Source organism: Drosophila mojavensis, unplaced genomic scaffold (assembly GCF_018153725.1).
Source record: "Drosophila mojavensis isolate 15081-1352.22 unplaced genomic scaffold, ASM1815372v1 contig_136, whole genome shotgun sequence".
NCBI lineage: Eukaryota > Metazoa > Arthropoda > Insecta > Diptera > Drosophilidae > Drosophila > Drosophila mojavensis.
Window position 1 is genome coordinate 12,501,749 of NW_025318667.1, and position 143,260 is coordinate 12,645,008.

At 40.1% G+C, this 143,260-nt stretch overlaps 11 protein-coding genes and 1 long non-coding RNA gene across 17 annotated transcripts; 6 read left to right on the plus strand and 6 right to left on the minus strand.

Annotated features, from left to right (window-relative positions):
* Positions 1-1,246: 1,246 nt before the first annotated feature.
* LOC6583682 (fasciculation and elongation protein zeta-2) lies at positions 1,247-23,543 on the minus strand. Its single transcript, XM_002009311.4, has 5 exons — positions 22,421-23,543; positions 2,850-3,286; positions 2,572-2,787; positions 2,399-2,488; positions 1,247-1,390 (listed from the first exon to the last, which is right to left on the minus strand). The coding sequence occupies exons 1-5, from the start codon at positions 22,984-22,986 to the stop codon at positions 1,308-1,310; spliced, it is 1,392 nt and encodes a 463-aa protein (XP_002009347.1). The 5' UTR covers positions 22,987-23,543; the 3' UTR covers positions 1,247-1,307.
* A 2,534-nt stretch (positions 23,544-26,077) lies between these two features.
* On the minus strand, positions 26,078-39,797 carry LOC6583683 (kinesin-like protein Klp10A). 3 transcript variants are annotated; one of them, XM_015161402.3, is made up of 5 exons: positions 39,642-39,797; positions 33,975-35,320; positions 30,936-31,182; positions 30,077-30,865; positions 26,078-26,446 (listed from the first exon to the last, which is right to left on the minus strand). In XM_015161402.3, exons 2-5 carry the CDS (start codon positions 35,108-35,110, stop codon positions 26,129-26,131), a joined length of 2,490 nt encoding a protein of 829 aa, XP_015016888.1. In that variant the 5' UTR covers positions 35,111-35,320; positions 39,642-39,797; the 3' UTR covers positions 26,078-26,128. The 3 variants fall into 3 exon arrangements, with proteins under 3 accessions (XP_015016888.1, XP_002009348.1, XP_032587923.1); XM_002009312.4 differs by lacking the exon at positions 39,642-39,797 and adding an exon at positions 36,746-36,981; XM_032732032.2 differs by lacking the exons at positions 26,078-26,446; positions 39,642-39,797 and adding exons at positions 27,154-27,391; positions 36,746-36,981.
* LOC6583684 (nuclear transcription factor Y subunit alpha) lies at positions 37,288-38,938 on the plus strand. 3 transcript variants are annotated; one of them, XM_032732036.2, is made up of 2 exons: positions 37,288-37,430; positions 37,490-38,938. In XM_032732036.2, exon 2 carries the CDS (start codon positions 37,537-37,539, stop codon positions 38,443-38,445), a length of 909 nt encoding a protein of 302 aa, XP_032587927.1. In that variant the 5' UTR covers positions 37,288-37,430; positions 37,490-37,536; the 3' UTR covers positions 38,446-38,938. The 3 variants fall into 3 exon arrangements, with proteins under 3 accessions (XP_032587927.1, XP_002009349.1, XP_032587926.1); XM_002009313.4 differs by having other exon boundaries at positions 37,289-37,430; positions 37,504-38,938; XM_032732035.2 differs by having other exon boundaries at positions 37,289-37,430; positions 37,507-38,938.
* Positions 39,798-40,119: 322 nt separating the features above from the next.
* Positions 40,120-40,625, minus strand: LOC6583685 (venom peptide MmKTx1). The gene is made up of 3 exons (XM_002009314.4): positions 40,512-40,625; positions 40,335-40,440; positions 40,120-40,273 (listed from the first exon to the last, which is right to left on the minus strand). The coding sequence occupies exons 1-3, from the start codon at positions 40,576-40,578 to the stop codon at positions 40,162-40,164; spliced, it is 285 nt and encodes a 94-aa protein (XP_002009350.1). The 5' UTR covers positions 40,579-40,625; the 3' UTR covers positions 40,120-40,161.
* A 905-nt stretch (positions 40,626-41,530) lies between these two features.
* On the minus strand, positions 41,531-42,161 carry LOC6583686. Its single transcript, XM_002009315.4, has 3 exons — positions 41,987-42,161; positions 41,780-41,912; positions 41,531-41,700 (listed from the first exon to the last, which is right to left on the minus strand). The coding sequence occupies exons 1-3, from the start codon at positions 42,096-42,098 to the stop codon at positions 41,598-41,600; spliced, it is 348 nt and encodes a 115-aa protein (XP_002009351.1). The 5' UTR covers positions 42,099-42,161; the 3' UTR covers positions 41,531-41,597.
* Positions 42,162-45,067: 2,906 nt separating this feature from the next.
* On the plus strand, positions 45,068-46,321 carry LOC6583687. Its single transcript, XM_002009316.4, has 3 exons — positions 45,068-45,304; positions 45,384-45,516; positions 46,108-46,321. The coding sequence occupies exons 1-3, from the start codon at positions 45,172-45,174 to the stop codon at positions 46,238-46,240; spliced, it is 399 nt and encodes a 132-aa protein (XP_002009352.1). The 5' UTR covers positions 45,068-45,171; the 3' UTR covers positions 46,241-46,321.
* Positions 46,322-47,880: 1,559 nt separating this feature from the next.
* LOC6583688 lies at positions 47,881-48,707 on the plus strand. The gene is made up of 3 exons (XM_002009317.4): positions 47,881-48,192; positions 48,270-48,432; positions 48,502-48,707. Exons 1-3 carry the CDS (start codon positions 48,126-48,128, stop codon positions 48,581-48,583), a joined length of 312 nt encoding a protein of 103 aa, XP_002009353.1. The 5' UTR covers positions 47,881-48,125; the 3' UTR covers positions 48,584-48,707.
* Positions 48,708-49,447: 740 nt separating this feature from the next.
* On the minus strand, positions 49,448-54,232 carry LOC6583689 (GTP-binding nuclear protein Ran). The gene is made up of 3 exons (XM_002009318.4): positions 54,075-54,232; positions 51,424-51,952; positions 49,448-50,462 (listed from the first exon to the last, which is right to left on the minus strand). Exons 2-3 carry the CDS (start codon positions 51,856-51,858, stop codon positions 50,247-50,249), a joined length of 651 nt encoding a protein of 216 aa, XP_002009354.1. The 5' UTR covers positions 51,859-51,952; positions 54,075-54,232; the 3' UTR covers positions 49,448-50,246.
* Positions 51,952-53,313, plus strand: LOC122756718. The gene is made up of 2 exons (XR_006356553.1): positions 51,952-52,433; positions 52,504-53,313. It is a non-coding gene; the product is annotated as an uncharacterized LOC122756718 (long non-coding RNA).
* Positions 54,233-54,385: 153 nt separating the features above from the next.
* LOC6583690 (cyclin-dependent kinase 7) lies at positions 54,386-55,801 on the plus strand. The gene is made up of 2 exons (XM_002009319.4): positions 54,386-54,549; positions 54,618-55,801. Exons 1-2 carry the CDS (start codon positions 54,484-54,486, stop codon positions 55,599-55,601), a joined length of 1,050 nt encoding a protein of 349 aa, XP_002009355.1. The 5' UTR covers positions 54,386-54,483; the 3' UTR covers positions 55,602-55,801.
* An 866-nt stretch (positions 55,802-56,667) lies between these two features.
* LOC6583691 lies at positions 56,668-57,974 on the plus strand. Its single transcript, XM_002009320.4, has one exon. The coding sequence runs from the start codon at positions 57,101-57,103 to the stop codon at positions 57,818-57,820; it is 720 nt and encodes a 239-aa protein (XP_002009356.1). The 5' UTR covers positions 56,668-57,100; the 3' UTR covers positions 57,821-57,974.
* Positions 57,975-58,019: 45 nt separating this feature from the next.
* LOC6583695 lies at positions 58,020-77,542 on the minus strand. 2 transcript variants are annotated; one of them, XM_002009324.4, is made up of 6 exons: positions 77,198-77,542; positions 67,758-67,814; positions 67,084-67,660; positions 66,862-67,012; positions 58,407-58,523; positions 58,020-58,331 (listed from the first exon to the last, which is right to left on the minus strand). In XM_002009324.4, exons 2-6 carry the CDS (start codon positions 67,812-67,814, stop codon positions 58,214-58,216), a joined length of 1,020 nt encoding a protein of 339 aa, XP_002009360.3. In that variant the 5' UTR covers positions 77,198-77,542; the 3' UTR covers positions 58,020-58,213. The 2 variants fall into 2 exon arrangements, with proteins under 2 accessions (XP_002009360.3, XP_032587925.1); XM_032732034.2 differs by lacking the exons at positions 58,020-58,331; positions 58,407-58,523 and adding an exon at positions 65,246-65,545 and having other exon boundaries at positions 77,198-77,539.
* Between the last annotated feature and the right edge of the window lie 65,718 nt (positions 77,543-143,260).

Sequence of the window (143,260 nt, forward strand, 5' to 3'; positions counted from 1 at the left end):
AATAAAAGCAATGTGCGCCTGACTCAATTTTTTATGATTATTCATTTTAATTTTATTTTTATCATATTTATATATATTTTTTATATTAGTAGTTTGTTAAAATTATTTTCTTTTTTTCATTCATTCATTTTTTTATTTTCTTTTATTATTAAATATATTGAGTAAAAATAAAAAGTAAATAACACAGCGAAATATTTTAAAAATAAAATTACATTTTTAATGAAACAAAAGCTTTTGTTTTTATGACACACGCCTTGAGCATAAAAAATAAATATAATTCTAATCATAAACATAGTATATTCAATATAGACTTTAAGAGCTTAATGCAAATTCAATTAAAATTGCAAAACAAAATAAAAACAATTAGCGCTGACAATATACAGTAAGAATATTAATAGCAATATTATAGTAATAATCATAATCATAATAATTATAAACCTGATGCAGAGCTTTGAGATGATTTAGCAAAATGCATAAAATGCAAAACTCGTTGGAAATCGAGCAGAGAGCCAAAAAAGCAGTTAACAGTTATATAGAAATATATATGTAGACTTGATCTGTTCCTTAAATTAACATATATATGCATATATATATATATATATATATATATATAAAGATGTATTTGCTTTTTACTTAAGCTAAACTGTTTTCAAATCTAGCAACAAACACATTATGCAGATATATAATATATATCCATATATATATATATATATTTAATTGTTCTTCTATATATGTCTTCTAAATGTTGTTATTGTTGTTGTGGTATGGCATTACAATACATACATACTCATAGATACATCTATATATGTATATACGCTAACTATTACAATTTTTATTTGTTTTTCTGTGTGAAGCTTGAATTTCGCATTGGAAATATGGTAAATTTATGAATATTTCTTTTTTTTTTATTTATATTTAGTTTAAGTTTTATGTGTTTTGTTTTGTTCATCCTTTTTAGTATTGCGTGCACTGCGAGCTCTGCATAAAAAGCATTCGCTTTCTCTATATTTATGCAATAAACTCTCTCGTTCTTTCTTGGTTTTTAGCATGCGAATAGCGAGAGCGCCTCAGTTTTAGTGGGTCTTTGTGGATCATAGCGAACATGTTATTCGCATATGTTACATATATAGTATATATATATATATATTTTAGTTAAAGATAATATAAACTAAACATTTAAATATAATATAATATAATATATACTCGTATAAACACAGACAGAGAGATAGAGCGTATATTTTTTTTAATTTTGTTGTTGTTGCTGCTGTTATTGTTACTTTTGCTGTTGTTGTAGCTGCAGTGCGTATTTATGTGGGACAGAGCACTTTCAATATGTAATCCGTCAAGAGCGTCGGCACTGTTGGACTGTCCTCATTGATGGCCTTGAGTACTGCAAAAGCGAAAGAGAGAGAGAGAGAGAAGATTAGTTATGATATTCAGATATATTGTCATATGATATGATATGATCAGGTAAGGTGTGTAGGCACTAAGTTGTGAGAGGTCTTTGAATTTGGTTGTCTAACAAAAGAATACTGAACTTACTTTCTCTACCCCCCTCTCTCTCTCTCACTATCGGCTTCATTAACAAAATATCTCATTTATCACCACATAGAACTTATACAAAAAATCAAGTTTACTTTTAGTTAACAATCTAGAAATATTTCTATATGAGTAACATACCCTAGAGAGCTCACCTCTAATAACATTTTATGGCAAATGCTAAGCTATATTCTTGATATGCAAATTATGCCCAAAGAATCTAAATACATATATCATCTATAGGCATATCGATAACTACTCCATTATTCTAGCATTCTTGCCTGAAATTCATATACATCGATATATACAGCATTTCATATTAGCTATTATACATACGTCGACATTAAAAGTTACAATAAAAATTAAATTATCTTTCAGCTCAGTTCAATTCTTGATAAACAGAATAATATGACATCTCCGAGATTTTACTCTAAGGCTAAGTATATCTTATGCCTTATTTATGCACTCTAAATTGGTCTAATATTTAGGAGTTTTAGAAAATTCTGTCAAAGACAACGACTTTAATAGGGCAAACTCGATAGAAACATTTACAGATACATAGATTCCATCCGTATGTTTTCTAATCTCTAGGATCTCATAGCTAATCATCTATAGCTTACAGACCAATAATTGCCTACACAGTTAAGTTTTTTTACAGAAGATTTCTTAGGTTATATAGACCTGATCTCTACATATAAAATCTCACAAATTATATAGCTGTTTCTTATATCGAAATCCCCTCCGTTAAACCTAATGAATCGTAGATTCCTAGACTAGAGTTCGACACTGCCTATGCTCATCCATCATGCCCAGATTGTGTAAGTTTCCAATTGTTTGGCCTGCTCCTCATTCCACTTACTTTTGATCAACACTTGCAACGATTGATTGTTAGGTGTGCCATTCTCCAGATGATAGGGTATGACAGTTGTCAAGTATTTGGGCTCCGGGCCTGCATTGAGAGTTACAAATTAAGATTAGTAAAGAATTTTCTCTCTCTCTCTCTGTCTTTTTCTCTATCTCATTCAACCATACCTTGGAATTTGCCGCGCTTCTTCTCGACATGGTATTGCCGACGTTTGTTCTGGACTGCCAGCAGCAGAGATATGAAGGAGTTCTTCAGCTCCTTTTCATACTCGAGCTCGTCGCGCAGCGCCAGCTCGTTGATCAGTGTCTCGCTCAGCTCCTGGATGAGCATCTCCATTTCCATATACAGCTCATTGAGCTGTGTGCTGCTCAAATATTGCAACTCTGCGTTAGATGAAGGTGAAACTTTAGCTACAGAAGAGATTTAGTTGAATGGAAACACTTACTCTCTGCATAGAGCGGAGCACCGAGCACCTCGCGCGCCTTCTCAATCACCTCCGAATCGCAGTTCTCGGGCTCATCCAACGGACTCTCGGCCTCGTCCATAATATCGTCGATCTCCTTGATCACCTCCTCCACGGTCTTAATGGGATGATCGTCGGCATCTCCGTTCAATCCGTTCAATATCAATGCGTGCATATCCAAATCATTGGCCACTGCCTCATCCTCGCTGGTCAAGTCGTTGAACTCATCCACTGGTGTCTGTTGGTTCTGTTGCTGATGTTGCTGCTGCTGCTGTTGCAGATTGCGCTGCTGCTGCTGCTGCTGCTTTGTACGGCTCTGGCCCAGATTCAGGGTCGGCATGTGCATCTGGCGAGTGTACGACTTGGACCAGTCGATGGGCAGAATATTGCCAAAGTTACCGGTTATGGTCCACCACATTCTGTAAGAAGATGATGAGCAACAACAAAGATCAGATATTGGAATATATATATATATAGTCAATCAAAGAAAGGAGCCAAAATTTGGGATGAACGGGTGAGACTTGAATAAATGGGGAGAATGAGCAAGAGAGAGGGAGAAAGATAGAAAGAAATAAAGGGAGAGGGAAAATACATATATTAAGAATAATATAGGAAAACCTAGATAGAAAGAGGCATGATGTATAATATATGATAATATAGAGTGAGAACAAGTAGAGACAAAGAGTGTATGAAGAGAGAGAAAAACAGAGAGAGAGAAAGACAGAGAGATAGAGAGAGAGAAATACAGAGAGAGAGAAAGACAGAGAGATAGAGAGAGAGAAAGATAGAGAGAGAGAGAGAGAGAGAGAGAGAGAGTATTATAATGAGTTATGCACAGATTAAAAGATAAAAGGAGTGAGAAAGAAAGGTAGTTGAAGAGATAGAGGGAGGGAGGGCAGCAATGAGGAGTGTAGATCAAATAGGCACATAGGTTCAACGGGCAGAATGAGAGCGAGACCGAGAGAGAGAGAGAGAGAGAGAGAAAGACTGAAGCACATAAGCAGCAAAGAGGGGGACGAAGAAGGACGACAGCGGAATAGAAAGTAAGATAGAAAGGGGAAGAAACAAAGATATAGAGAACAATTGTAAGATAGAATGAGCAGGGAAGAGAGAGCATGAGAAAAATAGTGAGAGAGAATAGTAAGAAAAAAGTGAAAAGAGAGATCGAGAAAGGGAAACCCCAAAAGACTTAAAGAAACACAGATTAGAGGGCAGGAAAAAAGGTCATGAAATCAATAATCCTATATGTATATGCTCTAAAGATTACAGAGATAGGCGACAGATAGACGATCAGCACAGACTGCGAATATATATAATTAGACTCTATATCTTCCATCTGTAGCACATGCAAATGGAATTACTCTCAGCAATTTTGTAAAACTATTTAAAAAGTACTTAAATAATGCCCCACTGAGATTTAGCTTTAGTTTTCGTTTATTTTTACATTTTTCTCATTTCGCACCACTGGGTCAACGTTTTTTTTTTTTTTTTTGGTAATGGGGCGGTGGGCGGTGGGTGGTGTGCGCTGGGTGGTTGCATAAATTGAAATGCACATTTTTAATGGGCTCTGTGGCGGCGCCCGGCGGAATTTTGTTGGCTATTTATTCCGGATGAGTGAATGCCGCCCACTCCAAGAGCAACAAATGGCAGCAACGACTGGCACCACTCGTGTGGTGCAATGTGCTGCCACTTACAGCCGCAAAAGACAAAGAAAAGGGCAGCAGAGGCAAAAACAAAGTGGCACAATAAACTGAGAAGTGCCTTGGCGACGGCTTAAGCGAGACGAGGGGGGCTAAGTAACCAGCTGGCAGCGATTAAGCGGGCCAAAGCAGTTTGCTTCGCTGGCTGGCTGGGCGGTTGGGTGGTTGGGTGATTGGGTGGTGCAGCATGGGTGGCTCGCTGCCTTGCACTGGTTGCTGTCTCGGCTAAGCGCCTGATAAAATGCCTCATTAGGCAGGCCCCAACGCACCATGCCATGCAAATGGGATGCAATTAAGATGGCAGTTGAGATTGAGAAGTGAAACCAGCCAAGTGAGAACGAGTGGCAATGAAACAGTCAGCGAATCTGTCTCCCGCTCTCTCACACAGTCTGACTGAATCCATGAAATGTGACTGTAAGTGCAGTGTGATGAGCATGGCTAATGGAATAGCAGGAATGGAACATGACGGAACAACTGGGAAATGAAACAGGGAAGTAAATGTATCATAACTGTATGTATGAATTACCATCTAATGAAGAGATCATCTTAGTTCGCTGTGAGTGTGAAACAATTGTTTAATCTAAATTGAATAAAGAAACAATTGGAAGTGAAACAGCAAAGAGGCTGTAGGAAATCTTTGAAGTGCAAACAAAATTGAATGCTAAACTAGTACATTCCCTTTAAACTGATTGCACTTGAGAATTCACAGAAACTACCTACTGCAAAGGAACAGCAGGAAGTGAAACAGACCAGAACTCTAATTGACCAATTGAGAATGAAACAAGAGACAGCAAGAGATTGCAAAAATTTTCGCAGAAATTGAAGTTGAGTTGAGTCTTCAATTGAAAGATATTTCAGATTGTAGTCAAGACAAAGCTGAATTGAAATGATATGATAGCAGTTGTTAGGCTGGGAATACCCTGTAAAACATACAAAAGAAATGCAATCATCAGTTGATAAAGGCAATGCTCCATAGTAATATAGAATTACAGATTACTAATCAGAGCATAAATGAAAGCCAGCGCGACCAGAGACAGTTCAATATGCTCGACTTGAGATACCCCTCAAAGCAAAAATGACAATAGATGTTATGGAGGGAGCATGTAACTACAACACATGTAATACTGTAATAATGTTATCAAAGCAGTGCCTAGGGTATGCAAATTTATGTCTCAAATTGCAATTGGCAATTTGCCCAGACTCTTTCTCCACTCGCACATTGATGCGCAGTTTGTCAGACAGTTTGTCTGCCTTTGAGATAGATACAGTGAGTGAGGAAAGCACTGAGAGTGAGTGAGAGAGAGATAGATAGATAGATAGAGAGCATGTAAATTGTCTACTTGGCACAGTTGCTATCAAATTTCACGATCAATGCCAATCATTTAATTGTCAGCATTTCGGTTTTATGTTTCTCTGCAATTGTCGGTTGCCTCTGCTCGTAATTATTCATGCTCTACATTTGAGCAATTGCTTTGGGTGTCGCTGTTGTACTCGTTAATTAGCTAATCTTGTGCGCTGCTGATGATCATCATCATTCCGATGATGAGCATTTCACACTTGAGCGCCTTAGCAGCACAATCTCAACTGCCTTCGGCGATAATGAAGTTGATTATAATGTAGTTGTAGCTCGATAGCTGTGCGGGCTCTTTAGAGAGCTCAACAAATGGAGAATATGAGGACTCTTTATTTATATGAAGTACTAAATAGAATGTGATGAGAAGCGACAAGGAAGTAATCAACGAGTAGCTACTCTATCAACGAGTCGCTACTCCATCAACGAGTCGCTACTCCATCAACGAGTCGCTACTCTAACAACGAGTAGCTACTCCATCAACGAGTCGCTACTCTATCAACGAGTAGCTACTCCATCAACGAGTAGCTACTCTATCAACGAGTAGCTACTCTATCAACGAGTAGCTACTCTATCAACGAGTAGCTACTCTATCAACGAGTAGCTACTCTATCAACGAGTAGCTACTCTATCAACGAGTAGCTACTCTATCAACGAGTAGCTACTCTATCAACGAGTAGCTACTCTATCAACGAGTAGCTACTCTATCAACGAGTAGCTACTCCATCAACGAGTAGCTACTCTATCAACGAGTAGCTGCTCTATCAACGAGTAGCTACTCTATTAACGTGTAGCTACTCTATCAACGAGTAGCTACTCCATCAACGAGTCGCTACTCTATCAACGAGTAGCTACTCCATCAACGAGTCGCTACTCTATCAACGAGTCTCTACTCCATCAACGAGTAGCTACTCTATCAACGAATAGCTACTCTATCAACGAGTAGCTGCTCTATCAACGAGTAGCTACTCTATCAACGAGTAGCTGCTCTATCAACGAGTAGCTACTCTATCAACGAGTAGCTGCTCTATCAACGAGTAGCTACTCTATCAACGAGTAGCTGCTCTATCAACGAGTAGCTACTCTATTAACGTGTAGCTACTCTATCAACGAGTAGCTACTCCATCAACGAGTCGCTACTCTATCAACGAGTAGCTACTCCATCAACGAGTCGCTACTCTATCAACGAGTCGCTACTCCATCAACGAGTAGCTACTCTATCAACGAGAAGCTACTCTATCAACGAGTAGCTACTCTATCAACGAGAAGCTACTCTATCAACGAGTAGCTACTCTATCAATGAGTAGCTACTCCATCAACGAGAATGAGCCAATATTGGCAAGAGATCAGCTTAAGTCGAGTCTATGCTCGAGTCTATTATTCGCTAAGAGGGAACAAATAATTTGCCACACGCCATTGACCCATCAATCAAGCGAGCTGACCCGACTTATTCCATTCTTTATTATAGACTTGAGCATATGATTAGCCATGAGCGTGTACCACTCCCACCCCCAGCTCATTCGCAGCTCGTTACAATTTCAGTTTGCGAAATTCTGACATTTTATGACGTTCGTGTTAGGAATTTTAGGCATTTCCTTGTGTTTCACATCATGTGTATGTGTATTTGTGTTTTTCCTTTTCATTTGCATTTTTATTTTGTTTCATTTTCATTTTCATTTCGTGCGACTGCGTGTTTCGTTTAGCTGGAAATGAGCTATTTCTTGTTTCTTTTATAAATGGCTTTCAATATGTTTTTGTGCTCTTCGCCATTTGTTTTGTGTAAATACAAGCTACAAAAATAATATTCAGTGGATTGGCGTTGCAGCGTTTAGCGAGAGATCAAATCGGATTGTCCCAGATTAAATATACACTCTCAGAGAAGGGATGAATCTATCGATAATCGATAGTTGATGAGCGACAAACGAGAATACATAGTCAATGAAGTCACTAATAATCGATAACTGATAGTACACTATCGATGTAATAAGCAATGTAATCGAGTGTAATATGTGCATACTAGATCGATAAACGATCATCGATTTCTATCGGTTAGCTGGCAATAAACTGGCACATCTGCTTTATCCACAATTGCCAATTGATAATCGTTAGCTGATCGCTAATAATCGATAACTAGCATCTAGCATTTGATATTCTATCTCGATATGCTAGTCGATAATTAGTGATTATTTGCATATATACTAAGGCTAAGAATATCTATAACTTGTTTACTTAATTGATGGATTCTTGCTGAACAGTAATATATATATTCGATATAATTCATAGCAAAGTCGTTTTTCCAATTGATGTATACAAATGGCAAAGTAAATAAATAAAACTATTGGCAATAGACAGCCGCAAAGATGCTGCACACACATGACTATGAAATACCCTGTAATGTCAGCGGAACAAGAACTGAGAGTATTATTTTCAAATGGAATGCGATTAATACCCAACAGTCCACAAATTCTCATCTGAATTTGATCTACTCTGGAAGCAACGTTTGATTGTTCTCTATACTCTACCCGACCCACATATACAGGGTATACAAAAAGTAAATAAAAGAGCTAGCAAGAGCACAGCAGAGGCCAAAGATGAGAAATGTGCGAAACAAGCGAAACGAGCAAATCGTTTGCGACACTCGGAAAAATGCGTCAGGTAAGTGAATGTATGTATGTATGTGCAGACAGACAACACACCCACAGATACCCCTAGCACTGTAGCTACATATATACGTCGAGTATATATATGCCTATATACCTATATATATGTATATGCATACGTCAATGGTGCATGGGGATGGCAGACTGTGGTATATGTCGAGGCCGCCATTTCATTTATATGTAGGTCTTGTACATATATGTGTGGACATATATAAATCTATATATATATATATATATATATATATATATATACATACATTCTTGTATATATCAATTTGTGTGGGCTAAATATTTGGAGCGACGATCGACGTTTGCGTGCACTTGGCAAATGAATTTGTGAATGAAATAAGCTGAAAGCGATTTGCTCCCAAGTTGATTAATGTAAGACCCATTTATATGGATAGGGCACGACTAGCAGATAACCGGAATTATTAATTGCATACCAGTACTACTACCATTGCTGCTACTCAAATATGTCAAGGTCCAAGATGTGATAGGAAAAGATACGAGATTTCTCCTTTAAAAGCGATATACAAAATATATCAATTTGATTACAATATCATCGCAAAATTATCGATAAACAAACGTGCATACAATAGCTATGTGCACAAAAAACAAATGAACAATTACTAAAATGAATACAAGCTAAATCTATTCAAGAACCAGAGTGATAGATAACATAGAGCATCTATGAAATCGATAACAAACCCATAAATCCTACTATAACGTAAACCTATAATGCAGTATATAGTATGATAACAGTTGCACTAAATTCCTTTGCAACGAAAGAAAATTCGCTTGATATATGATATAACATTTCCGCTCGACGCCCCAGACAAAAAAACACTATATATATGTATGTATAAATATCATACTCATATATATGATGTCTTTAGCTATTCAAGCAATTTTACTTGAAATTATTAAAGCAATTTTCCCAGTATAATAACGATGTTGATGTCTATGATGTCATTAATATTTAGATCGTAAACAAAGAAAAGTAAGGCATGTGAGTCAACTAGCATGTTCTGTATGGGATTTTATAGTTATATACAAAAAATATTCGAAAAAAATTTTTTTTTAATTCAGCGAGCAAGAATATTATATATATTAATATTAAAAATATTTTAAAATACCATTCGCAAATTTTAATGATGTATGTTTCCAAATATTAAAGGATTAAAAATTATTTTCTTATTATTTATTTATTTTTTTTTTTTTTTCTTAGCAAAAATCATTTCTTATTTTATATGTATTGAAAATTGTTTTTCTATAATTTTTTGATTAGCAAATTTTGTTCTTATTATTTTTTATATAAAAAAAATGGTTTTCCTTAGTTTTTATTTCAAAAAAAAAAAAAAAAAAAAAATTTTTTTTTTACATTTTCTTATTTTATTTTTTCAAAATTTTTTTTTTTAATTTTCTTAAATTTTATATTCTATGCTAAAATTTCAGTTCAGCCACTTGTTAAGAACTGTAATAAAAAATAAGAAATTTTGTATTTCTTCTTCTTATTCGTTCTCCACGCATTCTCCACATTGTTTGCCTAATTTTTCCATATGCTCCCCATTCCAAGGCGCTTAGCCACACTTATCATATATAAATTTCCATCAACACTGCAATTAAGACATACATTTTTGTTTTTCCCATTCGATTATCGCATTATTCTTGTGCCACTATTCATTGTATTCATGTTGATCTTCCCGGCACTTATCGGGCGCATTGAAATCAACGCCAACAAACAGACGATTGAACCCTGAACTCCACTTTCGACATGCTGCACGAGTGTTATCTGCCTCAACCCTGACCTGATATGATCGAATTCATTCATGTGTGTGTGTGTGTGTGTGTGTGTGTTTGACTGTTGATATGCATGGGGCATATGTTTAGCTTGTGTGCAGCGACAATTAGCAGCTAAATTTTAGCGGCAAAATATTATTATTATTTTTTTTTTTTTTTTTTTAATTTTAATTCTCATTGCAAGTGAGTATTTAGGGTATATAGTTTGTGAGTAGAGCTATGAACAAGAGATAGAAGTAGACGTAGCAGAGCCCATTAGGCGCATACGACCAGTACCATCAGGTATACGACCAGTAAAGTTGATCTAGCTGAGAGTTCGTCTCTCTATGGATGCATCTACTTATCCATCCGCTGCTTCGTCCTGCCTTCCATGCTACAGATTTCCAATTTACATCCACCTTTTATAGTCTCACATACCATAGTATATAATTTACTTTTCGATAGTACAGCCCATATGACTTTTATCGATAAAAATCGATTTGTTAACTAGATTCCTTTAGCCATAACTCAAGCAATATTAAAGCTATATGCTCTAAACTCACTCTGCATATCAGATGACTGTCATCAATGGAGGCATAATTTTCAATTTAGATGCTCTGCTTCACCCAAGCCCCACCCCTTTTCAACGTCCCCTTTGGAATTGCAATCGCAACATCTCCTAGTCGGGTACTGCCGCCTAAAGCCATCCAGACTTGCTTCGTTTGTTAGGTATAGCAACGCCCACGAAATGAGCTCATGGCCACGCCCATATTGTGGCCAATTTCACTGTTCCGCTGTCCAATTGCCATATGAAAATTAATGCGTAAATATTTTAATGAATTTTAATTGCGGTACTTAGATAACGCAATCAATTTGTGTCCAACTGATGAATCAGCCGAACAGCGCCGTCTTCATCATCATCATGATCAACGTCATCAGCATGATCATGTTGAATATTCATTCGCCAATGCTCGTCGCATTTCATTCACTTGACTTCGCTTCGTTTCGCCCACGCAACGTTTGACGTTTTCTTCTTCTTCTTCATTTTGTTATTTTGTTCGTCTTGCATTTAATTGTGCTTGGCATTTTTTTAATGTTTTTCTTCTTCTTCCTTCTTCGTTTTTATTTCGGGTCTATTGTATTATTTGTGTAGTTTATTTTGTATTTTAATTTTACTTTCCTCCTCTCCCAACAACTTTCTAAAACTCCAATACACAAAAGGAGAAGCTGCTAGCAGCATCTCTTGACGTTGATTCGGTGGTCTTACAAACGATTTCAATGCAAATTCACTATGAGAAAATTGGGTTCAGTTTACTATGGATACCCTTACTTAATTTTTGTCTGTATTTCTCTGTCTAGCAGTTTGCTGTGTTTACTCTCTCTATCTGATTATCTCTCTTTTGCTTCTCACTCTCTCTCTCTCTCTCTCTGTCTCTATCTCTTTTCACCTCTTTCTCTTTCTATGTATACTTACACCTATCTCCTGCTCAGTCTTTACTTCCTTTTCACTCATTCTCTATATATTTATAAATACATTTTTCTCGCTCTCTCTTTACTTTTATCTCATTATGTTTCTCTGTCGTTCTCTCTATATACAGCTCGTTCGCTCTCTCTAAACATACTTTCTTTTCTGTTCCTCTCTCTCTCTCTCTCTCTCTGTCTCCCTCTCTCTCTCTCTCTCTCTCTCTCTCTCTCCCACTTCTCGTTATCTATCATAATCTCTCTCCGTCTATCTTTAATCCTCTCTTCTTCTTCTTATCTCTCCACATTTCTTTATAATTCCTTCTTCCTCTCTTTGTCTCTCTCCATACAATGTTCTCTCTTACCTTCTATATCACCCTGCATTCACCTCTATCTCCCCCTCACTTCCTTCTTCATTTCTGCTCTTTTTTCATTCTCTCTCATCTTCTGCATCCCTAATTCTCTCTTTTGGTCTCCCTTTCATTCCCTGTTTCTTCTCCCAATATTCTCCCTTTAATCATCCTCTCAATCTTATCCGCCTTATCTTTCGTAAATTCAATAGAGTATTCCAAGTAATGCTCTAATGAACCTCTACTTGAACCAATTAAATAAACCCCAAACAAAAGTATTTCAAATACCTGAGCAAACGAGAGAAAGAAAGATATAAAGAAAACTCATTTAACCGATTAAATTAAAATAGCAACATAAATAGAAATATGTATCTAAATATACTTATATGTATATATTTTCATCATTCCAATGTCTAATAAGCTAGTTCCCTTGATTAATTATGAAAAAGGCATACCATGGACCAATTAGCATAATATTCAAAATGTTTTTTATTGATGCTCTCGCTTAGCTGTTATTGTTGTTGTTGTTGTCTCTTGTATTTGAATTATAAATAGTTTATGCAACGTTTTAGCCATGGTTGGGCTGTTGAAGCCCCCGCTTCGATAATGAGCCGAGGCATTGGGGCTCCGCTGCGGTTCGTTCACACGAATTTTCACTCAAGCGCAGCGCTACATTCACATGTTTTATTTTCGGCGTTAGTCGTAAAGGGATATGGTGAGAGAGAGAGACAGACAGAGGGAGAGGGAGAGGAAGAGAGAGAGGGACAGACTGCGCCACTGAATATGACAAATTCTGTATGCTCTACTCTGGCAATGAAATGAGTTCTGAGTGCCATCTTATGCATTATTAATGAACGACATTGGGGAAAATGCATACAGAATAAAGCAAACTGTTGCAGATTGGTAAACTTTGAGAAAACATAAAACAGAAACCCCATAAGGATATTGAATAGTCTAACTATATAATATACATAGATCTCAAATAAAATCACTTCAAACTGAAACTAAGCCCAAAAGAATTACGAGCCACATGTCATAGCTATAAGGCAACAAAGTAAGAGTAAGAGAAAGAGATAGATAGCTAGTTATAGAGGGAGCGAGAGGTGTAGCAAACATATCTTAAGCATTTCATTGTGCATTGTGCAAGAGTGTGAAAGTTTTCGCCGTTCCCCACATTACGTTGATAATGCTGAAATAGCTCGACATAAATTTTCAATAAATAACAAATAATGCACATAAATATAGATGTAACAAATACATATGTGCATATATCTATATATTTCGTTGCATGTGTCTGTGTACATATTATAAATATGATGCTGGATTACGTTTTGGGGAAAACTGAGACCCGAACTAAGCACGCAGGGCAAATGCATGGCAAACACTTCAAAGCGCTTTCTAAATTTAGTTGTTCACACTTGGCGTTGGCACCACAGAAGTTGATACAATGATACAGATACAGATACTGATGCAGATACAGATACTGATGCGGATACAGATACACAAATGAGGACAGCAGCAGCGACAATCGTCTCATTACATTCTTATCCATTCCTAAGGGGCGTTATGCGACTTCAAGGCTCATTTCTGGCATTTCTTATCGGAATTTGTAATTTATTATCACTCATTCAATGAAGTGCAAAGGGAGTATATTGAGCAATATTCTGATATAGTATATGTAGATATAATCTGATGTACTCTGTCGCCTTTGAGAACATTTCGTATATAACTTTACATAGTAGTTTCAATCCAGAATCTATTATACTAACTAAATACTAATATACAGTACTCCTAGGATACATATACATATATGTATACATCATATTTACATATAGATACATATATTACTTAAATTAGTATTACAATGAAATATTTCTCTCATAATACGCCCCTTCTAAATTTTATTTATCCAAAAACCTATAGTTCGATAAGAAAGTTTCTTCAGTATTCTTAGTTAAGCTTCGCTACAGTTAGATCTATAAATATTATAAGCGATCTATTGAGCTTCTTATACACCTTCACAAAGTGAAAGAGAGCATATTACTTTGCTACAATCTGCATCTATTCATATAAAATACTTGATATTTAGAATTTATATAGAAGCAGGCGTCTCTTAGGGGCGTGGCAATGGGCGTACCATTAGTTGCATGGCTGATCGAGTAAAAGAAGCTATATCTTTTTCCCAAAGTTTGATATTATATGATATTACGATTTACCCAAGATAATTCAACCGATTTAACTACTTTTGTATCTCGAACGAGTATTAGGCAGTCGGTACAATCCGCTTTCTTGTTATTTAATATGTGTATGCTCAAAGTGTGGTTATTGTTTGTTGTTGTTGTTTTTGTTGTAATTGTGGTTTATTTTATAGTTAATTAAAATACTATTTTCTCTCTCCCTCTCCCTCTCTCCTCTCTCTCTCTCTCTTTCACCTTTTCTGTTGTTTATAAATAGGCCATTAGCAGTGAGGGGTCCGAGCGGCAGCGGAGCCCAAATGAGCTTCGTAACTGTTGTCAGTTATGTGGCCCATAAATGCGAATGGCTCAAACGGCAAATGTGGCCGAAATGAGTAAGAAACAGGCAAAAGCAAAAGCAAAAACAAAACAAAAAATAACACCTTTTTTGGTCACCGCTTAATGATCATTATGTAGCCAATCAATCAAGCCAAGAAAACCTAGTATTAATCCCACTTGTGATCGCCGATGTCGACAGAATGCCAAGAAATTGCTCATAGAGTAACCAAAATTGAACTCCATTTGGTCGAGTGGCAAACTAATCTGACTATGATTAATCGCATTTCCGAATATAGAAACTATAAATACAGTTATGAGGCAAGTGAAAATGTACAGAAATATACATATATTAAATATATATGTTGAAATGATATGTGATCAAATATTATTTGCTTTTAAGCCGAATAAAATTGAGTTCAATAGAAACCAAAAAATTTACGACTATAGGTGGAATGAAATATATGTATATCTATATACAGTCGAGTCTCGATAATTCGTACTACGCTAAACCGAAAACCACGGTAAATCGAAAAGAAAATTCTATCCCCTTGAAAGAAATTGGAAAAAAAGTGATCCCCTTGCCATTTCGAATTATAAGGATTCTACTATATATATATAGACCAGAGTGTAGTCTGAAATACCTTCAGGGTATCTGAAATGTCTCTTAAGAGATTAGAGTAGAGTTAGACTTAACTAAAATTCGTTCTCCAATATCTAGCGCACAGTCATACGACTATTTCAATGAACACAGATCTATACACACATATCGTTATATATAACTCATATCTATCTATCTCATATCTATATACATGCATATGCATTATATTCCCTTAGCACCTTTTTGCCTTCGGCCAGCCACTTCAACTTCGAGTTGAATTATTGAATTGCTGCTCTTTTGCGGCTCTTGTCATAATTGTCATATGTGAGAGGCTTGCCGCTGCCATCATCACAAGGCCGGCTAATGGCAGTGGGAGGGGGCGTGGCGGGGTGCCCGCTCTTGGCGGGTGTGCCGGCCAATGAAGTGCCAATTCAATTTGGCACAAACCCTTTTTCAATTCGAGGCATTTATATAATTGATGCCAAACGATTCACGAAATGCTTTTGCCTTCGTTTCGTTGCCGCCGGCTTGGCGTTGTCCTTGACTGTGTTTTTCTCTTCTTCTCTTCTATCTCACCCTATCCCTCTCTCTCTCTCTCGCGCTCCCTCTCTTTTTCTACATATACTTCTCATTTCAAATGCCATTTGCTGCCCATTGTTGCTTTTGTTGTTTGATGATGTAATAGCCAGAGGTTTGTCGATTCGCTGTTTGGGACGTATGAGCCTCACTTGATTAGTCATTTTGTATCTGTATCTGTGACTGGCATGTATCTGTATATGTATGTGTATCTGTGTATCTGTATCTGGGTATCTGTATCTGTGTATCTGTATCTGTATATGTAAGTGTGTATCTGTATCTGTGTATCTGTATCTGTGTATCTGTATCTGTGTATCTGTATCTGTGTATATGTATCTGTGTATCTGTATCTGTGTATCTGTATCTGTGTATCTGTATCTGTGTATCTGTATCTGTGTATCTGTATCTGTATCTGTATCTGTATCTGTGTATCTGTATCTGTGTATCTGTATCTGTGTATCTGTATCTGTGTATCTGTATCTGTGTATCTGTATCTGTATCTGTGTATCTTTGTATCTGTATCTGTATCTGTATCTGTATCTGTATCTGTATCTGTATCTGTATCTGTATCTATATCTATATCTGTATCTGTGTATCTGTGTATCTGTGTATCTGTATCTGTGTATCTCTATATCTAATAGCTGTATCTATATAATTTCTATATCTATACCTGCATCTATAATTGTATCTTTATCTGAATCTCATGCTATCTCAATTTATCTTAAAAAGATATTATATTCTAGGCACTACAGAACTTTTTAGCGAGTCTTGACTGTACTCTCCATATGTTTGCATTATTCAGGATCGATTTCTCGCATAGCGAGTGAAGTTCACAACAATTAGCTCCCGCTCGGTGCAAGAGGTTAATGTCCCTTGGCGAATTTTGCGCTTGGACAGGAAATGACTTTCAAGCAACCCCAATAACAACAACAACAAACACAACAAACACAACAACAACAACAAACAAGGCTCGAACAGCAGGTCTGTCAACTCCTGCATGTGTGACGCCTCCCACTGTCTCTCCCACTCCTCTCTCTGGCTCTCCCTCCCCTCGCGCTCTGTTGCTTTCGTAACACGCATACGCCATGTTGTGCTCCTGTAGTATGACTCATACGACCCTCGACCGAGCCAGGCAGTTGTGGGTGAAGCGTGGGGAGGGGTTGGGCTGTTTGTTGTTTATCGTTGGCATTGCAAAAACTACCCCCGTCTAAATTTATACAATTTGATTATTATTTCAGTCAGTCGCCGTGTCAGGATATGTGTTGTTCTTCAAGGCTAACATCAGCAGCAGAGTTCCTGACACCACTCCCGCACCACCCGACTCCCTCTGGCCTGCTCAGCGCCCTTGTGGCTGCAATATGAGCTCTCAATTGAGTATTTATAGTGGGCAGGCAGTTGCCTTTCATAATTGATTAAACCGAACGCACAAAAGGCTCTCAACTTGGCTAAAAATAGCTAGATGCAGATTGAAACTAGCTGTAAAAGTAACAGTTAAGTAAAGACTAAGTTAATTAACTGCCTGCTAAACTGTTTGATAAGTAGAGTTTTGATAAATACTGAAAGGAATTTGATCAGATACCTCAAGTTCGTTTTATGACCAAAAATTCAGCTTAAATTAAACTTCCTGTTAAATGTTAAAATGTGGTACAAAGGAAATACTACATTCAGAGTGATTTCCAAATTTAACGAGTTGTTAAAATGTTAATATAACCATTGGCAGCATCAAATCAAACACTGCCGAATAATCGAGTATCTAAAAATTCTCTATCGAGATGATTTGTGCAGCACAGCTGCCTGTCAAATGTTAACATGCAGTCTATTTACAATACCAAACTAATGGAGCAGCGGCATCAACAGAAAGCTCAGCTGCCTGTCAAATGTTAACATGCAGACGAAACACAAATAAGTTGAGCCCCAAAAAGCTGTTGAGTTTTGCTTGCGGCCATCTGAAAATGATTTATGAAGCACACCCAACTGGCTGTTAAATGTTAACATGCGGTTAAGCGAGGGGCAGGCTCAAGAGCTCAAGTGTTTGTTCAGCATTGACAGGCAACATGCTAGAACTGTGCGCGCTCTGCCGTTGCATATTTATGGAGGCTGTCGGCGTGAATGGCCCACACATCATGCGATAGCCGCAAAAGGCAGCCAAAGGCCAGCATTTACGATTTGGCTAAAGAAAAAGAAAAAAAAAAAACGGGTTTTTGCTTTTAGCCATTACGCCGCACATTTCTCGAGCCGAGATGCAGGCAGGATTTTGGCGACAGGACATTGAACTTAGGCGCACACAAGTAGGTCGCCAGCTGGCAGCTGTGAGCTGCGCCAGTTGCACTTCCAGTTCCGATTCCATGACCAATTCCAGTTCCAGTTCCAGTTCCAAGCTGCTGGCAATTGCATCAGCAAAATTCACACGAAACGTAAAGCAAAATGCAATCATCGAGAAAATAAAAGTTGTGTCACAAATCAGATTATGTCTGAGGGGGGAGGGGGCGTTAGAGTGGCGGGGGGTGGGTTGGGTCAGGCTAAGAGCTGTGTGAGGTGATGGGGCAATGTCGCATGTCCCACGCTGTGGCCAACTGGCTGGCCAGCCAAAACCGGAAAACCGGGGCCCACTAACTCTTGACCAACTGGCGGGCTCGAGCCATATGTGAGCGCACTGTACAGTATTGCATGGCACATATGGTCAGCGCTTAAGTGGCACACAAATGCGACAGACTTTTTTATGTAGACGTCACATGCAACAACAACAAAAACAACAACGAGAATAACAACAACAACAACAACTCAATAGAATAAACTCGCATTTAATGGTTCCATTTAAGCGCTGTGTGAAGCGAATTTGGTATATCTCATATATCATATGCAACTCAGATTTATTTTTTCAAAGTTCCGCTAATCAATAAACATAGCCAACGAGTGTAGATGGCTTAGCAATACCCTGTATACTTAATGAAACATTTGAGTTCCTTTTGATGTGCGTGCTTACAGCCTTTGTTTAAGTGTAGTTCATATAGTTAGTTTAGTGAACATCACTAGTTTAGAATGGAACGTTAAACTTTCATAACCAATAACTAAATGAGTAAAGAACAAACTAATCACTGAATAAGTTCACTAGTTCAATTTATTGGTTCTCATGAGTAAAGGCCAATTGATCTATTAAAGTAATAGATCTGATGAATAAATATTATTCTCTGAGCCTAAAATTATTATTATTATATTCAATATGACTCTATTAATATTTCATTTCAAATATGTACATTGAAAACAAATTTTGTAATATAAGTTCCTATACAATTTTGTAATATAAGTTATATATCTATATTTTTTTATTTTATTTATTTTTTTATTTTTTTTTTTTATTTTTTTTTTTTTTTATTTTTTATTTTTTTTTTTTTTTTTTTTTGTATTTGCTTGCAATGCTTTCAGCAGTCGAGCAAACTCCGTCAAGTCATTTGCAAGCGTATTTTTTCTAAGTCATGCCTTTGGTTCAGTGCAGATGTTGCGTTTTTGTTGTTGTTGTTGTGGCGATTGCGACGCAAATATTCCGCAAAAAGTTTGCCGAGCCGCAAACACTGCAGTTGCCGCTGCTGTTGCCGCGGCTGTTCTTATTCTTGTTATTTATTTATTTTGTGTTCGCTTTTGTAGAGTTGCCAAAGCGTTAAACGTGTTGATGTTGCGGCACAAGAGAATTTAACCAACAGAATAGATTAATAATAATAATAAAAAAACTGCAGGAAACCGAAGAAGAGTGAGAAGAAACAGCAGAAGCAACAGAAAAAGCAGCCGCAGCAGCAGCGTCAGCTTTATGCGCAGCAAATGCGCGACTTGGAAGAGACCTTCGTCAAATGTCACACACGCACACGCACACACACACACCCACACACACAAACATGCACACATGCATAAGCAAAGACAATGCTCGACCTTCGTTCAAAACAGAACGATTGAGAGCAACACAGAGAGACAGAAAGAGCAAAAGAGCGAGAGGGAAAGCATATTTTCAGTAATAGCTAACGTAAACATTGACAAAGTGCTTGGCTTGCAGTGCGGCCACTCGACGCACTTGATGCGCGCAGGTAAACAAGAACAAAAACAAAAGAAAAATCAAAAGCGGACGACAATAACAGTTAGTTAAGCAGCGCGCAGCATTCACATGGCATAGGCTGCAGCCTGCAGCAGCGAATGCAGTGCGAGCAGGACAGTTGCTGCTGCCGCAAAGCAGTTAAGGCAGCGCAGCGTGTGACTGTGAGTGTGAGTGTGCGAGGGCAAAGGCTGTGGGAAGCTCATACAAAAACAAACAAGTCGAAAGTCGAAAGGAAAGCATTAGAGAGGGCGAGAGAGGGACAGACAGAGGGACAGACAGAGAGACAGCGGCACATATTCAATACCCGGTGAAAACAAACGAAAATGCAAAATGCTCGTTAAATTAATAAAAAGATGCATGATGAATAGTGCTTAAGTGTGTGTTTTTATTGGTATTATTATTTGTTTGCTTAATTGCGAGCGATTTGCATTCAGATTTGCGTGCAGCAGTATCATTATATATTTATACACATTATAGTTTGCAATCATGAATATGTATGCATGTGTGTGTGTCTGCGTGCGTGCGTTTGCACTAATTCACACACACACACACACCTATCCGCGCGTGTTGAGAGCTAAAGATTCGTTAAGTTGCAGCTGATTATCAAATTTATTGACTGATGTCAGCGTCAACAACAACAAAAGCCAAAATTAATTTAGCTTACAGTGCTGCCAATATCGTTTTTCCCGCCAGACTTAGCTTTTTTTTAAAGTCCGCATGCAGCGGGAAGATTGAAATAAACATACATGCTTAATAACTACAACTAAGATTCAGCTTCTTGTTTATATTTCTTTCTAGCTAGATCTAGCTTTGCATGCTCTGCCAAAAATGGCAGCACTGATTGCTTGACACAGCTCGCTCAGCCACTCAGACACTAAGCGACTCTCCCGCTCTCCCACTCTCATTCACTTATTCGCGCTGCATGCATTTCCTGCTCTCTTCACTTTCCAGGCAAATGCACTTACAAGTGCTTTTATCAACGGTCAACCCAGCTGCTGGTGCCGGCATCGGCATCGGCGTCGACGTCGACGTCGCTGCTTTTATTATTATTATTATTATTGTTATGATTTATGATCTACGCACTGGAAAACGCAGCCAATTTCTGCTTTTGCAATTGCTTTGCTTGACAAGCGCTGATTGCGACTTCCCCCGCCCCCACTCGGCCCCACCCACCACACACTCGGTTTATCATTGAATTGTTTTGTTTTGATAAAAGGGGATTGGGGTTGCGCTTCCGCTTAGACACTGGTCAAGGGTTGTCATTCATTCAATTGGGTTGCAGCAAATGCCTCGAGATAGAAATTCTTCGAGAGACAGAACGAAAGAGAGGGGCAGAGGGACAGAGTGAGAGCAACAACAAGGCAGTCGGAGACTTTTATCGATCCAACAATGGTGCTTCGCCCCGGCAGCCCGCCGACCGCCGGCCACGCCCTGTCGACAGGATTACGTCGTTATATGGCGCCAGGGTTGGTACAGACAGGGACAGAGGGGTTGCTTAGCTGGCGCATGCGCTTGGCCCAAATTTCAAAAACATAGCCGAATGCATTTTATGTAATTTTATTAGCAAATACTAGAAGGAGAGAGCAAGAGATATAGATAGAGAGAAAGAGACGGGGCGAATGCAAACCGGCTCAAAGATGCAACGTTCCAAAGACCGAAAAAGCTATTGGAAAAACAGTTTAAGCCAAGCTTAAAGGCAATAAACAAGGTCTTACCTAAGGAAAAGCTTTACATAATAATTACAGCTCAAAGCATTTATAGATTAGCTATTTGTTTAGGGCTCCAAAAATCCAAGTTTATAAATAACAAAAAAGAAATGTGAAATAAAATGCAAAGCCTGCTCCAATAATTCCAAGTGAATTCCAGACAAATATTACTGCGCTGGAAGTCAGGTTTGGAAAGTCAACTGATAATGGTAGCTAATAGATTTCCTCTTTGGAAGACTTGAGCGAAGCTTGAAATCTAACGAAAAATCTGATAATTATATTTATCTTTCGGCAGCCTTTTCCTCTTCACGCTTCTATACTTCTTTGAATACTTATATTATCATAAAGATTCTTTAATCTTTTAGCTTATTTTCTTTGCCAGTTGTCCTACTCTTCCAGCTTGCAAACTCTTTAAGCATCACTCCTCATCCAGTTCCTATACTCTTCCAGCTTTTCAATTCTTTGACCTCTTCAATTCTCTTTTAGTTACTCTAGTCTACATAGCACCAAATTCCCTATTCTTCCCGCTTAAATCTCTTTCAGCATCTGCTCTGTCCCAATTATTCTACTGTTATAGCATCTCAATTCATTCAGTTTCTCTACTCTTCCAGCTTCTATACCTTCTCTTCCATTGATAAACCAATTAAAGTGTCCTATCGAAGCTCAAAGCTTTCCAGTTCCCGCTTCCAGTCGTAAGCTGAACTAGAGGCTTGATAGGCAACGGCTCACTGAACTGGCTCAGAATGAGCTGAATCCCAATAAAACTTGTTTCACTTACTGGCATTCGTTCATGATCTCCTCCTGGCTGCGCACCTGAACCGGTGCCAGCTCCTCGACGTTCTCCTCGTAGTTGCCAAAGCATTTGGTAATCTTCTCGTCGAACGTGTTTACCAGATCCTCCAAGCTGCCGCCAAAGGTCTCCGTGAAGTTGTCCACATTGTCGGCGCCTCGCTTATCCTGGCCCCCGGCCAAGCCGTCGGTCAAGCCCAGTTCCGAAAGGTTTTGCGTATTGCAATTGGGACTAATGTTGCCAGCACCAGTTCCAGTTCCAGTTCCAGCGCCAGCGCCAGCGCCACCAACTGCTCCAGTTGCCACGGCACCATTCTTGCTGATGTGCGCATCACGGACCGCATCCTCGAGCAGACGCAGCTTGTCCTGCTGCTGCTGCTGCTTGGCGCTGCCCTCCTTCTGGTTCCGATTGGAGCTGAGATTCAGGTTCAGCGTGTCGTTTAGTGCATTCTGATTGGAAATGAAATCGCAGCCGCCCCATTCGTCCGTCTCTTCGAACTTTGCCAATGGAGCCTCAAATTTAAGCTCGGCCATTTTGGTGCCGAGGTCACGCATGGCACGCGGCACACGCAGCGCTGAGAGGGGGGGCTGGGCGGTTGGTTTCTTGATTGCCGACTGGGATTGAGGGGCGGAGGGGGAGAGTGCTTCAATTTAGGTGCCTGGCAAGAGGAAGAACGAAGCTACGATTTGTTTTTGTTACGACCAACTTCCAGTCTCTCTCCTCTCTGTCTCTCTCTCTCACTCTCTTGCACCTGAGTAGGAAAAAATTTGCAACCCCTATTTGTGCACTTGTCACCCACTGCTCAGAGTATTTTGTATTTGTATTTCGGTTTGTATATTTTGATTGCAAATCTCTTTAATTTTTTGCTTTGCTTCTACCGGTTTTTGTCGCACACGAAAAAAATAACAACTGTTAAAAAAAGACGTGCGTATGAACACTGTTTTTTATTAGCTTAACACAATTTAATAACGAACGCTAAATGTTGCTGTTGATGTTGTTGTTGTTGCTGTTGCGCACGCAAATAAAATAAACACAGAGCAGATACGAATGGACGAAACGCGCAACGCGACGACAACGACCAGACCAAAACACAACGAAAGTTTATTAAGACTGCACGGCATCAATGTGACCGTATATTGAAATCGCTGAAATACACAGGAAAACATGCAGCTATCGTTTATCGAGAAATACCGCAAAAATACTGCCACCAAAACACATTCATAAACTATTTAGAATTTTAAATATACAATTTATGCAAAATATTGAACATTATACATTTACATATAAAAAATTATATATAAATATTATATTAACTATTTATATGCACATCAGTGTACTATTTTACAAGTGATAGGAATATCGATATACTTTTAATAGATTTGCAACACTTACAACGTTGGCGCTCATTTCAAAGCGCCGCCTTCCAATTCGAATACCCAGTTCAAATGATAATAATTACTAAACCATTTTGCTTTTGTTTACATTCAGTTTTATTACAATATAAATTAATATTTATATTTAATAATACATTATTAGAGTCAGATTCCTAACGTTTTAAATTAATTTTTAGTTTCTCTTTTTGTTTTTATACTGCGTAATATCGAAGCACACTTTTTCATTTATTTAAATTGTTTAAAACATGTTTTTCTGCGGATTTAAAAAAAATCTATTAGTTTTCCTTTTCTCGTTTTTTTTTTTTTTTTTTTTTTTTTTTATATTTATAGTAAGTAGGACCTGTTTCTGCCCATTTTCTTAAGAGAAATGCAATAACAGAATTTAATTAATTTGTTTAGACATTTGTTTTTCGTTTTTTGGGCGGGGAATTTTGGTTAATTGTCTTAGGTGAAAGCACAGATAAGCTACAACAGATCTGTCATTTAAATTTGTTTATTTTGTTGTTTACTCTTAAAAGCAGTTTTTATTTCGTTTTGTTTAATTTTTTTCTTCAGTGTCTTTTATCGTCTTTGTTAGATAAGCGTTAAATATAAAATAAATATTAGTAAATAACTATATATATATAATGCTAAACAAGAAATGCATAAGAAATTTATTAAAATAAAAAAAAAAAAAACGTTCTCTTCAACTGCACTTAAAAAGTGATTTTCTTTTTCTTTGCCAAAAAGTCGTTGCTTAAATAGATCTACAGATCTATAAAGACCTATAGAGAGACAGAGTTATGTATAGCTTGTTTTTCTTTTGTAGAATATATATAAAATGAAGATCGACTGGAAAAGTTTGACGTCTCCATAAATTCTTTGCATCAACAACTAAAGCTAAGCAAAAAAAAATGAGTTTAATATATTTTTTTAAAAAATCTATTTTTTTGTTTCTATATTTAATTGAAGTAACAAATATTTTTTAGAAATACGTAATTGATTTTGGTGCGATTTGTTATTTTTTTAATAAATTAATACAAATTAAATACAGTTTGTGGCCATTTTTTTGTTGTTTTTTTGCTTTTGTTTTCTATTTTTTTTTTTTTTTTTTAAATAAATACATTTTGTAAATATTAAATAGTTTTAAATGTAATCAGACAGCAAGAAAATTAATGAATGGAATCTCATAGTTAGTTGTGTTTTTTTCTCTTCTTTGTTTTAGTTTATATATGTATATATAAATTATGTGTTTAGTTGTTTTTGTTTATGTATAAAATAAATGTCTTTTTTGACACGAAACTAAGAGAGGAAAGCAAAAAATCACACACATTTTGATCTAGTTGTAATTTATATATATACTTTTCCATATATATCTGAATATATATGTAAGCTCCGTTCATAAAAATAATAGTGCGTCTTAGCACTAAATGTTGAACAAAAAAAAAAAACAAAACAAAAAAAAACAGTTCAAAATGTTTTTCAAACAATTTATTAACATATATTGCTATTCATTTAGTTCTTGCTACTAGTATTTTTCCTAACATTTAGTCCTTAGTCGCACTACTATTTTATGAACGTACTTCTGCCATGTGTGTGAGCGAGAGCGCAAAATATTTCAAGAGCAAAAAAAAAAAAAAACAAAAAATACTGCAGCTGGAGTTGCGGATGGTCCTTGCTGCTCGCTCATGTGTGTGTGTGTGTGGCTTTTCAGTGTTGCATAACGTGTGAAGTCTTTAATGTTTATTCATATGAATGCAAAATTCGACTTTTTTTGACTTTTTGAAAGTTGTTTGTTTTGTTTTGTTTGCTTTTTATTATTATTATTATTCTTGTTGTGCAGTTGAAACAATGCCCCGATAAATGAAATTTAACATAAATAATAATAATAAAAAAAAGAAAATATTGAATAAATAAATTAAAAATAAAAATAAAAATAATAAAATGGAACGAAAACAAAAACGAATTTTTGCATAGAGGGAAAAGTTGCTTTAGTTGACGTGGTTCGTGTGTGTTGCCGTTGCGTGTGTGTTGGTGTATGTGTGTGTGTGTGTTTGCCCAGTTAACAACATATGTCAGGCTAGGATATTATTTGTTGACTCAAAATTTTGAATAAACAAGTTAATGCGGGGCGTTACAAAAAAAATAAAAGAAAAGAAAAAAGTTAATGTAAAAATACTATATAACTGACATAGCTGCTGCTGCTGTTGTTGTTGTTGTTGTTCTTTGTGGTGTTGTTGCTGCTGCTGCTTTTGTTGCTCTTGCTGTTGTTGTTGTTGTTCGTGTGTGTGTGTGTGTGTGTGTGTGTGTGTGTGTGTTGTGTTTAACGCTTATTGGTTGGCTTAAAGTTACAGGACAACATCTCCTCCTTGGCCAATTTGGCACGATATTCGGCCATCATATCGCGACACTGTATGGCAATATCTAATAGGGTCGAGAACATTGTCTCGCCACGCTTACAATACGCATCCTGATCGTAATCCACATAGTTGGTCAAATCATATAAGGCCTTCGATTCGGCTAGGAAATTCTCCAGTGTAGCGTTCACGCTGCGATGATATTCAACGACCATTTCCTCGGTCTGTTGCAGATCATCGATAGCCTGATGCTGTACGATCAGCTCCTCGGACATTTCATGTTCCTGCAAAATCCATTGACGGTATTGATATAGATATGGATATGGCAGGATGTGAGCATGCATGTTATACGATATCTCTATATGCTATATTACTTATGATTATGATTATTCTGATCTTAGTAATTAGACTTATGGTTGAAATGAATGCCAATCTTTTATTGATTATTAACAAAATATTTTAACATTCGCTGCATATAGAAACAGATAGATATGCATATATATATACATATATACATATATCGGATATACATTGCAATATATTATACATGTATATTGACATAAATATATATATATATATATATATATATATATATATATACATACAAACACACTACGCTAGAAATTGATGCAATTTGGTTACTCCGCTTGTCAAAGTTGATAAGATATATATATATATATCTATCTCGCTCGATTTGGGTCAGACTTTGATTGGACTGGCCTGTGCGTTAGTTTCCCCCTCCAGAATTTTGAATAGGCCAGCTTTAAAGAGTTCTATATGTATATATATAAGGCGTATATACAATGAAAATGATATAGATATATCTTTCCCTTTCTATATAGTTATATACAGACATAGAGGATCTACATCATTTTCTATGGATATACACGGATATATGTACATATGTCAATATCGCTGTCTATATATATATATATAAATATACATATACATCCTATATCTATATCGATTTTTCTATATATTAAAGATTTGGTTTTTTTTTTTTTTTTTTCGGTATGTCTTTGCTATTATTTTTTATATATATGTGTATATATATATCTATATATTAAGCCAAACATATATAGATATATATATACATACATATATATACACACACACATTTATAGATATAGATAGTTAAGATATATGTGTACATATTATGGTCTTGTTGCTGAGCGGCTTCGAGTTTGACGATTGACCATCGGCTTTGGCGGTTTGGGGCGGTTACGGATCTAGCGATAGAAATAGGCAGTGATGAAATTGAGCAAAGAGGCATAGCAGAAGGAACAGAAATTGTGTGGCAGGGGAGAAAAGAAGATAAGAGAAGAGGAGAGACAGGGAGAGGTAGAAAGCGAGGAGACTGAACGAAACTCGCCTCTCAGCAGACATTTGACAAGCGGACGTGACAAGGCTAAATCGAATGCAAACTAACTCTGAACTAGCTTTACACACACATACACAGAGAGAGAGGATCACTCTCTCCCACACGCACACACAGGCACACAAGCACACGGATGGAGAGCGTGGCGCCTCTCCTATGACTGCAGATGTCCGGCGTATTCGCGCACCAGCATCTGTCGCTCCAGTGTTGGGAAATTGCACAAAGTAACGGTGTCTGTGCGATTGATGCGATATCTCCAGGCATTGTGATCCTCTTCGTTTTTGTCGGCAAACTCCGGCGGCGGCGGCACCAGCTCATCCAGGGGCAGCCACTGCGGCAGCAGCGAGCGCGTTGCCTCCACCAAATGGCGCATCTCGGCCTTGCTGCGCTCCTCGTCTGCCTGGTCGCGCTGCAGCTTCTGCAGATAGCGCTGCCCGGCCGGACGCAGCTGCTGGAAGTCGAGCGGCGTGGTCAGCTTCAGCAGCGGCACAAAGAAACGCTTGAGTGTGTTGTAGGCGCGTCGCGGCTTGGTCAGCACCTGCCCCTCGTCCGGGCCCATGAAACTCGGCTGCGGATAGCTCAGCTCGGGCTTTGGATTCTTCAACTTCTTTGCAACTGGCGACGGCGGCGGTGGCCGAGGCAGCGGCTGCGGCTGCTGCGTCTGTGGCTGCTTCTTGCTCAACTGCTTGCCATGGACATCCTGGTTGCGAGTCAACTTCGGCTTGGCCTCTTGGCTGGCACGACCACCCTTGACGCTGCTACGGGCACTTGTGGCTGCTGCTGCTGCTGCTGTGCCCACTCCTGATGACGATCCAGCTACTCCTGCTGCTCCTCCCAGCTTCACTGTGGCTGCATTGCGTCCACGGTTTCTGGCCACGGCCGATGCCGAGTGGCGTTTGATGGCTGCTGCCTCGGCTGCGATTTGACGCTGCTTGGCTGCAGCAGCTGCTGCTGCATTTCCTGCTGCACGCATCGCTTCGACGCTCATGCGCTGTGCCACTTGAGGCTTCTTGCCAGCATCGTGAGCCTTGGCGTGGTTAGTCTTTGGTCCAGCTGCGACACCGCCTGTGCCGGCTCCAACAGCTGCGACTCCTGCTGCACCACCGCGTGCGGTACGCGGTGTGGTAGTGCACCTGATGTTGCTGCCGGCCTGCAGGAGGCTGCTGCTACACTTGTTCTTGGTCGCGCGCTGCATTTGATGGCCTTGTCCACGGACGCACACACAAAGAAGACACAACAGATGATCTCACAACCACACACAAAGCAGGAGGAATGAATTCAGCTGGAGACTCACTCGCAGATGGCCAATGCTGCTAATTGCTTGAGTATTGAATATTTACTAAATGTTTTCTGCTACACAATGTGTATGTTCTCTCGGTTTTGTTGTGACTGACTGGTGTGACTACTCGATTTACAATGAAACTGAATTCCAAACACCTATGCCAGATCAACGTCTCCCTGACAGTTTTCTCTATGGCTACTTTATCGGGTTGAAATCATTTGTCGACATTTGAATTTTGAGCAAGGGTGGAGGGAGGATTTGATTGTATATAATATTTAATTGGGACTAACTAAAACGCCATCTGGCGGAAATCACACGCAACTATCTATAGAGACAGTAAAGTGGGACAATGGAGCAGATCCCAGAGATCTAAGAATTAGTTATTGCTATATTATATACAATATTAAAACGGGACTAGCTAACACGCCATCTGGCGGATATCAAGCGCAACCATCTCCAGAGACAGCAATATCAGGCAATATAGAGAGCAGAGATAGTAGAGATCTAAGTGCTATATAATATTGATATGGGACTAGCTAAAACGCCATCTGGCGGACATTGCAAGTGCTGTTTAAATAGATATATACGCCATCTGGTGGCGGAAAAACAGGGAGTTTAAAAAGCGCCCGAACTGGGCTTTAAGTTTTTGTTAGAAACAAAAACAAAACACAAATTCTCACATACATCTATAATCAATATATACATAATATAAAGAAATATCTATAAATATAAAATTTAAATTCTTCTATGATAAGAAATGTTAGTTGTAGTAATATGAACTACGCTAAATGATGGTATTAAATCATAACAGAAGTCCTATAATATATTTTGTATGTATAATTTTCATATTTCCTGTTACGCCATCTGGCGGAAATTAGCGCATGTCGGTGACATTTGAGCTGAAGTCTAGTATTAATTATCAGAGTAGTAATAAGGCAGCGCCAATTGCTATGATTTGTATAAAATTTCGTTACTCTACAGCGAATGCAATATGCTAACACGCCATCTGGCGGAAATTACTGCAACTTAACAATAAACTAAATCTTACAATATAGACAGCTAATAACTAGTCTAACTTAAGTGCCATACGCTAACAAATATGCCTAATACAACTAGCTTATGCTTAATGACTAAATTATGCTTAAACCTTATACTAAAAACGATGTGGGGGAAGAGGAAGCACTGTGACTTGGGGCATGCATGGCGGCCAGGCCGCCAGCTGGTGTCACAATATTCGGAGAGGGATATACTTACGCTCAGCGAACTAAGCATGGCCAGATCCATGTTGGCGGCATTTCCGTTCTTGCTATTGTTGTTATTGTTGTTGTGGCCGCGCTGCAGCGATTGCTGATGCTGATGGTGGTGATGATGATGGGCCGACTGCTGGGCCATGTTAACGCCATGTTCGGCCAGCTGTTGCTCCTCGACCTCCTCCTCCTCGTCCATGTCGATGGGCTCACAGTCACCATGCCCGATCTCGGCCACATCCTTGACCACCAGCTCCTTAACACGATCCGCGTAGCGTAATGTGTTCAATGTATGCTCGCAACTGCTCAAGCCCGGCGATATCATGGCAATCATGCACGTCTTGCTCTTCTCCCCAATGAAAGAATCACGCAGCACCTGCGTCAGCTTGGAGACACGGAATGGCAAATGTGCCGACTGTTTGCCCAACGCACGGATGCACTCCTTCAGTGCGAGCAGTGACTTATTGATTTCGGCGCCCTCCATGCGGGTCTGGCGATCCGCCGACGATGTGTCCACGCCACGCTCATTGCCCGCCAGGTCAATGAATGAGAATTTGCCATGAATTTTGCTGCTGCCCATGGGGCGCAATACAATTTGAAATACGGCATGCGAGCGCGATGAATTTGAATTGGCCGACGTTTGGCCAGAAGTTCGTGCCGCATTGCCGTGCTGTATGAGTTTCAGTACCTCTTCGACGCTGTCGACCACCTTTTCGGTGAGGCCGACGACCTGTACCTGTTGCTTGCCATCCTCCAGGACGCGCAACTTTTGCTTATCAGCGAGCAAATCAAAGACCTGCAACGATACGATATTAATATCCAGTCAATTGTCTGAAAGATATATGTATATATGTATATATGTTTACCTTGCCGCTGTATATTTCAAAGAAACTGGCCGAAACGACCAAATTCAGCGAGCGATAGCGGGGCCCGTTGAGTGTGACGAAGACATCCTTGGCGGCCATGGCATAGATGCCGTTCTTGCAGTCCTGCACCTTTCCATTAAATTCACCACCCATCGTGTGTGTTTTTCCCGATCCAGTCTGTCCATAAGCGAAGCATGTGGCCATACCCCCCTCGAAAATTGTCTTGACCAAAGGTTTAGCAGTGTATCTGGAAAACAGAGTTAAATAATATAGATCAGTTTTAATATAATATTCATATTATATGTATGTGAATTATTAAAGTACAAATTTAGCTAGGAGTTAGTAAAAATTTTCTTATCTATCCTACAATCTGTAATCCTACATCGAAATCCTTCGTTAAGTTTATTGAAAACCATTCATGCTTAAAACTAACATTCTTGAGCTATATCTTGTCATATGATCAAAAGGGTTTCCCCTAATATCATAACAGGTCTTTCTTCGTTAAGTTTATGGAAATTCTAAAACGTTAAGCTTGCATAAAACTTGGCTTAGAACTAATCATGATTGTAGCTCTTTGATCAATTGTAAGAATTTTAACTACATTTCATTATAAGGATATCTAAAAATATATACATATTTCTATAATAAAATCCAAACGCCAAATGTACTGTCTTATACCTCCTCAAGTAATGAAAAATCTCATCCATAGTGTTTTATATACTATAAGACACCATAAATATCTGTTAATTGGAAGCTATATGCCTTCCATGCTATGATAGTGCTATCTATACTACAAATTTAAAGCATTGCAAACATTTTTGGCATTCGTAAATTAAAGCTATAAAAAGTAAATATCAAATAATAGTTAAATATAAACAAATTGAATCAATAAAAATTATAATCTATGCAATATATATATTTAGGCATAACACAATATATCGTAATGTGGTTTGCGGCTATAATTAAACAGCTGTAAACACACACACACACACACACACACTCACATACAGAAACTCACACGGCTGCGCTTATCACATTCGATGATTAAATTTCACCGTAGTTTAAGTACGTGGCGCAGCAGTTTTTAATACCATTGACTCATGCGCAAAAAGCAGGAAGGAAGCGGCATTAGAAATGTGTGCTAAAGGCAGACGAGTGCAAAGGGGCAGTAAGAGAGGGGAAGTCGGCAGCAGCTACAATCGAAAGCCCCATTTAATCTGCCCAGGCGAGACAGAGACAGAGACAGATACAAAGTAAGAAATGAAATGAGCTTCAATTCATTCACTTGGGAAAAAAAAATTGCTGTGACGACGGTTACTTTTTGAACTGAGCAGCAGAAAAGAAAGAAGAAAACAAAAAGAACACCCAAAATAAAAGCATGTGTCACTGACTGACTGCGCAATACGCTCGCTCTTCGGCAGCGCATTAATACATGCGAACAAATGATGCAGCCAGCCCAATATGCCCTCTGCCGCAGTCAGTAGTCAGTGTCCAGTTGCTTTGCTCGGCGTCTTCGATGAGAAATCAAAGCCGAGACGCGGCCAAGTTCATTGAGGCGAATTTAAAACGAAACGAAACACAAAACGAATGACCGACCGACCGAGCGAGAAGGCAAATGGACAGATATACAAACGAACAGACGAACGGGCGGACAGACTAAACAGATGGAGTTGCTTTTTGCGTTTAGTCATACACCAACAAAAACAACAACAACAACGACGACAACGAGAAGAAACACAGCAACAAGAAGAATGGCACAGCTTGGCTATTTCGGGAGCGAACGGTTTAACTAAGCAAGTGTGCGTGCATGTGTGCGATACGTTTGGTTGTGTGAGAGCCTCTCCGTGAGTCAGTTGCTGTTGCTATTGCTATTGCTATTGCTATTGAGCTGAACTTGTGCGCATTTCGTGTGTCGCCAACGCAACAACAAAAATAAAAGTTACAATAAGAAGAACGCACAGCTGTTCGCATTACTTGCCATCTGCTAGAGAAGGACAGCCACAGGATAAAGCGAGACATCACATATGCCAAGCTCAATGCAAAAGCAAATTAATTTGCAGATCAACCGAAATCTGTTTGTTATATCTGAACTCGTATATGATTAATCAATGGAAATTGTTGTTTTTTTTTAATATCATAGGGAACCCGAGATGGTTTCTATGGCAACTGTATGCGATATATTAAATGCGATGCGCTTAAAAGTTATATTTAATTGAACTGAGCCAGAAACTATTGGCATAGAAACGAATATGATAGACAAGTTGATATTTGATAATTTTTTATATATGACAAGAACCAAAAATGTCACTTCTTTTTTAAATAAAGATTATGAAAAAAAAAAAAAAAAAATAATAATAATAATAATAATAATAATAATAATACCAATAAAACCAATATAAATATTTTTAGGTATTATCAAAAAAAAAAAAAAAAAAGTATTAAAAAATAAAATAAATCAATAATCATAATAAGATTATATATAAATAAATATCACATAAAATAAGATCACATAATTAGATTATATATAAATAAATATCACATAAAAGACTAAAAAGTTGAGGACCGATTTTTAAACGGTAAAATTAATTTTAAAAAATTTTTTTAAATAACAAAAATCGCTTCTATGATATATATAATATTAAAATTATATATATATAGTTAAGTTTTGAGGAATATCATAGCTAAATATTCAAATTTGTAAAAAGAATTTTTGAAATTGTTTAAAAATAAAAAAATGGAATTATTGAAAAGAAAAACATATTTGTTTTTTTAATCAGTTCAGCATTAACGAATCCTAAGGTCAAAATATGGCCTTTATCTACATAATTATATTAATTATTTATTTGGTTTTAGTATATAAGTATTTAGGTCTAAATGATATTTAACCTGTATCCTCAAAAGCTATTGCCCTTTAGACCAATTCGAATGTTCTTATCGGACTATTTTAAATCATATAAATAATACATATTCTATATGCTAATACATATTCTATAAGCTAGATATATATACTATATAATTCTAGAGAGATTCGGTACTCACTTGTAGACCATAGCATTGTCGCACGTATCGTTGAACGCGTAGTCGAAACGGAATTTGTGATTCTCGAGGAATTTGGTTAGGTCGACCTTGTTGCGCGGCTCGTGGACCATGAGCATATCCTTGCGCGGCACGGATATGACGTCAATCTCCTTGCGATTGATCTCTTTGCGGCTGAGCGGACGCTTGCGCACACAGACTGTAATCTGATGATCGTCGACCACCTGGCCATCCAGTAGCGGCACAAATTCCAGGGTATTCTGATATTCGCGTATCATTTGTGCTGTCTCCCAATTGGGATTTCCTGGATCCTGATTCATCAGTGCCACCTTCTCCTCCTTGATCTCGGCCTGGCGAGCGCGACGCTTCTCGCGATTCTCCTTCAAACGCTCCACCTCCTTCAGGGCGTGGCTGCGACGAGCGCCGGCAGCTGTTGAGTTATTCGAGTTGTTTGTGGTGCTGCTGCCGCCGCCGCCGCCGCCACCCGCAGCAGCAGCTGCAGCTGAGGCGGCCGCCGTTGCTGCCGTTATCGAGGTGCGCTCGTTCATCAAATTGTTGCTGTTGCTGTTGCTGGACACCGCCGATGCGATGCGCGTCTGTGCATTGCTATTGAGCTGCATGTGCGCATAGCGGGGCCGCATCATACCGCCCGTGGCCCCGACGCTGCTGCTATTGTTGCTGGCGCCCACCGAGCCGGAGGTCATGTTGCCAACGCTCTGGCTTGTGCCCAACTGTGCGCCCATCTCGCGATTGCTAGCCTCGCTGATCTTGTTCAGCTGTGTGCCGGTCATGGTCATACGTGCAGTTGAGCTGCCGCCACTGCCACCGCCGCCGCCACCGGTGCTGCCGCCGCCAATGGCCGACTGTGTGGGATTGCGTGAGAGATTGTTGGGGGCTGTGGCCTGCTTTTTGGGCTCCGGCGCTGTGTGATGCATTTCATTGGGATCGCCCATGGCCAACTCTGGATTCAGTGAGAGTATGGCCTCTAGCTCCACCTCCTTGCCCTTTGTCTCGCCGCGCTCATACCACTCGACGGTGATGCAGCGTGCCGATGGATTCAGTTTGGATACAACGGCACCATGGACGCGGCCGTCGGTGCGTTTGATCTTAACGCTCTGCCCGATGTTGATCATGTCCATTGATAATGGTCTTACAGTTGTAGGTGATGATGTTCGTCTTCTTCTTGTTTGTTTGTGTTGATGTATGTATTTAATACTTGCTCAGGCTTATACTAAAGACCTTGCTGCGATTTATATATGTGGTTTCTGTTGTTGTTTATGTTGAATCAAATCCAAATCCAGATTCGCGATTATTGTGTGTGCGTCTTCACTCTCCCTTTCGATCTTTCTCTGCATGGATAGAATAGATATTTACATTAGTATTATTATTATCTATAAACGTAAACACACACACAAATAAATTTGGTCTTTATATATTAGAGTAAACTCCGTTAAGCAAAATATTACTTTTTTTGAATTGGTTAAATTTAATTTTGTTTTTCTTGAATTTTAAATTGTATAAATTTAGAAATATATAAAAAAATATTTTTTTTTTTTTATCTGCTTCTGTGTTCGTTCGTACAAAAGTCGAAAATGAGGCAAATTGTCAAATGCTGCTCAGTGTTGTGTTCCACTGACAGTGCAGTCAACGCTTACTCACATCAATTGCTGCTGCTGCTGCCTGGTTTCCAACAACAATAACAACAATAAACTAAAAATCAAATAACAACGTTCGAAATGCTGAAGCGAGACAGCAATATATCAAAAATGGCTGCTGCTGTTTGCCGCCTAGCTGCTGCCGCTGCTACGGAATGACGACTACTGCTTTGGCTTTGGCTTTGGTGTTGGCTTCTTCTATGTCGAGGTCGCAAAATAAACGGCGTCGTTCAGCGCGCCTTTGCATGTGTGCGTGTGCGTGTGTTTATGTTTGTATGTGTTTTCACACAAAATTCAAATGCCCAACTGTCGCTTCGCTATCGATAACAGCAACAAAATCAAGCATATGCACTTACATATATACACAGATTTATAAGTTCCTACACACACACACACACACAACTGCACATATGCTTGTATGTTTGTAAATTTATGTGCAGCGACGCGGCGTTAGGCTTTGCCCAATTGTAATTTGTGCGCCGATTTGATTTTTGCATGCACTTAGAGCGGCGTTGTGCAACACTGTTAACGTATGCGGCACATAGCGACAGTGACACAAACTCACACGCATCACATACATATGTAACTTGCACACTTCCACACAGACGCAGGCTCTCTCATACATGCATGCCTGCATATATGCATATAAGGCGCGTGTAAAAGTGCCAAAAACACTCAAAACAGCCGCTAATCAATGCCAGCAGCTTTACGTTGCTAATTACACATACACTCACACTCACTCTATAAACTACATATGTATATAGTTTGTATGTCTTGTTACGCTGTTGTTGCGGCCACAGCAGCAGCAGTAGCAATAGCTTTACGTCATGCAGTAGCTGACGGCTGCGGCTCCCACATAGAAAAACATTCGTATTCGCACACACACATACATATGCATATTGACAGCAGCAAAAGACATTGGGCTTCGCAGGCCATCAGGGCTTTCATGCACATGCACACGAACAAACACACACATAAATACATACACGCATATCTCTATCATATACGCGGAAATGAAATTGTAATTTTGCTAAACTTCTGCTGTTTCTGCTGCGACTCCGACTGAAACAGCGGCGGCGGATGGCGTTGCACCAAATACAACGTGTAATATACGCTCACCTCGACACACTCGCTGATTTGAACACACGCGCTGCTTCGTCTTCAAAAACTATTTAATAGCACAATCCATAAAATTACTAAAAGATTCGATTTTAATATTTTTTTGGAATTAATCACAACTAGATATCACAAGAGTGTGTTCGAAATAAATTTACAAAGCGACCAGATGTCAACAACAGAATTTTAGTTCAGAGTTTGCTTCGCCATTGTTTTTTTTTTCCTTCTCTTCTTTTAGTGCCAGCCAGTCATAGCGTGTATTTTACAGCACTGGCGCGCCGACACACGGCTGTCCGTTAGAATCAAATAAGTATATAATGCGTACTGAACGAAAGTAAGCATTATTTTTACAAATATTTTTTTCAAAGCATTTTAAAAAAGACTAGCAATAGAAGTCTTTCCATATGCATACTCAAGTCAATTCAACTAACTTTAAGCGCAACAGCTGCTTTACAAGACGTCTGGTATGTTTTGGTATTTCTAGGCATTTCATGGAATGACAAGTGCATACACGAGTATATATCGATATGCCGATATCAGGAAAAACACTAACCCTGTGTACATGTTTGTTTGTGGTGGTTGCAATAGATTTGTTTGTGCGTAGAAAGCGTAAATTATTGCAACGAAAAATCTTAAACGTAAAAATTTTGCACAACATAAAACGAGTGCCATTTGCAAAACATATACGGTTAGTACTAACAATTAAGATTAACTAAATGACATGCACTAGCAATTGACTGATATTAGCGAAATACCAATAGCAGCAGCAGCAACAACAGCAGCGAAGCAGCAGAATGGACATCATGGACATACAGGCTGTCGAATCGAAGCTAAGTGACGTCACAGTGACACCAATACCGCGCTCGCAGGTGCAAAACTTCTACAACTATCAGCAGCAGCGCGAACAGCGCGAGCAGCAACCACAAATCCAAATCTCTGCTATACATCATTCGCGCAGCGGCGGCAACACCAGCGCTGGCAGCGCTGCCAGCAACAGTGACTATGTGAACAACGGCGGCAACAGCAACGCTATCAGCAGCAGCGGCGGTGGCGGTGGCAGCAAACGTGATCGAAACGCATCGAGCAGCGCTGCAGCCACCGCAGCTGCTGCGGCCGCCGTTGCCGCATTGCAATATTCGCCGCAATTTCTGCAGGCTCAGCTCGCCCTGCTCCAGAAGCAATCGAACACCACTGCCACGCCGTCCGCTTCGTCTGCCGCTGCAGCAGCGGCGGCGGCTCTATCCCTGGCCAACATAGCGGCGGCCAGCAATGGACGTAATCTCTCCAGCACCAGCACGAACAGCAACAACAACAACAGTAACAATAATAACATCAACAACAACAGCAATGGAAACGGCAATGGGAATGCTGTCAACCTCAATCTCGGCCTGAATCTGACACAATCCCAGCTCAAATACCCGCCCCCATCCACATCGCCGGCAGTGGTGACCACCCAGACGTCGGCCAACATCACCACACCGCTGACCTCCACCGCCAATCTGCCGACAGCGGGCAGCGTCGGTAGCAATGGCCTGAGCAAGTACGCCCAGCTGCTGACCGTGATCGAGGAGATGGGCCGTGATATACGTCCCACATATACGGGATCGCGCAGCTCAACGGAGCGACTGAAGCGTGGCATTGTCCATGCCCGTATCCTAGTGCGCGAGTGCCTCATGGAAACGGAGCGTGCGGCCCGTCAATGAGAGGAGGAGGAGTGCGGCATGCCGCAGCTAAAGTCACCCGATTAAGCTACACACTAGACTACACTAGATTACTACACTACAATCAGAGAACTCTACATTGCACTACACAAGACACGCACTCAACATGGGCATGGTGAAAAGGAATCTAGCATTTAAGTGTGACCAGACTCTTGTGACGATTCTATTCTTTACATTTTCTTCTATTTCTTTTCGTTGCAATTTCATGAATCGATGGATCCTTGAGCAATGTTGTCGTCTATATATGAGATCGATCCGTGACCAAATCGACCCCAAACACAGCATGCTCAAGCCCGTCGATGTTTTGGCTATGATATTTGCTTTCACTGTGCCTGCTAAAAGTAACGAGTTAAAGTAGCGGATAGCGAGTTATTGACTGTGCTCGTTAGCTTTAACTGATTAATGCTTTGACTTATTATTTAAGTGTATTATTATGATTATAACATTTCATTATTAAACAATAGCGAATTCTAAATCTTTTTCGTTTTTAATTTCATTTCTTGCATTATTATTGTTGCGTTTTGTTTCTTTTTAAGATCTACAAAACTGGCAAAAGGATTGCCGTCGGACCATAGTTAAAAATGTTTAGACTAGCTCAGGTTATATATATATACATATGTATGTGTGTATGTTATATACAATATACAATATATATATAAGTATATATCACATATTCATGTGCATGTATGCACATGTATACAGATTTGAAGCGAGCCACAAATAGCTTCACATTTTCTATACATATATATAAATATATATGTATATGCATATATATCTATATCTATATGCATAAGCCTAGGCTAAGTTTCACCTGCGTGTATTGTGTGTTCCAAACGTTGATGTTGTACAGCTTTAAATAGGACACTCGAAATGCATACATGCATACATACATATATCTATATACATATATGTATGTAAGTACATCAGGACAAATTGCACGGATATTTTAGATATATATAGATGCCCATATATGCATAATATACATTTGTTATATAGAGTACGGATCTGTCTGCAAATCATATATATATATATATATATATACATACAGATATATCTATATACGAGCATATATAATAAGTTCAAGCGTGTATACCAAGCCGAAGAATCGAATAAACTGATTTTTTTGGTTTTTATAAAATAAAACACAAATAATATATATTATAACAGTTTCTACTTACCTCTTTAGGACTTGCACTCAAGACACATTTTGTTGATATAATTTGAATGGTAATTGTATCTGTTTTGGTAAAAATCTAAACTTATTTACGGTTAAAAATTTAAAAAGAAATAATTCTGTTTTTGTAAAAAAAGAAAAAATATGAAAAGTAATTTCCTTTACGAATTTACAATGGAAACTAAATAGAAGCTCAGACGTTTGGGCCCAGGCGTTCTGAAAATGACATTTAAATCAATGAATAAATGATCCGTTAGGCATTCAAAAAAAAAAAAAAAAAAAAAAAACAAATCCAAACTGGACAAAAATACATCGAAGCTTTGCTACCTCAATCATTTTTGTGATTCGGTATTTTTTAGCGCATTTATGCAATATGCAATCAAAACTTATCGAAAGTGAGCCCATTCGATCTAACTGAACTTATCGAAATTGTGGCAATCGCTGCGTTTTGCCAGACTTGTTGATTATAGAACTTTTCAAAATGTTATTAGTATTGCATTTATTAATTTTGTGTTCTTCTATGTCTATAGTCTTAGATCCTTCTCTCCACAATCGTAGTAGGGACAGCATAGGGGAAACGGTTTTGTGTCATCCTCGACCATCTTGCAGGGCTGTAGGGTGGCCAGTGCTGGGCAGCTATCAGAGCGAAACATATTTTACAGGGTATGCATATAGTTGCGTACAAAAGTTCACTTACGCTTTGCCCGTAATGGCACCACCTGCCTGACAGGTGAACTGTACGCACTGCCCAGGCGGCGAATAGCTATCACCCACCTTCAAATTCTGTCCAACAAATACGCAATCTAATAAGAATGTATTCCATATACTATGTAGGTTGATTTAAATCCTGAAGAGCATTTCAGCTACGACTTACCGCCCAGCACCAGCAGCGAGTGGGCGCCCAGCACCACAATAAGCAGGACAATTGTCTCCGTCTTCATAATGAGAAATCGTTAGCGTAAAGCTCAAAATTTGAATTGAAACTGAATGCTCCGCCTTCGAGCCAAGTCAATTATATAGCTCTATAGCTATCAGCTAAATAGTGTCTGGTTTATCAGATTGATTAGCAGCTCTGACCTGGGCGACGATTTAGCAGAGGTCGCTCGAGTCGCTGATAGACTCGATTGCGAGTGAAAACTAATTATTGAAACGCATTTATATAGATTATACATATATATATATATTTCTATAGAAGCCATCTGTTGTCAAATTTGGGTATTTACAGTTCAGTACTTTGATTCAAGTCTCCTCTGATTAATCGCAATGATATATGTACGTATGTATATAGCCTTGTCTAGTGTAAAGCTGTTTATATTACAAAGTCAAAAAGTATAAAATTTACTTCCAATTGGACATCTTCCATATGATTGTCGCACCATATATATTCACCTATTTATATGCCCATTAAAAATGCGTTTACTGTGTCAGATTTGAGTGTTTCTCGAGATATCTCAGGCGAGCTTTACAATTCTACTCAATTGCCTGCGTTGTCTGTTACACATCTAATCAGACAATAGCACGCCAATTGGAAGAGCCAACCGCTTGTCACTTAGCTTTAAGCTAAATGTGTCAATTCAATTTACATGCAGTTTGTCGACTATATCCAATTAGACATGTGTAATCTGATTTCCAATTGGAGTATATGTGCATATATCTAAAATAATAATTTGTTGATCTAATCTGATCATTTGGCCAAGAGTTTTAATCACCTCTAATTAGAGTGGCTATTCCAATTAGCACCTGCCTCATGGGTCCAACTACTTTACAGTTTATTTTAAATATAGTAACTCCATTGGATTAAATCATCAAGGCTATCCAATTAGATCTATTTGCAGAGTTATATTCCAATTCGAATATCCAATAAAAAGACTTTGATATGCTTCTATTTTGTAATATAAATATAATTTTTATAACAACATATACATATATACATATGAATTCTAATTGGATATGGGATATATCATTTGCTTGGACAGATGCGCATGGCACAGCAATCCGGATAAGGCTTCGTATAGTCGTTGGGCGTGAAATAACAGCCATCCGCCAGTTGCATGCGATCGCAGCTAAAGATATATAGATGTAGATTGGATATACATGTATACATATATAGGTAAGATATAGTCGCCTGATGCCTCGACTTACTGCTTGATAATGAGCACATAGTCCTCCCGGCAATAGACCTTGGCGCAAAAGTCAAATTGATCGACGGGATAGACGGTTCCATTGCGGGGCACAGCCAACTTCAGCTCCGCATAGAAGCAGTGATCAGGTAGAGCTAAAGTGGATATATATATATGAAGATATATACATCTGATCTAGTATCAGATATGAGTATAGCCAGGGACTCACTTGGATGCTTTGTATTGCCCCTGTACTGCGTGCTGAAGCCTTGCAGCTCACCCGCCAGCATTAGGCATATTCCAATTGGAATCCAGCACATTTCCAGCTTGCACATCTTCATGTTCCAGCTCAGCTGCGTCTCGACAGTGGGAACTTTCGCTTTATAAGGCAACAGATCTGACACTGAGCATCGCCAGCTCAACTTATCAGCTCTTTAAATCGTTTTTTCTCGTTTAATTTGCTGCTGTTCTCCGAGTTTTGTTTGTTTGTTGCGAAAATATTGTTTATATATGTATGTTTGTGTATATATGTATATAAATGGATATAGTATAATATACAATATAACATGGTTTAGTCTCGTAGTGCTCACTGGGCTTTAGCCTATTGATTATTCTATTGTGTTTGTTCACATAAAACAGTTTCTAGTTTATGAATCAGGCAGAATAGAGGGAGAGAATGTGTGTGGGTGAGAGATAAAAGAAAGATACAGAATGAAAGACAGAGTGAGAGAGAGAGTCTAAGAGAGACCGTAAGGACAGATATCGAGATATAGAATGCGAGAGAAAGAGAGAGAGAGAGAGAGAAGGAATTATACAGACAGAAAAAGAGAGGCCAAGAGGCAAAGAGGGAGGGACAGAAATATCGAGAGGTAGAGAGAGAGAGATAGAGCGAGAGAGAGTGTCTAATAGGAACACACATATCGAAAACAATATATAAAAGAGAGAGAAAGAGACAAAGGAGAGATATCAATAGAAAATGGGAAAGGCTAAGAGAGAGAGAGAGAGAGAGAGAGAGAGAGAGATAGAGCGAGAGAGAGGGTTTAATAGAAACACAAATCGAGAACGAGATAAACGAGAAATACCAATACAAAATAGGCAAAGACTAAGAGAGAGAGAGAGAGAGAGAGAACGAGAGAGAGGGAAGGAGAGAGTGAGAAAAAGAGAGAGATAGAGATCAATTCAACATTCAGATTACTCATATTTCTGCCAATATCGCTATTGCTATTTAATACTACTATTAATTATTTTCACTAGATCTTGCTCTCTATTTCTCTCTCTAGATCTATTCTAGATCTATTAGCTTCTACGTTTACACCACACATTTAAATCATAGAACTTTCGTTGAATTTTCGTTTCCTTAACTCTCTTAACACACTTAAACAATTTGTACGTTACCTATTCTGTATGTATATATACTTATATATTTATATATATGTATATACATTGTCATTGTTCGGGTGATGAATGTCTATAAATCATAATAAAACTTTGAGCATTTCTATTCTCTCATCGACCTGTTATTGATGCCGGATTTCCCATTGTTTTTGTTGCTGTTTGATACCCTAAGATCTTTGAAATTGGCTGGAACGGGTATATAGGTTTTTGTGCAAGTGCAAATGCTGCAAGAGACAAAAGAATGATCATGATTTATGAATAGAACTTTTCTCTCTCTCTCTCTCTCTCTCTCTCGTTCTCCCTCTCTTCATACGTTCTATATACATACATATATCAGCCTTGCTGTTCATTCTCCTTTAATCTGCAGCCTCACCTTTGATTTCAAGGCCAGACTTATAGCAAAAGTTTGCTCAATGGGCGTTTATTCTTTTCAATCCCATTCAAAATTAAACAGTCGAAAATCAAGGTACGTATATATTTATATACTTTATATATAAACATATAGAATTCAAGCTGATAAGACTTTGTTGACCTTGCCACGGCAACTGGGACAGCGGCAGTGCAGCCAATTTAGCCATTTTCCCGCCATAGTTTACTTGGCTTCAAATGACTTTTGCGGATTTTCATTTCCTTTTATTTTACATATAGTAACCAAATATGCCCGTTATGCCTCTATAAGCAGCGTATGCGAATCAAATGAAGTCTGTTGATGATAAAACCTGTATTTAATCATTCTGAAGGCGAGCCACAGGGCAACTGCTAGTCGAGCCTATTTTTACATTGCATCGCGTAGTCAAGTTCATCTTGATTTCATTTATTTCTAAGATCTAACAAACTTTCACATCAAATGAGGTGTCTGGCAAACGATCATACTAGTGAGCATGATACTCTATGAATGCCCATTGCGCTAATGTTTTGCTCTACTCTAGGTGATTTACATTGCATTTCAATTAATATGCCACTTTTTAACGATTTGTAGTCACGTAACAGGGTATTAGATAGTCGAACATGACTATCTCAAGTTTAGTTTTTAGCAGTAAAAACATTTTTTGATTTGATTCGCTTTATAATAAAGTGAAGCTAGCTTACCCACTTTTTTTCTCTTAACAGGGTATCTACTAGTCGAGCATATCAACTCAGCTCTAATTTAATATAATATAAGTAGTTAGCTCTCAGTTTTCATAAATGAAAATTACGTTTTACAAGCCGTCTGCATTGAACAGGGTATCTAATGGTCGACTATGCCCTCTAGTTTGGCTATAGATTACTTTTTATAGTAAACAAAAATTTATTTTGCTTCATAATCAATGAGAGTTGATTTAAGATGGGTTTCTCATTTTTTGCAGGGCATCTGCTAGTCGAGTATGTCCACTGGCTTAGCTGTGCTGTAGTTGGATATGGCAGAAATCGTTTACCGTTCATATTTAATCCATACGCCAAGCCTGAGCGAACTGATAGCTCATTACAGGGTATCTGCAAGTCGAGCAGGCCCGCTGGCTGAACTATCGCTCAGTCAAGTATATTCACTACATTTCAGTTTTGTTCCTCGTTCTCTCTCTCTCTCTCTCTCTCGGTCTCTTTGATCTCCCAGGCCGTGCAGGGTATCTGCCCGTCGCGCATGCCAACTTCGCTCACTTGTAGTATTTACTCTTTCAAGTAGTATATTTAGTTGTTGACGCCCCCGCTTCAATGGACTCTCGCTTTCAGGGCTGGCGGCTTGTGCTTAATTAATGCAAACTAGATCAAAAGCAACAACAATAACAACAACAACAATGACAAAAGCAAGACAAAAGCTAAAGCATATGTATGCCACATATTCGGATACAGCTACATAGATACACAGATGCACAGATACAGTTACAGCCGAGCTTTATTAATTAATTTTATATAAAAGCAACAACAATTAATTGCAATTGACTCAGTCGCACGTTCGGCGTCCGCTGAGCAACTTTATTTTTGCCTCTTTCCTTCGGCTTTGTGTTCGCTTCCTCTTCTCCTGCTTCGTCCAGTTCGCCAGCCATGGTAATACCAATAAGATCTGGACTGGGCATTGGCTGCCATGGCGTGCCCATGCTGCCGCTGCTGCTGCTGGCTTTGCTCTGTTCCGATTCTAGTGCCGATCTGAGATATCGCCCCAGTGCCATACATCCAGGTGAGGGAGAAAGAAAGAAAGAGAGAGAGAGAGAGAGAGAGAGAGAGAGAGAGACATAGATCTAATAATATCTATTTAGATTATCCGGGACAATGTTACTTTGAAGAGCTGAAGCAGCCCATACCCAAGTATCAGTCCTACAAGCCCATCAACCGCGAGGGCCACTGCAAGTCATTCTTCTGTCGACCGGACTATGTGCTAGAAATCGAATTGTAAGTCTCCTATATACATTAATCTTTATAATATAGTCTTGTTTTATTAAAGTTGTATATCATAGTTGTTCATTCATACATGGTATTTATATGTACATATACAATTTGGTATACTTTTTTATATGACGTACTATATGAATATCATCATATGTCTTATGATATGTACTATATAATACTATAGTCATGTGCCTTCATATATACATATGTATATGTTGTAAAGACAGTTTATGAGGTATCTACCTATCAATCTATCTATCTATTATTCTGTAAATCTGTTTATCTATCGATCCATCAATCTATCTATCTAATAATCTATCCATCTGTCCATCTAACAATCTCTTTATCTATATATCTATATACCAATCTACCTATCTATCTAAAAATCCATGTATGTATCTAAATATCTATCTATCGATCTTTCCATATATTTGTATCTACATATATCCATATATTACCTGTAAAACATTTCAACTAATATACCTAAACTTCTGTCGTGTTTCTCTCTCTCTCTCTCTCGCTAATCCTCTTTCTTCATCTTTCTCTCTCTCTCGAATTAACTCCCTACTATATGCTCTACATCTCTATCCATAGTTGCGGTCGACACAATCTGGTGCCAGAGAAGAACTGTAAAATTGGTTCCGATATGACTCGCATTTTTCCGCATTGCTGCCCCAAGTTGATCTGCCAGAAACCGGACACGAATGATATAAAGTCTTTAAAATGATACACAATATTTAGCACACATCATATTTTTTTCCTATGTATTGTATTACAAATACCTTAAAATAAACTTATAATTTTCCAATTGGTATTAAAACAGCTGTTGATTGTCAAACATACACAATATATATACATATATATATGAGAAATATAAAAATATTATACTTAGAACTTAGTTACTGCCTTTCCAAGGGAATATCATATAATTGATAGGCGACATCTGTTTTTCGGGACATGATTCGAAGATCGAATGTACGAAACTTAGAAAAACTTGACACAGATCCAATTAGATGTTAAGATGCAGTTTGTAAACTTACCTCGAGATTAATCTAGAGATCTTTCTTGTAATATACCATAGAGTAAAAGCCCGTCAAACATGCTTCCAGCTGATCTATGCCAAAGTCAACTCTTCTAAAACCTCACACATTATAGAGATAAATGTTTGACACTCATCCTCGCCTATATCTCAGCTATATACTGCTATATGTGTACCCCCTGAAAGTCAGCTCTATTTGTCAATAGCTCAAATGTAGTTCAAGTATTATTCATTCAATTAGTGTTTATAGGCTGCACTTTTACGCTTTTTAAGGGCAGCTCAACAGATGAGTCGAATAGAAAGAAAGCATCAGAAAATCAACTTTAAACGCAATTAACTCAATCAGAGCTGAGCGGACCAAGCGGCGGTCGTGCATCTACCGAGGGGACGGCCGAAGGAGACCGACTAAATAGTGAACAATTAAACAATTCAAATGCGAATTGTGCTAGCAGCAAATCAGAGCCAGATCAGAGAACCAACGACGCAAGATCCCAAATGCGCTGCAAAGCGCCTCGCCAGGGCATGAAGCCCCAAAAATTCATTTTATTACAAGACTTAGACTATACTATATAATAAATATATATCATATCATATATAAATATTTATATTTATTTGGGTAGAAAAACAAAGGTGGATGACATTTTTACACCTTAAACCCATCGAATATGGGAAATCAAGATAGAAGGAGGCGTGGCAGGCCCCATAAAGTATATATAGTCGGGATCAGGACGACAAGCTGAGTCGCTTTAGCGCTGCCCTTAGTGCTGTGTGTCTATCTGTCCGCATGTTTCAACGCGTCGATCTCAACACCTATAAGAGCTAAAGACCTGCAAATTATTTATATAAATCCCTAAATAAAGAAATCCATGAATATGCTTTATTTATTTTATTTTATTTTATATTTGTTTATTTAGTAATATAAGTAATATCATATATTAACGCCAAGTTCAAAAATTGCTTTTAAAAAATTCAATCAAGAATTAAACAAAGCAATTTTGGGTTTTGTTTTCGAGTAATTTGTTTAAGGTTGAAAGTCAATTATTGAGATTTTAGCCTTCAATTTTGTAAAAATAAAATGAAATAATCAAAATATTTCAATATGTCAAATTTTCTAGAAAAGAAATTTCTAAAGAAATCTTTTTTGTTAAACTTTTCCGTACAAATTTTCTATTTAAAAATGAAATAATTAAATCTAAATTAAAAATTCTAGATATGTATAGAAATTTGTAATAAAATTGAATTTTTAAATAATTAATTATTATATTAATTAAAATTCAAATACAAATTGCAAAAAGTTGCAGAGATTTAATAGATATGAGTAATATCTTCCCAGTATAGCTGATTCTAAAAGCGCAAGGGAATCTTAATGATAAAGCTCTCTGTAGCGCACAGTTTGAGTCTGGAAAGCCGCAGCTCGGCATTGTTACTTATATTTTCGTGTGTGTGTGTGTGTCTGCTTTGCAAATTAGAATTGTAAATTTGCGCATCAGTTGCTGGATCTAGTTGGGGGTATATATAGCAAACAGGTTGAGCCGATGGGCTTTAGTCGATCCGAAGATCCAATAAACAAAAGATGCGTCACGCCTGGGCAATAGTTGGTCTGATGTTGCTGCTGTTGCAGCTGGTGATGTCGCACAAATGTGAGGCCGGCCGACCGAGCTGCACGATCCGAACCAAAGTCAAACTAATGGATATTGGTCCTGATTTCTTTCTGCAGTGAGCGAGCCGGTGTGCACCTACCGCAACGCCGAGGACGAGACGGTGTTCCTCAAGTATTTGCCGTTGCTGAAGAAGGGCCAGGACTACGTTGATTTCGGCAAGGAGGGCAAGTGCCTGAAGCGCGCCATCTGCTCGGACACGTTCAAGACCGTCGTCGAGGAGTGAGTACAGATTTAGATACATATGTATATGCATATATAGTGCTTTGATCTAACCCGTCTGATCAACAGATGCAGCGACCAGAAAGTCACCTGCCACAACAAGCAGCGCTACACAGGCGTCTTTCCCGCCTGCTGTGTCAAGTGCCCCTAGACAGCTGCTACATCAATCGATTCCAATATTAATCAATCAAGTTATCAATCCACAGCTAGACAATCACTATTGTGCTTAGCATTCAACACAAATATGCAATAAATTTTTGTCTTTTATCTCAAAACGCGCTCTTCTTATTCCTCTCAATCAAACGCTAGTGCTCAAAAAGTTTTGTGCTCGTCGTCAATCAATCAGCCAAGAGATAAACATAGTGTGTATACAATAAATATGTGTTTGGGTTGTACAAGTTTAGTTTATATGGCTTAAAGTGTCCTCGCCGTTCCTGTTCAATCACTGCACTGCAAAACTGCATCAGTCAACTGCTTATCAAAGTGTGGCTACTCTCTAATCAATCTCCATAAGTCAAGCAGCCAAGCGAGAGAAATGTGTGTTTGGGTCAAAAGTGTCCTTCCTATTCCTGTGCATATTCCATATTCAAACTGGCCATTTCCATCCATCAACAGCTGAACTAAGTGCTATATCAGATATAATAGTTCCTGTCAATCAAGGCTCCATCAATCGAACAGGCAACAACTAAACTTAGTATTAAATAAAATAGAAACTAGGATTATACAGGCTTCACTTATCTGCTGCGGCTAATCACGTCAATCAAGGTTCCAGCTAACTTAATGTAAAGCAAATTAGAAACTAGGATCATACAATACTGGGATCATATTATACAAACTGTATTAATCAGTGACTCATCTCTAATACAACACCAATTTAGTAAGCATCAATCAATCAATCAGCCTAAATGACAATATTTAGCTTTGGATAACAATTCTACATACATCGTTAAAGACTCTCTCCAATTCAATCAATCAATCAAATATTTTCAAATTACTAAATTCTAATCCATTCAAGTTCTTTGTGTTTTCATTTTTATTAATCTTAGCTGTTTATTCATCCATTTCAATCGCAATAATTTGTAGTTGTTGTTGTGTTGTCAATGCTCCCGTTGTTGTTGTTGTTATTATTATTATTATTATTATTGTTGTTGCAGTGTAACCTATTTATGACTTCTAAATTTCACAATTTAGCTAAGCTGATAATTTGATGCCATTGACAATTTTTGCTTAATTTTCTTAATTAATGTTTCATTGTTGTGTTGTTTTGTTTGTTTCCATTTTCTGCCTTCGGGGATATCATGCTTTCTTATACTCCTCTCATTTTCCTTTGTTAGCTTCTGGCCAACGTAAAAGTTTTGTGTGTATGTGTGTGTCACGAAAAAGTCTAGCCGAAGTCAAACCAAAAGCGAATGAGTGAAATCCGAAATTAAAATTATATATAAAAAAAAAAAAAAAAAAAAAATTAGACCTGCATTATCAACATGATAATATGTTTGGAAACAACCCTCTAATACACACACTCTCTGTGTGTGTGTGTGTGTGCTTGCTGCTATATGTGTATGTGTGTGTAGTGTAGATATACAACTCCTTATATTTTAATCCCAGCGCTTCATTTTCTCCTCATGTTGTTCTGCTGTTGTTCTTCACAAAGCTCTAGTTCTTGATCTTGCTGTTGTTGCTGTTGTTCTTTCCAAAATTTCCGTTTATTCTCTTTTTTTTTTTATTATTTTTTCTTTTCTTAGTTTGTAAGTTGGTTTTTTTCTTTTTTTCTCTCAATTATATTTTGTTTTGAATTCATTTGTAAACTAATATGCTTATAGATCCTCATCCTCATCAGGCAAGGCGGTCGCCTGCGCCTCCTGCAAGTCACGCTCGATCTGGAGCTGCCAGTCTTTATCCATTTTGACCTCCGGTGGCAGCAGCGCCGGCATTGCTACGAACTCCAGATTTGGATCACCGACCAGCTTGCGGGCCAGCCAAAGGAATGGTTTCTCAAAGTTGTAATTCGACTTTGCAGAGATATCGTAGTACTGCAAGTAGAAAGAAATGGATGGGGAATTAGTCAAGTTAGAGGAAATCGAAATGCAAATAGAGCAGACCTCAACAGCTTAAAGTCTTATATGGCAATACAATTTCTACAATGGCTCAAATTTTATGGATTCTATTACCTAGTTATATTCAATGGTAGAATCCATACTATAATCTGCTTACCTAATTTCTGAGCTGTTTATAAACAAATGCATTGCATATACTTGATATTATTTAAAAAACTAGAAGCTACTCAATATTTGGGTTGCAAATCTGATCTATGGCAATCTATATGCATTCCTTTCTTTCGATTCAATATATATCTCATTTACGGTTATATGTAATGGATTCCAGAAAAATCTTTTGCACATCTGATATCTATTTATAAAGGTCTATTTATAGAATCTAGAATCTACATCTCATATTATGATTTGTGTATGTATTCCCATTCCAGAAGTCTTGCCTTACTGATTACTGTTTATACACATTCAATGAACACCTTATCTCTTATTTCTTGGTATTCAATTTTCAGACTCCATATTCGAGCTGACTTGACGATCTTACTTCACTTTGTTTGACAAATTGTTTTAAGAAAGCGAAATAATGCATAAGGAAGGGATAACAAGGGTAAGGAAACATAAGCTTCTACTATATGAGCTAACAACATTCGAGAGCCGAACACATTTCTATCATGTTTCACTTAACAACTGTGAATACATATATAACTATTTATCTTGAATGGACAAATGCTAGCAATATTTGCTAAATAACAATATATCACATTCTCTAATAATATGTTCGATCTATATCTAGACTGCTCTAGACTATGCAGCATTCTCTCTTTCCCTGTCAGCTATGCTCCATCTCTGTCTAATTCATTGTTTACTGCCTTTACTCATGCCAAAAGAGAAAATGGACCGATTAATTTTGAAAGTGAGCTTGATTAACATAAGGAAAACTTACCTGCAAATTTTTCTTTCGGTGAAACACAATGCTTTTGGCTTTGACCTTGCGATCCTTGATGTCAACCTTGTTGCCACAGAGGACAATGGGTATATTCTCGCAGACGCGCACCAGATCTCTGTGCCAGTTGGGCACATTCTTGTAGGTGACACGCGATGTTACATCGAACATGATGACAGCGCATTGGCCCTGAATGTAATAGCCATCGCGTAGTCCGCCAAATTTCTCCTGGCCAGCTGTGTCCCATACATTGAAACGGATCGCACCGCGATTGGTATGGAAGATCAATGGATGCACCTCCACGCCCAGTGTGGCCACATATTTCTTCTCGAATTCGCCGGTCATGTGACGTTTGACGAATGTTGTCTTTCCAGTGCCGCCATCGCCGACCAGCACGCACTTGAATGTGGGCATATCCTGTCCTTCCTGAGCCATGTTTCTGCTGTTTTACTTGTTTTCCTGTGTGTTTCGCTTGTGCTTTTCTGCTATACTTATGTTCTGCTCTCCACTGCTGCTGATTTGCTGGCTGCTGCTTGCAATAATAAAATAGGTTTCAATTAGTTTTCGATACGATTCCGATTTTGATTTGATAGAAAACACAAATATTATAGATTTAATCAACAAAAAAAAAAAAAAAAAAAAACAAAACAAAAAAAACAAAATTGGGAAACTATTTCTTCACACTTCGAGGCTGATGTTAAGCGTGCGAGGAGCGCAATGCGACTGTGAATTGTGCGGGCTGCGCACCAGATACGAAATGTAAAGGTCAAAGCAGGAGCGGCAAAGGTAGCTGTAAAGCGCGCCAAAGGACAACAACAGCTGTTCGAGAGAGCGAGAGAAAGGAAGGAAGCAGCCACTGCAAGAGAGCGAACCATAGGCCATCAAAACTGCAGCTGCCGTCATGCGTATGAGTATGTGTGTGTTTTGTGTGCAGGCAGGTAGCATGCGACAATGCCGTGAGAGGAGGCTGCCGTTGCCGTTGCTGTTGTTGTTGCTCTTGTCGGATTTATGTAAGCGTAAATAGTAGAATGATACGTTCGCTGCTCACAAATGCAACCCTTATGCATATGTATATTTCAGCAGAACATAAGGAGAAACATTTTACAGAAAAATGCTATGGAGATCTTGCGAACATTGTTTATAAATCTAATTCCATTGGCGATCGTCGTAATTTCAAGCAAATAAACAAATTTTTTGCTAAGATAAGCATTTCAGTCGGGTTAACTCGATTCCTGAATCGAAAATATCTATAAACAACAGAATGAAATTCAAATATTATTAATATGCGCCAATTATCACTATAAATACTTGCAGCTCCTATGATAGCTCTTCGGATGAGGAGAGTCCAAAAAGAACTTATTAAGAATTAAATAATAATTCTTAACAAATATTTCTAAGCAAAAAAGAAGTGAACAAGCCTTCTGGCCTGAACCGGACAATCTACACATCTTTAAATTTCACATTAGCGTAGATCTTCATACAGCAAAAGCACCTACGCATACACATACATATGCACAAATTCATGTTTAATGAATTCAGAGATGCTAATATACGCAATTCCGCATATGAAATGTGAGTCAAACGAAAACAAATCGAGTGTCATACAAGCATAATTTACAGATTTCGATGAAATGCTTTTCTCAGCTGAATCAGCGCACACATACATATGCATATGCATATATGTATACACATACATGCGTGTAAGTAGCTTGGGCACAGACGCGGCACACAGGCACACATGCAGATACTTAACACTATAACAAGAACAAGAGCCAGAGCAGCGCAGCATGCTGAGTGTGCGAGCGAGCAAGCGCAATGTAAGCTAGTGGCTGCAGGGACGCAACTAAAGCGCGCCAAAATGTAAACGCACAAAGGGAATATGGATGAGAGCTAGCCAAGTGCCGATGCACAGTTAATGCAGATGAGAAGCAAAGCAATGCAAATGTTTGGGCGAGTGCCGTATTATTATTTATACTGCCGAATAACAAATGGTAGCGCATAGGCTCACACACCTGTACATACACACTTGGGCTATTGCAGACAAACATTCACATACACATTCACACGGGCACACACTTACACTCACACATACGGCTAACAGACGCCAATACACGCGCTAGTCTGAAACATGACGCAAAATTTGCGTTTTCGTTTTTAACCTCAATTATTTGCTGGGTTGCTCTGTCGGGTATATCAGATGTATTTTGCATTTGCAAATGAACAAATTATGCGAACTGATGTTTGTTCACATTTGCTGTAAATGTGTAAATGTGAATGTGAATGTGTGCATTGCTGCACATTGGCATGGCCCACAGTGTTCCGAATCTGAGCAAAGCGCACGCGGCTTCACCACGTCGTGTCGCCGGCCTTCTAAACAAACAAAAATTAAAACCCTAGCCAAATAGTTAGTTTAACTAGCAGCAGTTTCTGCAAATGGGCGAGTTCGAGTTTTATGCACACATGCAGAAACGTATGTTCAATTGAATTGAAATGAGCATTTGTAGGCAGTGACAATCCCCAGACCGTCGTCCACCGATAGTTTTCAGAGGCGGCGTCATCAAATGCATTTGCGAGAAGCTTTGCAAAAATTGTCATGCATGTCTTTTACAGTACACTTCTTAAGGTTTATAGCTGATTTTGGGTTTACTTACATGCTGGCTTTCTTTCTGTTTCAACAATTAGCAAAGAGCACACAAACTAGATGTATCTTTCAACAGCACGGACACAAATGACCACGGTATTGCTTCTATTATGGATTAATTTGGCAGTCATGCCGACCAAACATATCGATGTGTTGAGTTTTCAGTGCTCGTTTCACTGCGACCGTGCTTTTAGCACTAATATTCCACAATTGGTATCTGTCTATCGATATAATGCGGGCACATCGATATAATTTGTTCAATCGCTAAAAAAGCCGGCTCATCGATATCATTCGAATCATCGCCATAATATGGCTCATCGATATAATTTGACAAACTGTTGGTAGCGCATTCGCCAGTTCGCTGGGCGAATCGTGCAGCTTAGCGTTTGTCAAATCATATTTTATGAATAAACGCTCAAATGCTGCCACTGGGCGATGACAAAAAGGATCGCTATGCCAAGCTGTCCTTTCTGGGCGAGGGTCAGGTAAGCAATTCCTTAAATATGCATTTTGAATATGCGCACATGTTGAGTTGACCATCATTTTGTTGTAGTTCGCCATTGTGTACAAGGCGCGCGACACCGTCACCAGCCAAATTGTGGCCGTTAAGAAGATTAAGAAGGGCAGCCGTGACGAGGCACGCGATGGCATCAATCGCACAGCATTGCGCGAAATTAAGATACTGCAGGAGCTGCAGCACGAGAACATCATTGGACTCGTCGATGTCTTTGGCCAGCTGTCGAATGTGTCGCTTGTCTTTGATTTCATGGACACCGACCTTGAGGTCATCATCAAGGACAACAAGATCATACTCACACAGGCGAACATCAAGGCATATGCGATCATGACGCTACGTGGCCTCGAATATCTGCACGTCAATTGGATCCTGCATCGCGATCTGAAGCCCAACAATTTGCTAGTGAACAGCGATGGCATCTTAAAAATTGGTGATTTCGGTCTGGCCAAGAGTTTTGGATCGCCCAATCGCATCTATACCCATCACGTGGTCACGCGCTGGTATCGCTCGCCGGAGCTGCTCTTTGGTGCCCGGCAGTATGGAACCGGTGTGGACATGTGGGCCGTTGGCTGCATACTGGCTGAGCTGATGTTGCGCGTACCCTTTCTGCCCGGCGATTCGGATCTGGATCAGCTGACGCGGATATTCAGCGTCTTGGGCACACCCACAGAAGCCGAATGGCCGTATATCAGCAAACTCCACGACTATTTGCAGTTCCGTCACTTTGTGGGCACGCCCCTACCAAATATCTTCACAGCCGCCGGCAATGATATGATCACTCTGATGCGCCGTCTCTTTGCCATGAATCCCCTCAAGCGTTGCTCGTGCCGGGAGGCGCTGAGTATGCCCTATTTTCGCAATAAGCCTGCGCCCACCGTTGGCCCCAAGCTGCCCATGCCGTCGTCCATATTGGCCCTCAAGGAGGGCGCCAACACCGAGAAGCCTGCACTCAAACGTAAATTGGTCGAGACGACAGTCCGAACCAACTTTCTGCCTCAGAAGAAAAAGTTGATGTTCTAGGCGGCTATTGCATTCAGTTCTTATTTAACTAGATGTTTAAGCTACACGTTTACAATACATATATTATACATATACTATATATTTTTCCAAGTACCGAACCGTTATCATTTAGTTAATATTGTATAATATATATGTATGTGCTTAGCAGTGAATGAAGCCCAGCGTCCATCTGTATGACTAATCGCATATCCTCCCGATAAGCTTCCATTGCCTTCTACTTGTAATTTCAATATCAATTATATTTTTACTTCTACTTCTACTTCTACTTCTACTTCTACTTCTACTTCTACTTCTACTTCTACTTCTACTTCTACTTCTACTTCTACTTCTACTTCTACTTCTACTTCTACTTCTACTTCTGCTTCTACTTCTCTCTTCTGCTTCTACTTCTACTTCTACTTCTGCTTCTACTTCTACTTCTACTTCTACTTCTGCTTCCACTTCTACTTCTGCTTCTACTTCACTTCTACTTCTGCTTCTGCTTCTGCTTCTACTTCTACTTCTGCTTCTACTTCAGCTTCTACTTCCCACTTCCACTTCTACTTCTGCTTCTGCTTCTACTTCTGCTTCTGCTTCTGCTTCTCTACTGCTTCTCCCACTCCACTTCTGCTTCTCACTTCTGCTTCTGCTTCTCACTTCTACTTCTGCTTCCACTTCTGCTTCTGCTTCTACTTCTGCTTCTCACTTCACTTCTACTTCTACTTCTACTTCTGCTTCTACTTCCACCTCCTACTCTGCCACTCACTTCACTGCTTCTGCTTCTGCTTCTGCTTCTACTTCACTTCCACTTCCACTTCTGCTTCCACTTCTTCCACTTCACTTCACTTTCTTCTCACTTCTACTTCTACTCTTCTGCTTCTGCTCACTCTTCTGCTTCTACTTCTACTTCTACTTCCACTTCTCCCACTTCCACTTCTGCTTCTGCTTCCACTTCTACTTCTACTCTTCTACTTCCACTTCTGCTTCTGCTTCTACTTCTACTTCTACTTCTACTTCTACTTCTACTTCTACTTCTACTTCTATTTCTACTTCTACTTCTACTTCTACTTCTACTTCTACTTCTACTTCTACTTCTACTTCTACTTCTATTTCTATTTCTGCATTTACTTCGACTATTAATAGTCTCTTATATTGCAACTTATACTCTCACTTATATTCTAACTTATACGCTCATTTCGAGGTAAGTTGAATCCACTTCGAGTCTCATAACTCGTTTCCCATTTGTTTCGAAAGGTGGACAGAACTTGGAGCTGGGCAATATGTTATCGAGGCTGGCCTTGGATTTGCTGTGGCTGGTGGCTGGAATGGAGCTGAAACAGAGCAGTCTCTGATCAAAATTCACAGTGAACATTTCGGCAAAAGTTTTTGGGTAAGTGTCGATTGATACTAAATTTGGCATAAGCAGCAGTAGAAGCAGCAGCAGCAGGAGCAGCAGCAGCCACAGCATCCCAGTAAGTGGGAATAGGAGCAGCAGTATTAGCAGGAGCAGCAGCAGGAGCATGCCGCTGGGCAAGAAGTTGGCGATTGGCTCGGAGGAGGCGCGACGCCAGCGCGCCGAGCTGCGCACTAGCTACGGCAACAAGCTATCCAACATGAATTTGGGTCGATTGCGCAGTCGCGCCCACACCTCCTGCTCCGAGTCAAATCCCTTTCAGAACGTTGTCCATCCGACCTCGGCTGCACCGCCGCCGACCGCCTCGTTGAGACGCATTGCATCCAGTTTTGCCCACGTTAGCGATGTCAACAGCGGCAGCTGTGCGGCTCTGCCGCTCGAAGATTCCGAGGACGATGCTCGCGAGGAGCTGGCCGAGGTCCTTATACGCAGCGAGCCATTCAAAATGGCACCGGGATTAGCGTCAAAGAGCCACCCATTGGCAGGCGCTGTAGCCGGTACCAATGCCGAAATCGGAACTAGAATTGGAACCGGCACAGGCTCAATGTCGGCAGCAGCTGCCGGAGCTGCTGCAGCGAACTATGCTCGTGCCACCCGTCAGCCAGTGGAGGAGCGACGCAATCATTATCTGTGCGCCAACGTGATGCGATCACGTGCCAGCGAACGTTGGAGTCAGATCGCTGGGACGGTGTCCACGCTGTTCCGTGTGCGTCGCATCTCGACGGCGGATCCCCTGTCGGAGCTGCGACGCCTGAGAGAGCAACGTGATCTGCTGGAGGCGTTCACGCGTCCATTCCTCTACGAGGATGGCATAGAGCACAAGTGAACCAAACGCCAGCTGGCCAAGGAGCCCAACAGCAAAAAAAATAAATTAAAGTAAAAAGAGGAATAAAAAAAAAATAGCCTAGGCACTCTCTAAATGGATAATAGATAGATGTATATATAGAAAATTAAAATAAAACTCTTGGTATTCACATTCACATTCATCGGTTTAATATATGTCTATATATATCTGGGGATATACATCTAGATATATATTCGCATTCAAATGGAGCTATAAATTTCAATTACATTTCGTCAAAACTTTGTCTTCATCTGGCAATGGGGCAGCAGCACAGCTAATTGGTATACCTCGCTCTCGCTCTCGCTCTCGCACTCTCTATCTGTCTCTGTTTCTGTGTGTGTGTGTGTGTGTGTATCTCCCTCTCTCTCTCTCTCTCTAGAAACAGCGACACCTATCGCGCGGGCATTCCGATTTGTAATTGAGGCACTCGTCCATGCAGTAGGTATCGGCGCCTTCACGTCCCTCCAGCTCGCCAATGGCCACGCACTCTTGCCTGCAACGAAAGAGAAAGAGCGCATCAAGAGAGGCACTGATAAAGAGAGAGAGAGAGAGAGAGAGGTATACTTACGGACAGTGGCAGGCAGTCTCCGGGCAGTTGGGCGGATAGCGCAAGCAATTGATCTCACACCAATTGTCGATGCCGGGCAGCATACGGAAGGCCGGAGCACCAATGCACTTTTGATCTCTGCAACGTTTACGAATGGGGAGAGCAAAAGAGAGTGTAAACAAATTGATTATAGTGGTTAGATTTAGCGTAAGTTTGCCGAGTTAACGGGGCTTTAAGCACAAGCGCTTTCTTCTTGACCTTGAACAAACTGATTAAGGGATCGTTAAATATGAAAATATATATAAAGGCTTAATTTTTTAATTGAAGAAAATACTAAAAAAAAACTAAATACTAAAGCACTGCAATAGATGCAAGCACTAACCATATGAATAAGTGTTATATACATAAATATATATATATATATATATATATATATATATATATATATATATATATATATATATATATATATATATATATTTTTTTTTTTTTTTTTTTTTTTTTTTTTTAATCTTAGTAACTATATGTTAAATAGTACTATATATAAAAATACCAGGTATTCGCAATTAATGTGTTTATATAAAATATATACTCACTAAAAAATTTAAAAAAAATAAAAATTCTTATTCGTATTCTATATTTCTTTAAGTAATACAAAATATACTAAAATACTAGAAAATCTCTAATAAACTCTAGAATATGTATACTGCTTGGTATTCTGTGTATTTTATAATTTTTTTTTTGTTTTTAAATCTAAAAAATCTATTTTTCTTTTTTAAATGAACTGAACGAATATCTGTTAAAATTTTGGTTTAAAAATATATTTTTTAAAAACATTTTTGTAGTATTATTTGAATTGAGACGCCTAAAAGAAATGTTCTAAAGAAGAGTTACCGGAGCTCTGACACAGCTTTCTACTTTTTTTTTTTTTTTTTTTTTTTTTTTTTTATTTTTTATTGAGGAAGCGCCAGAGCGTCTTTTTGCCCTATTATCTCCCTTGAACCAAGTAAGCTTTGTGCTTGAACCAGTTGCGAATTATAAGAGAAATCAGCAGCCCATACATATGTAGCTCCTCTTAGAATAGCTTTTTACTTAATTTCAACTCGTTGCTCTTTAGATTTGCTTAGAGTAGGCCGAGCTATGAATTTCAGGCATTTGTATATATTCAAAATTCTTAGTATTTTTTAAAAACCCTTATTCTCTGACACTTTCTGTCATGCCTGAAGTGCGTTTCGCGGACGATCTCAAGAGGCAGGAGCTGCATCGTCACCACTGGATCGACATACGATCGCACAATAAGCCGAATCGATTGCAGCCCGCCTTTGTGCCGGGGCCCGTTAGCAGCATCTATCCATTTGGTCGAGCCCAGCCGAACTGCTGTCACATCTCCAACCTCTACGAACCCAGGCGACCGAGGAAACCGAGTCAACCAGATCGCGCCACCCACCAGGTGCGACGTCCGTCAAGGAAGCCTAGCTTTCGGTTAGACACGAATGACGACTCGAGTCTTATAGACCAACAGTACGAAATGCTGCAGCGCGAAGCTCTACGCATTACGCGTTACTCATCTCCATCATAGCTTATACAATTGCTTTCCAACTATATGATATCCATGGCGAATGAAATGTGTTGAATGAATATAATAAAAATTTGAATATTTGAATATTTGCATCTGTTCTAGATACATTGGGGGAATCAACTTTTGTTGGAAACCGTCTTCATTTTGTATAGATATAGAGAAGTAAGGGATATACAATTCTTAGAAGTTTACACAATTCGCTCAGCTTTGTTTTAGCTACAGTAAACTTGGTAGAGTTAACTTGTATCCAAATTGAAGTTTCTTGAGATTCACTAATTTTATTCGCCATCTGTAGAATCTTTGTAGGAAGGAGAAAGAACAAGGTTTGTATAACATTGTCCAAGATCTCTCTCCATATGCACGCATATAATATGACGTAATGCAGCAGTGTGCTCTCTAATAATAAGAAGAAATGAGCTCGGTAGAGCCTCTGGTAGAGCTGCTATGGGTACAAGGTAGAGCAGCTACGTCTACTAAAACATATACCAGTGTAAATAGCTCTCCAGGGGATTTATGTGGACTCATAAGCAAATTTGACACGCACCCGATAGTCTACCATTTAATTCGCACTGAATGAGGGTGTTCGTGTTACCACAATACTTAAATAACTCGGTGAGCACAACTTTGTTAGAGACTTTATGCCTAAAAGCATAGATCTACATCCCTTTTGAAACATACGAAATGTCAACAAGGAAACCTAGGGCATATGCCTTTGCTTTCACAGTGTGTATACATTCATTTCGATATGGATATCAATTGAGCTCCGGATTAAAAATATTTTTCATCGATCAGTAACACGTTTTTCTTTTGGACAGAGTCGATTTTCCTATATACACATAGTGACACGTACGCGCACACAGACACAGATACAGGCACACACGCACACATAAGAAGCGACAGATCGTTGGCAGGGAAAACCAACGAACCTTAAAATCCCAAAGTTAAACGCAAACGCAACCGAACAAAAAAGAAAACAGGCAACAGAAACGGTTGATGATCAAATCGGCAAGGATCTAGAGCATGAAAATGAATCGACCACGATTCAATCATCTGCGAAACGACCGGGAGAACGATGGGCTGCCCCAGGTGCTACAAGTGGCCGGTCCTCAAGCCGGCATGGGAAATACCTTGGGCACAGGCCGCAAGACCACCTTCACCCGTACAGAACTAATGCAGCGTACTCCAAATGGTAAGCGCAACATCTGGAAAGTAGGTAGCGGCCTAATAGGTTCCCTTAGGGTCTGTCTGTCTGCCAGAGTCTGTATCAGGCTTGGGATATTCTGCGGATCTGTAAGGTCGCCTTTAATCCACTAAAAACTGAAGCTCAATTAACTATTCAGGAAGGAAGCTGGGCAGATCTTATATGCGCTCAGTTGATCTACACACGTTTCTTCTCCTTCCTCCTTCCTCCTTCCTCCTTCCTCCTTCCTCCTTCCTCCTCCTTCCTCCTCCTTCCTCCTTCCTCCTTCCTCCTTCCTCCTTCCTCAATCCTCAAAGCTACATAGCTTATAGGACTTTGGCAAATACACAGATGAATTTGGTACATCTTGGTACTTGGTACATCTAGAACAAAGCTTCTTCAGCAGCCAATGTCCCATAGAGTAGCTCTTATATGAATATGTGTGTGTGTATGTGTGTATCTGTATATTTCTATACAAATCGTGATATTACTGATATAGGTCTTCGATTATGTGTCCCTCTCTGAGTACCACCCCTACTTCCATAGCATATTCCATTAGTTTATCATATTTTCACTATCCACATCTAATCCTCTCCCTTCCTCAGCTACTACTGGAAATCGATCCAAGCGCCTGAACAATCTAAGTACGGCCAATCGACCCTTGGGCAATGCAACAACTGTTGCTGTCGAGCCGAATGCCAATCGACGTGCAGCACCCGGACGCGGACAATTCCTGCCGCGCGTAGCCAAGCTGGCCACCACCAACAACAGCAATAACAATAACAACAGCAACATTGCAAGCATTCACAACACCGTCAACGCTGCCACTACCGTCACTACCATCATCGGCAGCAGCCGAGTGGCATTCGGGCGCAGCAGGTCGCCCATGAAGAAGAAGACAGCAACGCAACCAAAGCAGCAACAGACACAGCAGCAGCTGCAACAGCAAAAACAGCTGCTGAAGCAGCAGCAGCAGCAGAAGCAGCAGCAGCAGCTGGAACTGGAGCTGCAGAGGGAGCTGGAGCGGGAGCTGGAGCTGGATTTAGAGCTAGACCAGGACCAGGATCAGGACCAGGATCAGGACCAGGAGCTGGACCAGGAGCCAGAGCCAACGTCACTGTTGACACCGCAGCCGCAGCTGAAGCTACAGCCGCTGGTGATGGGCGACAGTTGCAGCAGCAGCAGCCACAGCAGCAACAGCAGCGCCAACAGCGGCAGCAGCGGCAGTGGCAGCAGCAGCAGCACAACCAGCTTGAACAACAGCAGCAACGAGCTGCGCAAGCTGAAGCTGGCGAAGGCATCGCAGCTGCCAGAGGAGCAGAACCAGAGCTTCGTCTATCTGTGCAAGCCCGTGAAGAAGGTGAAGGAGCTGTTCATGGTGCGTCCATTGCGCAACAGCGGCGACAATGTGGACAGCGTCGATCAGCAGCAGTCGCAGTCGCAGCAGCAGCAGCAGCAGCAGCAGGAGGGCGACTTACCTAGCGATGACTTGATCGAGATGGACAGCGATCCGTTTAGCTATGGCAGCAGCACCAGATGCCAGGATCTGGATCGTGACTTGGACATGGACGGCGAGCGTGAGAATGAGCAGGAGTTGGAGCTGCAGACACATTTGATCGATGTGCGCCACCGTCAGCAGCATCTGCTCCATCTCGCCGAGCGGGCACTGCAAACGGATGTGGTCGAGCAGGAGGAGCAGGAGCAGCAGAAGCAGAAGCAGCAGCAGCAGCGAAAGCAACGTAAGCCCAAAATTGATATCGAAATGGTCTGGCAGAATATACCGACACTGCAGCGCGAGATCAAGCTGCTGCAACAGCTGGGCGAGAAGCTGGAGGCAACGCTGCGCGCCAACAATCAGATCAGCGCCAGGGGCAGCGGGCTCAGCTCCAGGGCCGTCGACAGCGACACGATGCTGTTCTATACGCCACGCTCCTCCCTCACGCTGGCCGGCCGCGAGCCGCTGCCCATCGTCCAGCTGGGCTGGCGTCGCCTCGAGCAGCTGGCGCTGGCCTGGCAGCGGGCCCGGATTGCCTGTCGTGCGCGCAGCTTTGGGTACGCCCGTGAGTACCGCATCGAGACGAAGACCCTGACGGAGCTGAAGACCGCCGACGAGCTGCAGTGCTTCTATATGCCGCTGGCCGAGGGCGGCGGACTGCAGCGCACCTCGTTCCGCATGCTGCGCGAGAATCCGAATGTGCTGCTCCAGCAGCTGCGTCCGCTCTCGCCGGCGCGTCCATTCAACTTGCTCGAACACGACGCCATGTTCTTCAACAGCATCCTGGGCTATGGGGAGCTGCAGCATATGATTCGCTCCGGGCACGTGCCAGCCCCCACACCGGCAAGGGAGACGGGCGGCGGTGCCTGCACCCAGCAGATTCCTCTGGGCAGCCAGCTGCCGTTCAACATGGCGCCCTACAATCGCCTCTCGGTGCGCTCCAAGAACAAGGCGTGGTCGACTGAGGACATGAAGCGTATACTGACTCCAACTAGCGAGGAAGCCGCAGCCGCAGCCGCAGCAGCTGAATCTGCAAATGGTGCTGGTAGTGCTGCTGGTAGTGCTGACGGTAGTGCTGCCGCCACTCCAGCTGCTGCTGATGCTACTGAAGTTCTAGTTGCACTGCCAGACAAGGATGAGCCACAGGCTGTCGCTGAGCAACCGATGCCCAAGAAGGTTAATCCGTCGCCATTGAAGACCCGTAAACGCGCCAATCATCGCCAGGTGACGCCTCTGAAGACGCCCGGCCATGAGCTGGAGCCACGCATGCAGACGCAGCTGCTCAAGACCGTCCTGGTGGGCATCGTTCAGGTGGCCGTCTTCTTGGTGCTCATCATGGCCTTCACCTATCCGGATGTACGCTGCTGAATCGCAGCCAGCCAGCCAGCCGTCCATCCGCCGTACGCCGTACGCCGTACGGTGTCCAGCGGAGTCCGGGCGGCTTTTGCTCGTTTTAATCACGAATTTTATTTTCTTTATTCTTTTGACTTTATTGCCAACAAACAACGAAAGGGGGGCGCCGCCATGGGAACCTTCAGGGTATGCAGGGTAACGGGTTCCCGAACCAATTGCGAGCGGCAATCCGGTTTAACGGATTCCGAATTTTGATTTTGGGGTCGCATTACAACTCCCCCGCCACCCCCACGACACGCGCGCGCTATATATATATATATCTATATATATAGACATCAAATATCTATATATATATATATATACTTTATATATATGTATATATATTTATTTTCTGGTTTTCTCAATTTGCTTTCCATATTTTTTGTGCCTTCATTTTACTGTAAAAAGGCCGGCCAAGGCCATGGGTAAAGGGTTAAGGATCAAGGCTCGAATGTTAATAAAATTTAATGTGTGTATTGATAAGAAAATTGGGCTTTCTGATTTCGAAGCGAAACGATTCGAAGATTATAGCCAAAAAAAAGCATAAAAAGGCTAAAATAAAAGTCAGTACAAAATATATAAAAATTTTCTTTGCGTTTTGGCAAATTATAGGCAAATCTAGCTATATTTTGCATTCAATTTACAGCTGTTTGAGTCTTAACCGGTTCGCTTTAGCTATGATTTTTGTGAGTTAGCTTTAAAGTTAGCTATATACAGCGAAAAGATTCAAATATTAAAGCAAGTCGAAAAAAAAAAAAAAAGTTAACACAAAAGTCAATAAATAGAATATAAAACCATTTTTTAAGCTTTAACAAATTATAGGAAATTCTAGCTATATTTTGCAATTCATTTACAGTTGCTTCAGTCTTAGCCTATTCATTTTAGCTATGATTTTTGTGACTTATAGTAAAAAAGCTATAAATTCTAGAGCCCATTTTTTTCTATTCCATATTCAGTTGCTTAGGACTTAATCTAAACATTTTGGCCAATAACCGTTTCGGCTAAATAATAAGGCTATATCGTATTGTGAAGCGGTAAACCGTTAGCGTATATACAACAAAAGCAGTATATATAAATATATTGATTTAATAAAATTTTTGCTGAAAGATTTAAGAACTCGAAACGGTTAACCGTTTCGCCTTCTACAAACAAAAGCAATTATATTAAACGAATTATATAAATTTGAATAAAATAAGTTTATTTCAAGCATTTTCTTTATATACAGCTAAAATATAGTTATGCATGTGTATGTGTGTGTGTGTGTGTGTATGTGTTGAGCGTGTGTTGTGGCACCATAACCGGTATTTGCATCTTAGCTCTATAATTTACAGTTGACCTTTACCCGTTTCGTGTAGACCTGGTACAGCGCTGCTTTAGCTAGAAAAGCTTTGTGTGTCGGGTAAGCGGATTTTAGCGGTATTTTTTGTTTGGTGTTTTTTTTTTTATTTTTTATTTAGCGGGTAAGCGGTTAAGCGGTTGGTGGTTTGCGTTTGCGCGCATGCCGCGTGGCATTGCTAAATGGGAATGCAAAGCAAAGGTTAGAAATGTGTTTGTATCCAATCGGGAATAGTATAAAAACTTGGATTTGACAGTGGTTAAGGAAGCGGAAACGGTTATGATAGAAATTGCATATAGCTTGAGGAGTTGGCGTTGGTAAGAGAAATAAGAGATTATAGAAATCAAGGAGTGAAAATTATTTTGCGTTATTCGTTTTTGAAGCGGGTATAAGAGAAATTCGTAAACTAACTGAAACGGTTAAAGAGACTCTGAGGAATGGATAGCTATTATAGATAGTCAAGAGAAGATTTTGGTTTGGAAAAGATCCGACGATAGTTGAGGCAGCTGATGGATCAGAAATGATATATCGAAGAAGTAAAGAATAGAAAGATTTCGTGAAATAAAAAGCGAAAACAGTGAAAAATAAAGCAAAAGCGAATCGGTTAAGTAAGTGATAGAAGGAAAAGTAAAATAAAGAATATGTACTAAATATATGTATAATAAAATAATAATATGTATAATAAAATGTTTTCATAGCCTAACACATTATCAATGGGTCAATTTACCACAGCTTGTAAGACTAGTATTAGCCGGGTTGTCCCTTACGAATCGGTTATAAATTGTTAATGGACTGTTTGCAAGAGTTTGCTGCGAATCGGTAAGTAAACTGATTTGATACGTTCCGACAATCGATATTAATTGAATGCAAATGTCTAAATATCGGTAGGCTATAGGTGGATTACAATCCAGGAATTTATATTCCGGTATGAGTAGATTTTGATGTTAATCGGTTTGAAAGTGGGTTGATCACATGTCACTAGTCGGTATATTTTGAATCGGTTATGAATTGAATCGATTAGGATTCCGTTAGTAATATAATTACAAATCAACTTCGTTTATTGATACTACGGTTCTGAATCGGTTATTAAAATATTTTTAATTGGCTCAAAATCGATAGATATCGTTTCAGCTATATAGCGATCACCGTATAACTGAAACGATGTACGAATATATTTTCAACCGGTAATGAATTGGTTACGTACAAACCGATTTTTAAACGGAAATGAACCGGTTATGTAAAAACAGATTTTCAATCGGTAAAGAAACGGTTAAGTACAGACATATTTTAGCCGGCAATGAATCGGTAACGTACACCCCGATTTTTAACCGGGAATGAACCGGTTATGTACAAACATATTCAACCGGGCATTAACAGGTTATGTACTGACCTAATTATAGCCGGTAATGAATCGGTTATGTGCAAATATACATTGAACCGGTTATGAATCGGTTATTTGACATTCAATGCATCGGTTGCCACCAACACACTTACCGCACAATCAAGGGGAACACATTGTTGTCGTCGGGTGCCCGGTAGTCACGATAGTACAGCAGGTAGGGCGATCTATTGTTGACAAAGATGGGCGGTACGCCGCCGCCGGTATTCGAGATGATAGCGATGTCGGCACAGTTACGGAATGTTTCTGCAAATGCCAGAAGGATGAGTCGCCGCTGGGCCAATGGAAGCAGCGAAGCAGCGAAACAGAGAACTCACCCGCCTTGCCACAGCCGACGGCCTCGGTGCCATTGGAGCAGGTGCCCCACATGTTGGCCGTGTAGTAGGTCCATTGGAGGACGCACTGGGTGCAGGTGACGTAGGGCGGCAGCCGGACGCGATAGCGGAAGATGTCCTTCTTCTTGGTGTCGCGCGGTATGAGGAAGCGGTGCTCCCGACTGCCTGAGATGAACAGCGGGTAGCGATCGAAACACTCCTGCGTGGCCTCCTGCCGCGGATTGTTGTTGGGACAGAGATACATCTCGAAGCGGCCATAGTGATTGGCCGTCAGCTCCACCTCCACGTCGATCTCCTGGCCAGCCGTATAGTAGCGGGAGATAATGCCCTTGGCGTACTCCCCGCCCGCCTCGTGCGGCCGCGGCGACTTCACATGGTACGCATCGCCGCAGACGCCGCACCGTCCGCTGTTCTGCTCCCACTGCACCGCATAGCCGCCGCAGAAGAGCTCGTTGTCATTGTAGTTAACCGGATTGGGATAGCCGAAGCGCCACATCGCATTCCGTGCCGGCGGATCCATTAACCTTCCATGTCCCAGCACCGCGGGCAACAGCGTCGCCTGTCAATTGTTTTGCATTTACATCTGTTTGTCTTTCTCTCTCTCTCTATATATATCTCTCTGTCTGCCTTTGGCCAGGACTATTTGGCATACTCACCAGTCCAACTAGAATTGTGTACATCTGCGCCCTGGGTCCAGTCGAGCGGAGGCGCATCTGCAAAGCAACACAGGAGACAGTTAACAGACGGTGCATAAATTCGTTGGCATTCGCTGCCACAAACGGGTTTCCCGCACAGTGGGCAATATATCGGAAAAGTGGCTGGAAAAGCTGTATCTTCATATATCAAAAATATAATAATAAAATATATATTACTTCATGAAGACGAAGGTTCCAGCTGACAGTGCCTAAGCCTAAGTTAGCTCTAATTTTACTAATTAGCTTTACGTTGTTTATAAATCAATAAAATATATTACAGTAGAATGCCGATAATTTGAAATAGCAAGGGGATCCGTTATCTTTTTCGATATGCATAAAAATTCAAATTATCGAGAATTATCGAGAACGATTTTTATTCAAGGGGATACAATTTCTTTTCGATTTATAGCGATTTACGATTTGGCGGGGTACGAATTATTTAGACATGTAGGTATTTCATTCATTGCAATTATTTGATCAAGTTCTGTTATCAAAGTTTTAGGTGCTATAAATCAAAAGTCTTACATAGGCCCCACATATATATGCAAGAATTTTTTCCATGATTCATTTGTCTTAGGCGATATATATCGACTTGGCTTTACATAAAAGCTAAATGTGGTAAAATGGGGTATACGAAGGAAAAAAGCAGCTTAGACTTGAGGTCATATACACATATACTGATACCGACTCAATAGGTATACCAAGTATACCCAAAGCAATATTTTTATCTATTCATTAATATCTATATATATCTATACATAATATTTTAAATATGTACATATTTATACCTATATGTCTATACTAGATCTTTATAGGTTTATATGCTGTACTTTATCTACTATATTTGTATGGGTATATAGAGATAGAGATATGGTACCTTATCTATATATATATCGATATAGCTATATATTCAGATATTTAATCTTGTTTATTATTGCTTTTGGGTGAAAGTTCAGTGAGAAATATATAATATAGCTCTGACTGTAGTAGATTTTCTCTATTCATATATTTCTATATCGCTATCTAAAGTTTTCTCCATTTCTCAAAATGTATATTTCATTCCTCTATTTGACGCTTTCCACCTACTGTGCCATTGCGGACAAGGACATCCACCTGATTTGCCTCTTTTCATAGTCTGCGCTTACTTCATTTTTTTCACTTATAAATATATTTTTTTGCAGTTCTTGGTTTATCTCCCGATGTTTGAGCTTGTTTTGTGCGCGTAAAAACTGTCAATGGTCGCGATCTGTTTATATTTTTATTTTAATTTTTGCCTTTTGCTGCGAACATTTTTATGGCCTCATCTAGTTTACGCACAGCCGGGGACACGCCCTGGCCAAGGGAATGCAGGGCTTCGATCTGGTCGCTGGCCAGAACGAGTTTTTGCAGATTTGATGGGCGCACAGCGTGGATGCCTGACACCTGAGATCAACGTCTGGACCGGCCCCCTTTGATGGCTCTCTAAAAATATATGTATGTATGTGTGTGTGTGTATACACAGATGTGTGTATGTCTCATTTATTGATGTTCAGCGAAATATGCACAATATGCATATTGATTAAGACGCGACGCTAACATTTTGGCCATTGACTCCGCCAGCGGAAGCAACAACAGCTAAACAGCTAACACGTATTATCGCTATCCGAAATTCTGTATTCATAATGAGCCATTTGCATAAATCAACCAAGCACAGCCGAGTGCCCGAAACACAGTTCACAGATGTCAAGTGATAGGGGACAAGGATTTCGTCAAATATCGAAAGATAAACAAAGAAAGCATGGATAGATCATAACTCAGGATCTACAGGGATTAGGGCATTTAAAATGTTGGGCATATGTAGAGATTTATGCTTAATATGCACAGATAGAGATTTAGATGCATTCATTCATTCATTCATGATTTAGATACATTTATTCCCTATAAGAGAGATTATCATAAGGCTTGATATGATTATAGACATATTAGAGTATATCTTCCGATCTCTATTAGTTCAGCTGTTTCTTTTTTCTTAAGCTATAAGGATTTTAAGTAGTAAAGCCTTATTTTATATCTAAAACATAAATTTACCTATGCTCCAAGAAAAGTCGAGTTTCTCAGGATCTGTTTGAGGTAACTAACTCAAATTGGGAATGCAAATTCGTTTTTGGCGCACATTTCAGTTAAATCAAGCTTCAACTACAGCAAACTCATAGTTCTTCACTTAAGAGCCACACACAGCGCACAAACTTCGAAATTCCCTTCGACTGGAGGGGGATTCCATCAAAGGAATCTGTGGGGCAGTCAGCGCCTTTTCAGTTGGCAGCTAAATTTTTGCGCTTGCTTTAACTTTTGGCATGCAATTAGGCTTGAGCACTTGAATTTTAATTGGTGACGATGGAGCGTGTGCTACAGAAATCAATAAACAGCCAGACGAACTGGCTCTACCTCCCTCTCGCTCTCGCCCTCTCTCTCTCTCTCTCTCTCTCTCGGCGTCTCTTTCTCTCTTTGTGTGTTTAATTGGGTGTGTTGCATGCTGCAATGCAGCAGCCACAAACAATGGGGCAGCTCCGTGCGGCAGTCGACAGGCAAATTGAAAGCGCAACCAACTAAGCGATTAACTGCCCCAAATTTGACGCCCTAGAAGCTGAGGTAAAAAAAACAGGGGGAAAAAATAATAAACAACTCGAGCGCTAAAGACTGCATAATAAGCGCTCCAAGGTAAATAGCTCAATCGAATTTATAGCCTTAGCTGTAGAGGAAGCTCAGGACTTGAGTCAAAGAAGATATGGAGATATACATATATGTGTATATGAATAGATATATGGATAAATTGCGATTTTATTTATCTATAGAACTGTATACTACCTAAGGCTGGATGCCCTAGTTGAATAGATGCCACAGTTCACAAAGGGATGAGACAGAGCTGTACTTATATTGTTTCATGGGTTTGTGAAGAAATTTAATGGAATGGAAATAGTTGGCGTAATTGAGTTTCGTTGAAGAGCTTTGTACTAGATGGTTTTCTGTGGGGTAGTAGTGCCCTGAGTCCCTTAAGAATGGGCTATACAACAAATGAATGCCCATAACATAGCCAGAAACAAGCGAAGAGTTAGAAGAAAATCAGTTCTTCAAACGGTTCAGTAATCTTCTTTGTTATGGATGGGCTGGAAGGCTCAAGTAGGAATTGGGCTAAGCATTATAAAGAATTTTGTAATATATTAGTTGACAAAGTCTGGTATGAGAGCTCCCTAAGTATGTCAATATTCCTATGACGAAATATATTATGATAGCTCAACTTTATTTCCACACAAGTCTTATTTGATATCCCTGCAAATTAATTGAATTCCTTTTATAGGGTATCCTGCAGTTGGGCTGGTGCGCTGCTTTCTGGCTGACCCCCACAGCGACAGCGTTTAAAATAATTGTACAGCAAATTAAAATTCACGAAATATTTTTTTTTTTAATTTGGGCATTGAATGCCGGCAAAAAAATTGAAAATCAATTCAGAAATTAAGTTGTAATTTAAGCAAATTGCCAAAGGAGCTGCGTCTGCCTCTGTTGTTGTCGTTGTTGTTGTTGTTGTTTAATTGTTGTTTTTCTTTTGGGCAAGCGAAATTAATTTAATTTTTTTTGTCTGTTGACTTTTGCGGTGCTCCGCTTTTTGTTTTTGGGTGTTGTGTAATTGACAGGTCCCGATTTTACATGTTAACCAAGAAAAAGAGCCAAAGAAAAAACAATATAAATTACGAATTTTTTTTTTTTTTTTTTTTTGTACTTGCGCAATCAGCTCAAAAACGTGACAACAACAATAGCAACAACAACAACAGAGGTATGGCTCTTCAGAGTAGAGCTTATATGATATATATTTAAAATATATTTTAAGTGGATAATGAAGAGCAAAAATTCGTAAAAAAAAGGCTGACCAAAAAAGAGCCAGATCAAAAAAAAAAAAAAAAAAATGTATGCCTATATCGTTAATTTTAGATTTATATGAAAGGGGGCTGCGTGGCAAGTTAGTAGTCTAGAAGACCATGTGGAGTCCTATGGGACTCTAATCTGGGACACTAACAGTTATTCCAATTGAAATATTATAGAGATATTTCCAAGCAAAGAGCTAAGAATGATATCCAATGCTCATCTACTCCACTCAACTAAAGAGATTCACTAAGAACTGAAAGTCCCTAGGGCTCATCAGCAGATTTCTAAGCCAATATAGAGCACATAGGTAGCAACACCAACCCATTACTTGTCAACAATACCTTAATAAGCAACCTAAAGAAAACTTCCCGCTAGACCTACATCTACATCACTGATTGAACCCTAACCACTTAGCCCTAGTCCATCTCCAGTCACTAAATCAGCTGATAGGACTAAAAAAAACTCAGAGTAGACATGGAGAAACCAGAATCGGCACCCGGTATACCATATATGGGTTTCCCTAATAATTTATTGCCAACAAAAAAAAAAAAAAAAAAAAAAAACCGCATAAAGTCCATAAAAATCGTATAATTACCATTGCCATTACGCATGATTGAAACTTTTGGACTAGTCACGATTTTTATTTATGTTTGACAAATTGTTGGCGTCTTTTTTTTTTTTTTTTTTAGGGAAACAAATTTATTTATATATAAATTTTGTTTTCGAGGTCGAAACTGAATTACAAATTGAAATACGGAATCAGTTTTGTATTTTATTTTATTTTTTTTATGGGGGATTTGTTCTTCTGTCATTTGCTTTATGCGTGTTTTTTATCAAAATTTCTTCGTCGTAGAGCCAAGCGAATTAATTAAGGCGATTCACTAATTGGAATCGGTTACGTTTGTAAATGGGATTGGTTCTGGATAGGTCAACATCAAATGGTTAGAAAAGAGAAAGACGCCCGCGCTCCACTCAAGAATTGGCACAAATCAACAACTGGAACAAAGCCAACAACGACAACAACAACAAAAACAACAACCGAACAACGAAAGAAACGAGATAAACAACTGATCAAACATAAAGACCAATTTGCATACAATATCTATATATACTATATATATATATATATATACATATCTCTTGAGCCCTATTAATGCGACTAATGGACTTGATGAGCTCATTAATAAAATGGTAGTAAATAATTCAGCTGCGAATGTAAATGTCCATCAAAATAGACTTGATTTAACACGTTCGTTCAACTATAAAAGCCGGAGTGTATTACAAATATCTCGAGATATATGTAGATCTATGTGTATAACTTGAATCATAGATCTATGTATAATTGAGGTATTAATATCTGGTTCATTGGAACTTTGATTGCTCATCAAACTATTTGATGATCATGTTGACTATCTATGTATTTATCGATAAGCATGGAATCGGATCTCAGAGTATTTTAAGTTCATAACATAGATCAGTTCATACTACTTTCTCAAGATAAGAAATATGGAAATATATCGATAATTGTACAGCGATATATGCCAATAGCTGTCATTATCTATCGATAACTTGACAATCATATATTGTTACTTTATTCTCTATTGAAGTAGAGCTTGATATCCCATAAGGAAGCATTATTCATATTAGCTTCAGTTAGTTTTTATCTTTAATTTAAGATAGAAGACAGATCTCTAGATTTAAGTGTCTTATAGAAGACATCGAGGCTATCGATTTCCTGAGCTCCTCCATTGTTGAGCCTTTATCAAAAACTTGCAGTGCGAATGGAATTCGAAGAGTTTCTTGTCGCCTGCTTGGCCATTGACTGTGTGCATATATCCAGATATATGCATATACATATATGTGTATACATACATGTAGATATCTGCCATGCGAATCACGTAATATTCGGTGGTTACACACACGAACTGCTACATGCTGTGGCATATCCATCAAACATGCGTAAATTTTATAATGAAATCGAACGGTCAGACAAATGCCGATGACATCGATTGTCAAATGGATCGATCGATGGGTCCAACGATCGATCGCTTGATCTAAAAACCTAGCAATCCCTCAACTACTGAATGTGTGTACGAACATGTTGTTCAAGGCGCAAAAAATGTGTCAATGTGCCAATTGGAATACATTTAGCTTCGATTTTATTTTTACTTTTTTACATTTTGCCAAACCGCTAATAAATAAAAGTTTTTTAACAATTGCAACAATTAGAAAATTAGAATATGCATATATATATATCTGATAAATAGCATTTGACTACAGTTTAGCTCATTCGGCTATTGTCAAGATGATGATGAAGAAGAAGAAGAGACGGCTGTTAGCGTGGGAACAATATCAGCTTTAAATCAGCAACAAGTTGTTGCATTTACTGTCGCTGTTGTTGTTGTTGTTGTTGTTGTTAACCACAATTGATGACCCTTGCTTAACTCTGGCGTCCTGTCCGGTATTTAAAATCAAAGTATACACACACACACACACACACATACATATATATATTAAGTACTTATATAAGCAGAGCATAAGAGCCGCCTTTTAAATGAGATGCAGCAAGATGATAACTGACACTGCGATTTTAACGCTCGGATTATGTGGTCAAGGTCAAGCGAATGTGGCTAAGCGGAAAAGAGAAAGAGAGAGGGAGATAGTACGAGATCCCACTCGCTCTAGCTGATCCAGCTAACTGGACTAGTCATTCGTTAAGCTGCATCCACTCTAACTTGCTCGTGTATTATTCCTAGCAGACCTATGCCAACTCCATAAATCTGTTATATATTTGTATAACAGCATGTAAGTTGTTTTAGCGACTAATGACTTCTGGTTTGCAGCTAGAAAATCAGCTAAGTAAATTGTAAAAAGTCGAAATTATTGACTACTGTTATACACATGTATAACAGTAAGTGTTATACTAAATAATTTTTATTAAAAATGCCAAACATATTTTAATTGAGCTGTGCTAAGTTTTTAAGTTCCATAAAACTGTTATACATATGTATAACAGTGTTTGAAGATAGAATGTTGCAGTTGAGTATTCTTGTAAGCAAACGATTTCGCTGACATTTCGAGTCAATGAGACTGTTATAACTGTGTATAACAGAATGGACTGTACAAGTGATCCGCTATTTACAGATTCATAATTTTCTATGACTTTTAATTAAATGCCAAGTTCAACGCTCTTTCCGCCAATTAGTCTAACTGAAAGTTATCTGATTCGCTGTTTACATATGTAAACGTCTGATTGGAAGTCCAATTAGCATAAGTTAAGTGAATAATCAAAATTATTTGAATGTAAATTGAAGCTTTGGGCTCCGCCCAGAAGAAGCTGTAATAGATATAAAATGAAGCAAAAAATTAAGAATCAACGGGAAATACTTTATCTATATGGTAGAAGTAATTCAAAAATATAATATATTGATGCCTTTTTGGCTTTAGTTCAATAGAAAATCCATGTTTTTCGAAGACAGTTTCAAAGTATTTTCTATAAATTGGGATCGCACTTCCATGGCGCTAAACATAGAAAGTAAAATGTAAATTTCATAAATTTTCTTGCGCAATGCCGATGACTAAATAATAATTTCCCGAATAGGTCAACAAAAAATAAAGTGAAAAAAAAAAAAATCCGAAATATTTATAACTTTTGCTTTCTTTTCAAAAATGTTCGGCCAAAATCGGGCGCGATTGGTGACGATTGCATTGCCCAATGTAGCGCCCCGATATCCCTCTAGATACCCTGGAACATGAGCAATGAGCGCTACGTGATGTACATAAATTGAGTTTGTCGTTTTTTTTTTGTGCCGTTTGTTTTCGTTTAGTCAATGCGATTATCGAGCATTCGAGCATTATTTTGACGGCTTACCGATTTGGCTTCTGGCTAAAACGGCTTGAGTCAGAGCCAAGTTGAAGCGAAAAAAAAGGAGGAGAGAGAAAAAGAAAAACAATTTGTTTAATTACAATTAAGAGCTCATTGAAATGCACAAATCGCTGTTTGCTGCGATTGGAGCAGCACATTAAACCCCAGCCCAGCCCGGCCCAAAGAGTTGACAATACTATCACTGTATAGGAATTGCAAAGCGAGTGTATTGGCTTTTTGGCAACTAATTGTATCTAGAAATGTAGCCTTATTCGTTTTCGTTAAGAAATTATATTAGATATACTGTGTAGAAACTGCAAAGCGAGTATATTGGCTTTTTTGCTATGTAGTGGAGTCTTGGAATTTTATAAACTAGATGATGAATCTCATTCAATTTCGCTAAAGAATTTCATTGGTTGAATCAATTGGAAAGAGAGTAGATTAGTTCTAGTTTCTTATTGATATTTAGTTTATCACTTGAGCTACATTGTTTTTTTTCCCAGTTACAGCTAAAGCATAAGTTCTCTGTTTGCTTGACCAAGTTTTAGTTGTGTTAACAGAGTGTCGCATAGTCTAGTATGCTCGTTGGCAAGATTCCCAAATGTTTTTCACTGATTCTTTCCACTCGTAAACCCAAATAGAAGCGATAATGCTTATCGCTTGGCACCACGAATTGTTGTCTGTGTGTGAGTGTGTGTGTTGCGGTATTCTGTACACTGCACATTGCACACTCACACACACACACACACATACACACACACACAGACAGAGCTGTGACTCTTTAGTATGCCAGTCGGGTGCTTTTCCAATTGCGTTGACTTTGAACGCTTTTGACAGCCGCACTGAAGGCAATCGAAGGCATTTTCGATACTGCTCGCAGTTGACTACGAAGATAACTGAATTAACGATGGCTTGGGCACCGACAGAACTCTGTTCTAAATTATGGCATATAAGCACTACTGCCTGACACAATTGGAGCAAGGCTCAAGGGAGCAAATGCTAGAGCTTGCGATAAAAATTGCAATTCAAGCTGGAATTTCATTCAATTGCATACTAGAAAGCCAGACTTCAGCTTAAAGACCTGTTAGCTAGCTAACTAAAAAAGCTAAAATATTTCAAATAAACATTTAATTTACAAATTGTTTATAGAAGAATTAATCAAATCTAATCTAGCCTTAATCAATCTAACCTAAGCAAACTTTCCTTATCTATAAATGCTTGTTTAATTTATAAACACAATACAAATTAATTTTAAGCAAATTACAAATTAAATTTAAATTTATATTAAAATTTTAATAAAGTTTAAAGTTTAATGTCAATTTTCTCATTTTTGTCTTGTTTTCCGATTAAGCGAAAATTTATGTTTATTGCAAGAAATGTCAAATAAAATCACATAAAAAACATAAATAAAAAATAAATGCACAAGAAATATAAAAATAACGAAATAAAAACCAAAATATTTTCTGCACTTTACATTTTATGCATTTTTTTTTTTACAATGGTTTTTGATGTGAACAAAATTTAAAAATCAATTTTTTCAAGGTCTTCGAGGCACGCACGCACGTATTTGGCGAATTGTTAAAAATGTGATTAAAATTTTTTTTTTTTTACTTCTTTTATGCATTCAACCAAAATTTACCTTGATAGCAGAAAATTCTCTTTTATTTTTTTTAGGATTTTTCACTTTTCACTTTATAAAATAATATTGAAAAAAATAAGCGAGTTGGAAATATGTTTATAAACACTGGAAAACGCACGCACTGTAGTGGAATGAAAACACGGCAACTGGAAGCGCAGCTGGAACTGAAGCAACAGTTGATATGGCAAATTCGAAATGATTCAAATTGGATTTGCAATTCGAATTGGAATTGGAGTTGGAGTTGGGTAGTGTGTGGCCGGCGCGTGCTTTGCGTTTGCGCAGCCGCAGCGTTCTGAGTTCGTTTGTCGATTTGCGCTTGAATTTCAACAGCTTCAACAGCAGCGACAACAATAACAACAACACTCAAAGGTAAATACGCTTCCGAGTCCCGTCTTATATCTAAAATCGAATTCAACGCCGCGACGCGTCGCTGCCAATGCCGCTGCTGCGGCTGCCGCTGCTGCGCGCTGTCAATGTCTCTGCTTCACGCTACGCATGCGCAGTCGGCGTTAGCGTTGGCGTTGTCGTCGTTGTCTGCGTCGCCGTCTCTGGCGACGTCAGCGCTTCGCTTATGCTGCCTTTCCCATTGGAGATGCGCTCAGCTGTGATTTTTGTCGCTATGCTAAGGGCGTCACAGTTGCAGCTACAGTCGCGGCGAATTGTTAACGCACAGCTGCATGCATTGTCTGTGCAGAAATGTTTCATTGACAATATTTCACTCATTTGAATGAGTGAAAATGTTGAGATATTAAATAACTACAAAGTTCGTAATTAATTTAAATTAATAATTTTTTTTAAATATTTATTATTATTATCATCTTATCTCTTTTTGAATGAATTATTATTTAAAAAATTTTAATTATTTAGCATTTATTGTATTTTATATTTTATTTTCAGATCATATATATTATTTATTATTTATTATTTATTATTATTATTTACTATTTATTATTATTATTTATTATTTATTATTTATTATTTATTATTTATTATTTATTATTTATTATTTATTATTTATTATTTATTATTTATTATTTATTATTTATTATTTATTATTTATTATTTATTATTTATTATTTATTATTTATTATTTATTATTTATTATTTATTATTTATTATTTATTATTTATTATTTATTATTTATTATTTATTATTTATTATTTATTATTTATTATTTATTATTTATTCTTTATTATTTATTATTTATTATTTATTATTTTTTATTTATTGTTTATTTATTTAATCTTATTTTTGGCAGCTTTTCAGCTTATAGATAATCTTTAGTTTCATCTATATTTAATATATATATATTTTTTTTCAATTAATCAATTAATTAAACTTCATAACAAATCTTAAAGATAAATCTGATCATGGTCAAAATCGTTTAAGATTTGCGCACTTTAAGCAACAACGTTTTCCATTCACAATGATCCGCTAGTTGCGCATCTCTAAATACCTGCGTATGCAAAGGAAATTACGCATTGCTGTTGCCTCTCTCTCTCTTTTTCACTGTCTCTCTCTCGCTCTCCGTCTCTTTGCTGCAATTGTTGCGTCTGCTTTGTGCGCTCTTCGCTTGGCACTTGCAATCGGGTTTGAGTTCTGCTCGCATAGGGACTAGACCAACATTGCCTGATGCCAGCAAAGACATCGTAAGGGGCGAGGGCCGTGAGGGGGTGTGTCACTGAGGCGCTGGCACGTCCATGTGTGTGGGTTGAGCTGTGCTGTGATGATTGCGTTGAGTCAATGCTTGGAACTGGGTTTCTGGTCTGGTTACCGAGCCCTGGGCGTCTGTCTGTCAGCGTGGCTAATTGTCAGGCTGTCGACTGATTAATCATCCGGCAAGTGGAGGCCACTTACATGCTACGCATGCCAAAAGGGCCACAGTTTCGCTGACAGCCTTGGCCAAGTATTTCCGCAAGCGGCGAGCCATTAAGCCACGATGAAAGAGAGCGCGCAAGTTAGAGAAAGACGGAGTGAGAGAGAGGGGAGAATGTATGTAGTAGCTTAGGGCAGTGGCGTCTGTAAAGGGGGACGTAATATATGTTAACTCTAATTTGTCAAGTTCATGTGTCTATGAAACATAGGCAAGAGAGTAGAGGTAGACGACGATGGAACAACGGGAATTAGAGAGAATGAAAATTATCAAAAGAGTTTTTATGTTTTATGTTTTATATTTTATATTTTATATTTTATATTTTATATTTTATATTTTATATTTTATATTTTATATTTTATATTTTATATTTTATATTTTATATTTTATATTTTATATTTTATATTTTATATTTTATATTTTATATTTTATATTTTATATTTTATATTTTATATTTTATATTTTATATTTTATATTTTATATTTTATATTTTATATTTTATATTTTATATTTTATATTTTATATTTTATATTTTATATTTTATTTTTTATATTTTATATTTTATATTTTATATTTTATATTTTATATTTTAAATTTTATATTTCATATTTTATAATTTATATTATATATATTTTTTCTACCTACAAATATCCATTAAAAATTGTAAATTTTATAGCAGATACAAAAAAATACAAAATATTTAAAAATAAAATGTTTTTTTTGTTGTATATATTAGATTTATTTCCATGTATATAACTAAATTTTCAATCATATCTGAGACCCTGCTCCTCTATGGGACGCCGCTGTCCGCTGGCTTATTTATGTCGCATTTTGTCAAAGCAGATTTTGATTTATGTCGTCCACTTTGAGTGCTGAATATGAAATCAATAGATCGATTTTGGGGCCGCTTAGCAAATTGAAATCGTGACTTGGGGCTTTAGATAAGACGCCGACAAAATGTAAACGTAATTCTGGGTACACCGAATCGTGTCCAGCACTAAGAGCTGCGGTGGCTGTTGCTGTGGGTTCAACGAACTATTTAGTTTATTCGCACCAAATCGAATTCATTTCAGTTCGAATTGCGCGCGAATCGGCTGTATAACAGTTTGCGAGTATAACACTTCTATTGCGGACATGGGCAGCACTGTGCCCCATGAACAGCTGTTTGGCGAGTGCGCAGGACATGCAGCTGAGAGAAGCTGTTAACAGTTAACAGAGCAGAGAGAAGTGCGAAAGTCTCGCTCTCGCTCTCGCTCTCACTGTCTCCTAGTCTCCCCCTCTCTCTCCCCCCCTCGCTCTCTCTTGAGAGACTCATTTAATGCTCGACTTGATGACTAACGCCAGTGTCTCCGGCTCCGGCTACGGCTACAGCTGCGTTTAGCGGCCATGCTTGCATGCACGCTAGCACGGCGGCATGAATTGGCCACGTTTGGCTAAGCAAGCGACGGAAAAAGACGTCAAAATGCGTCCACAGCTGCCAGAGACAACATTTGCCCAGCAAAAGCGAAAGTCGAGCAGGAGGCGATTTCCATGGGTTTTGCATGGGCGCCAAAGGAATCGAACATGTAATTAGCGCCCATACTTGACTTAACATACGCACACACACACACACGCACACACACACACGCACGCACATTCCTTGTTGGCGGCTGCATTGGCGCACTTCAGAGCCAAGCACATTACGCATACGCCCCGTTGGCCCGCAGAGTGCCAAAAAAAAAATACCAAACATAAAAGACGAAAAAAATGGCAAAGCGAGCAAAAGCACAACAACAACAAGAAGAGACTTAAGTTTAGCATTAGATAGAGGCTGCTGCAGAGGCGTGGCTTTGGATGTTAGGGCGTATAGGTGCTGAGGGGGCAGCTGGGTTTCGGGTGGGTTGCGGGGGTAGGGGGTGGCTTGGCAGGGATGCGTCATTCACTGGCAATTTACACGCTTTTTGCAAGTAATTTAATTTCAAATATGCGGCGTGCTCTTATTCCTTCATGTTGTTGTTGTTCCGCGTCGGTGGGCGTGGCAGCTGAAATTGCCGCCTTAGCCTGTCTAATGCTAAGTATGTGCATCGTGTGTGTGTGTGTGTGTGTGTGTGTGTGTGTGTGTGTGCTTTGTAAGTGTCATTAACACAGCAAAGCGACCGCAAAAAAGCGCAAAAGCATCTCCAGCAAAATAATACGCATACATATGCATAACTCTGGCTTTAACTAAGCGTTGAGGTGTGTGTGCGTGTGTGTGTGTGTGTGTGTGTGTGTGTGTGCAAGCTAAGCAGCTACACAACTGAAAAATAAAATGAAAGAATGAAACAACAAACTAACAAGTTGCTCTCGCAGCTTTAAAAGCCGGCTGACCGGGCATGCTCGACGTGCAGATGCTCTGTAAGTGGAAATTATGAGGATATTGATTAGACTAAAATATCTAGAATATCTTATATTATGCTCACTCACAATGAATAGGAGCTTCTTCTTCTTTTGCTGTCCATTACCTTCTCATAATTTCTTTGACTTTTTGGCCTGACCCCTATATGCCCTCCCATTTTCTCAACAGCAGCAACAGGCGGAACCAGCTTCAGCAACAACTATATTTCTCTCGCTCTCGTGAAATCATATACTATATATCTTATATATAAATTTTTTTTTTATTATTTTTTTTTAATTTTAAATTTTAAATTTCTATTTCTATTAATTTATTGCGCTCTTAAGCACTTAGCCCTAGCAGTTGATTTCTTTCATCTATAACTAAAGTATATATGTGTCGATCATATGACATTCCTCTATCTACATATACACAATTGCATATAGGGTAATAATTGTTGGAAATTTACTTTGCTCTAAGCTAACTTTCGCTTGATGGAATGCCTTAAGATAATCCTCATATGCTCATATGATCCTCATATATCCATATACAAATACAGAGTGACCCGGAAGATGCCGACACCATTCAAGTTTGCTCAAGGGACTATAACCAGGTTCTACTGTATCTGCCAAATTATATAACTGACTCTAGTATAAAGCGATTAGAGACTCTGAAATTAGCCTTTCATATAATTATCTAACCATAGATGTACATAATCTGTGACTGTTCGAGGCATACCCTATGTATACAGGGTATCAAACCGTTGACAAAACACAAAAAGGAAAAGAAAAATGTCAAATAAACTAAAGCTAAAACCTAAGAGCCAAAAAATACACAAGTGCCAAACGTGTGTGTGCTAGTGTGTGTGTGTGTGTGTGTGTGTGTGAGTGTGTGTATATGTCAGCTGAAGAGATGATACAGATTGCAGGGCATTTAGTTATGCAAAAGTGTTTTATCCTGAGCTCGAGCCCTCGCGGCTGCCCCCTCTCAGTCAAGAGTTGCTAAAATAGGACACCCACACACACATACACACACACACACACACACACAGACAGAGAGAGATAACCGCAGGGTGCTGACATTTATGACTATGATAAGACATTTTTTTTTCTTTCGCATTATTATTTTTATTAAAATTATCATCGTCAAGAAATAATGTGTCATAGCCAAAAATAAAAAAAATAAAAAAAGAGAAATTTGATTGAAAATTGCATTTGACGTTTTTTGCGCAGATATCAGATTTCAGATTTCCTCGCTTCAATTTGATGTCAGCTCATTAATTATGCTTAATCTCTTAACGAACGCGATAAAGAAGTCTCTAGAGAAGCGAGAAATAAACACTTTAAAATGTTTAAATTTCTTATGGGATGATGATGCTCAATGGAATTAAGAGACAACATTTAAAGGAATATCATAATAGATTCAATACAATCTTAGTAGACTGATAATAGCTTATATTATTTTCAAGAGCTGTCCGATTTTTGATTAAAAGTAAATATCGTTATATCCATATTACTATAGTCTAGATACTCTCGATGAGAGAGCTCTATATCCCCTCTTGAAATCATCTTATGGTTATAGGACATCGTGACTCTCTGTTCTCTCCTCGCCTGCCCTTCATTTGTCCACTTAGACTAAGCCCTATAGATACTAGCAAGACCGGTTAATGCTAGTTCTTGGTCTAAAAATAGTTGAATTGCCTCAAAAATCGATATTCGCCAATGGGCGGTCGAAATAATTTATTAATCTATTTGGTCAGGTCTGTCAATAGTGTTGCAGCTGCGAGACTGGGTGACTGTAACGATATGAATTTGTAAAATATAGATATTGCTTTCAGTTGGAGGCGATACTTGTCTAGGCGGACGGATAGGCGTATGAACCTACGAACGGATGGGCGAATTGAAAGACGGACAGAGTTACGGACGTATGCTTGGAATAGATGGGCAGGTGAGCAAATGGACAGAATGACGGACGGACAGCAAAAGGGGCTGAGCATAGATATAAACAGATAGACAGAGCAGACGGATAAATGGAAAGGTTGGCGGACAGACGGAGGGAAAAGCATGCAGACGGTGGCTTAGAAAGGCAAAGAGGTGAGCGAACGGACGGACGGCTGGAGGGACAGAAAACAGACAGATGGGCGGATAGAGGGCTAAATAGGCCGGCGTAGAAAAGGACGGACAGACAGAAGAATGAAAAGAGAGAAGGACAGACAATAGGAAAGGGGGAAAGAGGGAAAGTCACAAAGAAAAATATGCCTGAAAATAAAGTTGAGGCCGCTCGGCTATGAGATCCCCTGGACCTATCAAAGACCTGATATTCTATGCTCATACGAACGGATGGATGGATAGGCGGGCAGATGGACAAGGGTATATCGACTTACTTGTGGGTGTGCCACGCCTCCATCTGCCTGTTACACACATTTTAATAAGCCCATCATGCCCTGCTCTTCCATTTTCAAAGGGGTTCAGGGTATAGAAACTATTTTACTGCCGATCCTAAAAATGCTTGGAAGAACAGACCCAAAATGTCGTAATTAAATGCCCTGAGCAAATCGAGCAAAAGCCAAATCGGAACTCTTATAGACCGACAGAGGGGAGTAAAAAAAAATCAAACAAACAGGGAATTTAAGAGAACACGAATATTTATGGCAATAAACTATCGTAATCAAAAGTTCAGGAATTTGTTCGGTTGTGTTTCTCAAATGCCGTCGATTGTTGATTGAATTGAATGAAAATGTTGCTCATATATTTATTGTTAATTTGGCAGCTGCCGCTGACAACAAATGCTGTGGCTAATAGCCAATCATGCCACGCCCCCCAGTGACCGCCGACGCCATTGCCGCCCCATCAGCATTCCATTTATTTTCGGACAATTGTTTTTGGTGACATGCCAGAGCGTTTATTGCGGCGATGTCGAATCAAATCATTGGCATCGAAACGATTAAGCTGCAATTTTTGTTTTCATATTTATTATTTGATTTTGTTATTTTAATTTTTTGAATACCCTGTAAACTAGAAGTGACTGTCAAGGGGTAGCAGCTGTTTGCCGATGCTGATTGGCTGATTCTGAATTCATTATATTCATTCCCAAATTTGAATGGGCGTTGATCCCATTGGGGGCATGGTCCATCGGAAAAAAACGTTATTTTCTCCAGTCTTTGAGCTAAGCCCCTTTTGAGCTGCACAAAAATGATATTGATGTATGCCGATTTGGGGCGTGGCAGCTTGGAAAATGTATCTGGCAGAGCTTTGGCTGTGAATGAGTATTCAGCAGTCGGTAACGCTCATGGGTTTGCCTTGATTTTATTTATGTGGATATTTTACACTCATTCTTCATTGTTTGACTGAGTACAGGGTATGGCTTTGTCGACTACTTTGCCTCACATATAATTCATTTGTATATTAATTATTTATGCTCGCTTGACTATTGAGCACCTGCCAAGCCGCCACCCCTGCTAGCCCCCCACTTTACCCGAATGCTGGGTAGCACTGTCAAAACTTTATACAGAGACAAAAGAAAACAAAAAGAAAAAATGCAAAAGGGAATTCCATTGATCGATGCGTCGAACTTGTAAATACGCTAACTGATCGAATGCTGTATGAACAGTTGCAGTAGTAGTAGTAGTAGACTAGTAGTTGCTCTACGAGGTGTACCCAAAAAGTATTGCCAGCTCGGATTATTGAATGTGAGCAGATAAAGATGGCATCAGGTGATGAGATTTACTTTCCGAGCACTAATAATGCGCGATATATTTCGAACAGATCTCTCTAATATACATATATCTTATATATGTATATATGTAGATATCTTACCCATATATCATAAATAAAGGTAAACAAAGTGAATGAAATAATTAGGATAGCCTTTGATAGGGCATCAAAAACGTTTTGTCTGAGCTTCTTTTCTGAAGCAGTTGCTGTTGTTGCTGTTGTTGTTGTTGTTGTTGTTGCTGTTGTTGCTGTTACTGCCGCTGTTGTTGTTGTTGTTGTTGTTGATGTATTTTGCGCATTGTTTTGATTAGCTTCTGTTTGGAGGCGCATTCAGCTCTTGATACGATATAACGACATCTATAGTATAGACCAGATGATAAATGACCACATGATATATGGATGCATTTCGTATTACTTTAACTGAGAGTTCCCTGTCGGTACGTTTGATTGAGTGCCCATACAGGTGAACAGGATTCAATCTGTGCATGACCTAATCGAGAGTCGTCAAAGAAATATATATATGTATGTATGTATGTATGTATCTGTTTGGATTGCTGATATTGTCTAGTCATTTTGAGGTTAATTTGTCTTCATTGCTGATAGTCGTAATTCTGATTGCAATTAGCAAATTGTTTTGTCTCGTTGACTACGCATTGACAGGCCACTGCTCGCGGACATATTGCGATCTGTGCACTGAGCGAAAAAATATATCGAGTTTGTTTGGATTGTAAAACAATATTTGACATATGATGAAAGTTTGTATTAGATGTAAGAGAGAGAGAGAGAGAGAGAGAGAGAAGGAGTAAGACGAGAGGGAGGAAAAGCGGGAAGAGGAGAGAGAAAGAGGGAGAGAGGAAAAGATAAAGGTAAGGAGTGATGGAGAGAGAGAGAGAGAGAGAGAGAGAGAGACGGAGAGAAAAGGACAGAGATAGAGACGAAGAGAATGAAAGAGGGAGAGTTAGAGATGGGAAAGGGGGGGGTTGTAAGAGAGATAGAGACAGAGACATAAATGAAGAGAGAAAGCCAAATACAGCAAGAGAGAGGGATAGAGGCAGAGAAGCAAAAAAGACGGAGAGGAAAAAATGGAAGAGCAGAGAGAGATGGAGATAGTCACATATATATATATATAGAGAGAGAGAGAGAGAGAGGGGGAAAGAGAAAGAGAGAGATTGCAGGAGATATTCTTATGTACTTTTAGATGATGATGAGCTAGATTGATTCAATATTTCAATTTCAGTCAATCCTAAGAAAAATAATAAGCACCCGACTGACCTCATCTATTTTTAAAAAATACAATTTTAATCTCTTTTGAAATATTATCCAGATTGTTTAAGCATCTACAATTAATTTGAAAATTTCTATATTTGTTCTTCCACTTTTTTGTGACACAAAATTGCAAAGCAGCTGTCAAAGCTCGATTATCCCAGTCGAATAGTCGAAATGTATGGAAAGGATTTTTGTTGTTATTGTCGATTATTGAATTACTGTGAATATGTGTGAATGAACTTACAAATAATGCGCAGCGATAAATGATTATTATTTAAATGCTGATTTCATGATTTGTTTATTTGCGCAACTTTTGACACGCAATTGTTTATGGACTTTTTCATATCTGGGATTACAGCATTACCGAAATAACCAATGATAAAATCGCATTTTTTTCTAATGAATGTGAATGGTTTGAATATTTAATAGGGTAAACAAAGCGTGGCCATTGGCTGAGTGGTAATTAGTGAGGCATTCGCTATAAGGTCCTACTGTGCTTAAGGATCGTTTAAGGTAATAAAGTAAAAGTCGAACCTGGAGCAGTGAGAGTGAGAGAGAGTGAGAGAGAGAGAGAGAGAGAGAGAGAGAGAGTGAGAGAGAGTGAGAGAATTTGAAAGAAATAGATGTAAGAAGGAGGAGTTTTTGTGCTGAGCGAAAATAAAAAAAAAAATAATAATAAAAAATAAAATAAAATAAAAATAAATAAATAAAATGATTGCTCATAAAAATTTGCATTACTTTTATTATTATTAAAAATATTATTCTTATTCATTGTATAAACTCTGTTGGAATTTCGTAAAATAAAACTCTAATTCATATTGTTAAATTTTTACTTAACTGATTTTATCTTGGCCAACAGCAAAACAGCAAACTCTCCACTCTAAAAGCTAACCTCGCAGCCTGAACAGCGAAGGCACGAACCACAGCTTAAAAGCTGCTATAAAAACAAAAAGCTTGCCCAAATGTCTCGACAGATGGCGCTACATAAACATGTTTCGCTTGAAAATTAAAGTTAAGGAAATCTCTCCAAGCTAAAACAAAAAATCAAACAATTAAGTAAAAGTCAGTAGTAAGACAAAATTTTCGATTATCTTTAATAACTATGTAAAACTCAGCAATTTGCCATTTGAAGTGCAGAAACTCTTATCTGATATCTGAGATCTCTGATTTGATATCTGAACTCAAATAAGATACAAAAATAATATTTATAGACGAGTTACATTATGCTCCTATCAAAGTCAGGCAGCATTCCTTAAGTGTCTAAAGTTGCTTTGCTGCGAATGTGGGGCCTTGGTGAGTGGGGCGAACTCAAATTTCAGACCGTATGCCTCTTGGGCGGAAATCAAATCGGTTAAAGTCGCATCAAACGATAATATGAAAATGTTCTATTGCCATAACAATTGTGTGTCCTTTATCTTTATTTGATTTTTTTTTTTTTTTTTTTTTGTGTGAAAACGTTAGGCCAGCTAGAGCACCAGCCAGGATAACAGCCCGAGCAGGCGCAGGAGCGTGAGGAGTAGTTAGTACAGCACCACGACAGCTGCATTGATTTCTATGCCAAAGGAAATTCGATAGCCGGTAACGTAGGTGACAGCGCCATAAGAAAACGTTGCGACCAGCAGCAGGCAGCAGCAGCAGGCAGATGTCCCATTGTCTGGCCGTCCATTTGTCCGCGTGTCCTGGCGTGTCCTTCTTCTCTTGTCTTGTGGCTGCTCTGTTTTGGCTCAGTTTTTCATACCCTGCACATGGTGCAAGTGGCACCAGTACGGGCATACTCTTTTTGATGTATAACTTGATATAGCATATATATCGATAGCTATCGGTTATCTCATTAATCTATGGGAAGAAGAAAAATATCAAAACATTATATCAGATGACATACTCGTTAATAAAATACAAAAAATTTAATAAATATCGATGCATTCAGTTTCGATTTTTATCGATTTTAATATACAGCTAACGATTTATTATACTTTCTTATTTATCGACATCAAATTTTGTTTCATTTCAATATTTATTTGATCTTCTGTCATCATGTCGACATTTTAAGTTATCGATAATTTGGCTTAATTTTACTTGATTTCTTCTGTATTAGTATCTAGTTTCCTTTACTTAACAGGGTATCACTTGGTCGTTCAATTACGTGCTTGGGTCAATTCCTGCTTGTTTTTCACTCTTATGCTGCTCTTTTTTGGCCGTAGACGACGCCAATTGAATTATGCGGCTGGCAAACAAGCAAAGTGTGGCACCGCCCCCCCCTCCCAGTGGTCTTTCCTCTTTTTTTACAGAGCTCCGCCTTTGGTGGTCCGTCTTTCGCTCGGTTGAGACACCAGCTTACCCGCACTTCCGCAACGTCTGTTCAAATAAGTTTCTTTCGGTGTCTGGAATTGTCCTTGGTTTGGGCTCTGGTACGGTTGGGTCTGGTCTGGTCTGGTCTGGTTACGTCTGGTTGAGTCTGGTTGAGTCTGCCCTGCTCTGGTCTGGTCTGGTCTGGTCTTTGCTCTGGTTGGGGTTTCGTCTGGTGCGGTTTCTGTTTCTGTTTCGGTTTCTCGGTGCGAGGGCTTCGAACATTTATTTCAACTTTGATTTACATAAATTGGCATAGATTTTGCATTTGCCTGGGCAATTGGACAAGCACACAAAGGAGCTGAGCTTGCGAGCGCTGATTTGTAGTCGGTCATGCACTAATTTATCGATAAGCCAAACGTCGCTGTCATAAAAGTGCCAGGAAAAGAAATCAACGAAATTTGAAAGTTGCGCAAATCACGGGATTAACCTGAATTGCCCGAAATTCTCCCCCAATCGAGCGAGCGGGTGCAGGGCGGGAGGGTGAGGCTGAGGCTGCGGCTGTGCGATGTGCACTTATTTCAGCAACGAACACAAATGAGGATTGTTGAGCGAAGAGTCGATAGAGTGACTACCAAATACACTCGACTATTTTGAGAAATACTTGAACTAATCTATAGTAATTTGGTGCAATATCGTTGAGATGAGATTCCGTTGAAACTCATAGAAATGTAATCAAAATAAAGGAAGTAGAGGGTGGTGTGTGGGTAGGTGTGTTAGGGTATTAAAACTGAAATACATTTACGAACGAATTCTGAGTGAATTCGTCAGAATTATATAGTGATGACATCATTCGGAATGAAGGCTACCGAATCAGCATTAAATATGTTTTTACGTTGTAGTTACGATATATTCATGTATAAGACATAGTTCAGATTAAAGTTGTAAGGAGCGAGCTTTGCCTAATCGATGCATATCTACTCACACGATGGCCACTACCTAATTCGGAGTTAACTCCGAAAATTCATTCGGTTTTCGAGAAAGTTTGTTTAAGCTATTGCTAGAAGAAGTTTAAGATATTGAAACCAGACTGAAACACAGAATTGATGTCAATTCGATGATAGGGATTTATATGCAATATAATTAACTGACTCCTAAATTGCCTGAGTATGAGTTGCTTCCAATATCCCAGGGTATCTAATAGTCGGCAATCAGTTTTAATTTGTTCGATTTTGTTGGGTATTTAAGGCGAATGAAAATCGTTTTCCGTTGCGTAGTTGATGCAGCTCAAAAGCTCAACACCCAAAAACCGTCCCGTATAGCCTCTGCCTCTACCACTGCCCCTACCTCTACCTTTGCCTCTACCACTGCCCCTACCTCTACCTCTACCTCTGTTGAGCCACTTCATTCGTTTCAGGCACTTTACCCACTATTAAATCGGGCTCCAGTTTCAACGAGCAGCTGCCTGTTGAGGTACGCACACACGCATAAATGCCGCTACTTTGCGCCTAAGTGTATTTGGTTTCTGTATACAGCTGGACGCTCCCTCTCTCTCTCTCTCTCTCACTCTGTGTGTGTGTGTGAGTGTGTCGATGCGAGTGTGTGTATGTGTGTGGGCGCTGCTTCGCTTCGGTTTGCGTATCAGCGTCTCACATATACATACATATGAATAGCTTTATCTCCACTTAACTGTGTATCTCCACCCTCTTTACCTCTCTCTCTCTCTTTCGCTCTCTCTTGCTCCGATGGCCTTTTGCTATTTTATGCAGACATACATACATACATACATACATATGTATTTTTTGCAATGGTTTTGCTCTTATAAAGCAATTTATGATAAAGCTGTTCACTTGTTATTGAATGTAAAGATAAAACAGATGAGCAGCATCAGCTGCCCTGCTACAACTCAATCAATTTGAATGTTACGTCTTACTATTAACTATCGATAATTATCGACTTGCGAATAATAGTTATAAGCACTTGGAGGTAGATGTGAGGAATTATCGATGGAACTATCTTAGCATTTCCTATCGTCAGCTCTCAATTAGGCACACAATCGATAGTTCCCTATATCTACTAGAAATAACTATAATACTTGCTATGTCAACATTGATAATTATTTGAATAATAATATACTATTCACAGCTCGATAATTATCGATATTTAATAAAAGCAAATATTTTAGATTGTATATTCTATCTACAGTATTTCTGTATTTTTTGCTATACAACAACTAGAGACATACTAGACGAATTTGATTGTTAGCTTCGATATATACCGATATCATCAGAATTTTAAATGGAATATTTAAATCAAAAGAGCTACAAAGATTTATCATTTTCAACTCATTCGATATAACAAGAGGGAAATAATAAATCATTGATCTAGTTATGAGAAAAAGTTATGAAGTTACAGGTTAGGGTAGAGGTACATACAGGGTATTTTATAGTCAGTTACTCCCGCTGTTGTTTACCTCTGCCTCTTAATGAGCTATGATTTGATGGAGCTGGCTCTAGAGCTGCTGCTGCTGCTGCTGCTGCTGCTGCTGCTGCTGCTGCTGCTGCTGCTGCTGCTGCTGCTGTTGTTGTTCCTCTTAATAGCATCGGCTGGGCCTCGCTGTCATCCCTACGAACATCAACAGCAACAGCGGCAGATGCTGGACGGGCAGTAATCTAGGACATAGGAGTCCGATCACTGTTTGCGTTTTTATTAGTGCGCACACTGAAAATTTGTTTACTTTGAGGTGTTTTAGCCCAGTTGCTGCTGACCAGTTGCTGCTATTGCAGTCTTCTTTTCACGGCTGGGCTTGGGCCAGCTTATAAAGCAGCTGCTGTTGCAGCCAATTTGAATGCACATCAGCCGGCGAGTGGGCGAAATAGCATGCACCAGTGGCTAATCAGGAATAGTTGCTGTCAGCAGCAGTTGCTGTTGCTGCTGCTGTTGCAGTTGCTGTTGCAGTTGCTGTTGCAGCTGCAGCCAGCTGACTGACATTGCAACCACATAACTTGCGGCCTGGACCCAATTTATGCGGCTCAACATGCAGTTGCAATCTGAGCCAAAAAATGGACACGACTGAGAAAGCTGGCATTTCAATTAGGCCTCGACTCGGCCCTGACAGAGAAATGTAAAATTTCGAATAGCTCAAATGGAACCGAATGGACTTGACTTCAATGCGAGGCGGATTTGGTGCAGAGCTTAAGGCTTTAAGCTGCAAACGAACATTATTTCAACTGTTTAATGTCAATGCTGCGAACTATGTTAACCCTATGTTAACTAAAGTCTGCTCTGTTAATAGTTTCCCGGCTCTATAATCAGATAACTTTGCATGGGTTTATCCATTTAATAACTCCTTTCCATCTCCATTTGTGCCACATGTCTATAGGGTTCATCATGGTATCCGATTCGCTTTAAGATATTGCTGTTTATCAATTAGTCGCAAACGAGGTTAGGGAACTCTTTTTTTTTTTTTATTGAATTCCGATCGAGTTGAGTTGTTTGTCTGGTAATGAATACGTGAGTATTTTGCAATCAATATCCTTGAAAGTGCGTCTGATAGCGGCTCAGAGGCCAGAGACCAGAGACCAGAGGCAGACGCGGCTCGTTGGCAAAAAGGGAAAACTTGATGAGATTTCTGCAGCAGCAGCGATTACCATTTGGGCCATTAGTCCGCCTGGGCAGGTTCAATGATTTTCCGATGCCAAGTGACTTTCCATGCCAGGCTCTCACGAGCATCTTTGCCCCAGCCACTTGATGTCCTCACACATGCGTATACCCCTCTTCAATGGGCACCGCCTTGCTGAACGGGAAAAAACACAGGGCGAAAGCCAAGCGAAACATAAACTGAAGAGAAACAACGCAATAAAAAGAGCCACATAAAGGCTGTATACCCTACAAAATGTAAGACAAACAGGGTAGATTGATCCAATTAACATATTCGTATATGCTTGAGACTTTATTGTCTTGACAGACAGTTTGATCCAGCTAGAAGATACCCTATAAATTTTCTAGTGTGCTCTGCTGCTATTGTAGCTCGCTCCTTGAGGTTTTTCTAATACAGCAGTATGCAATTACGATTCATATATAAAATACTATTTACAGGGTATCATAAAGCTAATAATTTGTTTAATGTACTTTATTTTCCATTGTATACCCATTGTATACCCTACAAAATGTAAGACAAACAGGGTAGATTGATCCAATTAACATATTCGTATATGCTTGAGACTTTATTGTCTTGACAGACAGTTTGATCCAGCTAGAAGATACCCTATAAATTTTCTAGTGTGCTCTGCTGCTCTTGTAGCTCGCTCCTTGAGGTTTTTCTAATACAGCAGTATGCAATTACGATTCACATATAAAATACTATTTACAGGGTATCATAAAGCTAATAATTTGTTTAATGTACTTTATTTTCCATTAATTTGAGTTTGTTCTGTCTCAAGTAAATACTGAATATTTCGTAGTGTTTATAAAATTAAGCAGGGTATCTCATAGCCATGATATGGTGTTTTAGACTAGCTCTCTGCTCGAAGCAGGGTATCTATAGTTAAGTTAAATGTTCGAAAATAATTTAGCAACATTTATATGTGACTGTTTTTCTCGCCAGGGTATCTCTAGTCTAGCTCATTCAGCTAAAATGGATTTCTTTTCTTCTAGATTTTCTGGATTCTCGTTAGCTGTTGTTGCCGCGACCTGAAACATCTTGATAATGTCATTATTATTTTCGTTGCCGTTGAGAGTTGCTGCTGGTGGTGCCGCTGCAGGTGGCTGCTGCTGGTGGTGCAGCTGCTTTTAACTGAATTCAAATTGATGCAATTAAGTGACTTTTGAGCTTGTTTACAAACATTCACACTCACACTCGCATTCACATTCACATTCACATTCACATTCACATTCACTTCCGCATTGCTAACAATTTCAACTTCTCTATAAAAATAGTTCAAGTGTTTTGCTTCTTTTCTGACTACTGCCACTTGCATTAATGCTAATTGATTTATATGGCCTGGCCCCACTGTGCCACGCCCATATAGCGCCTTCGATCGCAAATTTGTCACGCAAAGAAGAGCCGAGTGTGGATTTTCACACACAATCGAATCGAAGCGAATTTCAATTGATAAATTCATTGATGACATGCAATGGCTGGGTGGGCGTTGGGTGGATGCTATATATATATATACATATATAGAGAGAGAGAGAGTGAGAGAGAGAGACCGGGAGTAGGTGAGCTGTATAGAACTATCCCAGTCGTGACTTAAGAACAGGCATTAGCAGGCACTTGCAGCAGATGGAATCAATTGTACTTTCAACTCTTTGCCTATTCTAGACCTAAGCCATCAGCTCCCCAGCCATATCTAGCCATAAGTCGATTTGTATGTCGGCGTTTATGTGTGTGTCTGTGTGTGTTTGTTCTATTTAAGGAACAGTGGGCTGAAAATAAAGGAATGTATCAATCAAAGAAATGGGAATACATACACACATATGTATGTGTAAATGTTATTCAACAGAAATGATATGCAAATAATATAAGTGTACATATTTACGTATATACATAGTTAATTGTTTGATTCCTTACGCTCCATTCGCGAAATTCACCGTAAAAATATATTGCTCACTCGCTCTCGCTCTCAGCCTGTGCAAAAGATTTCGGTTCATTTCGATTTTGTTTTCTGTTGAGCGCCTTGAGTTACGCTACTCGTGTTTCGCTCCTGTAACGAACATTGGTTAGAGAGAGATAGTACGATTGACGCTCGTAGTGAAATTCTGAAAGTCAATGCAGGCGTCTTCACATTCACATACGCATGCATACACACGTACGCAACATTCGCATACATACCAATACATGCACAAAGATTCTTTGCTGCTCTGCACTCAACCAAACAGATGGGGATGAGCAAGAGCGAAACAGCAACAAAAACGGTTTCTAGCCGATCGCGAATGAGCTCGTTAAAGAAGCGATGAAGAGAGCGACTCTGTGCATTGTTAAAGAAGCGATGAAGAGAGCGACTCTGAGCATTGTTAAAGCGAATAATAATACTCAATCGTGCTCTCTGAGTTTTTTTTTTTTTTTTTTTTTTAGAGCGAGAGTCAAAGACGCGTAGACATTGAGACGCGGACAACAGTTATTCGTGAGCATTGCCGGCTGCAATTTGCAGCTGTCACTTTAAATTTCTTTTATATTAAAATATTTGACTTGTATTAAAATATACAAACAAAATTTACATAGTCTCCATACATCATAGTCTCCGTCAGGTATTGCTTATCAAATGACTTTTGCACCACTGTGCGCAATCCAGCTGCGGCTGTGGCTGCGTCTGAGTCTGCGTCTACGACTGGAGCTGGCTCTGAGCTTTTGATAACCCGCTGTTTGCTATATGGCGGCATTATGCATTGTTGTTGTTGGTAAAAATACATTAGCGAAATGCGAACAAAAGCGTCTGGCAACGAAGCTGAGAATTAGATGAAACGTTGGCTATTAGGCAGGCCAAAAGCAGGCAGAACCTACAGCAGTAACAGCAACAACAACTACAACAACAACAGCAACAACAATGGCAGCAATAATGGATACATAGGTCATAATGCGAGCAGTTGAAACTGAGCCGCATCGTATTAAGTGGCGCCCCTTGGCGAGTTCAATCCATTTTCGTAAGCAAAGCGAAAAATAACAAAAAAAAAAAAAAAAAAAAAATAAAAACAACAACAACCACAAATAATGGCGGGACGAAAGAGAATCGAGGAGAACCAGTCAGATAGCAAGAGATGCGAGCAAAGGTAGGTGGAAGATAACAGAGAAAACAAGAGAAAAACATGTCTGCAATTCTATTTTTAATGGGATCTATATGTAAGTGTAATATATATGCATATGTTTATGTATGTATGTCAAATATTGTTATGCAGATTAATGCCTGACCCTTATCGATAACTTAAACAGTTGCTAAAATGGAGTTATCGAAAATAGTATCACTCTTGTTTGGTCAACGTACCTAAAAATATATAATATATAATATTGTACATATTAAAGTACTTCATATGATACCTTGAGTTACGCTACCCAATTGTGCCAAAAACTTTGCCAGCTGCGACTGAAGGGCAGATGGACTGTACTACATGACCTATCCGTGCGAAATGAAGAAGAAAACAAACCAGAAGTACTACCACGCTACAGCTGTGGCCGACTACCAAATACCCGGTACTTTTCACAAAATCTCATCTTGATTGTTCAAGTTGCAAGGGGTGTAACAACATATCAAACCAAAGATCTTTTGCTTTTGTGGGAACATACGGATTTCTGGTTCATGTACTTTATGCAGTTGGCCACGCCTCCTGCTGCCTGCGAACAAGCTCGCACCCAGCAGGGTATACAACGGAGTCGAAATCAGTCTCCAGCTCGTGGCGACGCCTACGCCGCGTCGTCAACATGGACCAGGCGACGGCCTGTCGTGTTTTTTAGCAAACATATCATTGATATTTGCGCTGGGCATTTGCCATGTTGTTGTTGTTGTTGTTGTCCGTAAATGAAACTTTTGCCAGCTATTCTCGTTTTTTTTTTATGCTCATTCACAAAAGTGAAACGAGTATATTGGTTTCATGCAATGTCCGTCAAACTGTCCGTCCGTGTGTCACACAAATATATACCAATTGGGTACGTGGCAAGTCGTAACATGATTATGGCAGCGTTTGTACCGTGAATGAGTATTCAGCAGTCGGTAATGCCCAACGGCAAAGTTCTTGCTTTCGGTGGTAGCAGGAAGCGGCGGCCGTTGAATAAACAACATTGAAAGTTACAAACGAGCCCTTCAACTCTTCAGCTCGACTCAGCTCCAGCCCTAGCCCCAGTCCCATCCAAAAGAATCTCTTGCATCGCTGTTTTTGGGTTCGAGACTTTGGCTCTTGTTTTTTTCTCTGGGAACTTGGGGCATTGGCTTAAATGCAGACACGTTCAATGGGCTTTCAATTGTGAAAAGGTAAACAAATTAAGTAATTTATGGCAATAAACTCTCGCAGTCGATGCCAATGACAAAGCCGAATTGAGCCGGGGCAAGTGTTGAAATATTTATACAAAGGCAAAAGGCGAAATTCAGGGAAAAATGTTTACACAGATTTCTAATTACATTTAGCCTAGCTCAACATCAAATTCAGTCGCTTTCAGTTTAATAAAAAAAAAAAAAAAACAATTGGGAAATTTCCATTTGGAATTTGTATTTTAGCTCAGAGTCTGAGTTCAATTCACTATTCATCAACTTGTAGTGTATGTAAAATATAATTAAAGTATGTTAAATGTTAAAGGCAAGGAATTTTAAAGCGAATTGCATGGCCAAGACTTTCATTAAATGGAGCTCAGCTGTAAATATGTGTAAGTAAATTCATTTGTACGGAATTCCTAGAGGAATTACAGGTGTATATGGAAAATAAATAGCACAAATTGAAGCTGGCGAAAGTTTTAATTGCTTGTTTTTATACCCACAATCCACTGAACATGGATGGTATGGTATGAACAGCATTTTATTTGCAATAAATCAGCCCATTTACTTATTATCGATTATTATCGATAATTTGATATAGCATTTTAAGCGAAATTTGAATGCTGTTTCAGTTGCAGACTTCACATTTACTGAGTAGCGCATCTCCTAGTGAGGCAATCTCGACTGTTACTTACTTTTACTTGCCTTAGGATAGTTTCGGAAGTCTCCATGTTTACTTTCCCAGACTATTTAAGTTTGTTACTCGATTTAGTTAATGCCAATCAAAATGCGAAATATTCAATTGAGCAAGAGTTTGCCTTGTCAGTTCCTTCTGCACTTTAGGAATCGATTAAAAGACATTTCTATTTGCCTATAAATCAATCTCTTGATTATGATTATAATTTATAAACACTTGAAAACAGTTATATATATAACATGCAATTTCATGTTTCACTTTAAAACAATACAGACTGAAGCTTTGATTCTACTTGAGCGGTTTTACCTCCTTTGTCATTTGAGCCGCGTTCACTTGATTATTTGCTGGCCTATTAAAGCTTTAGGCCAAGTGTTGGTTTTTTTTTTCTTCTTGCATAATCTGTGTGTGTTTTGGTGCGTTCCTTATGATACGCATATTTGTTAACAATCGCGGCAGTCAAAATACGCAACACCAACACGAACAGCAACCCACACACACACACACACACACACAGAGTCGAACGTGGCGGAGTGGCTGAAGCTGAGGCTTTTGCTCAGTTTACCACATTATTACCAGGGTGCTTGGGCATGACCCAAGGTCTGGCGCCTCCCGTTGTGGGGCTTATTACTTTGTAGTCCCTTTGCCCTGGCTGCCTATACGACCCGACACGCCCACCCGCCCCATCACCCAGGTCGACTCATGGGTCGGCGACTCCGGAGCGAAGAAGTTTTGTTCATTTCATTTTGTTTTGGGTTGCGTATGTGGCCGCTGCTTATTAAGCTGCCCTTTTCAGTTGCAGCTTTGTGTGTGTGAGCTGTATGTGTGTGTGTGTGTGTGTGTGTGTGTGGGGTAAAGTTAAACGTCTGTCCGTTATAAAAACAAATTTAATTTACGTAATTTTCAGTAAATGTCTACATCAGTTTCAGTTTCACTTGCATGTAACCAGATAGAGCAGGCAAAGAGTGAGAGAGAGAGAGAAAGAGAGAGAGAGAGAAGGGCAAGGTAGAGAGACGAGGTGTATCTGCTGTTTAAACATAAATGCAAATTTTCTGATTAATTTTTAATAATGCTCATCAAATTGAAGCAGAGTTGTTTGCATGTTTTGTTCTGTTGTCAATTTGCCAGCTGAACACACACACACACACACACACACACACACCCGCGGCACACACACACACATTTAGTTCGTTGCCCGCATAACTCTTTGTATTTTTTCTTCTGTTTGCTGCTTTGCTTTTTCATACGCCCCGTTGTCACAGCTCTTTTGGGGCAAATGCTGGGGGGAGTTGGGGGTTGGGCGGTTCTGGGCCACTTCGAATGCTTTGCCTGCTTGCCTGCCACGCATTTGCGGCAATTCCGTGCGCCATTTCGGCATTGAGCCGATGTCTCAGCTAATTGCGCTAATAGGCGACAATTTGATTTGCCTTCTAGTCGCACTCGACGCAGCAGTTGCTCGCATCACAGCAGCTGCTGCCCGTTAAGTGAGAGCAGCTTCGATATACTCTTAATGTTGGGATTATTGTGATTTCCATTAGAGAAAACAGATCGATAGATAGATACATAGATAGATAGATAGATAGATAGATAGATATGTGGTTAGATAGATAGATAGATAGATAGACAGATAGATAGATAGAAAGATAGATAGATAGATACATAGATAGATAGATAGATAGGTAGAGAGGTAGAGAGATAGCTAGATGGATAGATGGATGGATAGATATACAGATAGATAGATGGATAGATAGATAGATCGATCGATAGATTGATAGACTGAATTTGTGACAATCCAAAATTAGTTAATTTGTTCATTTGTGTTCATTTTACATACAATATAGTATGACTATGATTTATCGATATATTGTTTGAATTTCGAGCGCTAAAAGTAAATAAATTAAGTTCGCAAATTTCAATTATAAGCATATATAATTTGACAGTAAAAATATTGCGTATACGCTGCGTGTGCTGCATGAAAATTCTAGTAGACTATATTATTGCTGCTGTCATTTATCGATATACAGAGTGAATCATGAGTGTTGATTCCCTTTATCGATACGCAGAGTGAGTCATCAGTATTGTGTCCATTTATCGATATGCAGAGTGAGTTATCAGTGTTGCTTTTATTTATCGTTCTTTTGATTGGATCATTATTGCTGCTGCCATTTATCGATATATGTACATAGTAAGTGTTCATTCTCTTTATATCTACGTATCATCAGTATTGTGTCCATTTAGCGATACGCAGAGTGTCCTTTTCTGTGTTGCTGTCATTTATCGTTCGATTAAGTGGCCCATTATTGCTGCTGTCATTTATCGATGTGTAGCGCGAATCATCGGTGTTGTTTCCATTATGCAACACTTAAGGTCGGCTCGGCATCTGGCACTGTTGCGCTTCAGTGTCCACTTCTTCTGTTTGCTCACGGTCCTTACGCACTTGTCGCAATTTTCCATTCGTTTCTTTTTGTTTCGCTGTCCTCCCCCGCCCCCGCCCTCGTCCTCGCCCACCAACCGTTCTCCCCTGCCCACTCATGCGAGCAAACATCAATTATGCAGAGCAACAATTCCTCTTGGCGTCAGTCAACAGAGGCTTTTACCACACCTACAATCGCAGCCAACGCATTCTGCCCCCATCCTGCCACCGGGCCACCGGGCCACCGAGCCACCGGACCACCGGGCCACCGGGCCACGCCTACTCTGCTGTGCTCCGCTCTGCTCTGCTGTTGTTGTCCATCAGTGGGCAAACTCTGTTTGTGTGCTTCTTTCATTTGTGCGACGCCTAATCTCGGGCTTTTGTTGAGGTTTTTTGCTTGGCCGTTGCCTTGGCGCTAATTTCCATGCATCGCATTGGTACCGTTGTTGTTGTTGTTGTTGTCGTTGCTGTAGTTGCTATTGCCGTTGTCCTTGTTGCATCCTGTGGCCCGCAACACGTCTCCTTTCTGCTCTTATCCTCCTGTTATTGCTGCTGTTATCCAGCGACGCCATTTTAAATTTGCATTTGCTTAGCTGTTGCGGCTGCCGTTGCGGCTGCTGCTGTTGCTGGCAGCGCTTAAAATTGCGCGCAACATCAATTTAATAATACCAGAAAAAAAATGAAAATGAAAATGAAAATAAAAGTATATACCCATGAAGTGAGACGGTCGTACCAGGCCTATACATACTCTTTAGCTGGCAAATGCCGGTGAAAGGCTTATCTGTGGCTATTCAATGAAAATGTGTTTACACACGATTTATGTATATCGATATTTATAGATTTATAGCATCTTTTTTTGCATCGATTCGCCAACTAGGCAGTCATACTATAAGAAGATAGATATATAGATATTTAGATAAATAGGTATAGATTGCTAGATTTGCATATAGATATATTGATAGATAGATAAATTCAGTCAGATAAATAAAGAGATAGATAGATAGATAGATAGATAAATAGATAGATAGAGAGATAGATAGATAGATAGATAAATAGATATATAGAGAGATAGATAGATAGATAGATAGATAGATAGATATAGATTGTTAGATAGATATATAGGTATATTGATAGATAGATAGATAGATTGATTGATAGATAGATAGATAGATAGATATATTGATAGATAGATAGATAGATAGATAGATAGATAGATAGATAGATAGATAGATAGATTGATTGATTGATTGATAGATAGATAGATAGATAGATAGATAGATAGATAGGTAGATAGATAGATAGATATAGATTGTTAGATTGGCATATAGATATATTGATAGATAGATAGATTCAGTCAGATAGATAGATAGATAGATTGATTGATAGATTGATTGATAGATTGATTGATAGATAGATAGATAGATAGAGAGATAGATAAATAGATACATAGATAGATAGATAGATAGATAGATAGATAGATAGATAGATAGATAGATAGATGGATAGATAGATAGATTGTTAGATTGGCATATAGATATATGGATAGATAGATAGATTCAGTCAGATAAAGGGATAAATAGATAGGTATATAGATACTCAAATATCTAGATAGATAGATAGATGTATAGATAGAGAGATAGATGTAGATAGATTGTTAGATAGATTGGCATATAGATATATTGATAGATAGTTAGATCCGTTCAGCCAATCGACCTCATTCTTAGACATAAACAATAGCTCGAGGGTATCGAAAAACAACAACAACAACAAATCTGCAACCTTACAGACGGCAGCAACAATAAAAAACAACGTAAATGTCGTCGACGACAAATAATAAAAAAAAAAAAACACCATAAAAATTATACACATATATAATAAATAAATAAATAAAAAAAAAGAAAATGCTGTAAAAAAGTTGTCGCTTGCCACTTTGCACCGCATTTTGTGCAACAACAACTACAACAACAAGTTAATCATAAAAAAATCATAAAAAGTTGTTTTATATTTTTGTTGTTGCAAAGTTTACTCGAGTCTCGGATTACCCTGCATTAAATTGGAGCAAAACTTTGGAGTAAATAATTTAAGGTGAGCAAATGTAAGCAAAAAAAAATATATATTATATTATGGATAAACATATATATATATATATATATATATATATATATATATATATATATATATATATATATATATATATATATAATTTTCTTAAAATATTAAAATATTTTATTGCTTGGAAAACTATTTAAATATTTTTTTATTATCTCCTGCCATTTTTTTTTATTTCCCTGCAGTTTTGCAATATTTTTTCTATATGTCACCTCAAAATAAAATTTCGGCTCAGTTCATAGTGCTTAACCTCATGTATGTCCATTAATAGTCGCACCGCTATATACCTTTCTATATACCCTTTATGCGGGCACTTTGCCAGCAAAAATAAAACAACAATTCATGTCACTGGCAGCGGAGCTAATTAAGTCATTTAACTAACGTTGGTCAGCTAATTATGCAGTTGAACAATAATTGTAATATTAAGAGACAACATTACGGGTGTTACAGTTAATAATAACATCAAGTATACGTTGTACTAGTACGCCATTGCTCCATCAAGGTCCGCTGTTACCCGGCAAATGGCTAGTTGCTTGACGTCAATTATCTGAGCAGAGAGAAGCGTGTAGAGAAGCGCTAGCTAATTGAAATAAGTTTGAAAAGAAATGAAAAGCTGCGTGAAACTATAAAGACATTCCTCTTCTTCTAGTTTATCTCTTGTGCTTATCTCTATAGTTCCATTATTAATATAGATATGATCAAGAAGCTGAAGAGGGAAACTAGAAAAACGAAATAGAGAGAAGTTCTAGGTAAAAGCTGAAGAGAGAGGATGAACAACCTGACAGAACAGCTGAAGGTAGAAACTCTAGAGAGAAGCTCTATAGAGAGTCTATAGAGAAGAGGGAGGGAGGGAGTGAGAGTCTAGAGAGCAGCTCAATAAAGAGGGCGAAGAGAGATGCTGCAGAGTGAAGTTGAGGGTGGAAGCTATAGACAGACGATGAAAAAGAAGCTCTAGAGAAAAGCTGAAGAGAGAAGCTGATGATACAAGGTATAGAGAGAAGCTCTAAAGAGAAGCACCAGAGAGAAATTGAAGAAAGAAGCTAAAGAGGAAATCATTACTGAGAAACTGAAGAGAGAAGCGGACAATAAAAGGCGCAAAAAGAGGCTCTAAGGAGAAGCTGCAGAGAGAAGCTGAAGGGAGACGCTGAAGAAAGAAGCTGTAGAGAGAAGTTGAAGACAGAATCTAAAAAGATATTGTGAAGAGGAAAAGAAAACATTTAGAGAGAATTTCTCTCTCGAGAGAAGGTAAGAAGACGGAGGCTGAAGAGAAGTGTGATAAATGCTACAAGAAATCCTGCATAAAAACGAGAGAAACTGCAGTACCTGCAAAGGCAATGAGAGAGAGAGAGAGAGAATGAGGGAGAGAGAGGGCGAGCGAGCGAGAGAGAGAGAGAGAGAGAGATAGATCTAAAGCTTATGAATCATTTCAATATGACTTTGCTCTACCTTAAGCTTCATCTTCATTTGCTCATGCAGCTGATGGAAACTTCTCGCTTGCTGTCTTTAAGTGCGCACTTCTTGCTTTGCTTCTTCCGCTTGCCGACAGCTCGGCTGTGGCATGCTACGCGTGCGCATTTAGCTAAGCTGTGGGTGGCGGCGTGGCTGAGTTGAGTGGGCGGTGGCCGCCTTAAGAAAGCCGCAAAGAGAAAACATGGAAAACAAAAGAAAAGAAGAATGCTTTTGTGACGTCAGCACAGCGGAAGAGTTGCTGTGCGATTGGCGTGCCGACTGTTTGTTGATTGCTGGCCCAGTGACCCACTTGCTGTATATCTTGCCGCGGCCCGGCCCCCCCATCTGCCCCGCTCTGCCCCTGTGGCAGCTGCTGCTGCTGCCGTCGCCGCAAGACAATTGCAACAAAGACAAGAGAAGCCGCTGTCGCCACAGTTGCCATTTAAATGTAAAAACAGCTTTGCCACGCAACGTTTTGGGGCTGGGCGCCAAAGTCAAAGGACTGGCAACGGGAGAGGGCAGGGGGAGAAGGGGAGAGGCCGAGTGGGACAGCGGGCGAGAGGGAGAGAGCCAGCGAGTCGTAATTGCTTTCAGGCCTGCGCAGTGCATGGCGTTCGCTCAATTTCGTGGTGAGTTTCCAAAGCTTTGCCAGCAAAGAGAAGCCCGCTCTTGGCCAACTCAAAGAGCTAAGAGAAATGGCCAACAGACGGGCGGACAGACAGACAGACAGGCAGACAGGCCGTTACTGCTGTAGTCCTCGCGTAGGCAGATTTCCGCTTTATTTGCTAATTAAACAAACACTTTGCGAACAAATTCGACAACTTGAAGAAACTGCTAGCTCAATGGGGACTACGACGGGGTAGAGCGGTGGAGGGAGAGGGGGGTTCTGTCTGCTTAAATCTGTTGAAATTCTTGAGCTACACACATTTTCATTTTCAGTTCTTTTCTTGTTCTGGCCTTTGCTTTAACGTCCTGAAGCTTAATTGCCTGACGAATTGAGCCATAACGGGTATATAGTGCGTTGAGTGCTTAAACAGCCAGCGAATGACAGTGACAGAGACAGAAGTAGAGACAGAGAGAGACACAGCGTGAGAGAGAGCGAGGGGGAGAGCAGATAGTTGCCGAACAGGAGCACGAACTTGGATGGATGAGCGAGATAGCGTGACGCCTTTTTGGTTCCATATCATTATGACAAATTCCTCTTTAAAGTTGAAACAAGTTGAAAGTTAAAGTTTGCTGCCAAAAGTTTGCTCTGCCCGCGCCAGGTTTATGAAATATCTTGGCCGCCAGAGAGCAGAGCGGGAAGATAATGCCGTGGACTAAATTGTAGCTGCTAGAAGTACATATACAAATATAAATATATATCTATACACAGTGCAGAAAATATAAATATATAGCTGTCGTATAGCTGTTATCGATAGGTTTTTTAAATCATATATCTATACATTTGTGTGTGTATATATGTATGTTTAACTTACTAACAGCGGCTATTTATAAAATGGAAAACTAACGATGCATTGATAGGCAGCAATATGCAATTTTCAAGACGAATGCTATTTATCGATATCAATTTAAACACTATTAATGCAACTTTCGATAACTTTTCTGGCCTATATCATAATACGAACTTTTACAGCTGTTGCAGTTACATTGTTACATTGCTTCTACATATTTTAGCTGAATGCAGTATACTGCTGTTATCGATAACAGTTAATAGTTAAATTAACTATCAACAGAGCTCCATAACGAGCTAACAATAGATAAACTGGCATTTTAATATGATTTTGGGTATTTCTTGTTCATGGGCCACAAGTGTTATCGATAATTAGGTTAAATATGACAATCGATAACTTAAATATATATGGTTTAATTAATGTTAATAATGTTAGTTTCATTGGAGTTATTAATAACCACATTTAATCAAGTCATCGATAGCACTGAGGCACATCTCATATATTTAGTTCATTCGATTTATCGTTATCGCCATCATTTTAAGGCAATCGATAGACTGGCACATAAATAGTTATAATAATATCAATTGTCATTGCCTCTACATACAGATATGCCTGTGTTTGCTCACACATGTCGATAAGTGAGCAATCGATTGTAAGGCAATTGCCATCAAGTGGCAACGCCATCAAAGCAACCGCATACAAATATTGCCAGATAGTGTTGGAACATGCTGTTATCTCTCGCCTCACGCAGACTTCCTATTGCTGTTTGTCATTCGACTTGTTGTTGTTGTTGTTGCTGCTGCTGTTGTTTATGTTGTTCGAGTTGTTGTTGCCATTGCTATTGGCAAACTGTTTGTTTATTTAAATCAATTGAAAATTAATTAATTTACTTACGTAACCGAAACTGACACAAAACAAATAAATGCGCAGCACACAGAAGTTGATTGTCGTAGTTGCTGTTGTTGTTGTCGTTGTGTTGCTGTCAGCTAGACACACACACGCACACACAGAGACAGAGCTACGTCTGGCTGGCAATGACAATGACAACGAGGCGTTCAGCTTGAAGTTTAGCTGCATCAAACAAACAAACAAAACAGCAGGCAGCCAGTGGGCGTGGCTGGCGCTTGTCTTTAAATTATAATAAAGCAAAACCAGCAGCAGCAACAATTGCAGCAGCAGCAACAATTGCAGCAGCAGCAGCAGCAGCAACAACAGCAGCTGCTGCAAAACGAAGTTGGAAAATGATGAGTCAACTGAAAAGTTGCCAGCAACTGTTGTTGTGGTTGTTGTTAGTAGAGCTGCTATAAATTTATTGCTTGCAATTGTTAGAGTCGTTGTTGTTGTTGTTGCTGGCAGCAGGTATGGCTGCTTAGCTCTCTTTGCCTTTGCTGTTTGCCCTCTGCTCTCTGCAGCTGACGTGCGTCAAATCGAATGAAAACATTATAAAGTCTCAACTAATACATATAAAAAATACACACACACACACACACACACACACACACACATTTATATATATAGAGTAACTGTAATAATTTTGATGCTGTGGCACTTTGCACTTGCTTGCTGACCAAAACACACAAATGAAATTTGTTAGACGCACGCTGCTCTCTCTCGCTCTCCCGCTCTCTACCTCCCTCTCTCTCTCTCTCTCTCTCGGTGTGTATTTTGGCAGCCTCGTCTCAGCTCCCCCCCCCCTCTCTGCCGCTCACGCTTTTGTGTGTACGCAATCATAAATTTTTGCATTATGAAATTAAAATTAAGAAAGCCAAATGCCTTAAAAAAGGCGAGTGCAAACTTTTGAATTTCTGTTGGCTCACGGCCAACAATTGACAACAAATTTAATTCCCCCAACAACACGGACAACAACAACAACAACAACAATAGCAATAGCAACAACAACATGCAGTAGCTGAGCATTTGCATATTTCAAGTAGTAAATTAGATTTTTGCTTTCATCTTCGAAAGTTGCGCCCAAATGTAGGCAACGTTTTTTTGTTTTTCACATTGCGAGCAACTGCGTTAATTGTGTGGCTGAATTTGAAGCAGGCAAGAAGAGTTATATATATAAATATACAAATAAATAGAAATGCTAAATAGATGGATAGACATGGCATTATGTGTATAAGCGCATATCGATTCGAAGATTGAGCTGCAGATACACATAGAAATATGAACTTGGGGCGGGAGCCTAGCACAGTGCCAGCTGCAAGTTTGCCATCAATATATCACTATGTAGCAGAGGAAGGGAAAATTAAAATGTTTTTGCCTTGATTTCAATTGAGTTTTCAAACTTTAGTTGATCAAGTTATAAAATATTGCAAAAAAAAAAAAAAAAAAATCGACTGCAGCGGATTACGTATACGACGCGTTGCACCCGGCAAGGGCAGTCGAAGCAGGCCAGCGGGCAGGCAGCCAAAGGCAATAGCAATGTCAACAACAGCAGCCGCAGCAGCAGCAGCAGCAGCAGCAGCAGCAGCGGCAGCAGCAATTGCTGCCAAATGTTGCCAGCAACTATGTTGCTGGCGTGTGTGAGCTATTGGCAGCAGCAGCAGCAGCAGCAGCAGCAGCAACAACAAAGCATCGCAGTGAGACAATAGATAATGATGACACGTCAGCTTTTGTCGTGTGACAATAAGCACAGCAATAGCAACAAACACACTAACAACAGCAGTAACAACAACAGCAGCAGCAGCAGCAACACGCAAAGCTACTCGATGTCAGTTGTCAGGAGCAAAGGCGCGCAAAGTAACAACTTGAATGAAGTCGATGAAGTGGCGCTACCTAGCTCACTCACACTCACACACACACACACACGCACACACATGCAGAGGGAGTATCTGCTACTCTGTGTTTGTGTCTAACATGCTGTGACAACAACAGCAATAGCTACAAGCACAACAGCAACAGCAATAGCTACAACAACAACAACAGCAACGACAATGGCAGCGTCTTTGTTAACTGACATCAGCAGGAGCAGGAGCAGGAGCAGTAGCAGTAGCAGGAGTAGCAGCAGCAGGAGCAGTAGCAGTAGCAGCAGCAGGAGCTGGAGCAGGAGTAGGAGCAGGAGCAGCCAGTCAGGCAACGATTTACAGCAGTGGCAGCTAGGCAGCTAGGCAGCCAGGTAGATGCGCTCTGTTCAGGCGAAGGCAATGGGCAATGGAAAAAGATCCGTCTGTCTGGAGCAGCGCTTGGCGCTTGGCGCTTTGGCGGTTTTGGCATGCGGCGCCAACTGCTGCTGCGGAAGTCAATGTAAAGTAACGGAAAAGCAGCCGCAAATACTCAAGCATGCAGACACATAAACTCACACACACACACAAAGACAGACAGACACATGCATGCATGTACACATATGCTAAATACACGTGCAAACACACGTGTACGTGTACACAATAGACAACAGACATGGCCAGCACAGGCGACAAACTTGTCGAAAACGAAATGGAAAGCAATGCAGCTGGGAAAAAGGGATCTGAAATAAATATGTATATATGTATATAATTATGTATGGAAAGTAAAGGATTGATTCGATAAATGTACATACACTATATAACAAAATAAAACTTGATTTCTATCTAAAACTGATTTATATAGACAGTATTCAAGTCAATTTTCTCGAATACACTAGAATATACTTATACTATATTTGATCAACAAGAGCTCAGACTCGATTAGAGAGAATAGATGCGATGTAATTAACTATCGATACCCAACTATATGTCTATCGATATTAAACTATACTAATATCGACGCTCAATGAGATTGTGATTATCAGAAGAGTGAGCATTCAGTTTAATTAAATAGATTAGAAACAGAGCTGAGTGAATAATAGAAAGTGGGAATTAAAATTAAGCCTTTCAGACTAAGATTACATACATTCGCTAAGTCTTTTCAGAAAACTCTAGATTCCTTTGATCAAATGGACTCCTCCGTGATATTTCTCTCTCTCTCTCTATATATATATATATAGTTTATATCTTCTTCACTTTTGTCGCCTGTACATGCGGGTCGAGTCACGAACTGATTTGGCTGAGTTTTTGGTTGCGGTTCGTTTGTTCGCTGGGGCAGCTGGTTTCATGTCTGGCTAACGCTATTCACTACTCACTACTCACTACTCACTACTCACTATTCAGTATTCACTTTTCACTATTCGCCTCCTAGTGCAGTCAGCATCCATTGCTATTCATTAGCTATTGTTGTTGTTGGGTTTTTAATTTGGTTTGCTGCCTTCTCGGCTTTTAGTTCAGCTTGAAATGAGCTGAAACTGAAGTCGAGTCGAGTCGAGTCGCGTCAAGTCGCGTCAAGTCAAGTCGAGTCGAGTCCAGTCGACTTCAGTCGCATTGAGTCTGAGTTGGCCTCGGCCTCATCCACTCGCTGACTGTCGACAGTTGGCCGTACGTGACCCACTGGGTTTGCTGGGTTCCAGTTCCGAGCAGCCTCTTTAGTTCCAACTTTTAGTTCACAAGTTTCGCTCTCTGACATTTGACGTTCTGCATTTCATTTCATTTCGTTTTCGTTTTCGTTTTCTTTTTGGTTTGTTCTTTATTTATTTTCTTTGCCATGGTGCGTGCCTCAATTGTCGCTGGCGTTGCCAAGTTTTGGTGCGTGTGTCAAGAAAACTAGTGGTACACACACACACACATACACAGAGCTCACTTACACACACATACATACAGTTGAACAAAGCGAAGTCAATTTAATTTATTTTGTCACTTTTGTTGTTTGGCAATTTGTTGTTGTTGTTGTTGTTGTTGTTGTTGTCATCAACATCTGTGTGCGTGCGTGTGTTTGTGTGCCATTGACTTATTACACACTTCTATAATGGAAAGCCCCCTTCTTAACATACAGCTCAGACTCCAACTGTTGTTTGTCCTTTGTATTCCATTTGCTGACGCATTTAAATTTCTATTTGCGCTGCCATCGATGCCAATTGCTGCTCCTGCGGCTGAGTTGCCAGCGTAATTGAGTCGACCCCAGCACACACACACACGCGCACACACACACACACATACATATACTCTTTGACTTTGAATTTGGACATAACTTCAACTGGAGCGCAGCTGCCATTCAGGCTGCATCCATTTGAATTGACGTCAAGGCATTTGCGCAAAGGATTTGCCTCGTCTGCCACATTAGCTCAGCGCCTAGGAAACCGTTTGCCTCAGTTGAGCCTCCGTTGAGCTGCTCGACTTAAGTCCGGGCACAAATTCAGTTTTTCCTCACGGAACTAAATCAATTAATGACTCTGTGGGCTGTGAAGCGGCTGTCAAAGGTTTCTGCGTGGTGGTTCGCAAATGGGGTTTAGGTGTGGTTTCCTGTATTGCCGCAAAAGAACTAGTTCACTTGAATTGAGCCACAGCTTGCTGCATTTGTGTTCTCTTTGAAAAGTCATTAATGCTACCAGTTCCGGTCCCGGATTTAATTCATGTGCTATTAATGATGTTTATTTATATTTTTCGATTCCTATACTAGTTCCGGTTGCGGCTCACGTTTAAGTTTTTTTGTACAATGTAGTATTTAAAAATAATTTTGCATGTTCCGGTTCTGACTCCGGTTCCAAGTCAATTAATTGTATGGAGCTAAATTCCATACATGATTACAAATCTAATTTAAGAAAATTATAGTTTTAGACACCGGTTCCGGTTCTTTTTCTCTCTGGGATAAGAAATTTTGTGCAGTATAGCATTATTTACAATGTTGGTGTTAGTTCCGGTTCCGGTACCGGTTCCAGTTCCAGTTCCGGCACCGGTTCCAGCATTACATTTTATTAGAAATATACTTACATGAACATTTTCTATTTAAAAATGAATATATGTCTGCAAAAGCGCTTATTTTAATATAGGATCCAGTTCCGGTTAAGAACTTAAATGATCATTTCAAGCCAGCTGGCTCACTAATACGGGTTCAGCCCGGTTTGAGCAATCGCTGAATAATTATTATGGCTGAGTCAATGATGAATGATGAAATATAATAGCTGAGCCTTGCATAATTTGTTCCGCCTACTAGTTCATTGCGGCTGTTGATTAATCACAGAATCACTTTGGTTTCACTTTCATGATAAAAAAAAGAAGAAGAAGAAGAAGAAAATAACCAAAAATAAGAGGAAGCACAGCTGGCGCCCTTTAAGGAGATAATTCGCGTTCATCATGTCCTTGGCCAACATAAAACGCTTGAAATGAATGAGCGAAATTAAGCGAATGGCAGGCCAGAACAAGGGTTGCCTGGGTGTCGGAGTGGGTGTGGGAGTGGGTGTGGGAGTGGGTGTCGGAGTGGGTGTGGGCGTGGCCAGTTGACACAGTGGCTGGTCAGTGGCGCAACCCGAGCGCGTTGCATTAATGCAAAGTTTAAGTGTTGCAAATGACGTTGATAATGGGCAAAACGTTGATGTTCAGCCAAGGCAGTGGGGCGGCGGGCGGAACGGGTGGAAGGTGGAACGAGTGGCAATGGAACAGTAGCTGTAAGCTGCACAGATGGTTAGTGCTGCTGCTGCTGCTGTGAGTCCTTGTTGTCCTTGTTGCTCTGCGCTTAATATGTAATTTATAATTTTGATTGCACTGCCGGCGTCGCAGCCGCTGTCGCTGTCGCTGCCGACGTCGCCGTCACTGCACTTAATCCGAGCAGATAAATGTGTTCGCTTATTAATAATATGCGGTCGCCGGACTGCAGCCTGAGACCCACACACCCACACACACACACACACACATAGAGAGAGAGTGTGTCTTGCTTGAGTGTTGGCATTAGCGAGACACTGGGCGTGCCTGGAGGGGCTTGGGGCGTGGCTGGCTGGGCGTGAGATATTAATGATGCGTAATTTATGAAAATTCTACAATTGCCGCGCTCTGCCTAGGGCGGCGGACACTCCCATCGCTGGCTGCAGCCACACAGATTATAGACAGACCAAAGCCCCCACCGCCCCACCCTCGTGCGCCTCCTGCCAGAGCCAAAGCCCACCTCACCAGCTGCTGCTGCTGCTGTTAGGCAAATGCCTTTCAGCTGCCTTTGCCTTCTTAGCCAAAACTTTATATGAAGAAAGTTTGGCGCAGCCGTCGACAATGTGCGGTGAAGGGTAAAGAGTAAGCGGGTACAAAGGGCGGCCAGACTGACTGCAAAGCAGATGCGTGGGCCGTGCAGCTGTGTAGACAAGGCGGCAACATTTTATAAACAGGCGTCGTCTATGAAAAGCTTGAAACACAAAAATTAATTTAAATTACATATTTGCACAAAACACTCTCAACTGCAGTGGGCGTGGCAGACGGAATGTAGAACGGGGAGCCATAGCTCATCTCAGTGGCTGGGGCAAGCCAATACCCCAACTACGGGGTCGTTATCGTTGTTAACTGTTTCTCCTGCTGCTGCTGCTGCTGCTGCTGCTGCTCCTGCTCCTGCTACTCCTGCTGCTGCTGCTGTTGTTGTTGCTGTTTGCCAAAATAAAAAAACCTCAAATTATACAAATTTACGATGTTTCGCTGAGCGCGCTCTGCCAAAAGCCAGCAACGCCAACATCAACGGAAGCAGCGACAGCAACAACAAAAATTGCTCCACGCATAGCAGCAGCAGCTGCAGGAGGAGCAGGAGCAGCAGCAGCAGCAGCGGAGCCAAAAAATACAAATAGAAATGAATTTTTCATGAGCTCTAGTCGAAATTTCAATGCTCTGCCATAAACAGAGAAAATCAAGAGCGAGAGAGACAGAGAGGGATAGAGAGAGGGAGAGAGGCAAGGATAGCTGCCCTTTGAGACCTGAGAGGAAACAAGACAGGTAATTGGTTTGCTGAAAAATACAATTTCTATGTAAAAATATGTGAGTGGAGTTGCCAGTAAAACGTTCAAGAAGAATGCATAAGGAAGTGAATAACGAAGATATGAATGGAGGAAGAATTGAAAAACAACAAAAAGTAGAATAAGAGAAAGAGCTCGTGTGATTGCAAGGAAAACTAAGAGAGAGACAGAGAGAGAGAGAGAGTGAGTGAAAGAAACAAAGAAGGAAAGAAAAGAAAATTAAAAAACTGAAGAATAGCAGAGAGTGAGAGAAAACTTAATGTGTGTAGTAGATAGAGAGTGCAGGAGCGAAAAATAGAGAGGGAGAGTGAAAGAGTGAGAAAGCGATAGACAAAGAGAGAGAGAGAGAGAGAGAAAGAGAGAGAGTGAGAGAGAGAGAGACACTATGAGACCGAGAAGAGAGGTAACGATTGTTATATAGAGGGAGAAAATGAGACAGAGAGAGAGAGAAAGAAACAGAAAATGAGAGACAGAAAGAGAGTGAGAGATTGTTAAATAGATAAGGAATGAGATAGAAAGAGAGAAAAAGAGAAAGAAAGAGAGAGTTTAAAAGATTCATAGATAAAGAATGAGAGAAAAAGAGAAAGAGATAGAATAAGACAAATAAAGAAAGAGCGAGAAAGAGAGAGAGAGAGAATGAGAGTAAAACCGAATGTCATAGATAGACGAAAAGATATTGACTGGGAAAAGAAGAAGAAAGAGAGAGCATCAAACGAGAATCAGAAAGAAAGAAATAGTCATGATTTAAGAAACGTATATAGAAGCCGCCAGAGGGAGCACGTGAGAGAGGGAGAGAGAGAGAGAGAGAGAGTGACGACAATAGAGCAGATTGAGAGACTCCTTCTAGAGGCACATTACACCGAGACTGACAAGTTGGGCCAACTAACCGGGCCGCTGTCCCTTGGCCGGGTGTAGGGTGCATTAAACAAAAGCCAAAGCCGAAACTTTTGTAGCGGAAAACGGAAATGTTTTACATGCATGCAGCGATGGCGGCCAACAGGGGCGGACGGGAGTAGCTGTAAAAGTGGGCGTGCCGGGAGGCGGGTAGGGGCATGGCTGTGCCGGCAGAGTGCGGCGATAGAGGTGTCTGTTGATGCTGTTGCTGTTGCCGTTTGCTGTTGTGGTGTAGGCAGTGACACACACACACACACACATACACACACAGACACACATACAGTGACGGAGCTGTTGAAGCAGAGTCGTGTCAGTTGAGCAATTTTTCTTAACAAGCGCCGCCACAGCGTATGCAACGCGAAACATCTTCGACTCGACTCAGACCTGCCTGTGGTTGAGTATAAATGACTGTGTGAGTAGGTGTGTGTGTGTGTGTGTGTGTGTGTGTTTGCCTCGGCTCAGCTTAATTAGTAATTGTGTACAGGCAGACGCCCACACACACGCAGACAACACGTGTGTGCACTGTTTTGTTTTCCCTTCTTCTTCTTCTTCTTCTGTTCAGCACTCAAATCGCAGTTTCTTCTTTCGTGTTGTTTTTCGGGCCAAGACAAACAACTGTACAACGAAATGCTGGCAACCGCAACAAACGTGCGCAGCGCGCTGCCAACTTTATGGCAACAACAATAACGCGTTAGAAATTTGATAACATAATCCACAAATTGCTCGAATCTCTCGCTCACTCTCAATCTCTCACTCTCTCGCTGTCTTTGTCTCCCTCGCTCTTTGTGTGTATCTATGTGTAGCTGCTTCTTGCTTAAGCCAATTGCCTGCGGCCGATGCGGCAGTTAATTAGCTCATAAAATATGCACAATGGCTAACGATTCGCACCTTGGGCCAGAAAAGGTGAGCGCCAGCCGATGTATCCGCCTTCTAGCTAAATTAAATAATTGAGTGCCAAAGCAGCAGCAACAACAAGAAAGCATAATAGAAAAAAGGAAAATACAATAAAAAGTACAAATAATAGTTGCTCAATGAGCAGAGTCGCATCTGGCATACCCTGTAATTGAGATTGAAATGAAGAAATTACGTAATCGAATCGGAATGGGCTATCAGAGGCATGAGGGGCGTGGCTATGTCCATAAAGTATATTACTAATATAGGTAATTCCAATCTAATCTGGGAATTTGGTAGAGATACTAAAATAAAGTTAACTATGTAGGTTGATAGTTCCAAGGACTCGATCCATATAATCGATAAATGTCGATAGCTACATGAGGTTATTTAAGACTTCACATATATAATATGATCTGACCGCACATATATAATATATTCGGAATGGGGTATTATAAGACATGTAAGTAGGCGTGATCATATTTATAAAGCATATCAGCAGTATATCATCTAATTCTAATCCATTCTCGATTCCATGTTGTATGTGTGGGTATTCCGAGATGATAGCTTCAATAAATCGATTGAATCGATAAAAATCGAAAACTACATTAGGTTACCTAAAACTTCATTTGATCAAATAAATATTCTTGTTTATCGCTTGAAGGTTAATGTCCGAAATCCTAAAGTCTTAAGATAGCTCGTTTCATTCCATCAACATCAATTCATTGTCAATCAGTTCACTTTACTCAAGTCTCAAATATACATGCATATATACCCCCTGGCCTGGCAATGCTAGGGTATCAAAGAAAAGGGCAAGAAAGAAGCTGTGAGGCCGGCAGAGGGTGCTGCAAATCAAGTTTCGGTTGCTGTTATTGTTGTTGTTGTTGCTGGTGTTGTTCGTGTTGCTGTCGTTGTCTTTGGCCATGTATTGCAGATGAGCGTATCTGAAGTTTATGAACTTTGTAATTACACACTTTATTAATTTATGCGCGGCGGGAGCAGGAGAGGAGAGGGCACTAGGGCGAGAGGCGAGAGAGGTGGGCAACGCAAAACTTGCGCCTCAGCCAAAGGCACCCAAAAATAACGCGCATAATAACAGAAAATAAAGACTCGAGATGAGACACAGAATAGCTGCAGAGAGAGAGAGAGAGAGAGAGAGAGAGAGAGAGAGATACAGATGGAGAGACACAGATAGTGAGAGAGCGAGAGAGAGTGAGAGAAAGAGACAGGTAGAGACATTTGAAATTCAGGGACAACATATTAGGAGCAGCACAATAAATGTGCTGGGGTTACAGACCCAAAATAAAAATTAAAAAAAAGAAGAATGAAAAAAAAAAAAAAAAAAAAAAAATGATGACAGACAGGCCTCGGCAGATAAATCTTATGAATTAGGCAGATTTTTTGGGAAATTAACCTTAATGAAAGGAATTTCTTCAGAACAAGACAATGAAAACAAAGCAACAACAAGAAAAATATTTATTTGTTTAGATTAAAAAATCAGAGCGAAAGTTAAATAAAAAGTAAAATTAATTAAAGTTCGCCCGAATTGAAAACAATTCTGAGAGCAGCTCTCACGAAATTCAAAGTTGAATCTAAGCCCCGAGTTGAGCTGAGTTGAGTTGAGTTGAACAGATCACACAGAGGGATACGGCGGAGGCCCAGACCTGTTCAGGGTTAATTAGCCAAACAATCAACTTTTGCGTACTTTAAAGGGCTCGTCGGATTACTGGGCTGAGTAGGGACAAGCCCCGAATTATCGGGCTTACCATAAACTCTTTTCAAGCTTATAAACTCAGTCTCGAAATTCTTCATGTGAAATTGTATTTAAGCCAGCCCTGGGGTAGTCGAGGAGAAACTCACTAAACAAAATTGGTGCTATAGAGTGAGCCAGCAAGAGCAGCAGCATTTTCGATAACTATATTGATAAATCTATCGGTAGTTTTCATATTTAAAAAGTTTTGCCAATTGTGTGAAAATTATTAGAAATTTAAATTATAAAAGTGCAATTTTTTTTTTTTTTTCGAATTTCTGGTTTAGTAATACTTGAATTAAATTTGAGTTTCCTGGTGAAGTGAGTCGTCATCTTACAGGCCCACTTACTGGTTAAGGCTTATAAGAAACGGCTTTACAGAGTCTGAAACAATAATTTAAAAATCAAGTATCTTATGATTAGTTTGGGCTGGATTTTCTAGAAGTATTGTCAATAGAGTTTATTATATAGTTGAGCCACTTCTTTTATTTCTATAGTGAATTGCATTTTGCTTAAAGCGCTTAAATAAAACCCTTTTAATCTGGACAGGCAAATGGATAAAAGAAATTTGATATGTGTATATGCCCTCTCTGTCTCTCATCTTGTGTCTCTTTCTGTGTCTGCATAGGTTTACTAGCAGCTTGATATTTACAATTAAGATTCTGTCATTTATTCACCTAGTCAAATTTGCACTTTGCAGTTATTTAACATGCAAATATTCATGATATATGCGCAAACAATTGACTTTGCTCAAGAATTTCTTCATATATTTTCAGTTATTTTTAGTTTTGATTTTTTTGTTTTTTGCTTTTTGTTTTGCTTGAGGCTTGACGCATTTTCCATGAATGAAATATATTCGAGTAGAGTTTTCCTTTCGCATACAGCAAATAGAAATTGTTGTGGGCAAGTTGTGCAGGCAGCCATGAGAAATGAAATGTAAATTCATGTTGGGCAATTTATTTGATTTCAATTTCCATCTGCATCTCCATCTCCATCTCCATCTCAATTTCCCATTTCCCAGATCATCAAACGGAGTCGGGCAAAATATTTACAATTTAATTAAAGTGCAAATGCCAAAAGTAATGGCCAGCAAAGTGTAAGCAAAACTTACAAATGGCGACAGACAGAGAGAGACAGTGAGGAAGAGAGAGAGAGAGAGAGAGCGAGAGAGAGCGTCAGCACAATAAGCTGCAACTGGGCAACAAATTTTCTTTTTCTGTTTTCTTTAGATTTTCTTTTTTATTGTTGGCAAGCGGTTGAGAGTGTGTGAAGTGTGTTTATCTTGGCGCTGCGAATGCCAGTGGAATAATATTTTATACGCTGCATATTCTCAATCCAGCACCCCGTTCCGTGCCCCGTGCCCCGTGCCGCGTGCCCCTCTGCCGGCCATCCTCCCTCGCCCCCATAAAGGTGTCGCATTGCTGGGGCAGCATATATAATGGCCTTGCGGATGTTTCGGCCACGAGTTTCGAGTTGGTCTTCGTTTTGCATTTGGCGCGTGCTTCAAACTCTTTACCCGAGTCCTGAGCTCTCCTCTCCCTCCCTCCCTCCCTTTCGCTTTCTTTCTTCTTTTCTCTCTTATTTTTTTCGACCACTCTTCTTCAGAGTTCATAACTTATGTATGTGATGTGAGTGGGGTCCTCTCTCTTCCCCATCTCCCCCGCCCTTTCTCTCCCTCGCCCTGTGTCAGTTGACTCTGTGTGTATTCCCCTTCGTTTTCTTCACATTTTTCGGTTGAGGGCGACTAAAAATTATGGCGCCCAAATGGCGTGCAACTATTTCAATGTGACATCCCCTTCGGGTGGGGCATCTGCCATAAAAATGGCCAAGTTATTATTTACCAGCCAGGTGTAGGAGGCAGTTCGCCGAAGTCAATGAACTGGCTCTCAAAACACTACAAAATATACCAGAAATGAGAGAAAGAAGAGAAAGAGTTGAATGTCTTCTGTTAGTGCTAATACTAATGACAATGTTAAAGCTAATGGTAATGCTAATAGTAATGACAATGTTAAAGCTAATGGTAATGCTAATACTAATGCCAATGATAATGTGAATGGTAATACATATGCTAATGCTAATGCTAATGATAATGATTATGCGAATTTTAATAATAATGACAATACTAACGCTGATGCTAGTGCGAATGGTAATACTAATGCTAATGCTAATGCGAATGGTAATGCGAATGTTAATGCTAATGATAGTGATAGTGCTAATGCTAATGCTAATAGTAATGACAATGATAAAGCTAATGGTAGTGCTGATACTAATGCCAATGATAATGTGAATGGTAATACTAATGCTAATGATAATGATTATGCGAATGTTAATCCTAATGACAATTCTAAGGCTAACGCTAGTGCGATTGGTAATACTAATGCTGATGCTAATGCTATTGCTAATGTTAATGCTAGTGCTAATGATAATGATAGTGATAATGTTATTCCTAAAGCTAATGATAATGATAATGCGAATGCTAATGCTAATGCTATGATAATGCTAATGCAATACTAATGCTAATGTTAATGGTGATGCTAATGCTAATGGTGATGCTAATGTAATGAATATTGCGATACTCTGAACATCAGCTGATGCTGATACTGATGCTAATGAGCTATGAGAATGAATACAAATTATAATACAAACATGAATTACAATAACGAATATAAAATAGGAATAGAATAATAGGCACTGTAACAGTTTATAGCAAATAATTCTACAATGTATTGTCAGCAATGGGCGAATCTTACTTACACCAATTATATAGCTGCTTGAATGGCATCAACAGTTCATACAAAAGTTTCTTTACATTGAAACTTGATAAGCTCAACAACATGCAATTTTCATAAAAGGAAAACTCTTCTCAGCCAGATGAACAAAGCAAATTGTAGACAGATCAACCGAAAACTGGTTGTATGAACAGTTGAAATGTTTGCAAAATATATCATAGACAAATTATGAACTTAAAAGCTTAATTATTTTCATAGTGGATGTGTTCACTCATACCGTAATAACTGTCACAAATATAATATGCCAGACTGCCAGTGAAACGATAAGTAAATTGCAGAGAGTTTCTTATTGGGGATGCTATATATGTATAAATATACTTATATACATGTGTGTGTTATATATTTATATGTATATTTCCGTGTGGATTATGTGATTGCATGGCATTTTGGCATTTGTTAGGTGGGCCAGTCGGACTTTTGGTTTTTGGGGTTTCCCGTTGAACGTTGAGCGCTCGACTGCAATTGTTATACATACATGTACATGTTATACATATATACATACATGTACATATGATGATTGAGTAGAGATTGGTCTCAGCAGCTGCAGCCTATTTGATTTGTGTGTGTGCATATGTGATAATGTGTGCGCAGTTTAATTGAAACGAATGACCACACAATGCACACACACACACACACACACGCACTACGTACACATATACATACATACAGGTTTAGTGTGTGCATCTATTAATGTCAGCCACAATTTTATGTTTCACGTTTCATTCCATGCCATTTGATTTTATTGTTCATTTCTTGTATGGGAACACGCCTACACACACACGCATACACACACACACACACACACACGCATAGCCACATCCATGACCGTTCGTCCGTCCGGTTAGCTCTGGTCGCATTACAATATTTAAGCACTTAATATTTGCGATAGCTGCGAGCAATAAAAACTTCACTAAATATTAAATATGAATACATCCGTCCGTCCGTCTGTCCATCTCGCTGGCTTGCGTTTACAGCATTTATATTACTGCCCGCGCAGTGTCAATAAATTGCAAAATTAAAATGCCCTGAAGCGCAGCAACTGCAACTGCAATTGAAATCAGTTAATAAATCAGTTCAATAAATTCTGCTTTTTTTTTTTTTTTTTTTTTTTTTTAGCTTATTCATGAAGCGAACTACCCGGTAGACTGCTTACCTTTGCCTGCACTTTAATAGTCTCTTTAAAGTTGCCGATTGAGCTGCCTGCCAAGAGCAGGAGTATTCTAATTTCAACTTGCCGATGTCTGCTACAGGGTATATTCGTTGGGCTGACAAGTTGACAGCTCTGGGTCTGCTAATTCCTATATTTTCCATATTCATAAATGCACACTCACAGTTGTGCTAAGGCTGTGTTAAATAACGGATTTTGGGCTGTCGCACGTGTCGTATGAGTAATAAATAAATCGTCTCCACCAATTGCCGCATTTTATTGGCACATTGCAGGCTAATTATGGCACATCAACGCCAGCTCTGTAGCAGAGTGTGTGCGTAGCTATGCAGGTGTATCTACCACACACACACACACACACACACACACACACAGCTGTCACAGTTGACTTGGTGTTGCAATCAGAGCGTTCGTTCGATCGTGCAATGAATAATTTCCGCTTTAATAAATTTTACAGCACAAGATGCGATTTGCGATGTGATTTCAGCAGCAGCAAGCGGAATGCTAACCAGCCCGCCTCCCCCCAATCACACTCCCACTCACACTCTGCCCTCGCTCTCTCTCACTCTGTCGCTCTATAAACACAGCTCGCATACATTTTATGCACACATTTATTATTTATTGTTCAAGTCGATTTGAAAATCAAGCAAAATGCTGTGAAAATTATTTTAAATGTTGCATTTTATGATGAAGTTTTTCCATTTTCCATTCGCTCGCTATCTCTCTCTGTTTCTCGCTGTCTCTCTCTGTCGCTGTCGCTGTTCATTTTTTGCTCTTCCTGCATGTGTTGCTGTCAACATTGATTATTATTTATGCATTTTTACGCATATTTCGCGTGGCACTTCGATTTCGATTCCTCCTGCTATTTAATTATAGACAAAAGCCGAAGCAGTTGTTGAGCTACATTATTATTTTTCGACATTTTGAGCAGCCCTGGCAGTCTGTTCGTCCATCTGTCTTAGTCTGCAAGCTCGTATGTTTTTGGAAGCTAGAGTCTCAAATTTGGTATGCATGTCCTGTTCTGGTATGGACGCTGATCAAGTTGCAAGTTATCGATAGCTTTATGTAACGCCATGAAATCGAGCTGGAGCTAGTTCACTTTTGGTTCATTTATATCAGTCTGAATCAGATAGCCTACAAGTAGTTAATATTAATTTGATTAAATTTAATTTTTAATTTAAACTATTTTATTTTAGTCTGAAACTAAATTCGAGTATTTTTAGCATATTTAAAATTCATTTTAGAGCAAAAATTCATAAATTTCAATGTCTCGAAAACTCAAACGCAAATCTAACCTTTTTTTGCTGTTCGCCGGAACTAGTTCATTTGAATTGACGGTTTGATTGATTGCCTTATTATTGTAGCTTTGACTGTTGCTTAGAATTGTAGCTATAACAGAGAGAAAGAGTGAGAGAGAGAGAGAGAGAGAGAGAGAGAGAGAGAAAGATTGAATATGAAAGAGTGTGAGAGAGAGAGAGAGAGAGAGAGTGGGTGATCCAGTGAGCAAGACAGAGAGAGGTAGTTGACGTGGCTTGGGAGTTATGTGGGATCCATTAAATATTGTCAGAGGCAATGCATAACATAAGCAGGGCGTATGCATGACGCATTGACATATCTCAATCGAAACAACGATTGCTGTGGAGTGACAGCTGACAGGAAGTGGCAAACAGCTGCAGTTCTTCGTGAATTGTCACCGCATTTGGTTTTCTTTTCTTTTTCTTTTTTTTTTTTTTTTTTTTTGGTAGTGAGGAGCTGTCGCTGCTCTCGAATTTGCTTAAAAGCGATGGGAGCGATCAGTGCAACGAAATGGAACCCCTACGTTGGCATTTCAATGTCGCCCCATTCCGAAACTCAAACTCGAACTCAAACTCAGAGCGAAACCAAATCAAATCCAAAGCCAGAGTCGAGGCCAAAATGAATAACGCAAAGCGACGCATGACTGAATGTCAGCCAATGAATGTGGTGTAACCAGCCCGAGCAGCCGCTGGGGTTGGGGCTGAGCATGAGCCAGCGGATATGACTGGGACTCCTGCCAGGGGCAGGGGAAGCGGGCAACTAGTCCGACGTATTTGCAGTAGGGACAACAAAAAATATTTAAGAGAAACTTCTAGTGCAGACGAATACTGAGTACCCTTTGCGGAAGATGGAAGATGGAGAGAGAGAGAGAGAGAGAGAGAGAGAGAGAGAGAGAGAGAGAGAGAGCGGATGAGATATTATCTTTTGATTGACCTAGACGATGTTAGTTTTACATCGTTTCAGCACTTCAGTTGGGGTAGCCCGACAAATTTGCCCTCTCAGACAATTCTAAACAACAGCTCCATGCTGTTGTAGAATGATATCAAAAATAGCCATAACGAGAGGAACCAAATACCATTATAGGATGACATCAATCAAAGTTAAATCTTATGAAAGAAATAAGTTTCTTTATAATGAATCTGAAGCTCAGGGAGATAGAAGTTCGGGTAGTAAAGTGTAGAGATAGATAGATAAAGTTAAGAAGAATACAGCTATATATCATATCTGTCTTTCTGTTAGATCCGGGTTGCATAGAAAGGCGAATCTCCGCTTGAACGTTAAGAGTCTAATATATGCGTAAAACAAGTCTATATGACATTGCGGTAGACGCAGAGTTGTCGCTCCGTAGTAGGGCAGCGTATACAAAGAAGGAAATGCTCGGGATAGCTGCCCCGCGCTTCACGCCCCTCAGGCACTCATAACCTTGGAGCTGAAGTGGATATTGTTGAGCCCGCTGTTGATACCTCGGACAATTTGAAGCACATGGCAGCCCTTGGCGCAGCGCTTAAAGTCGTTTGTCGCCAAACGGAATCCAACTAAACCCTCCAACTGCGCCCAGTCGCCGCACGTCTTAGATCTCCCATCGCCCATCCCCCATCTTGCGTCGCCCACTTGTGTGTGTAAATTGTAGCCAATCATGATTTAATAGATAGAAAAAGAGAGGAGGAAAAAACGAAAGAGTTCAAGTGGATAAAGCATAAAGCGTTATGCACAAAAGGCCACGCTGAGGTGAAGCTGCTGCAGCAGGCAACAATATGCCAGGGGCGGGTCAGAAAGAAGAAACCGCTTTAAGAGCTCCCCCAGGATCGATCTGAGCTAAAGCTGAGGCTAATAGCGGCCAGCTGGCGACGTGTCCTGGCAGAGGGCGCAGCAGTTATGACGCGAACAACAAGACAATAAGAGGCAAGAATGCCTAGGAAAAAGGAAACGAGGACGAGGACAGTGCGTCTGCAGCAGGAGTGGCTGACTGTGAGATACCCTGTAAGTGGATGCAAGTGCGATGTGCAGGGCAGACTGAATCCATGAGGAACGCCCTGTAGTATTACGCCTCAAGGAAATCTAGAGTAAAGATATAAAGAGGGGAGGACTGAAAGAAGTTTCCTGATTTAACTTGTAACTGAGCGTGAATTCCCACTCCAATTGGTTGATTGATTGATTGATTGATTGATTGATTTCAATCACATTACTCCCATTCACATTCATACCTAGCGCTCCAGTCTAATCAGCTCTTTGTGCTCTGCGCGAAGCCTCGTCAGCACATTGCGGGACATCTTTTTGGGCGAGGGTATACAAAAAAAAAAAAAAAAAAAAGGGAAAAAGAGAAAAAGGAGAAAAAGAAATGTAAAGAGTAGTAAAGCGAAGAAATGGTATTCCTTGAACGCAACAAGGCCAGGGGATGGGTGACGGCGGGGCCGGACAGGAAGTAGACAGGATATGCGCTGTACAACGACACTTGACGTTGGCCGGAGGCACTGGCAAAAAGGGATAACATTAAGGCACAGAAACAGATCCCGACAGGCCGTGCGGGCGACCCATGCAGCAGCATAGAGCTGAGCCAAAGCCAGCAGGAGTAGGAGCAGCAGAAGCAGCAGCAGAAGCAGGAGCAGGAGCAGGAGCAGCAGCAGCAGCAGGAGCAACAACAACAATAATGTGGATGCCTTCGTCGTCATCGTTGCTGTTGATGACGGAAATTGATAAACGCGCCAAAAGGGGATATTTCGTTGCTGTTGCTGTTGTTGTTGTTGTTGTTGTTGTTGCTGTTGTACGCGCAATCAGCGATTGTGCAGGGTGCGACTGGCAGGGAGCGGGTGGCGGTTGACGGGCGGCTAGAGCAATGCGTGGGCGGACTCACAATAACCGAAATCAAAATCAAAATCAAAAATTGAGCAGCTTTTGATGACAGCTCAAGTAGCGCCGGCACCAATGCGAGCATCGAGCGTCCCACTTATCGATTACACTCCCAAGGGCGTGAGCCACAAGCAGGAGGAGCGGGGCCTGAGCTACATGTATGTATGTATGTATATGTATGTAGTAGGTGAAAGGCTGGGCTCGTGGCTTGTGGCTCTCGGCTCTAATTGGCACTGCAGGCGTCGCTCTTAGCCCCAGCAACGTGCAACATAAATTAATCAAATTGCAAAATGTGGCAAGCAGCAGCCGCTGCTCAGGCAGGAGGAGGAAGCAGGAGCCAAGAAAATGAAAAGAAATTAGCAGTAGTAGAAGAAATATGGGATATTAAGATCAATGGCAAACCGAATATTGAGTGCCCTTAAGGAAGTCAGCAGGAAGCACTTGCCATTTATTCGATTGCTGACCGAATATAGATCTAGACATAGTAGAGGGAGAATGAGAGAGAGAGAGAGAGAGAGAGAGAAAGAGGGAGAGGGAGAGAGAGACAAAGACAGAGAGAGAGAGAGATATTAATATGTTGACCTTCATATGTATATAGAGATAGAAATATGTTTACCTTTACCTATCTATGATATCTTTATATGATATCATTAATAGGTAAGGCTGGATATATATAGGTAGATATATAAGTTTCTTAGAGTATGATATATGATATAGTTCCCTTCTATATGATGTATGTATGATAGATATGTGTGAAGTATTATGAGGGCAGATCTTATGAGTGAAAGCAAAGGAGAAGAAAGTAAAATAAGCAACAGGACTAAAGCAAGAAAGTAGAGAGCAGAGGCTTCTATCAAGTGTTCAACTGATACAGATCATGAATATATATATATATATATATATATATATATATATATATATATATGTATCATATCTATATACGTATATATTTATCGCTTCCATGAGTTGAACACAACTTGAAATCAAATTATAAAATGCTCCAAGGACGTAAAATAATACAATAAACAGTGACAGCAACAAATGTTAAAAACACGCCGAAGCAGAGGGAGAGAAGGAGAGGGGGACAGACAAGTTGTCCCAGCACAAGCAATGCACACTAATGAGCCAAGAAACGCACACAACAAAATAAAAATAATATATATATATGAAAAAAATGAGAACTTAAAAAATGTAAGAAAAATATATAAAAATACAGCGTAACGATGAGAACGAAGAAGAAGAAGAAGAAGCAGCAGCAGCAGCAGCAGCAGCAGAGACAGAGAAATTGCTGAGAGCAGAGCTGGGATTTTTACAAGTATTAAAACAAGCAAAGGCAAACAATGGGAAAGGCGACAGCGAATAAATTGTAAACTTCAGTTTAACCCATTGTCAAGGCCTGTCGCTGGCAGGAGGCGGCAGGCAGGCAACACAATCAGAGAGAAGCGAGAAGCGAGAAGCCGAGAGAGAAGCGGCAGATTGCAATGATGCCATTTAATGAGTTGCTTATTATGATTAATTGCTTGTCTGCCAGATAGGGCCAACTGAGGGCCAACTGAGGGCCAACTGCGAGCCAACTGCTAATAGCTGATGACGCTCGAATGAATTAAATGAAGTACAGACACGTACACACAGACACACACACACACACACACACACAGACATACAGACATACAGAGACTGGCTGTTAGCTCGGCCAACTAATGGAAATTTATATGCACTGCTCATGGAAACATTGCGGGCAGCCAATGAAAATGCTTCAGCTGTCTCTGGCAACAGCCGCAGGCAGCCACTTCTCTTGGCCAACGAGCAGCGAGAGATATTTAGCCAGATTAAAATATCGATAAGCATACTTGATGAGTTATCTTGGGCACACAGCAATATCTACTAAATACATATATGCATACATATACATGTGCTCCATGGAGTATGAAAATGGTATGAAAACAGATTTATCTTCTAGTTAAACATGTTTAACAGTTAGTTCAATTCACTGATATGCTGGGAGAATCGAAAACCCTAACACAAATGTAAACTGAAGGCTGCAAATTATATCCTCATGCTAAATATTTGACAGTTGTCCTCAAGTTAAATGTATTTGACAGTCAGTTTAGCTCGCCGATTTCACAATTAGCTACAAAGGAACTGCAAGTAGAGTCAAAAATATAAGCAACATTGAAATTGCAAGCTGAAGGCGCAAAATTATATCTTCATGCCAAATAGAACTGCCAAATATTCTTCTTCAAGCTAAATATATTTAACAGCTAACCGTCAACTTACTGACATACAAAGAAACATTAAAAAAATGCAAGCTGTATGAGGGCAATTGGCATCTGAATTGTAAAAATTGTAAATACGTTTACAGCTATGTATGTATGTATGTATTGTATATATTATATACATATATTTAACTGAACAACAAACAGCATTCTTAGACCGACCGTAAAGATTTGTAGGGCTTAATCAAATTGCAGGCCGTAAGCAAATACTTGACAGTCAGATAAACTGGTTGTTAAATAAGTCATGCAGATGCTTTTGTCTTGAGATGTTTTTGACCTCATGTCAAATAGTTTACTGCAGATATCTAACATGAAGTTTGAATGTTCCATACGCTCAGATCGTTGATTAGCTTCAGCTTGGTTTGGCTGCAGCTGCAGCTGCGAGACGTTTGCGGCATCACGCATACGCCTCGTGTTGCGGGCGCTGAGAACAGCGAAAAATTTCATCGACTAATTGCACAATGTGCGGCCTAATTGAGCTAAGCTGCAGCCGGGGCAGGAGAGGGAAGGTTTTAGCCATGGCTGAGGCGGAGACTTGGCTGACAGCGGAACCGAACGGGCAGCCAAGACAAATAAGCGGGATGTCAGCCAAAGACAGCGCCAGATTTCATGGTTGTTAAACAGACAGACAGACAGCCAGACGGACAGGCAGCCTAGCCATGGCAGGCGCAGCGGACTATCGGACGCGTGTCCAGCTTAACAATTTTACCTCTGGCAACAATATGGGAGCAGCATGAGGCGGGCGAGCGGAGATCTGTGGAAAAAATAGAAACATTTGCATGCTGTGCGGTACACAGAGCACCTCTTGTTTGTATTGACTTTTATCGGCATACCCTGCAATGAGCAACATCAATGGGGCATATGTGACTCTGACATCGATTGCAATCGAGCTAAGATTACAATAGGTTTATCGATATCGTTATCGCTAGCTACGGCCGATAGCAATCATAGCAGTTCGTTATCATTTATCGCGCATCGTAGTGCAGTTCTTCCCATGGAGCTTCTGCAAGTGAAGGTATCTGCTGGCTGTGCTTGCATTCAGCTGCAGCACTCCATCTTTATTATTGTCATCTCTAGTATCTCTAGTTTGGTACTTCCATTGCCCCCTTGTTGTTGTTGTTGTTGTTGTTGCTGTTGTGATTTGTGTGGCTTTCAAATTGCGAAATTCGCGGAAGCTGACATTTATTCAACAGCCTAGGCGACTGCCCGGAGAGTGGGCGGGGCACGAGGAGGCAGTCTATTGTATGGGCATGGCCTACATAGCCACATCTATATCCACAGCACGAGTCTCCCGCCCTCCCCTGCAGCGGCGGACTCAGCTGCATCTGCATACATTTTGCATGCTATGCTGCAGGCCAGAGAAGGGGAGAGAGGGAGAGGCAGAGGGAGAGTGAGAGGGAGAGAGAGGTAGGGAGTTTGACTGTAGGGAGCAGAGCTTGCTTTATGGCTGGGCCTTGTTTTACTGATTGCTGGGGCGGTTGGGGGGCGTGGCATGGGTACTGCAGAGAGGTTGCGGCATTGACACCTACAACTTGCAGCGCTGTTGCTGATCGAGCGCTGAAATTGCGATTTGTTGCCAATGTTGTTGCTGTTGTTGTTGTTGTTGTTGTTGTTGCTGTTGTTGTTGTTGCTGTTGTTGTTGTTGTTGTCGCATAATTTAACTTATGCAGAGCAGCCAACGTGCATCTGTGGCATATGAAGCATCTGTGTGCATGTGTGCGTGTGTGTGTGTGTGTGTGTGTGTTTGTGTGTGTATATTGCTCTGCTGATTGCCATAAAGCAAGCGCATATGCCGGGAATTGTTTGTGCGTGATGGAACAAATAAGAGATGAGAGCTGAGAGCTGAGCGTCGAGTGTTCAGATTTCATTGAGGATGAACTGCATATTGTGGTAATATGTGCGTTGACTGGTATGTGCGAGAGAGAGAGAGAGAGAGAGAGAAGGAGAGAAGGGATGATAGAGAGAGAGAGACAGATAGATAGATAGATAGATAGATAGATAGATAGATAGATAGATAGATAGATAGATAGATAGATAGATAGATAGATAGATAGATAGATAGATAGACTGATAGAGGGAGAGAGTGAGACACATAGATATCTGGATAGATAGGGGCGAGAGAGATAGATAGATAGATGGAGAGAGAGGGAGAGAGAGAGACAGATAGATAGATAGATAGATAGATAGACTGATAGAGGGAGAGAGTGAGACACATAGATATCTAGATAGATAGGGGCGAGAGAGATAGATGGCTTAGATAGATAGAGAAAGAGACACATAGATGGAGAGAGTGATAGGGGGGGAGAGAGAGGAGAGAGATAGAAATAGAGATAGAGATGGAGAGAAAGACAGAGCCAGAGAGATAGATAGATGGAAAGAGAGAGAGAGGGAGAGAAAGAGAGAGACTCGGTCACTGCTTATGACTGACTGTGCAACTAACTAAAGCAGAGCTGCTTATATCTCCATCTTTATCTTACTCTCCCTCCCTCTACCTCTTTCTTCTCTCTCTCTTTCTCTCTCTCTCTGTCTCTCTCTTTCTCTCTCTCTGTCTCTCTCTTTGTTTTTCTCTCTGTCTCCCAAATTAAATTAAGTTGCATATTGAATATTTTGAGTCTCATATGCCGCATGGCAATAGAGCTGGACATGGCCTTTCACGGAGCCCAGGGCTCTAGTGTTATACATATGTTATATATAGACTCGATCATATTGTATGTTAGGCATGGGCCTGGATTGCGAATCTCCGAGTTATGTTAAAGAAGATTCGAGCTGCACTCAATATTCACTGCATAGCCCAAGACTCGACTTTAAGCAGCTTCAAGTGCCCGTCTCTGTCATTAATCACGGCGTAAGCCCGCACAAGTCGCGGCAGCAGAAGAAGGCGAGGCAGCAGAAGAAGGCGAGGCAGCAGAAGAAGGCGAGGCAGCAGACGATGTTGTATTACTTTGCAATTGACATTCGCAAATTGCGAATCAGTTAGAAGAGCGCTTAAATAATTGCGGAAATTACATGCAATGTTTTCTTTTGACGCTTTTCGTTTGATATACAATTTCCGTGCCTGTGTGTGTGTGTGTGTGTGTGTGTGAGTGAGTGAGTGCGTGTGTGTGTGTCAGCGGAAATGCTGGCAGCCTTCTTGGTTACAAATTTCGCTGCTCGATATTTTATTTCATTCAATGTATATATATATATGTATATATATATGTATATTGCGTTCATTTCTCCAGCTTTTCCTTCGGCTTGTCTTTTATTTTTGTTATTTTATTATTATTTTTTATTTTATTTTTTTTGGGCAATACCAAATCCAATTTGCTGCCATTTCGTAGTGCACCGCAGAATGCTATTCGTGCACAAATGGAGCGGTGCAGCAGCCCAGCAGGAGCCTCATGCCCAGCTCAGCCAGCAGCCACATAGATGCCGAATCTTCGCTTCAATAGGAGAGCAACAGCAGCAGCAACAACAACAACAACAACAACAGCAACAAAAACCCTAAAAACCGTAGCACATACCGAATTCAAATGCAAATTGGCCGCAGGCATTCAACCAGACGTTCTGTCTGTCTGCCTGTGTATGCATGTGTGTATGCGTGTGTATGAGTGTGTGTGTGTGTGTGCACATACAGGCATACACATACATATAGAATTGATTAAACAAATATTTGCCATTGAGCCACAAGAGCCCAGCGGGCGTTTATCTTTTTTTTCTTATCTCTCTCCATCTGTCTCTCTCTCTCTCTCTGTCTTCCCCTCGCTTTTCTTTTATTGTTGCTGTTGTGCCAGGACAAATCCATGCAATTACCGTAATGCCAGCGGCCTTGAAAAACCAACTCAGCTACCAAAAAAAAAAAAAAAAAAAAAAAAAAAATATGGTGGAGCGAGCTCTGTGGCTGTGGGCGAGGGGGCGTGGCGTGTGAAATGATTGTTGCATATGAATTTTGATGATGGCGCCATTTCAGTTGCCCTTGCCATGGTCAGCATCGACTTCAGTTCGGCTTCAGCTGCTCGGCTTCGGTTTCAGTTTGGCAGTTGTTGCAACTGTTGTTGCTTGCCACATGCCGCATGCCGCATGCCACTTGCCACTTGCCACATGCAGGGCAGAGGCATGCGGCAGGCGCTCGCTGTCCTGGTTTCCATTTCGAGCATGTTAATAAATTGCTGTGTAGTTAACTTTACTTCTTCTCTCTCCCTCTCTCTCTCTCTCTCTCTCTATCTCTATCTCTATCTCTCTCTGCCTCTCCCCCATCTCTTTGTCTTTCTCTGTCTGTCTCGCTGTCCATCCTTTTCTGGGCATTGTGATGACCTCCGCTCGCTGTGAATGGTGACACACTTAATTTGGGGCTCCACATGGCGCTCATCCGACTCATGAATTTACTCCATCAGCGTGCAGCGTCCAAGCTCCGGGCAGGACTCTGACTCTGACTATGCGGCTGCGGTTGCTGCGGCTGCTGCGGCTTCAGCTGCGGTCGTGACGGGACAACGTGTGCGGCAACTGCCTCTGCCCCTGCCAGTGGCTCTCGCTCTGACTGTAGCTCTGGCTGTCAGTTTGACTTGTGTCGCCTTAACTTTTGTATTTATGCGAATGGAACGCTCGCTGCCAACCAGGCGGCATTAGAAAGTGGACAAGTGCAACTTTTCGGCACGGCTCGACAGTTGGAGATGGCCGGCCAATCACGAGGCAGAGCACGCGGTGATAAGCAAGGCGTCACAAGGCGAAACACTGAGACGAGTAGAGGCACGGATAGAATCAGAAATAGAGGCATGAGTTGAGACACGAAAAAAGGCAGGAGTAGAGGGACGAGCGAAGACACTAGAAAAGTAGTACCTTCTCCCGTCCCTCTACCTCTTTTCTAGTGTCATGAATGAATGCTCGAGTGAAGGTACGATTAGAGGCACTCGTTCATTTGTGCATCTACGTGTGCCTCTACCGGTAGCTGCTCGTAGAGTCACGAGAGCAGGTACCGGTAGAGGCACATGTAGAATGAAGTCACTAGAAAAGACACGAGAGAAGGTACGAGTAGAGGCACGAGTAGAGGCACGGTAGAAGGCAGGACTGGAGGCCCGAGTAGAGGCACGATTACAGGCACGAGTAGAGGCAGGAGAGCAGGTACGGGTGGAGGCGCATGTAGAGGCACAAATGAAGACACTAAAGAAGACACGAGAGAAGGTACGAGTAGAGGCCCGAGTGAAGACACGAGTAAAGGTACAAGTAGAGGCACGAGTAGAGGAATGAGTACAAGCACTAGTGAAGGCACAATTGGTGGCACGATAGAAAGCACGAGTAGAAAAATGAGTGGAAGCACGAGTAGAGGTATTAGAGAAGAGCTTGGAATCAAAAACAGGGGCACGAGTGAAGGTCAGAAAGGAATTCCAAGGAGAGGCTTGTATGGAGGCATTATCACCAGACGACAGACGTGTGCGCATTTGGGTTGAAGCACGAGTAAAGTGTCACGAGTGAATGGTATTATTAATACCATTATTAGTAATACCACTATATGAGACACTAGTATGAGAAAAGTCACGAGATAGCTACAGGGTATAGAAAAACGTAGCCCAAAACGATTGCTCATGATATAATAATAAATCACGATGCAGCTCGCTCTCTGAAATTCGAGTCGTGACACGCAGAAAAGCACGAAAAGCAGTATAAATATTACGTATAGAAATTCCATTTCGACTGTGAAATGAATGGAAAATTAAACAAGTGTTGAAGCCTTAGCGTGGTGAGCTCCTCTCTAACAGAGTGAGAGAGAGAGAGAAAGGCTGAGCGAGAGGGAGATAGAGAGGGGGGAATGGGACATGTGTCAAATGTTGTAATTGCACTTCATTCGCTGCTACCCAAATGAATTGCAATGCCAGCAACAGCTGCTGTTGTCGAGAGTGAAAGGCATTAATGCACACACACACACACACATACAGAGAAACAAGATTTAGGCCTACAAATGAATATAAAGTGCAGCAGCAGAAACAAAATGAGATTCTCAAAAAAAAAAAAAAAAAAAAAAAAAAAAAAAACACACACACACACACAAAAACTAGTTGCAGAAAACTGCGTGAAATGAAAGAAAGGGAGGGGGGGGTTGCAGTGCTGCAGAGGTTGCAAAGGGCAGGGGCACGGTGAACGGTGCATGGGTACGGGCTTGGGCACGTTAATAAAATGAATGCTCCGCACGCCCTGTCAGCTCCACTGCCTGCGGCAGACCATTCGCATGGCGTCTGGCCAGGATGGAGCCCATTTCCATTTCCATTTCGAGCAGCTGTCATTGCGCCTTTTTTCTGTTTTCTGTTTTCTACTTCTTTTCTCTTCTTTATTCTCTGCCGGCTCACGCTCTTTGTTGAAGCCTAAATGATGATGAATGGGCCACGGAATGGGACCGAATGTGCAGCTCGAACTGCCGAAACTAGAGCGGACTACGGGCTAGAGCTGAGTCGGCCTGGATCGAGCTGAACTGAGCTGGGCGTGGTGGGGCGGGGCGGTGCGGTGCTGGGCATTCGCATTCGCATTGGGATTGCAATTGGTGACCGTCGGCTGCTAACTGTTGCAGCACTCTGCCTTGGCCTGATAATCCTAACAGCAACAACAACAACAACAACAACAACAGCTAGCATTAGTAATGGCAAGAGCAAGCTTCATTTGGCGTGCGTCGATGTGGATATGGCTTAAAATGAAATTATCTCAGACTTGAATATGCTGCAAATTAATTTCAAGACTTTATATAAATATTATAGAAGTTTTATAAATACTCTAGATGAGTATGAGAATTGTGACATAGAGAGTAGCGAATAAAATGATCTTCAACTTGCAGACTATTAAAGGCTGCTTCTATATGCCTGCTCCCCCCTCAGCTGCTAGATTACAGGGTATAGAGCGAGACGTGTGCGAGAAGGTATCTTTGGCATTTGTTGTTTCCAGTTGTGGGATTGTTCACACAACATACGCAACACACACACACACACACGCACGCACACACACACACGCACATCACTCTTTACACACAGGTGCAATTGGGGATTTTGGAGTGCCACACCTCCCCCTTTTGAACCACCTGCAGATAGATGGAGCCACCAAATTGGAAAATATGTCAGTGCTTCAATTTGGCGTGTGTTTTTGTATCTTTTTCACTTTTCCACTTTTTATACCCTGAACCCATTGAAAATGGGAAATCAGGGTATGATGGTTTTGTGAAAAGTATGTAACAGGCAGAAGGAATCATCGCAAACACCATAAAGTATATATATTCTTGATCAAGACGACGAGCTGCGTTGATATAGCCCTGTCCGTCTGTCCGTCCGCCCGTCTGTCCGTCTGTCCGTCCGTATGAGCAAACCGATCTTAGAAGATATAAGAGCTAGAGAGCTGAAATTTGGCATGCATACTCGTGTATACCATAGGCAGTACAAGTATATCATATTTTTTCGATAACTTTTTTATGGAGAATAATCGAAAAATCGAATTTGTTTTTCCAGCCTAATTTGAACACTTTTAGATCTGGAGACTTTGAATTTGCGTTGTATATAGATACGTTGTTAATGGATACAAAGATTTTGTCGTTTACAGATTTAGGATACAACGCCCCCTTCGCCTCCAAATACTACAGACTTGTGCTTTAGAATGTACACACATTTTAGCCATATGATAACGCTCTGAATGTTTCATAAAGATAGTCTTACTACAAGAGAAATGATTCAGCTAATAAATTCTCATAATATTGCCCACACTGCAGCGCAGCCCAAGCGCAGTCGCTGCTAACTGCGCAGTCGGCAGAGCGCGTGATATACGTGCGTGTGTATACGTAGAATATCAGCTTGGAGGGTTCAGGGTATCTCCTATTCGAGCAGTCTCGACTGGAGCCTTCTTACTTGTTCTTTTTCGCTTTTTCCACTCTTTTCCATTTGCCATTTTTTTTTCTTCCTTCTATTTCTGTTTGAAATTCTGTTGCAATATTTCTTGCTGGTTGGAGGTCCTTGCTGCTCCTGCTGCTGCTCCTGCCGTTGCTCCTGCTGCTCCTGCTACTGCTGCTGCTGCTCCGTCTCGTTATATGCCTGCGTTTTGCTTTTTAAGGTTAACTAGAAATTGGAAAATTGCACTCAACGGCAACAGCAACAGCAACAATAGCAACAACAACAACAACAACAACAACATCCATGGGTGACAAGTAGGAGAGCCAAACGTGCCAAAGCTGCCAACTCCGCAAAACTGCAAAGCGGCATCTCTTCTGGCATTCACACGTCTGGCGTTGACAATAATGGCAACAACAACAGCAACAACAATAGCAATAACAGCAGCAGCAACAATTGCAACAACGGCTACAGCAACAGCAACAGTTGCTGACAATTGATAACGAATGTCCAAAAAGGCTAGTGACAGTTGTTACCTAACAATAACAATAACAACACCAACACAGCAACAACAGCAACAACAACAGCAACAGTTGCAATTGTAACTGCAACTGTTTTACAGCCACACGGCAACAATTTCTGCCGTCTATCCATTTGGCTGTTGCAGCTGACGTTAAGTTTGATTAGAAACAGTTATACCGTTGACTTAAGTGTATGGGTTTACATTTACTCTCTCTCCCTCTCCCTCTCCCTCTCCCTTTGTAACTGCATATTTTCTGAATTTCACAGCCTCTTCCGCTTTCACTCTTTAGTTTTATTGAAAGCTTCTTGAATTTATTATGCAATTTCCTTTGGAACGTTTTCTGCGCTTCAGCTGCAAAGTTATTTATATTTCTGGTATTTTGAATTTATGTATATATATAAACATATATATGTAAGTATGTGGAAATGTATATGTACATATATAAACAGCAGCGGCAGTCCAATGCGATGCGATGCCTGAATATTTCTTTGAGATTGAACTGCATTTTTAAGCCCTACAATTATGCTTGAGTTGGCTCAGCCCTGTTTGCGTTTTTCGCAAAATAAGTCAAGGGAATATCTTTAAGATAGAAAAAGTTGAGAGACAAATTGAGCTCAATACGAATGGAGAAGGATTTGTAGAAATAGCTGCAGGAAATGTGAAGGAATCACTGAGAAGGAAGCTAGCTGATAAGCTGATAAAATAATGAATATATGAAATATACAACAGTAGCTAGTAGATACAAAAGTATCTGGAAAATATTATGCATGTGGTAGGTAGGAAATCATCTATGAAATACAAATGAATCTAGAATGAAATATTTAATATATTTAAGTATCTTGAAGATACAAAAGTATCTAGAAAATACAAAAGTATCTGGGAGATACAAAAAAATCCAGAAGATACAAAAATATCCAGAAGATAGAAAAGTATCTAGGAGATTCAAAAATATCTGGAAAATATTATGCATGTGGTAGGTAAGAAATCATCTATGAAATACAAATGAATCTAGAATGAAAATATTTAATATATTTAAGTATCTTGAAGATACAAAAGAATTCTGAAAATACTATCAAAAGTATCTAGAAAATACAAAAGCTCTTTAGAAGCTGAAAGATACCACATGAAAGTGATAAAAGTATCTAGAAGATACAAAAGTATTCATAGAGGTATCTACGGTCGACAAAAAACATTTATTAATATGTGAAGCTACCTCGATGACACGAAAGTATCTAAAGGCAAATGAAAATGAGAAGAGATCTGGAATGTTCAAGATGAAGATTAAAGATTGCTATAGCGAAAGGCGGAAGTCGCTTTGACGTGCGCCCAGCAAACTTTACAGAAATTTAAAAACTTTAACCACGAAGCCAACTGCCAAACGAAAGAATTTATGATGAAGTTTTTGGCAAGGCATCAACTGATGGGTCTCTCTCTCTCTCTGTGTGCATGTGTGTGTGTGTGTGTGTGCATTGAGTGCAGCCAGAGTTTTCTGTTTGCTTAAAGTGAGTTGGCAGCACCGTTTGTCTTTGGCGCTGCTGACGCTTAAGCCCAAATCGATGAAGTCTTCTGCCTCCATTTGCACTAATTTGGCAGCAATCGACGTGCTGAGCAGCTAAAAAAAAATAGAAAAAAAAAAAATTAAAAAAATATATATAAATGAAGCTAGCGGTATTGGGAATGACTTGAGCGGACTGCAGCCAGACGGTGTGCGGACGGTGGGCGGTGGGCGGCGCCCAAATGCCAGCTAGACCTGTGCCGAGTGCCATTGAGAAGTTTCAAGCGCTGACTGCGCGACGGCAAAAGTTGGCTGCACAGTTGCACTTGGGCCAAGTGGCGAGGCGCGCGCTCATAAAACAAACAACGACACACACACACACACACACACACACACACACACACACACACACACACAGAGAGAGAGAGGGAGTGGGAGACATACACCTGAATCTATGGCAGGCAACGTCATTGTCGTTAGCAAATATATGACCAAAGAGGATCAAAGAGCATTTCGCTGCAGCTGCACAAAATAATTGCTGTCTGCGGTGCTTTAGCCAAAGGACGCGCCAAGCCTGCATAATTTGTAGACCACGCTCCATCTCTCTCAATCACGCGCTCTCCCTCTCTCACTCGCTCTCAGTGGGGCTCGGGGGCTGTGAGTCAAGTTCCAATGCGGCTCGCGCTGGCTAAGCCTCTTTAAAGTCATTTGTCATCTTTGGCCAGCCGCTGGGCAGGAGTCGGCAATATACCCTGTAAGCTGCACAGAGAGGGCATGAACAAATGCACATCAGTCAAGTGAAATTGCTAGAATAGTATTGCACATTCGTCTTTCATTCGCCAATCAGACAAGCTGAATAATCTAAGCAGACAGAATCGAATGGGAATCAGATCTTAACAACCTGACTACAGGGTATCGGCGGCCAAGCAACATTCACGCTTTGTGTAGTCCGTGTTGTTTTGAACTGCAGTTTGTCCGTTTGAGGCCGCTCAAAGTTCCTGCTGAAGACAATAAAAAGTTCATACATACATACATATATATTCTGTATATAATATAATAATAATAATAGAAAAGGAGCAACTGTGCCCTGGCCAAAAGGCCAGCAGAACGAAGTGGGCAAGAGACGTAGATGGGGATGGGGAAGGGAGGATGGAGAGGAGGCCGCAAAAGTTATTGAAGACGTGGACACACACAGCCTCAACTTTTATCGGCTGACAAAGAAGATGCACGAGAAGCAGATAGCAAATGCTACTAAGAGTCTATTCCATATGAAGCAGCCAAGGGGAAGGAGAGAGAGAGGGAGAGGAAGAGAGCTGGCTGAAGCTGAAGCTGGCAACTGCAAGGCCTGTCAAAGGCAATGCCTGAACATTGTGTATGCTTTAGTTGGCGATTGCAAGTCTCAGTCAAACAGCATGCAGAGCAAGAAAGTGAGCGAGAGAGAGAGAGAGAGAGAGAGAGAGAGAGAGAGAGAGAGAGAGAGAGGGGGAGAGAGAGGGTAGAGCGGAGCAGGACATACATACGCACTACTGCGGCTGTTAAATCCGTTGAGTGCTTGGCTCGTTTGAGTTGCCTGCAACGGTGACTCCTGCTGCTGCTGCTCCTGCTGCTCCTGCTCCTGCTGCTGCTGTAGAGCTCAAGAGCTGAAAGCTCAATGGCAATGGAAAATAAAGAAAATAAAAAAACAAACAAGGGAAAACAATTTTTCATACCCTGAAAATAAGCCTCCAATGATCCGCTCAGCTCACAGTGCTTTATCGGCTGATCATCTTTTACGAGTATAGTTCTCTACTATACCATCAGCCAATATATGAATGCATATACCCTGTAACTGAGCAGCATGTGGAAGTCAAGCTTTGAGACTAAGCATGAATTGAGAGTATTTCTAGAGTGTTTTCTCCAGATTAATCAAATGGAGTTGCGTCTACTCTTCTTCATTTACAGTTATAGGGCATCTGGCAGTCGATCATGGTGTCTTGGCAACGCTTTGCTCTCTGCCTGTGACTCGCCTTAAGACTCGCCCAGAGTCTATCAAATGCCTAGTCGGCGTCCTGCCAACAGGCGCCCATCTGCCACAGTTCCAGCTGAATGTCTTCCTTTTCGCCCTCTCGCTCACACTCTATTTCGCTCTCTCTCTGCCTCTGTCTTGACTTATTGATTACACTGCACAAAAGTCGATTTTCAATTAATATATACAAATTATTTACGTAGACAAATGCGATTTGTCCACAAAGGGGAATTCGACTGCCTCGCCCCAGCTGCGGCATTTGCTGTGATGAGCGTAATTTATGTGCTGGCTGCAGTACGTTTTTTTGCGCAGTGTATTAGCATTCGTCATGTGTGGCAATGCTGCGTGTGTGTGTGTGTGTGTGGAATCGGAACGCAGCGTCCGCATTCGCATCCGTATTCACATCCGCATCCTGCTGGCATTCTCAGGCTGTCTGTCAGCTGCTACCACTACAACGCTGTGTGCGTGTGTGTGTGTGTTTGTGTGATTGCATGTGTGTGTATGTGTGCCACTTACTGTTTTGCAGACAATTAGTTTCGTAAGCAGTTTTCCTATTCTTTTGAACTTTAAGTTTTGTCAGCTGCGTTTCTACTTCGCCTTTTGTTTGCCCCGCGGCTGTGTGTGTGTGTGCACATGTGTGTGTGTGTGTTGACTTATCAACTTGTATTGTCTTCAGCTGTGGCACACATCGTACCCCCCCCACACACACACACACTTGGCGCTAAACAATGAAAAGAAAATTGATTCGAAACTCCTTCTGGCAAAATGAATCGAAAATGAATCGAAAATGAAATGGAACGTGACCGAATGTGGCCACATGTCAATATGCTAATGATGTGGCACAGCCACAGACTCTCTCTCTCTCTCTCTCTCTCTCTCTCGGTCTTTCTCTCGCGCTCTGCTTTGGGTAGCCAGCCCCCACCGCCCCCACCTACTCCACCCCAACATGTTTCGCCTGATTATTTTGCTGATTGTTTTTCGGGCGCTGGGACCCCTTTGACGTTAAAGGCTTTAAATAGACATTTCCGATTGCAGGACGCCTGGCATATTTGCCTGTCGTCCGAAAATTTGACGAGCTGCCTGAGCCAGCTGGGGCCAGAGGCAGGGCCAGGGGCAGGGGCAGGGGGCGGCTAGGGCATGGCAATGTTGTTCTGTAATTGGCGGCCAAAACGAATTGAAACGGGAAATCGCAAATAAATTGAATGAAACGTGCCACAACCACAGTTAGGAGAAAGACAGGGAGAGAGAGAAACGAAGAGAGAGAGAGAGAGAGAGAGAGAGGGAGAGAGCGAGAGATAGGGAGAAAGATAGAGGGAAGGAGTGGAAAAGAGGTTTATCTGCTGGTCATCTAAGTGTCACTGTGTGTATGTGTGTGTGTGTGTGTGTGTGTGTGTGTGTGTGTGTGTCTGTGTGTGTGCAGCTGCTGCTGCTGCTGCTGCTGCTGTTGACCGCAAAGTGACGTTTCCGTTTCCGTATCCGTGACGCGTGTGCATGCAGCAATATAAAACGTTACCTCTACCACACACACCCCCTCTCCCCCTCACTATCGCACTGCCCCTCTCTGTCTGTCTCTTTAAATATTTGACTTGGAATGTGCCGCTCACAAGCCCAAAAAAGAGCCACCGTTGCTTGGGGCTCGTCAAAGCAGCTAGCTGGCTGTCCATTGGCCGCGCATCCTGGTAATATCCTGCCGGGCTCCTGCCACCTGTACAGGTATTTATGCCACTCCCGCCTGCAACCCGCACCTGACTCGCCGATTTTATAGCGTCACGCTGAATGCAGTGAAAATGCTTTTCATTGAAATGCACAGAGCGGCAGCAGGAGGCGCGAGCAGGAGGCGCGTGTGTCGCCTGGAAAAGGCTTGCGGTCTGGTCACGAATATCAAATATTTCGTTTGGCAGCATTTAATGAAAGCTGCGTCGCAGAGGACACCTAACCAACTGCACGACTGGCAGATACCACGTCAATTAGCTATTGGCCAAATGCGGCAGCTGTCCGTTAGCCAAGTTGAGTCTGCGTTGCGGCGCGAAGCAGGAATCGAGTATTTAGATTGAACAATAAGGAAATGAGAGGAAAGCAGAGGAAATGATATGGAGAGAGAGATGGAGGGAGAAAGTGAGTGAGTGAGAGAGAGAGAGTGTGAGAGAGAGAGAGAGAGAGCGAGAGAGAGAGAGAGACAGAGAGAGAGGAGGGGAAAGAGTGTAGATAAAAGACGATTGTAAAACGAGAAAAGTTCGACCAGAACTCGATGGCAAATCGGATCAAAATGAGCTGAAAATAAATATTGGAAAATGATGGATATATGCATATGATATATATATATATATATATCGAGTCTCGACAATTCGTACACCGCTAAGTGAAAAATCCGGAAAAATCGAAAAGATGCTATCCCCTTGAAAGAAATTCGTTCTCAATAATTCTCGATTATAAGAATTTCTGTGTAAATCCAAGAAAAACTGATCCCCTTGCAATTTCGAATTATCGGGATGCTACTGTACATATTCCATATCAACTATAAAGCAGCGAAAGCTCACTGCAAATATTCGTTAATCTGCTCTGGAAATGCTTCAAAGTGCTTTACGCATATTCTCTAGCATTTATTCGCTGACATTTGCTGCGTCGTATTAATCCTCGTACAGACGGCGATTTTTTTTATGTGTATTCTCTCAGATGATCTCTTTTTTTTTTTTGTTTTTGTTCTCGGAAGTATTTCGTATGATTTCGTTTTGTGCGTAACATGAAAGCAGCTGCGACCGCTGACAGTAAAACTCAGCTATGCGCCATCAACCCATGGCCTTCTGCTGCGCTGCTAGCGCAAACAAAGTGCAGTGTCCGGCACACACACACACACACACACACATACACAGATAGAGAAAGAGACAATGCATACCGCACTGTTTTTTAAATGACTTCCAACTTTTGTTTCTTTTGCGTTTCGCTTTTTACATTCATTGTTTTCCATGAATGAACAGCTGCTAGCGCCCCAGAGTGACAAAGCGAATAAGAGCGAGAGCGGGAGCGAGAGAGATAGATAAAGATAGATATTGTATGGGGTGTGGCACGGTCTGGTGCAGGCAAGCACACAATGCGAAAAATTAATTCTCGCAAATACGTTTACAATTGCGTAATGGCTGAAGCTGCAGTCGATGGGCTGCCAGAGGGGGCGGGGCTATGGCTGACTAGCAGTTGCATTAAGCCATAAGCTGCAACAAATGACATACTCTACTCACAGACACACACACACACGCACACACACACACACACACAGGAGAGCTGATATTTGTGGTCGTCGACAGCTGCCCGAAAAAGTATGCTACGATTTTTGCAGAATTTTATTTTTTTTTTTTCATTTTTATTTAGCTTGTTTTGCTGCCCTTCGAAAGGATTTGGATTAGGGCGCGCACAAACAGCGAGAGAGAGAGAGACAGAGAGAGAGAGAGAGCGCTGCCAACAGTCGCTAATATCAGCTTTACATCAGCCAAAAGCAGACAACATCGACGAACCTGAGCCTGGCCTCCGCGGCGTATACTTAATTATCGTATGTCAAATACATTTGCATGATTGTCGAGTATATAATTTGAAAATTAAAATGCGTTTTATATTCGCTTCGAATTTCACTGAATAGATGGGCTCTGTGCATGGATATTTTGTGCATGGATATTTTAGATTACATTTTTGGCAATTAGTTTAAATAAAATGACGTTGCGCACTTTTTGAATGTAGATTGAGTTGTGATGCAAAATAAATTCTGAATAATAATAATTCATATATATATTCTGAACTTTTACTGCAATCATACTTAGCATTATGAACTTCTCATTGAGTTGAGATTCTCAGAGTTGAACTTTGAAATAATACAAATAGATAGCAGCATCAACCATTCCAAAATTCTTTATTCAATCAATCAAAAATACAATTCAACTCTACAAAAAAAAAAAAAAACATATATATATATATATATATATATATATATATATATATATATATATATACATATATATATTCGACAAACAATCTCATCAAACGTTAGAGGCAAGCTGAATAATGCCGGAATATATCAAATACCCGTTTTTTCAAACGGTTTTTTTAGCCTCGCAGTTGGGCATCGTAGCTGTAAATCCCGACAAAACGAAAACCCATGTAATTCGTTAAATAAAAAGCTGTTTCAATGCCAATTGGAATTATCGGAATTCCACTTTCATTGAAGTAGCTTGAAAAACGTATTAAATACTATACAAAAATTGAAATATATATTTTAGATGAAAATATATCTATTTAAATTTATATTTATTTCGTTTTATATTTCCTATATTTCGAATAAAACATTGATAAAATGATTAATTTATTATTCAGTAATCGCATGACTCTCCAAATGGTCGCAGGATAATTAAAGCATGCAAATATTTGCGGTATTATGATTATGTGTGTGCGTGTGTGCATGCATGTGTGTGTGTGTGTGTGTGTGTGTGTGTGTGTGTGTGTCCAAGCACTCATATGCATAATTTGCATTGTTATTCGGATCTTGAGAGAGCCGCACACTCACGCATTTGGCCCAGCTGCCTCGACCACTTCCCATGTGCGGTTAACCTAATTTGCTTTAATTAACATTGCTGCATATTTAATTTAGCAAACATTGCCACACACACAGACACACACATAGATACACATACACACACACACACACACACACACATATAGATACAGGTATTTAGTTCGCTTTTCAATTAAGTTGCGCATAAAATTTTTTGCTATTTTTCTAGTTATACCCTGAACCCATTGAAAATGGGAAATCAGGGTATAATGGTTTTGTTAAAAGTATGTAACAGGCAGAAGGAGGCGTGGCAGACCCCACAAACTATATTTATCCTTGATCAGGGCGACGAGCTAAGTCGATTTGGCCCTGTTCGTCTGTCCGTCCGTCCGTCCGTATATATGAACGCGTCGATCTCAGAAGATATAAG

What these genes read in the sequence shown, in the direction of transcription:
- LOC6583682 (XM_002009311.4), bottom strand. Translation starts at nt 22,986, where the DNA reads ATGCGTGACCTCGGCACCAAAATGGCCGAGCTTAAATTTGAGGCTCCA. An exon ending in TGCTCCGCTCTATGCAGAGA is followed by an intron (nt 2,788 to 2,849) that starts GTAAGTGTTTCC and finishes CATCTAACGCAG; the next exon opens with AGTTGCAATATTTGAGCAGC. An exon ending in GTTGCAAGTGTTGATCAAAA is followed by an intron (nt 1,391 to 2,398) that starts GTAAGTGGAATG and finishes TCGCTTTTGCAG; the next exon opens with TACTCAAGGCCATCAATGAG.
- LOC6583683 (XM_015161402.3), bottom strand. Translation starts at nt 35,110, where the DNA reads ATGGACATGATCAACATCGGGCAGAGCGTTAAGATCAAACGCACCGAC. An exon ending in GACAATGCTATGGTCTACAA is followed by an intron (nt 31,183 to 33,974) that starts GTGAGTACCGAA and finishes TCTGTTTTCCAG; the next exon opens with ATACACTGCTAAACCTTTGG. An exon ending in CCATGCTTAGTTCGCTGAGC is followed by an intron (nt 26,447 to 30,076) that starts GTAAGTATATCC and finishes TGGATTTTGCAG; the next exon opens with GAACATGAAATGTCCGAGGA.
- LOC6583684 (XM_032732036.2), top strand. Translation starts at nt 37,537, where the DNA reads ATGGACATCATGGACATACAGGCTGTCGAATCGAAGCTAAGTGACGTC.
- LOC6583685 (XM_002009314.4), bottom strand. Translation starts at nt 40,578, where the DNA reads ATGAAGACGGAGACAATTGTCCTGCTTATTGTGGTGCTGGGCGCCCAC. An exon ending in CTCGCTGCTGGTGCTGGGCG is followed by an intron (nt 40,441 to 40,511) that starts GTAAGTCGTAGC and finishes CATTCTTATTAG; the next exon opens with ATTGCGTATTTGTTGGACAG. An exon ending in GGTGCCATTACGGGCAAAGC is followed by an intron (nt 40,274 to 40,334) that starts GTAAGTGAACTT and finishes TCGCTCTGATAG; the next exon opens with CTGCCCAGCACTGGCCACCC.
- LOC6583686 (XM_002009315.4), bottom strand. Translation starts at nt 42,098, where the DNA reads ATGAAGATGTGCAAGCTGGAAATGTGCTGGATTCCAATTGGAATATGC. An exon ending in GGGCAATACAAAGCATCCAA is followed by an intron (nt 41,913 to 41,986) that starts GTGAGTCCCTGG and finishes TATCCACTTTAG; the next exon opens with CTCTACCTGATCACTGCTTC. An exon ending in TATGTGCTCATTATCAAGCA is followed by an intron (nt 41,701 to 41,779) that starts GTAAGTCGAGGC and finishes ATATATCTTTAG; the next exon opens with CTGCGATCGCATGCAACTGG.
- LOC6583687 (XM_002009316.4), top strand. Translation starts at nt 45,172, where the DNA reads ATGGTAATACCAATAAGATCTGGACTGGGCATTGGCTGCCATGGCGTG. An exon ending in CCCCAGTGCCATACATCCAG is followed by an intron (nt 45,305 to 45,383) that starts GTGAGGGAGAAA and finishes ATATCTATTTAG; the next exon opens with ATTATCCGGGACAATGTTAC. An exon ending in TATGTGCTAGAAATCGAATT is followed by an intron (nt 45,517 to 46,107) that starts GTAAGTCTCCTA and finishes CTCTATCCATAG; the next exon opens with TTGCGGTCGACACAATCTGG.
- LOC6583688 (XM_002009317.4), top strand. Translation starts at nt 48,126, where the DNA reads ATGCGTCACGCCTGGGCAATAGTTGGTCTGATGTTGCTGCTGTTGCAG. An exon ending in GCTGGTGATGTCGCACAAAT is followed by an intron (nt 48,193 to 48,269) that starts GTGAGGCCGGCC and finishes TTCTTTCTGCAG; the next exon opens with TGAGCGAGCCGGTGTGCACC. An exon ending in TTCAAGACCGTCGTCGAGGA is followed by an intron (nt 48,433 to 48,501) that starts GTGAGTACAGAT and finishes TCTGATCAACAG; the next exon opens with ATGCAGCGACCAGAAAGTCA.
- LOC6583689 (XM_002009318.4), bottom strand. Translation starts at nt 51,858, where the DNA reads ATGGCTCAGGAAGGACAGGATATGCCCACATTCAAGTGCGTGCTGGTC. An exon ending in ACCGAAAGAAAAATTTGCAG is followed by an intron (nt 50,463 to 51,423) that starts GTAAGTTTTCCT and finishes TTCTACTTGCAG; the next exon opens with TACTACGATATCTCTGCAAA.
- LOC6583690 (XM_002009319.4), top strand. Translation starts at nt 54,484, where the DNA reads ATGCTGCCACTGGGCGATGACAAAAAGGATCGCTATGCCAAGCTGTCC. An exon ending in CCTTTCTGGGCGAGGGTCAG is followed by an intron (nt 54,550 to 54,617) that starts GTAAGCAATTCC and finishes ATTTTGTTGTAG; the next exon opens with TTCGCCATTGTGTACAAGGC.
- LOC6583691 (XM_002009320.4), top strand. Translation starts at nt 57,101, where the DNA reads ATGCCGCTGGGCAAGAAGTTGGCGATTGGCTCGGAGGAGGCGCGACGC.
- LOC6583695 (XM_002009324.4), bottom strand. Translation starts at nt 67,814, where the DNA reads ATGCGCCTCCGCTCGACTGGACCCAGGGCGCAGATGTACACAATTCTA. An exon ending in ACACAATTCTAGTTGGACTG is followed by an intron (nt 67,661 to 67,757) that starts GTGAGTATGCCA and finishes AACAATTGACAG; the next exon opens with GCGACGCTGTTGCCCGCGGT. An exon ending in GAGACTGCCTGCCACTGTCC is followed by an intron (nt 58,332 to 58,406) that starts GTAAGTATACCT and finishes CTTTCGTTGCAG; the next exon opens with GCAAGAGTGCGTGGCCATTG.